At 46.8% G+C, this 121896-nt stretch overlaps 3 protein-coding genes and 2 long non-coding RNA genes across 12 annotated transcripts in view; 2 read left to right on the top strand and 3 right to left on the bottom strand.

Annotated features, from left to right (window-relative positions):
* Positions 1-6996: 6996 nt before the first annotated feature.
* Atmin (ATM interactor) lies at positions 6997-24059 on the bottom strand. 4 transcript variants are annotated; one of them, XM_006530927.3, is made up of 5 exons: positions 24013-24059; positions 23692-23931; positions 14443-14568; positions 12529-12728; positions 6997-11189 (listed from the first exon to the last, which is right to left on the bottom strand). In XM_006530927.3, the coding sequence occupies exons 1-5, from the start codon at positions 24013-24015 to the stop codon at positions 9383-9385; spliced, it is 2376 nt and encodes a 791-aa protein (XP_006530990.1). In that variant the 5' UTR covers positions 24016-24059; the 3' UTR covers positions 6997-9382. The 4 variants fall into 4 exon arrangements, with proteins under 4 accessions (XP_006530990.1, XP_006530992.1, XP_006530991.1 ...); XM_006530929.4 differs by having other exon boundaries at positions 23692-23928; XM_006530928.2 differs by having other exon boundaries at positions 23692-23928; positions 24010-24030.
* Cmc2 (COX assembly mitochondrial protein 2) lies at positions 23120-78757 on the top strand. 3 transcript variants are annotated; one of them, XM_006531282.3, is made up of 4 exons: positions 23120-23417; positions 56208-56314; positions 73283-73354; positions 77583-78742. In XM_006531282.3, the coding sequence occupies exons 2-4, from the start codon at positions 56234-56236 to the stop codon at positions 77667-77669; spliced, it is 240 nt and encodes a 79-aa protein (XP_006531345.1). In that variant the 5' UTR covers positions 23120-23417; positions 56208-56233; the 3' UTR covers positions 77670-78742. The 3 variants fall into 3 exon arrangements, with proteins under 3 accessions (XP_006531345.1, NP_081120.2, XP_011246787.1); NM_026844.3 differs by lacking the exon at positions 23120-23417 and adding an exon at positions 46006-46091 and having other exon boundaries at positions 77583-78757; XM_011248485.2 differs by lacking the exon at positions 23120-23417 and adding an exon at positions 48481-48682.
* On the bottom strand, positions 25938-45726 carry Cenpn (centromere protein N). 2 transcript variants are annotated; one of them, NM_028131.3, is made up of 12 exons: positions 45659-45702; positions 45001-45114; positions 41180-41360; positions 38861-38906; positions 36305-36364; positions 35772-35848; positions 33979-34155; positions 32646-32747; positions 31191-31248; positions 30168-30280; positions 26872-26998; positions 25939-26607 (listed from the first exon to the last, which is right to left on the bottom strand). In NM_028131.3, the coding sequence occupies exons 3-12, from the start codon at positions 41348-41350 to the stop codon at positions 26525-26527; spliced, it is 1014 nt and encodes a 337-aa protein (NP_082407.1). In that variant the 5' UTR covers positions 41351-41360; positions 45001-45114; positions 45659-45702; the 3' UTR covers positions 25939-26524. The 2 variants fall into 2 exon arrangements, with proteins under 2 accessions (XP_006531450.1, NP_082407.1); XM_006531387.4 differs by lacking the exon at positions 45001-45114 and having other exon boundaries at positions 25938-26607; positions 45659-45726.
* A 1738-nt stretch (positions 78758-80495) lies between the features above and the next one.
* Positions 80496-93815, bottom strand: Gm51553. Its single transcript, XR_003947463.1, has 3 exons — positions 93537-93815; positions 81088-81664; positions 80496-80568 (listed from the first exon to the last, which is right to left on the bottom strand). It is a non-coding gene; the product is annotated as a predicted gene, 51553 (long non-coding RNA).
* Positions 93816-114443: 20628 nt separating this feature from the next.
* Gm42045 overlaps positions 114444-121896 on the top strand; it is an 11027-nt gene continuing 3574 nt past the window's right edge. Inside the window, exons 1-2 of one of the 2 annotated variants that reach the window (XR_879228.2) lie at positions 114444-114731; positions 117897-118010. This is a non-coding gene — a long non-coding RNA (predicted gene, 42045). Of the gene's footprint in view, positions 114732-115747; positions 116057-117896; positions 118011-121896 lie in introns of those variants that run through there. The other variant, XR_879227.2, reaches the window with a different exon arrangement.

Raw genomic sequence — 121896 nt, 5'->3', positions numbered from 1 at the left:
GTCCACATTTATGACTATTTTTGGCACTTGTAGAACTGCTGAGCAAAAGCATGCGGGTATTTTATGCTCTTTTGTTTTGTTTTGTTTTTTTGTTTTAGTTTTGGTTTTGGTTTTGGTTTTTTCGAGACAGGGTTTCTCTGTAGAGCTCTGGCCATCCTGGAACTCACTCTGTAGGCCAGCGGCCTCAAACTCAGAAATCCGCCTGCCTATGCCTCCCAAGTGCTGGGATTAAAGGCGCGTGCCACCACGCCCGGGGTATTTTATGCTCTGGAGTCTCTTCATAAAGCCTCCCCCAACCCCACTTTGAGACAAAGTCTGGTTGTCCTGGAACTCACTTTGTAGACCAGGTTGGCCTTGAACTCAAGAGATCCTCCTGCCTCTGCCTCTCGAGTGCTGGGATTAAAGGCGTGTACGTACCATCATGTCCTACATAAATTTCTTTCTTTCCTTCTTTTTTTTTTTTTAATTTACGTACAGGAGTACACTGTAGCTCTTCAACACATCAGAAGAGGGCATTAGATCTCACTACAGATGGTTTGTGAGCTGGGAATTGAACTCAGGACCTCTGGAAGAGCAGTCAGAGCTCTTAACCACTGAGTCATCTCTCCAGCCCATAAATTTCTTTTCAAAAGCATTATGTAAGCTCTAGTGTGCTTCAGGGCAGCTGAGTGTTTGTGTCTCACTACACTTCTTGAAGCGGATATGTTGGAAATAAATAATTTTTTATTTATTTTTTGTTTTGTTTTCTGAGACAGGGTTTCTCTGTGTAGCCCGGCTGTCCTGGAATTCACTCTGTAGACCAGGTTGGCCTCGAACTCAGAAATCTGCCTGCCTCTGCCTCCCAAATGCTGGAATTAAAGGTGTTCGCCACCACTGCCCAGCTAATTTTTTTCATACAACATATTTGGGTCATGTTTCTTCCCCTCCCCCTCTCATCCCAGGTCCTTCCACCACCCTGCAACCCAACTTTATGTTCTTCCTCTCTCACTTTCCAAAACAAACCCCACAAAGACAAAAATCAAACAAGAAAAAGCCCAATAAGATATACACAAAAAAAGCCAAACCAAAAGAAAATTCCCCCGAAATCAAGTTTGTTTTATGTTGTGTAACTCCTCTTGGGCATGGGGCCTGCCCGGGAGTGCAGTTGATAGACCCAGTGACACTCCATTGGAGAAGACAGCTTTTTCCTTCTGTCAGTGACTACCACTTGCAAATAGCTCTTTGGTTAAGGGTTGGGTGCCCATGTCTACTTCCTTCTCTCAGTGCTGGGACCCTGTCTGGCTTGAGCCTGTGCGGTCCATGTGCGTGCTGCCACAGTCTCTGTAAGCTTCTATGTGCATCGGTCAGCCCTGTGTGTCTAGAAGACACTGTTTCTTCAGTCATCCCTTACCTCTGGCTCTTACAGTCATTCTGACTCCACTTCTGCATAGGATCCAGAGCCGTGGTGGTGGTGGTGGTGGTGGTGGTGGTGGTGGTGGTGGTGGTGGTGGCGGCGGTGGTGGTGGTGGTGGTGAGGCTTTGATGAGGACAGAGTGCTTGCCTAACATGCACAAGACTTGAGGTTCAGTCTCCAGGACTACACAAAACGGCATGGTGGTGCATGCTCGTCATATATATTTAGCCCCTACCTTTTGAATGGCCCCAAACCATGTGGGAAGCCCATCTGGTCCTGCCAGAATTCCATGTGTCAGTTTCAACAGAAATGTTTATATCAAAAGTGAAGGGATCACCTGTGTCGCTTTCTGTGCCTGGTTTGCAGAGCACTAGAGACTAGACCCAAGCGAGGCCATGACCTCTAGGTAGTTAGTACAAGGCAGAACACCTGCATTGTAACATGCTCCACACAGGACACGTGGCTTCCCGTTGGTGTTAGCGGCTGGGAACCCAATGGGATCTCAAATTCCAGTAACCTTTTGCCTTTCCCTCAGCTTATCACAGGGCTGGTAGGTAGCCTAAAATCTCCACAAAACCGGAACAAGGTTTGGGGTGTCTTCATCTAGAGAGATACAAGCTAAACTGGGCTAGAGAGAGAGGATACTGTTAAAGTGGCCGAGAGCCTGAGAGCAGCCAGGACAGGGGTTAGGGGAAGAGGCTGCTTCTTGCAGTACATGCAGTCTTCTGTGTGTCTCAGTGTCTACAAGACACAAAAATACACCTTTCCATAAAAAAGCTGCAAATGGAAAAAAGGGATTGAAACCAGGGTAGTTTACTTACTAGCAGTGCCAAACTTCCAAGCAGCGAGACAAAAATAATTCCCAAGAACAGAAATAAAGCAGTGTAAACAATTCCTAAAGTAGTTTGCCGAGGTTGGTGGCATACAAAAATGTCAATTCTAGAGAGAAGTTACTGAGAATGAAAACTGACTAGAGTGATTTATGTTCATGAGTGTTTTGCTTGCACGTATGTGTGTATCATGTACATGGAGGTCAGAAGGAGGCATCAAAAACATCCTCTGAAGGAGCTGAAGGGGTTTGCAGCCCCATAGGAAGAACAACAGTATCAACCAATCAGAACCCCCAGGGACTAAGCCATCAACCAAAGAGTACACATGGAGGGACCCATGGTTCCAGCTGCATTTTTAGCAGAGGATGGCCTAGTCATCAATGGGAGAAGAGGCCCTTGGTTCTGTGAAGGCTTGATGCCCCAATGTAGGGGAATGCCAGGGCAGGGAGTGAGTGGATCGGTGGGGTGGGTGGATGGGGGAAGTGGGAGTGGGTGGGGAAGCAGGGGGAGGGAAGATGGGATAGGTGGTTTCCAGGGGGAAACCGGAAGAGGGGTTTGAAAGACTCCGAGAGGAGCCCCTCGCTCAGGCCTCGGGATAATAGCAGACCCTCAAGAACTCACGAGAGACCAAGCTTGATGCAAACCACACAAGGCTTTATTCCGGGAAAGCCAGAGCTCTGGGGACGACTCATATCCCACGCAGGGGTAGAGGAGTCGACCCCAAGGGGAAAGGGGTCCCAGTTTTTATAGGCCCTGGGGGGGGGGAGGAGAAGGGGGAGTAGGGGATTTCCAGATCTAAACAATGTAAAATGATTGATTTCTCAAGAAATGGGTATAGGAGGGAAACAAGGAAAGAGTCTAATGCAGGTGTAGTAACTCCGGATTGGCCCTGGCTGTGGTTGCTGGGGAGATTTTCTGACCCTATCTTAGCAACCAACATCACAAACACCTGACAGTGAGGTGCAGCAGTGGGCACACACCTGGGTTCAAGGAACGGTCAGAACATCGGCAGACACACGGGTTCAAGGAGCGGCCAGAGCATTGTGCACCTCTATTTATCTAAATCAGTGAAACTACTTCTGCTAACAATGAAATCTATTTTGCCAATTTCAGGGCTTCTGTGACCTTTTACATTCTGTCCGGATCTTTCAGGGATAACATTTGAAATGTAATATAATAAAATATCCAATTAAAAAAAAGCCATCCCCTGGAACTGGAGTCATGGGTGTTTGTGAGCTCCCTGGTGAGTGCTGGGAACTGAACCCAGGACCTCTGCAAGGGCATCCAGTGCTCTAAAACAGTGAGCCATCTGCCCAGCTCTGCTGAGGAGAATTTGAATGGTTACATATCTGGCCATGACAAGTCGAATTGGATGCACTGACTTCTGACAAGGTTGGTTTTGTTTTTGTTTTTGTTTTTGTTTTGTTTTGCATGGGGTCTACATTTTCTGAAGTTGCTTAGCACAGGAAAAAAAAGACAAAGCAAGAGAGATCCATTTCAAATCCAGTCTCAGCCAGCATATTTGAGAGGCAGCCATGTATCCGCATCTCACCTGGGGCCTGGAACAGCCGCGGACCACCACACAGCAGAGCTCAAATAGCTGCAAGTAGTGGCAGCAACAATATGCTACCATGCTCAGAACAAGATTTCATTTGTACATGGCAGGCTTTAAGGCTCACCATTCGAGAGGCAACAGGCCTTCCCCCATGTTGAGCAAAGAACTTTGAGGGAGATAAGTCACCAGAGATGTATTTTTTGGTTTTTTTTTTGAGACGGTTTCTCTGTGTAGCCCTGGCTGTCCTGGAACTCACTCTGTAGACCAGGCTGGCCTCAAACTCAGAAATCCTCCTGCCTCTGCCTCCTGAGTGCTGGGTTTAAAGGCGTGCACCACCACGGCCTGGCTCAGAGATGTATTTTCAATCTTGCTTTCCTTTTAGAGATACTCTCTGGGCTATGACTACCATTTTCTCAAAATTGTTGATCTTGTTGCCGTTGTTCATTTGGTAGCCTTCCATCTTGTAATATTAACTTGCTTCAGAGAACTGAAGGTTAATAGAGACCTATGAGAGTCAAATGTGCTTATTGTAGGCTAGCCTCTGAAATCTGTAGATTTAGGGCAGTCACAAATGGTTTTATTTTGTTACTTAGTAAGATAATATAAAATGTAGTCTTTGAAAAGAACAAGGAGCCTTGTTGATGTGGTTCAAGCAGACAGTGTCCTTTGTCCATTCTCCCAGTTTGGCTCCTGGATCTTCCAAAAGCTCCCCTTTCAGTGTAGCCCATGTTCTTAACTGCTTGAGAACCCAGAGCCTGAGAGCCCTCTCCATTTGTCCCATAGCCCCTATGCCCTGATGTGTGAACTAAGGCACCAGTGTGTCTGCTGAGAGAGACAGCCCTGACAACAGAAAGGGCCCTTTGAGTGCTATGCAGACAACTGAGGCTCTCTTTGGTCCTAAGAATACTGTACTGGGCAGCAATTGGCTGAAGAAACTAGATGAAAATTCATGCCATTTAACAATGGGGGTCACATCTGGATACGGAGTATGGAGGGGGTCTATGTTGTCCTCTCCCAGAGAGAATACAATTTCATAGCACTTGGTTCCAAAGTTCCATTCGTGATTTCTTTAAAGGCCTTGGGCAAGCATTCGGTGCATTGATTTAAATGTATCAGTTTAAGCCTTAGGAGCCTAAAGCCGGGTTAGCTACATTGTGCCAGGCCAGGGCTCCATGACAAGGCCCTGTCTTAAACAAACAAACAAACAAACAAACAAACAAACAAACAGTATCTGTAGCAAGTGTTCTGTGGGGATGTGTGTGTATGTGTCCATGTGTCTGTGTGTGGTCTGGATGTGCACGTGTGCACATTCATATGTATGTGCACACGTGTGTGGGGGTGAACATATTCATGTAGAGGTTGATACTGAGAGTCGTCCTTAATTTCTCTCCACCTTACTCATGGAGGCATGGTCTCTCAATTGAACTCAGAGCTTGTTGTCAAGGCTGGTCTAGCTTGCCCTGGGGATCCCATCTTTATCTTTCTGGGATTGCATACTAGTGAGCAGCCATGCCCACTCTGGTCCACTTCATTCATTCCTCCAGTGACTATGGCAGGTCATTTATTCACTAAGCCACCTTCCCAGCTATCATGCTGCTAGTTGGCATGTGCAAGTTTGGATGAAATGAATATAAACATTATAATCTTTTAATCGAGTCCACACAAAGTGAGAACTTGGCCCCATCAGCTTCTAGAGGGATTTCCGAGCCAGACCAGTGCTGGCTATTTTCTCTAAATGAAAAAGTAGTATTGAATTTGACCCAAGATCTTTCATATAAGGCTACAAAGCCTCAAATTTTCTTTTTATCAAAGGGAGCAGAGACATGGGTTTGACTTTCCTGTAGATGACAGCAAAAAGCCACTGATTGGGTTAAGCTGTTCAGGGAGAGAAGGTAGCCCATTACACCAAGATCACGTGTTCTGAGTGCATGAATGAGTGAATTTTTATTTTGTTTTTTTGAGACCGGGTTTCTCTGTATTACAGCCCTGGCTATCCTGGAAATCACTCTGTAGGCTAAGCTGGCCTCGAACTCAGAGATCCGCCTGCTAGTGCTGGATTAAAGGCAGGCAGAATTAGTAACAATAATAAACTTTCCTAAAACATTCCTAAGGTATATCTATCTCAAAATGCAAACTAGTAATTATCTTTTTTATTAGATATTTTCTTTATTTACATTTCAAATGTTATCCCCTTTCCTAGCTTTCCCTCTGAAAATCCCCTATCCTCTACCCACTCCCCCTGCTCCCCAACCCACCCACTCCTGCTTCTTGGCTCTGGCATTCCCCTATACTGGGGCATAGAACCTTCACAGGACCAAGGGCCTCTCCTCCCATTGATGACCAACTAAGCCATCCTCTGCTACACATGCAGCTAGAGCCATAAGTCCCTCCATGTGTTTTCTTTGATTGGTGGTTTAGTCCCAGGGAGCTCTGGGGTTACTGGTTAGTTTTTTTTTTTTTTTTTTTAATTTATTTATTCATTACATGTAAGTACACTGCTGTAGCTGCCTTCAGACACACCAGAAGAGGGTGTCAGATCTCGTTACAGATGGTTGTGAGCCACCATGTGGTTGCTGGGATTTGAACTCTGGACCTTCGGAAGAGCAGTCGGGTACTCTTACCCACTGAGCCATCTCACCAGCCCCTACTGGTTAGTTTATATTGTTGTTCTTACTAGTAGTTGAAGAGAGAGAGAGAGAGAGAGAGAGAGAGAGAGAGAGAGAGAGAGAGAGAGAGAGAGAGAGAGAGAGAGAGAGAGAGAATGAATGAGAATCTCACTACTCAGCCCTGGCTGTCCCTGAGAACTTTCTAAGTAGACTAGGCTGGCCTTAACTCACAGAAACTAGCCTACTTCTGCCTGTGAGGCAGGTACCACTATGCTGGGCTTATACTTTATTTATGAATGTTATGTATGCACGTGTCTTAGGGTGCCCTCCCAAGTTCAGAAGGCAGCAAATGCCTTGAACATTTGAACCTGAACACCCAGTTACCGCTGGGTGTGATACGGGTGCTGGCAATCAAACTTGGGTCCTTTGAAAGGGCAGCAAGGTATCTGAACCACCATGCCACCTCTTCATCCCTTGGGTTATCTATTCAGGGAAAAGTGTCACTGTCTTTTCGTGAAGGTAACTGGGCACAACCATTTCATTACTATCTTCTGAAATACACAAGAACAACAAACTTGCATCCTAAGTGTGGACAAGATTCACACAGAAAGGTAGAATTCTAGCTTCTCTTTAATCACCAAATTTATGTTCACAAACAACCAACCTTAGGGGAGTTCAGGTGACTTAAGATTTTTGTGGGGACAGTTCTTGCACATGAAGGACAATTACATGCTCCATTCTTTATCTTGTAACTATTAAGACACATCGCCACAGACACAAAAACTTAAAAAGCCATAGATTGCTGCACTTATATTTACAAAGAGCCACGAGCAGACATGCACTTCTCCTTCAGCCGGAGGGCTTAAATAGATGCTTGAGCGTTAAGGCAGTGGACGAGTCCAAAACAACAGAAAATCTAAGTTAAGGCTTTGTGTCTGTTCTGAAACTCACATTCACAGGCGACTGTGGCCACAACCACTGTTTAGCTCCTGGGTTGCATTCACCTGCCGGGTGTGTTATTAGCCCATTCCCGAGTCCTCTGCATCGGGTGAATGGGACAGGACAGCAGCAATACCAACTTATTTAATGAGTCATCACCAGCCCCCTTAGGTTTCATTTTGAAGGTTCAGCTTTTGGCAGCACAAACGTATGCCAAAAGAACAGGGCTTTTCCATCCAGGCTAGACTGGAAAGGTCCCCAGGCTGGGCTGATTCTGAATTTGCCTCAGAGTTGGGCACCAGCTATGAATCCATGATCTACTTAGCACAGAGCCCCCCAGGCAGGCTTGACCTCGCTCTCCCCTCAGAGTGAGAGTATTCTTAACCGTTGAAGCAATTGCTCTCCAGATTTTTCCTCTTTAAAGAATGCATCACAACATAATCTAGATCAGCGTACTTTAGATGGGTCTATTCTACAGTTGCTAGTCTCAGGGTACACATACTATGCTTGCCAGACCTAAGAGCTTCTTTCAGGGAGGAGATGGGGGTGGGTGGAAGGAAAGACATTGTGGGCCCTGCTTCTCCTATCAAGATAACAAGTGCAGCATACTGGCGGGGGCTGGGCAGGAAAGCCTTTCCCCCACCCATGCCTTCCTTTTTAATTCTTAGAGGGTCTCTAAGTCCATTATGGGAAGCAGTCGGGCAGGCCCCATGGTCTACTGTGGAGCAGGAAGGATGTTTGTGGGGGAGGTGATGTAATGTATATCACAACTTGCCCCCACCCCAAAGTCTTCAGAAAAAATGTTTTGCTTTTGCTTGCTATGAGGTCATTGGTAGCTGGTAGCATCTGGGTAGCATTAGGATGGGGACAAGTCACAGGAGAGACCAAGGAATAATTAATGATCGAAAGGTTGGGGTATTTTCAGCTTCATCCCTACCTCCCAACCCACCAGATAGGGTGACACTCAAGGTTAAGTTGATTGCTAATGGTTTAAGCAACTCTCTACCCACACAACAAAGCAGCCATTAACCCCACAAGACTGAGTTTGGAGGTTCCTACGAGGCTAACAGGCAGATTCTTGGTAGGAGGTGTGCCTAGAGAAGGTGTGGAAGTCCTCTGCCCCTTTGCACCCAGCCTACCCTTCACAGAAACAGTATCCCTGAGTTCTAGTAAATTCACTGAGCACAAAGAGTGTGGAGTCATAGGAACCCCAATTTACAGACAGCTAGAAGCTCTGGGGTCAACCAGGAACTACCCTCTAGCTACTGTGTGCTCACAGCTGGCTGCCGTCTGGCACATGGCAATCCCACAGATTTGATCAACACTCTGGAGGGAGCAGAGGAGAGCTCGTCCACGAAGCGGGATGAGCCTGAGATGAACAGAACTGAGGGTGTCCACAGTGCGCAGGCATCTCCACAGCTGGATACCTTCCTCGTACTAAGCCTGCCATTGACACCGAGTGCTTGCTGTTCTCACACTGGCCAGTAACCTCACATTGGGAGAAGGATGGCACACGAAGCTGGCGGCAGTCACAGCTCAGCAGGGAAGGGACAGAAGAGACTCAAAACTGTCATAAAAGCTAAAGACAGGTGTGGCTTCCCTTGGTGCTTCCGAGTCAGAGGGACATGACAAGGCAAGGTGGTGGCATCTCAGGAGTTAGCGGCCACACAAACATTGTCTGAGCATTTGAGGTGCCCTTTACGTGGAGATGCCATTTAAGTGTGCTATACTCAGTTAAAGCAGCCACAAAGCTTGCCCCCTACCACCTGCTAAGCTTGGCATTAGCTAAACAGTTCTAAGTTTTACAGTGTCAAATGCATTTTTTTTTAAAAAAAGATAGAATAGCTACACAGGAGCAAACATAGGCGACATTTCAGATCAACACTTACACTTTATAATACACTCACATTTGCACACCAATCTTGTGGTCACGAGTACAAAACACCAAGAACTGAAGAGAATCTAAACAGCTGCCCCACTGACTACATCCCCAGTCGGTGCCGCTGTCCTTGAGCCCATGTTCTAAACGCACAAGGAGCGGGGATGCCTGGCTGCACCTTCAGAAGCTGGAGACAGCGTGCAGCTCTGCGCATGTCTGGGTTTCCACGGAGCTGAACTGGGACTCCATCGTATTCCAGGCCAGATCGGCTAGAAGGAAGTCATCCATTGCTGTCTGAGTTTCGTTGCTGGTGAGGAACAAGTTCCCCAGGGGCTCGAAGCCAGAACTCATGGTTTGTGTTTCTGTGCTGCTCAACTGGACCTTGCTCTCCAGAGCAGGCAGGTGCCGAGCAGGGCAGGCTCCTTCAGTTTGGGTCTCTGTGTCAGAGGAGTCGGTACTCATGGAGAAGCTGGAGTGTTTCAGGATGCTGCCCAGGGGCAGGTGAGGACTACTGTCTAAGAAGAAGTTTAAGTCTGTTTGTGTCTGTGTGTCGAACATCTCAAGGCCCAGGAAGCCTGACCCCGCTCTGAAGCCATAGGGCTGTGTGGAGGGATCTGAGAGGAGGACGTCGGTCTGCGTCTCGATGTCCAGGGACTCCAGGACCGGCTCAGTGCTCATGGAGCTGAGCTCACTCTCCTCAGTCTGAGTCTGGATATTGGAGGCTGAGAGGAACTCTTCAATATCAAAATCAATCCCAGAATTCTGCGCTGAGCCAGCTGGGAGCTGGGCGTCAGGTCCGGGGTTGGTGTCGGACAAGAGACTCCGGTTATCCAGTGTTTGACCTGGCAGGTTACTTGACAAGATGTTTTCCAAGTCGCTCAGCAGATCTATGGTTTGGGTCTGATTATCTGTCATGGTGTGTGCAGGAAGCAAGCCGTTCTGGGTGCTGAAGTTTAACACGGGTGCAGACTTTTCCATGACTTGGCCTAAGATCTTAGGGTCACTCTGAGGTGGCAGACCATGAGTCCCTGTCTCTGCAACTAAGCTGCTACTCATGATGGTGTCAGTAGGCACACTGTATGACGCATGCACGCTTTCAAAAATGTCCCCACACAAGCCAGTGTGGCCCACTGGCACTGAGTCGTTTGTGCGGTTCTGCATCCTGCTGGTCTGGGTTTCCCTGGAGACCCCACCAGGCTGGAAACAGGCGTCTATAAATGCATCTGTCTGAGCAGCTATGGATGAAGTGACCTTAGAGCTGGGCACCAACGTCTGGGTGTGGACACTAACAGGAAGGGACACTTGAGAATCAAACGACAGGTCAGTCTGAGAACACGATGACACAGAGGAATCAGGGCCGAGCCACTGAGCAGAGGGTATCAAGTTGGCTGAGGCATAGGTCAGATCTGTCTGCACGTTGCTTGAGGAAATGCTGGTCCTCTGACACACACTCCCTACCTCTTGTAAAGGACTACACAGGCTTTTACCCAAGTTCACTTGAACACCTGTATTCATTGGCTCAACAACAGGACTGATAATTTTTGAGAGAGGTAGGCTCTCCTTCAGAGAGCAGGCCTCTGAGTCCAGGCTGAGGATCAGGGCTCCTACCGACAGAGGTACTAAGTGCACAGTACCGGCTGCAGAACTGTGATCCACACCTAACACCACAGGCTGGGCCGAGGACTCCGCTGTAGGCACAAAGACAGGCACGGGGGAAAACTGCATGACTGGGAGTTTAACCAGAGCCACCTTGGGCTTTGGTAACAGCAACTTCTGGGGACACCGGGGAGGCGTCGCGACGCTCTGCTTTTTGGTGTGGGCGCTACAGGAGTCTTCGAGGGATGCTGCAGGCTTGACCTCCGGAGCATCCGGTTCAGCAGCATCTTGGCGCGGGGCTGCTTGGTCGCTCAGTGGTTCAGTGGTTTTACTGGACAACTTTTGGTTTTGCAGGTAGCTTTCCATTTTCCTTTTTTTACTAGGTGGGTCTCTGGAAACAGTAAGAAAGTAAAAATAAATTCAATTTTAAGATGTGCGTGCACGTGTCTCTGTGTTATGTGTACATGGTGACGGGCTGAAATGGGTACCCTTGGAGCTAGAGTGAAGGGTGGATTGGAGCTGCTTAACTCTGGCTTAACTTTTGGAACCTCTTTGCTCTGTCTCCTAAGGGATTTCATGCATATGTTAAATACACTCCATTTTCAACGAGGAGCTTTTAACAATTCCATGTTTATATTTATTATGTGTGTGCACATGTGTACAGCACATTCATTGTGTAGAGGTCAGAACAACTCTCAGGAGTCGGTTCCCTCCTCCTACCACGTGGGTCCTGAGGCTCAAACTCAGGTTGTCAGGCCTGAAGGCAAGAACCTTTACTCACTGAGCCATCTCTCCGGTCCCTTAGGTCAGAGCTTTAAAATCAGGAACCTTAAAACCAAGAAGCTTATAAGTATCATACCTACAGCAGAAAGCTACTACACCAGATATAAATTTGTTATTTTAAAATGAAATTTAAGGCTGAGCCTGTAATTATAATCCTAGCTACACAGGAGGCCGAGGCAGGATATTTAAGAGCAGCCTAAGGTACAGAGTGCGTCCAGGGCTGGAGTTAAAGAAGAAAGGCTGGATGTGACTCAGGCTGAGCCCTTGCCCAGCATTCGTGAGGCCAAATGAAACGCGGAGTCACAGTCTCACTTTGAGCTCTCAGCAATCTGTCTCTCTGGAGAAGATGCTGAAGCTGAGCTTTTCAGATGGGAACAGGAAGGGAGCATCGGGAACTGTGTGGCTGGAGAGGTGGCTCAGTGGTTAAGGGCACTTGCTGCTTTCCAGAGGATCTGATTGGTTTCCAGCACCCACATCAGCACCACCAGTAACTCCGGCTCCGGGGGCTCCAAATGCCCTCTTCTAGCCTCTGCATACATATGTCGTTCACATACATGTACTGACACACACATACATCTAAGTAAAAAATAGAAATCTTTAAAACACAAAGCACCTGCATCAGCTTCTCAAGCTGTGCTGGGCACTCGCGCGTGCGCACACACACACACACACACACACACACACACACACACACACACACACACCTGTACCCCCAGCACCTGGGGGGTGCACCAGGGGGACACACTTGTTATCATTAGATCCAGCCTCAAATAAAAAAAAAATAAAGAGGAGCCTGGTCCTAGGGGCTCCTCCGTCATTACTGCTGCCATTCCAGAAGCACCCTTGTTAAAGCCACAGGTTCCTCCCCCTGTTCCTTCTGTTCCCTTTGTGGCTGGCTTGTCAGGAGGTCCCATTTACAGCTACTCAACCGCATCTCCCTGTTTTACCTGTGCTCTGCAGGGATCTCGTGGCCAGTTCGGTAGATGTGAGACTGCAGTGCGGTTCTGCTGGCGTAGGGACAGCCGCACGTACACTGGAAGGTCTTGCCACAATCCTCCTCGTGTCTTTTCAGGTCCCACTCGGTGCCGTAGGAATTACTGCACTTACTGCATTTGTGCTTCTTCTCTGCATGCATTTTCATAAAGTGCTGCGGAGAATATGGGTGGGATGAAGACAAGAGAGAGCATCACATTGAGATCCGCCCACACACCCAACGTCCCCAGGATCACCAGGTACTGCATTTGCCAGTAGACAAACCCCAGTCTAACATATGCCTCTCCTTATGCACAGTGGGCAGGCTGCCTTGGAACCAACCCGTGTATTCAGATTCTCAACTACACTTAACTGCTGTGGGCAAGAATATACAGTGAGTTGGCTAGATTTATGTCAACTTCACATAAACTAGCGTTATCTGAAAGGAGGAAGCCTCTGTAAGACCATCGTGGGCGGTGCCATCCCTGGGCTGATAGTCCTGGGTTCTACAAGAAAGCAGGCTGAGCAGACCTCGATGAGCAGCACCCTCTGTGGCCTCTGCATCGGCTCCGGGTTCCAGCCATGCTTGAGTTCTTATCCTGACTTCCTCCAGTGATGGTCTATGACCTGGAAGTGTAAGCTGAATAAACCGTTGCCTCCCCAACTTGCTTTTATGACTGTGGTGTTTCATCACAGCAGTAGTAACTAAGACATAGTCTCTGCAGTGACCTCAAGACTGCAGAATGGCAGGAACCACTTCATTTTTGTTTAAATTCTTATTTTTATTTTCATGCATCTCTGTGCATGCACGCAAACATGAGTCCACTGTTGGTGAGGCCAGAAGACAGGTGAGATTTCCATGGAGTTCCGGGTGGCTTTGAACCACCTAGAATGGGTGCTGGGAATGGAATCGGTCTTCTCCCAGAGTAGTGTGTGCTTTTAGCCACTGAGCTGTCTCTCCATCTCAGACTCCATTGCTTCCGTCTCAGTCTTTCTTCTCTCAGCAGCTTGATCCCTTTCTCCTCACAGGACAGCAGCCTCTCTCTGGGAGGCCTTCGGACTGCTCCTCCTTACTGGCTTCTTGTCTGCTCTTGCCCTTAGGCACGTATACTCAAGGGTGTGCAGCATCCATTTTCTACCTCTTGGCTGGATTGTCCGTTTCTTCCTCTACAAACCCGGGTATGGGCATTTCACACTGAGGAACCACTGTGTGGGACCTGGCCAGCGACTCCCACACAACTCACACTTGGATCTCTGGTTACGCCTGCTCAGCAGGTACAGCACACACTGAGTTTATGCCATCTGTATGCCACTGTGCTGGTTTGATGGCTTCCAGGCTCAGGTATTTGAATCCTTGTTCCGCAGTGGACTGGTGCCACTGTTTGGTTGCGTTTAGACGCTCGGTGTAGTTGGTGAAAGTAAGGCACTGGAGCTGGCCTTTGAGGTTTCAGAGCCACAAGCTGTTCCTAGTTTACTCTTTCGGCCTCCTGCATGCAGTTTAAGCCATGACTGTCAGCTTTGCTCCACCATTATGCCTGATGCTGTGCTCGTAGCCACGTCCTTCTGTAGGCTGTCCAAGGCATGCTGTTTCCATTCTTTCATTTACTTATTTTAAAAGATCATTTATTTTTATTTTATGTGTATTTTACATGCATGTACAACATGTGTGCAGTTCCTACAGAGGCCAGGAGAGAAGGTGCGATTTCTGGGAATTGCAGCTAGAAACATTTGTAAGTTTTGCCACATGGGTGCTGGGAATTGAATGTAGGTCCTCTGAAGAGCAACCAATGCCCTTAACCATGTCTCTCCAGCGGGGTCGCAGCGTTTGATCATGGTACTAGCAAAGTAATTAACACCTACACCTTGGGGAAGTATAGCTAGTGACTTACCTGTTTAACCAGAGAAAACTGAGAAAACGGTCGGTCGGGGCCTCGAGGACATCCTTTGATTGGACAACAGTAGAATTTCGGTGCAGTTGTCAAGTCTTTCCTTATTGTCGGGTTTACTATGCCATCCTGCAAAGGTAAAGCCCAGCATCATCAGCTTTTGTTTTTTTTTTTCCTTTTTTTAAGGTAGGGTCTCTCTATGTAGCCCAAACTGGCCTCAAAATCAAAGATTTGCCTGGAACTAAAGGTTTCTGCTGCACCACACCTGGCTCAGGAACTGTCTTACCAACCCGTCACACCAGGCTGCTGGCAGACATAGCCCGCCCTCCCAGGCCCCACAGCCCAGGTGGTGCTTGTTCCTGGGTGTCACCCTCACCCACACTCTCAGTCTCCGCCCCTGAGAAGACTCCTGTGAGGAGGATATGGGCCTCGCTGGGAGCACCGTGGTTTCCGTTTTTTTACTGTGTTAAGAGTCTGCACAAGCATGCACGGTGCGCAGATGTATAATGATGAGAGGTCAGCATCAGGCTTAAACCAGTCTCCAGTTTACTTGTACTTTCAAGAACTATGTTTGTTGAGTTAGTATGTGTATGCACATGCCACAGAACACATGTACAAGTTAGAGGACAACTTGTCAAAGTCCCTTGTTCTGTCATATGTGTCCAGGGACTGCCCTTAGGTTATCAGGCTGGGCAGCCTGGCACCTTGACCTGGTGGGCTATTTCACTGGTCCTCTGTCCTATTTTTTGGAGACATGGTCCCTTACCATGATGGCTACTCTTGGTTGTCAACTTGACTTTGTCTAGAATGAGCTATAATCCCTAACTGGAGGTCACCCTGTGAGAGATCCTTTTGCTTGGTTTGAAATGGATACATCACTCCCAGTCTGGACATATGAGGTAGGAAGACACACCTTCAGTGCGCCTCACCTTCTGCTGGAGTCTATATAAGAACACGGAAGCAGGAAGCTTCTGCTCTTTGCCTGCTTGCCCTCTCTGGCTAGGACAGCATCCCTTCCCTGGCATTGAGCCTACTTCCTTGGGATTCCAGCACACACTGGAGACCAGGTGAGACTTTCAGCCTTGTGGACCAAGCACTACTTGATTCTTGAACTTTCTGTTCACAACCAGTCATTGTTAGTTTAGCTAGACTGCAGCCTGTAAGTCATTCCAATAGATCATATATACATATATATACACACACACACACACATACACATACACACACCACACACACACATATACACATACACACACACATATACACACACAAACATACACACACACACACACACACACACACACACACACACACACACACACATTCTGTAAGCTCAGTTACTGGAGAACCCTGACTGATACTCACTGAACGTGAGGTTGGTGGCTAAGGAGTTCCAGCATTCCTCTTGGCTACCTTCCCAGCCAGCACTAATGTAGGCGTGGCCCCACACTTGGGTCCTCCTGTCTGCATTCCATGCACTTTATAATCTGACCCCCCTCCCGCCCCCATTGTATTGAGGACTGAACCTAGGTCCACATACATGCTAGTAGGCAAGTGTTCGAGCACTGAGCTGTATCCCCAGCTGGGTCTCGGATCTGATTATTATCCTATTACCTAAAGTATTTAAAATAGTCTGAATGTAGGTTCTGGCTGTTGGCGGTGTAATGAGCAACACAAGGTCTTATGTACTTCCTATTAACCCTTCTGTTGTTTTATGTATATGGGCATTTTGCGTGGTTTGGTGCCCAGTGAGGCCAGGAGAGGGCATCTGATCCTTTGGACTGGAGTTATAGATTACAGATGGCTGCCAATACTAACCACTGAGCCACCTCCCCAATTCTGCTAAGTTTTTGCTAAGTACAACTCAGTTTTTTTTAACCCAGTATTTTAGCATATCCAGTTCCTCCTCCCAAACTTCCCTTTATAATGCCTCACAAGTAGTCTAGGCTGGCCTGGAACTTCTCCATCTACCTCAGACTCAGAAGTAGCCTGGAATATTTGTGTTACCATGTCTAGCTTTTAAAATGCTGTATCTAATTTCTTCATTTGTTTAATTCTGGGCCAGGGAGATGCCCCATGTTACCCATGGACAGAGTCCAATCCCCAGAACTAATGGTAGAAGGCACGGACCATTTCTTAAAAGTTGTCCTCTGACAACCACAAGTAAGCCAGCCCCTAATAATAATAATAATAATAATAATAATAATAATAATAATAATGTAAAGTATTTCAAGAGACATGACTTTTAATATGTTGCTCGGGATGGCTCTGAGGCTCAAGTTAGCCTTCTCCCTCAGCCTCTGGATGTACACACACCACCACACCAGGCTATAAGTGACGTCAACTGGAAGTTTTAAGAAATGTAAATGCATGTGTATGTCCTATGTGTGGAGGTCAGAGAGCACGCTGGGTGACGCCCTCAGGAATCAGTCTCTCTCTCTCTCAGTGGCTGGAGTTTGCTAGTCCTGGATTCCAGGCACACGCTACCTTACTACACCAGGCATTCTCACTTGGGCTCCATGGGGGATCAAATTCAGGTCCTCTGTGTGGCTACCCACACCTCAGACTACTGGTGGCTTCAGACCTAATTCTTGTCCGCTCCCTCCCAGCTGGCTGCCAAAGGAGGGGGGGGCTGTGGCCTGCTTGTCTCCAGGCCATCAGAGAAAGAACTGAGTGGCAGGTTCAGGTGGCAGCTGCTGCAGAACACCTAGGAATCCCATTCCTCTGGCATCCTGCTAAGAGGCGCCGCAGGCCCTGGGACACAGCTTCCTCTGTCTGCTGTGTACTCAGTGTGAGGTGCTACTAACTGGCTGGCCCAAGTCTTCCCAGGTTCTTAGAGGTACATGTGGCCTCGCTGAGAGGGAAGGAAGCCTTGTTTTGTTCAGATTCCATCAAATGTAGACATCCCTCTGAGTTTTCAGTGCTGGCCCACTCGTCAGGACCACGTCACAGCACTGTCCTGGGCAGTGGTTCTCACCCTTCCTGATGCTGTGACCCTTTTATACAGTTCCTCACGTTGTGGTGACCCCCAACCATAAAATCATTTTGTTGCTACTTCATAACTATAATTTTGCTTCTGTCAGAGGTCACAATATAAATATCTGATATGCAGGATATCTGGTATGTGACCCCTGTGAAAGGCTCTGGACCCTCACAGGTTGAAAACTGGTGGTCTACAAACTCATACTCACTTCAATATTGAAGTGGTCTCTCAAAGAAGTCTCCCTTCCCTTGTTTCCCGTATTTAATCACTGTTTAACCAAAGCGTGTGATTCCAATTCCCCCGATCCCTTTAAGTTGCCACCATAATCGGCTTCTTGTGATTTTTCTTCATGCACTACCCTGCTCTGCAAAGACCTTACAGCTTTTACTTTATTCCTTTTGCCCTTATAATCTTTTTTCCCCTGAGAAGAGGGCGTCAGATCTCATTACAGATGGTTGTGAGCCACCATGTGGTTGCTGGGATTTGAACGTAGGACCTTCGGAAGAGTAGTCAGTGCTATTAACTGTTGAGCCATCTCGCCAGCCCCAGAAAGCATTCTTAATCATGGAGCCATCTCTCCAGCTTCAGTCTTTATTGTTTTTGCTGTTTACTCTTTATTGTTACTGCTTTGTGGGGCCGTCTGAGCCATAGCCACAGCCCTGTATACTTTTGTTTTTTGCCAGAAGTCTTAATATCAATACCTGAGTCCCCTGTGAAGGTCTAACTCAGCGGTTCTCAGCCTTCCCGATGCTGCGACCTTTAATACATTTCTTCATGTGCTGGTGAACCTGACCATAAAATGACTTTGTTGGTAACTCTAACTTCGCTACTGTTATGAATGTATATATCTGTACTGTAACGTAAATATCTGTTATCCCTGCCCCCAAAGGGGCCACAACCCACAGGTTGAGGACCACTGGTCTAACTGACCACAGTTTTTGTTGAACATTGGCACTCACTATGTTATGACAACCAAAACTGTCTCTCATCACCGACCTCATTTCATTTACCAATTTACCATCTGTTTTAATGGAAAACAACTGAACCAACACATGCGTTCCCCATCCAGTATCATCAATGAGGGGAAAGACATAGGTATGTGTTCAACTGAAAGATGCTTCCCAACTCCTGAATTCACATGTCCACGATGGAGCGCCTTCTGTCTCCTTCATCAGGTCCCAAGCTGTTTAATGTGCCCCAAAATTGAACTGGCATCCTGCATATTTTGCCAGATATATAATTTTATTCTGGGGCTGGAGAGATGGCTCAGAGGTTAAGAACAAGGGCTGTTCTGCCAAAGGTGCCCTCTTCTTCTGTGTAAGTATACAAGAAGTCAGAACACTGTATATTTAATAAATAAATCTTTTTTAAAAATAAAGATAAAGCTTTATTCTGAAGTACTGTGTGTGCAGGCATGAGTTTTTGCATGCCACAAACAAGTAGGAGCCTGTGGAGGCCAGAAGCGGGTGTCAGATCATCTGGAACTAGTGTTGCGTGTGGTAGTGAGTATCTCTGTGGGTGCTGGGAACTGAACCCAGTCCACTGTAAAAGCTGTACTCGCTCCTAACCATTGAGCTATTTTTTAAATTAATATTTTAAAATTAAATTTAAAATGTTAAATTTTTGCCCCCAGATGGATATTGAATGTACCTTCAACCACGCCACTACCTTGTCCAGTCCATTTCCAGCAGCTCCCCGATGCCACCCATGGCCACACTTCAGGGCCCGAGACACTCAGGTCCCCAGCCTTCCTTGCATTCCTCTCATACCTAATGGAACTCAGACTGAAATGCCCTTTACAAAGTGCTGGGGACCAGAACTGACTCTGAGATTCAAATATTTGCATAGACTTTACTGGCTCAGTGTCTCTAGTTGGAAAACCCCAAACCCTCCTAAACCAGAGCTTTTCTTCAAGCTTCAGATTGGTGGCCAAAGAGTTCTGGATTTGGAGTATTTCAGGTGCTCAGCCTATAGTTTTAATTCCCCAGCCTTTTCATTTGTGTAACTGACTGGCTCTGAGTACTGTGAACCCAGGAAACGTTCCGGTAAGCCTGTGTTCTGTGCGCAGTGCTCAGGAGGCCCACCAGACCTGGAAGTGCAGTTTAAGTGGGGCTGAGATAACAGCAGTCATTCAAATGGATACTAAACCCCTCCACCCTGGCAGCCACCCACCACTACCCCACACTTCCCTTTTTTATCATAGGTGCCCACAGGGCTTTGGGGTTTCTTTTTATTGTTCTGAGACAGTGAGTTCAAAGGTCGGCTGGGGAGGGGAGAGAACTGCACACCACATGAGGCAGGAGAGTAGCATTCCCTCTGCTGTCCTCTGCAGGAGTCAAGGACACGCGCCAGTTGGGGACTCAGTGCTGCACTGTGTCTGTGGTTGGAACGAGGGTCCACTCTCTCACTCATTCCTTGGCTCTCCTACTGCTGTTGGCTCCTTTTGCTCATAGGATGCTCTACCCAGCCAACATTCCTCTCTCAGATGGAAATGTGGGAACATTTTATTAAAATAATATTATCATTACTAATATTAAAAGTAATAAATTTAGACGGGCAGTGGTGGCGCACACCTTTAATCCCAGCACTTGGGAGGCAGAGGCAGGCGGATTTCTGAGTTCGAGGCCAGCCTGGTCTACAAAGTGAGTTCCAGGACAACCAGGGCTATACAGACAAACCCTGTCTCCAAAAACCAAAAAAAAAAAAAAAAAAAAAAGTAATGAATTTAAATAACAATATTTAAATGTTTCAAGAATCTGCAGAAGAGAAGACGGTCCCCAAAACTAAGATGGTGGGGACCAAGGGTGTAGCTCAGGGTTAAGCACTTGCCAGCAGGAGTGAGTCCCCGGGTTCCATCTTTAGCACCACAGAACTAAGCCTCCAAAAAACAAGCCTGGAAAAGAGCCCCGGACAGAAGGAGGAGGGGCCGGGGAGGTGGCTTGGTGGTCAAGAGCATTTGCTGATCGTGCAGAGTTCGGTGTCTAGCACCCATGTGGCAGCTGGAAGCTCACATCCACCAGTAACTCCAGCTCCAGGGGACCCAGTGCTGGCTTCTGGCCTTGGTAAGCATCCATGCTTTTGACATGCACACACACACACACACACACACACACACACACAAATGAGAAAATAAAAATACTTTAAAGAGCAGAAAAGGGAGGGCAAAGGGTGTGTGGCTGAAGAGCAGAGTCAAGAAGACCATAAAGATGGTGGCAGAAGCTGCCTAGCACCTCACGGCCCTAGCCGAAAGCACCCGAGGAGCCCACTCTAAACCGGAAGTCAGTATTCGTCATAAGAGATGGTTTACGGAGCAGCTTGCCGCAACCTTTCTAAGTCGCTGGCCACATACCCCTGTCTGAAGCAGAACACAGGATCACTATGCTGGCGGGGCTTTGCTAACAGGTTCTGGAAGTGCCCCCCTGCGCCCTGCCTGCCCTGCTTTCAAATGCCTCTCCAGCAGCCAGGCAGCTCCTACTTCCTCCCACTCTTCCTCTGGATCATTTTAGCTCTCTCTCCACTGCATCATCGCTCTCTGCTGAGCCCACTGCAGGCGCGGCTGGCTGATGACATGTCCACACTTCCTTTCAGGGCGTGGGACATGGCCATTTATTTTGAGAAGCCGCATCAAACCAAAGGCGGCCTGCAATCCCTCGGCCTGATTGGCCGTGCTTCCGAAGGGCTTGAGTATTATCAGGCTGCGGGGTAGATTAGAACATAACGACCATACAACAACTGGTAGGGGAGAGAGACTATCACAGCCAGGGAAATAGAAACAAGGAACGCAATCAGAATCACTCAAGTAGCTGTAGCCAAGACAATGAGAATTCTCATTGAGTTGAAGAAACTCAGCTAATACGGGGCTGCAGAGATCAATCATGTTTCCCCAAACACTAGGGCCTTCTTTCTGGGGACCATGTGTCCTCATGACACTCTCTTCTTTCCTCATAATATTCTGAGGATAACACATGTCAAGAATTGAACTGAAAAGCCTCTGGGTAGCGGCTAGCGGCTAGCTTGAGGATGCACATAGCTGTGACTCTGAGGCCTTACCACAAAAGTATGGCTATGTCACACAGGCCCCTGCATTAGAAAAAAATAACAGACTCCCTTTCCATCAGACAACAGATGCTTAGGAGCTGTGGGGCCCTGAGGTTACCAAGGCAGAGGCTACAAGGAAGTGAGCTGCCGGACAGGGAAACAACAGCCATAGGAAACCCTGAGGCAGTTTAAATACTGCTAAACAAAGCTTCCAGAGACCAAGCAGGAATCTTCTCCCAACAGCCCGTCTTTCTGTTGTCCAATATCTGGGTTCAGGAGTGGGCCAGGCCGTTCACTGCTGTCTCTAGATAAGAGAATCTGAAAAGCGGATGAAGAGTCTGGGAAGAATGACACACAGGCCCTAGGCCAGAGAGGACTCTGGTACTCCGACATACTCAAATCTGAATAAACATCTGACTGCTGATGTCCACACTTGCTGGAGCAGGTCATGGTGGCACACACTGTAGTCCCAGCGCTTGGGGGTAGGCAGGAACACTCCCAGTAAGTTTAGGCTACTCTGGTCTACAGAGTGAACTCAGGCTAGACAGGGTTCCATAGCAAGACCCCGCCTAAGAACTGAACTGAACCAAACCAAACCTGTACTGGCTCAGACATGTTCTTCCTGTCACGTGTCATACCTGCCCTCCTGTGTATTTCTGAGCTGTGAGCACCAATCTAATGTACATTATCACACCACTTCACCACAGCCAGTGGCATCTCTGTGCTTCCAAGGCAGAACCAAGTTGTAGGGGTACAGTGCTCCCCCAATAGCAGGTCCAGATTAAAGAACAAACACTTCGCTAAGAAATGCTGGCTAGAATCACTGTGGCCAACACCAAGGATGCCCTTGGTCAGAGCAGCAGCTTTGTTTTGTGATCAGAAATCACCCGGGGCTGGAGCTGAAGCTGGAGCCCAGAAGAGTGCTTGCCTAGAAAACCTGGGTTTGGTCCCAAGCACTGAATAAAAATGGGCATGATGATGCATGCCGGCAGCCTCAGCATTTAGGAGACTTCAGGAGCATTTAGGGCAGGAGGATCAAGAGTTCAAGGTTATCCTCAGCTACATGGTGAGTTTGAGGATAGTTTGGGCTATACAAGGACATGAACTATCCTATCAGCAAGGGGGACAACACTGAAGGCTGGTGACCGTTGTTGAATGCAAGTTGTAAGGAGCTGAGGGATTAGGCCATGGAATTATTACAGGCACACTCACTCTCCACCCCCCTAAATCATGGTGAGAGAAAGAGAGAATTTAACATTTAGGATGAAAGAGGAAGCTTCAGGTTGGAGCCTGTAGTGAGTTGTGTTCTGGAACGAGGCTCAAACCTTTACACAGAACTTCCTCAGCTTGCCCCTGCTGACATTTCCTGACTGACCTTTCCCTGACATCACTGTTGCCTTTTGTTGGCCTTACTACACTTATTGGCCTTACTACAGAGTAAAACCTAAAAGTTACAGTTGGGGAGTTCTCAGGGGTGGGGGTGGGGGATGCCCACGGTGAATTCACCTGCAGGTCAGAGAGATCCTGCAACCCTCCAAGTAATGACTCAAATCTGACCAGGGGAAAGGCGCACAAAACTGCTTTCAGTGACTTGCGTTTTCCAGTTGGAGCACTGGGGGCACTGAGATCTGACGGTGAAAGGAAGCTTTCTACTGTAAAAGCTGAGCAGCTGTGACTTAACAGGTCTGGCATGGGGGCCCTAACATCTGATTTCCTCCCCCAAGCTTCCAGAGTATACCATGGGTTTGAAAGCCACCGTCCCCATTTATGTAACACGGAGAGGTCTTGGTCAGACATCCGTCATACCAGCTACCGGTGAACCTCCTCCTTACAGATCCACGGGAGAAACCTCCCTCCCCTCTCCTTCCTGCGCAGAGTTGATCTCAGCAGCCTCGTGAAACTTGCAGCTCAAGTGCCCAGAGTCCAACCCAACCCGCAGCCGCTTTTGAGTGACCAGGTAGGACCCACCGGCAGTTTCGTGGGAGGGGCGGAAAGCCTGCGGGGTTGCATCTGGGTGCCTTGGCGACATCACCTGTCGCTCATCCTTGGAACCTGAGTAAACAGGCAGGCTCCCCGAGGTGTTGTGGGCACGCCACCGAGAAGCTGCTTGCCCGGTGCGTTGTGCGCGCTCCCCCGCGCTCTCGCCGTGCTCGGTCGGTCGGGCGCAGGTGGCAGGGCACGGCGCAAACCCCGCACACCCCGCGCCCGCGTCCCCGCCGCGGCCCGCTCACCTGCAGTCGGTGGCTCTTGACGAGGTGCATGTTGAGCGCAGGGCTGTTGGGCAGGATCTTGCCGCAGCCGCGCACGGTGCACAGAATATTGGTGCGCACAGCCCGGGACAGCTCGCTCACAGTCGGCTGGATCAGCTCCCGGGCCGGTGGCACCGGGGCCGCGGCCCGAGCCCTGGCCGGTCTCGGCCGGCTGCCTTGCAGTCGCGACTCGGGCGGCCTCCACGGGCTAGAGGCGGCGGCGGCTCCCCGCGTGCTCGCCGGCGTGGCCGGGACACCCGGGGCCGGACCCGCAGAATCGGCCGCCGCCGCCTCCGTGGCCGCCATGGCTCCCGCACGGCCGCCAGGCCCCTCTCGCAGTGCCCGCCCCCGCCGCAGCCACTTCCGGCAGGGGGCGGGGCCTCCGGGCTCATTAGCATCCGGCCGGTCGGTGGCCGCAGCGCCGCCCGCCGGCCGCGGCGAGCGCGTGTTGGAGGTTGAAGTCCCATGTGCTGGGAGAACAGGTGAATTGGATAGGTTCCATGAACCCACACTTTCTACTTCCTAGGGACCTGAGCTCAGGCAACAGCTGGATAGAAGAGAAAGAGATGCTTTCAGGTTTAACCTTTTTTTTTTGACCGTTGATTTATTGTTATTAGGAATAAATTTTATATTGTAGACTATTTGATTAGCATGCTTAAGGCCCTGGATTTGATCGGTAGCACACTAAAAACAAAACAAAACAAACTTATCTTATTCTTTGAGGCCCCGCCTGGCCTCAGAATCCCCATATAATCAAGGAGTCCTTGAACTCCTTATTCTCTTACCACTACCTCCATACTCCTGGGGTTTTACTAAGCCTAGTGGTAGCGTTAAAGATTGAACCCAGTGCCTTAGACGTGTACTCTGCCAGCTGAGCTACAGCCCAGCCCCCACAGACTAATTCTCTCTTATCTCTGAAGAGGGAAGAGTCTGAGGTGGATCTAGTCGGCTGAAAGCAAGGTGTCAGCTGGGCTTGTTCTTCCAAGGATCTTGCCTTTTTCAGCGTCTAGAGGTCACCTGCATTTCTTTGCCAATGGGCCTTCCTTTACACCAAAATCAGGAATGGGAAGTTGAGTCTGTCACATTTCATAACCGACATCTATCGTCATCATGCCACCTACTACATTGGACCTGGGTATCACAGGGCCAATGGGCTCAACTGCAGAGTCCCTTTGCCTTGGGGACATACTCAGACTCCAGGAATTCTGAAGCAGGCATTTTTGAGAATTGTTCAGCATGACGCTAGGCTTTCTTGTTCAGATTCCAGGTCCAGATTCCTGCCAACTGTACCAGGGAGAGTTACGAAGTAGAATAAATACCCCAGCAAGTGCAAGGGCTTCGGCAGTTCCCATTCAGCCACTCATGAACCTTGTGGGCAGAATGACTTCTTTGTATGTGACTGACTGGTCGGGAGAGTGGTCAAAGGGAGCTAGTGGGGCTAGGGGGATGGCTCTGTGGTTAAGAGCACTTAATGTTCTTACACAAGACAGGTTTGATTCCAAGCACCCAAATGGTGGTTTACAACCATCCATAACTCCAGTTCCCAGGCACGAATGTGGTATACATACACAGATGCAAACAAAGCACTCATACAAATAAAATCAAACCATCCCCCCTCCCCCTTAAAAAGGTATGTATGGAGGAAATGTCTTTAAGCCTTAGTTAGGGTTTCTATTGTGATAAAACACCGTGACCAAAAAGCAAGTTGGGGGAGGAAAGGGTTTATTTGGCTTAGACTTCCAGATTGTAGCCCATCACTGGAGGAAGTCAGGACAGGAACTCAAACAGGGTAGGGATCCGGAGACAGGAACTGATGCAGAGGCCATGGAGGGGCGCTGCTTACTGGCTTGCTCAGCCTGCTTTCTTATAGAACCCAGGATCACCAGCCCAGGGATGGGACCATCTCTCTCATCAATCACTAATTAAGAAAATACCCTTCAGCCTGAAAATACCCTTGCCTGCAGCCTGATATTAGGAAGGCATTTCCTGAAACTGAGATTCCCTCCTCTCAGACAACTCTAGCTTGTATCAAGTTGACGTGAGAACTTGTCAGCACAAAGCCCAAATACTCAGATCACTGAGGGACGAGGGAAGCGCCTGACATGTCTGACCAAGCTAAAACTTAAAATGGTTCCATATCGGATGACCCACAGCCTGTACACATTACTGTATAAGTATTACTTAGTCCTTTCACGACTATTTGTATATTCATCCAAAGGAACTGATAATGCGTTTGTCAGTATCTTTATTCACAGATCAGTGATGCTCAGTTTCAGTGTGCCATGGATAAAAGATCACGAGAAGCATATGTATATTAGGAATATGTATAATAGAGAAGTTGTTTTACACAAAGAGGCCGTTAGATATGCAGCCTTGCGTAGTAGCCTCCAGCTTCCCTCTGACTCTCCTAGTTTGGGGTTGGGTAGCTTCTTGGTTCTTCTGTGATCAAGGGTGTGTAACAGAGATCCCACAGGGACGGACTTCTGAGGAGAAGCAGCAGCGGGAGGAAGGACAGGAGGTGCCTACAGAGTCAACCCATGCTCCACTTCTGTGCGTGCCAGGGTTGAGGCCAACCTGCAGCCTCCTGCGTGTGCGTGCACATATTTATCACTTGTCAAATGCCCACAGCTGCTGCACTTAATAGACGGGAAGAGAGAGGGCATGCACGGATGAAGGACAGATGCAGTCCCAATCGTTCATTAAAAACACCGAATGTCCGACGCCAAGGATTGGCTTCTAAGACACAAGACTGTACACAGAAGCTGGTCGGTTATAACTGGACCTGCATGTGCAGCGGAAGCCAAGCCATATGTATTCATTTATCTCTAATTTTAAAATAATTCATTTTCTTGCTCGGTATGCAGGTGAGCAGGGGAGAAAGTGGTGCATCTGCAATTCCTGAAAACAAGAAAACGAAACATAAGAATGACCACGGGGACACTCAGTCTAAACACGGCTACGGTCAGAAAGAGTTATGGGCACCTTCTCCTACCCCCTAATAGGCACAGACACGAAAAGGGGAAAAGGGCTGGAGGGGAAGCAGACTGGAGAGGAGGGAGGGCTCAGAGGGAACCGGCTTACAGGGAACCAGATGGCCATCTCCCGAGAAGCAACAGCCACTGGTGATATCTGGCTGGCCCGTGACATAAACTGACCACTTACCGGCTGGAGCTAAGGATTTCAAGGCTTCCAAAAGATGTGGACTGGAGAACTTTACAAGGCACCGGAAGGGCTCTTTCCTGTCGGCCAAGAGGCCCCCACCTATGTTACTCTTGAACTTGGTTTCCAGCTGTCAAAAATATATGTATTTGTAAATGATGGTTAAGTTCTGGGATCAGCTGGGATGGTGAGAGATAATGAACCAATTATGTATTTCATTAATTCCTACACACGGATTAATACACACAAAGCCCATTTAACTTAACTGCACAGGCAGAAAGCATCTGTTATAGGAAGGATGTCCAGCAGAAAGTGCCAGCGCTGTATCTGGCTCATAGCAGAGGCTGGCTGTCAGAGCAGCCCTCAGCACAGTACTCACCTACTGTGGGAACTAAAAAGGGGTTGAGGGAAAGAGGGGGGGAGGGAGGATAGCCCATGTCAGGCCAGAGTTCCACCTATGCTCTTTCCACTCAACCCTGGCTGGGCATCTAAGCCACTGACTCCATTTGATGGGGGTGTGAGTGGGGTGTGGGTGTGGTGGACAAGGGGCAGCCCCCGACTGGGGGCCCGGGGCTACACCCTGTAGCCCCGGGAATATGGGAGAGAGGGCTGAGGGAGAGAGGTTCCCACACAGGCGAGAGTCTGCACAGAGGGCCTTGATGAGCAGAGACGGTCTATGGTTTTAGAGCTTTATTATAGAAAGGAAGGGGGAAAGAGAGAAGGTAGAAAAGAGAGAGAGACAGAGAGACAGAGAGAGACAGGCTATGGCTAAGAGGAGAGAAGGGAGGAAAAGGAGAGAGAAGAAAGGCTAGAGAATAAGAGGGAGGGAGAGGGAGAGAGAGGAGAGAAGACAAAGAGAGAGGAGTGAGAGCGCAAGGAGGGGCCAAACAGCCCCCTTTAAAGTATGTTGCTACCTTTTCTGCTGCTAGGAAACTGGGGAGGAGTCTAGCCTAAAGATTAGAAGCTTGGAACATGGCCTATGTGACTGCTAGCCACACACTTCTCCTGTGGGGGGTGGGGGGGGGGTAACTTCGACAGGAGCCAGAGTCCCAGACATAAGAGAACTCCTTCGGTCCCAAGTAGGTAAATTAACACCACCAGGTCCCAGGGTTCAGACCTCAGCTCGACTGGAAACCAGCCTGTCTGTGTATAGTCCAATGCCCCACAATCTACAGGGGAAGCTCTGTCCACACTTCCCTCAGCATAGCACCCCAGCTGTGGGAGAAGCCAAAGTCTGTGCTGCCCACAGGCGCCTGACCGTTACATTCTGCATTCAAATAAAGGCACTAAATCTCAGGGCTGGAGAAAGGGCTCAGTGGTTAAGAGCACTTGCTGTTCTTGTCGAGGACCTAAGTTAGGTTCCTAGGACCCGTAAGGTGGCTTTCAACCATCTGTCCCTAACTCCAGTTACAGGGGATTCTACACTGACTTCTGGACTCTGCACTGGACACACATACACATCCAGGCAAAACACTTATACACAGAAAAAAAAAAAACTTAGGTTTTTATTAAGGAAGACTCAGACATTCCTAGATGTAGTTGCACATCCTTATAGTCCTAGCTCCCAGGAGGATGAGTCAAGGAGGGCTCCACGTTTGAGGGAGGCAGACACTATCTCAACAGCCAAATGCACCCCAGAGCCTCCCAACCCAACCACACACATCACCCAGAAGGCTGTGAGTCCCACGTGCGTATCGTCCAGGTGAACCTGTTACCTCCCCAACTTAAGTGATTCTTAAAACCTGAGGCCCTGTGCTGAAACATCTGCAGGATGCTTAATGTTTGCAATAAATTCAACCTGTAGCCACCGGTGAGTTAAAGTGGACAAATCGCTCAGTGGTCCTCTAAGTCGTTTTCTGAGGTTGGAGAACATCAGGTGAGAGGAAATGACTGCGCGCCTAGACTAACAGAACTTAACCACTCTAAGATGTGAACAAGCAGTCGATCTTGCACACCAGTGGCTCTCCGAGAGCAGCCAGGAGCATGCAAAACATGGCTGGCTGGGTAGACCTCTCCTAAACCAGGAGGAACAGGATGGAGCTAGGAGCTATGCTTCCTCCCCGTTCCCAAGTGACTGGTTCCACCGCTCCAGAGAGCACACACCGAGAGCTACTGTCTACCTAAGAGTGGTGGCCACACCTGCGACAGAAAGGAAGCAGGAGCGTCAGAAAGTCGAGGCCACCTTGGCTACACAGTGAATGTGAGGCTTTTCTAGACTACAAGACCTTATCTGAAAAAACGAGCCATGTGACTGGACAGATGGCTCAGCGGGTGAAGTGGTTGTGGCTGGACAGCAGAGCCTGAGTTAGGGTCCCCAGAGCCCATGTAAAAGCTAGGTGTGGTGGCATGTATGCATAACGTAGCACTTGGGAGGAAGTTGGGGCTCCCTGCAGCCAGTCCAACTGAAATAATGCTCCAGGCTCAGTGACAGACTCTGTATCAATGAACAAGGTAAAAAAATATCCAGCATTGACCTTTAGCATTCATAACTGTTAGCTTACGTGAACAAAGCTGTGTGTGCATACGACTTAATAAACATACCACCTCTCAAAACCCACTTGAAAATCTCCAACTTCTTTGAAAACAAATCCAACCAAGCAGACTTTGGGCCTAAATGGCAGATTTTGAGCGTGTCCTGTAGCCATGACAACCCAGGGAACATTCTTGTTGGGGCTTGGGAAGGAAGGCATTATGAGTAGGCGCACGGGCTCGTGCTAGGGCGCCTGTGACAGTTCCTCTAATGGTGGCTATGGACTTATGCGCCTGTATGGCTGGCTACACAGCCATGGGACAGGCAGCAACTCTCTGGAACAAGTTTAATTTACAGTATATTTGCACTCCTGATGTTTCTTCATCTGTGTTTTCTCTGGGTTTCCTTGTTTTGGGTTTCTGAGTCAGTCAGTCAGTCAGGTTTGCCTCCAAGTTACAAAGTAGCCCAGGCTAGCCTTAAACTTGAGATCTTCCTGCCTCAGTCTCCTAAATGCTGGGTTACTGGTGTTCGCCACCATAGCCAGCTCATTTGAGTATTTATGAGCATTTACTACGTGCTAAATACTGTTCTATGTGTGGATAAGCTAGTGGGGTGTAGACCTCCCCACAGCTGGAAATATACAACAGAATTATCACGAAGACAAAATGCAAAAGAAAATGCAGAATTTCATGATGTCTCCTTTGCTAACAAGAGAATTAAGAAATATAATGAAAATATCTAGGTTACTTATAAGAGAATAGTTTTAGACATGTTTCCAATGACAGGTCCTGTACCTAGCTTGCTGAGGACGTCCGCTGTGCCATCCTACCTTATACTGTGCGAACTCTAGCTGTGGCTGAGGGTAGGTCCCAAAGGTCTCTTGAGTGACTCGGTGGACCCTCACTTTTTCTTCTGTGTTTTCGTGAGTGATCTTTGAATCCACTGTGGAGGAGTTCAGATTAAGAGTGCCGTTAGGAATACACTTCGCCTTACATAGCGGTCTTCCCATTCCTAAACCTGCAGATGGTTTGTGGAGCTCAGATGTGTCCAGGGCCTTCTTTTTTCACTGAAATAATGATGTGACAGGACAGCTGGAAAGCACAGGCTGACATAGGGAGTAAGAAATCCCAATAGAGCCATCCCTGACGAGGTTCTAATACACTCCTGTGTAACTTCCTTACAGTTACCGTGAGTAAATCTGTACCATGTTTCTTTACTTAGCACAGGACCACTGGTAGGTCTTCTGCCCTTGGAGTCTCTGTTCCTAACATCAGTTTTATTTCCTTCCACTGCTAACCTTGAGTTTAGGTTTTTCTTTCTTTGCTTTGTTTTTTTTGAGACAGGTTTTTTTTCTGTGTAGCCCTGGCTTGCCTTGAACTCAGAAATCCGCCCGCCTCTGCCTCCCAAGTGCTGGGATTAAAGGCGTGTGCCACCACTACCCGGCTTTTGAGTTTAGCTTTTCTAGGGCGAGACTCAGGTTATTATTCTAGAACCAGCACGCCCAGCTCATCAGGAGCATGGGATCCACCTTGGACAACCTAGCTCCGTGATCCTGCTTTGAGTTACCAGGCCTTCCCGAAACCTGATTTCCCAGTGGACTGTGCTTCTTTGCAGGACAGCTATCAACCACGTGCAAACACTGAGGTATGTTGCTCAGTATGAATGCACTCTCAGTGACTGTCAGCCATTTTAGCAAATTCTGAAGGACACCTGTGGTAGCTTGGTTTTCTGCCTCTGAATACTTAATGCTTGGTTTTTTGGGAAGTATGAACCAGCTCTGCAACGAGATCCTAGCACAGATGCTTTGCCGCACAGCTGCCCCAAGCCCAACTCTGACTCAGAGCATACATACAACACATAGAAAGGCTCGCTTCCTGCAGAGACGTTGTGGAGCTGTAATTTTCACAGGTCTGGGAGGGAGAAAAAGAACACGTTACTGATTTGAACATGTTGGGTTAAGACATGAATTGGTTCTAAGGTGTTAAATCTTATGTTTTTAAGAAGCAGTCTTATATTTTCTATTCATACTAAATAGAAGTGGTAGCTCTGCCACAGGCTGGCTAGACTGAGCAAGACTCCTAGGACAGCAAGCCTTGCAGCATGGCTGTTTGAGGAACCAGTGTAACAATGTTTCTTGGGCAAAGGATGTTAGAGTGTCTGCCTGGCCAATGAGAGGCCGTGGGTTCACCATAGCACTAAACCAAACCAAACCACGCAGGGGCCACAGGAACTCCAGAGGAGTGAGGACAGCAGCTGACACCCTGGCGTCAGCACCATGTCTTCTTATCCTGGAAAATCGCTCAGGGGCCTTTTAGGAAAAATAACTGCTACCAGAGCCCACATTTCTTGCATCCTTTCTATTGAATTGCGCTGGAGTGAGTGACAGTTTCCCAGCGTGGCAGCTGACATGTGACTTCTCCTAATAATGGTCTGGCTGCACTGCAGGGCAGCAGTTGACATCTGCCTGGCAGGAGGGCAGAGGGCAGACAAAGAAGGAGCAGTCGGAGAAAGCCATCATCTAACTTCTTACCAGGCCAGCATGGCAGCCCATGCCTGTAATCCCAGCACTTGGGAGGCAGAGACCTCAGCTAAGTAATGTTTTAGGCCAGCCTTGGGGTATACAAGATCCCATCTTAAAGCTCCCAACAACAATAAAAGTAAAAATTATTTTCCTTTTTAAAGGGAAGAAGCATTTATTGTAGTTCACAGTTAGGGGCTCCCGTTTATAGTGGCTGAAGTCACAGAGGCAAAAACACCCTGTTCCCCCCTCCCCCCTTAAGGAGTGGCTTGTAGAAAGCCACCACCTCTCTCTAGCTACAACAGAAGATACAGCACAGCCTCCTAAGGAAGTCCATCCACCTAGAGTCTGAACCTTCAGACCACAGGGGAAGACCCGCCCTTGTCATTAAATGGAGATTCCAGCATCCAAACAATTCAGCTTCTGTAGGAGGAGAAGGCGCTCCAGGCAGCTGATAGTCATACTCCACACCCAGGCTCATGCAAGGAGCCCCAATTAAATGCAGCAACCTCCAAAGGCCCCGCCTGCCTTCAGCCTTCCCTCCGCCCCATGAAGATAGGAAGGGGTCCTGATGGGAAGAAGGGGTTGGCAGAATGAGGACAGGGATAAGAGAGGGTAACGCGGGCCAATATGATCACAGTACATTGTGTACGTATGACACTGTGAACAAAATGAGGTGACTAAAAGCTTCATCCACTCGCTAGCCTGCAGGGATGGGCTGGGGGCGGCCTCCACCTACTTCCTGTGTGCAAGAGGAAAGGAAAACTCAACTTTAAAGACTTGGCTCACCTGATTATACTCTCTAAAAACAATTGCCTTGAGTGAGTCCAGGTGCCTGCTCCTCAGATCCAAATGCACAATCTGATGGTGTTTGCTGGCGACTTTCAGTGCCTTGGAGGGAGAGGAGCGAGACTGTTAGGGTTGTGCGTGGGTCTATACAGACTGCTCAGTGAAATGCAGGCGCTGCAACTGAGAACGGGAAGAGCCCTGTGTGGGGTGCAGTACACACCTGAGACCCTGGCCCTAGGGAGGCTGAGGGCAGGGGGTGAGCCCTGTCGCAAGACACGCCCCCCCCACTCTTGCAAGTGAGAAGAAATGTAACCCTATCTCCTTACTCACTTGTGGGCCCCTAAGGCCTGCTGCTGACAGTGAAGTGTGAGCTGCATTACCAGACAGAAGGTGTGTGGGGAGCCGTGCAGCTCACCTGCACCCAACTCACGCTGGACTCTGGGAGCGCAGGAGATGCTAACAGGGGAGGCATAATGACTAGCACAAATTTGGGATGAGTTATTCTTTTTGGGAAAGAAGCCAGGACCCCCCCAGAGCACAGAACTGTGGATCGAGTAAGAATGGCCCCCAGAGGCTCCTATGCTCTGATGCTTAGACCAGGGAGTGAAATGTCTGAAAGACTGACGATGCTTAGAGAGTGTGGCTTCCGTGGAGTAGCTATAGGAAGTGTGTCACTGGGAGAGGGCTTAAAGTTTTAAAAGCCCATGACCTAGAACCCATGTCCCCCCAGCCTGTGGATGAGGATGTAGCTCTCAGCTTTAGTCCAGTGTCATATGGGCTGACAAGCTCCCCACCACGACTGTACTGGACCAAACCTCTAACATGGTGAGCAAGCTCCCAGTTATATGCATTTTTTTTTTTTTTTTAATAAGAATTGCCTTGGTCATGGCGTCTCCTCACAACAATACAATAGTGAATAAGACACAAAGGCAAACCCCTAAGAGAGAGGCTACCTCTGACATGGCAGTATTTTTGTGTACATTACATGTAGAAAGTGGTCATAAATGTCAGTTGCCATCAATAGGCAGACTGTAGAGATATAGAAAGCACTAATCCTGACATGAGACAGCAAAGTGACAAAGAGTTTGGGGTGGATAGAGTATAAAGAAGGGGCAGAGAACCTCGACAACTCATCTCTACCTTTAGGAACTTGCTGGATTTAATACTAAGCAACGCTTTACCTTCACACTGACAATAAAGACTAGATCAAGGTAATATCTTCTGTCACATAGCCGACGGAGAAACGCTCTCCTTAGAACGGGAGGTAGGCATTTATCTAGGTATGTGGTTTCTAGCTACTGGGCACTCCAGCTGCTGTACCCCCTGTTCCTACCTGATGGAGAAGGGGCACAGTGTTCTTCAGATGGCAGGAAGAAATGAAGGCATACGGAGTCTGGGGATAATACACCACGAACGTGGGCTTGTACTGGTTTGGCTGTGAATACTGTGTTCCCCAGGCAACTCGGATCCACACCGAATCCTTCTCATAGACTCTGAAGCTGACTGTAACCTTAGAAGAAAACATACCGTCCTGGTTAAATCTCACCATGGCACCAACCACGGGCATCTGAGACACAATCAATGTTAGAATAATTTTTCATGCATTGTGGGCACCTGTCAGTCTTTTCTTCTACTTAAAAATTAAGCTTCTTTATAAGTATGTTAGTGTGCACATTGCCACAAGACACATGGAGGTCAGCTCAGGTCACACTTGGCTCTTTTTCTACTTCTTATGATACCATTTTGGGACTGTTTGGGAAAACATTTTGTGATTATCTTATGAAGATCTATTTACACCTTGTAAAGTATATCTGAGAAAGAAAAATCCCTTAAAAAAACCTTATACTCTGGCAGGAGAGATGGCATATAGGTTAAGAGCGCTTGCTGCTTTTGCAGAGGACTACAGTTTGGTTCCTAGCACCGATGGGGCGGCTCCCAACCATCTGTACTACAGTTCCAGGGCATGGGAGGCTCTCTTCTGGCTTCTGCAGGCACCAGACCTGTACTTAGTACACAGAAATATATGCAGAGAAACATTAATACACATAAAGTAATAAAAGACATTTTGAAAAATGAGGTATCTGACTGGGCACACCTTTAATCTCAGCCTTGGGAGGCAGAGGCAGGCAGATCTTTGTAAGTTCTGGCCAGGCAGTGAGATCCTATCTCAAAACCAAAACAAATCAAAGGGGGAGGGGGTGGCTTTTCTAGAAGCCCTTTTGGCACTGCAGGCTCACACACTTAGTTTGTCTCTTTGTTTACAGCAGGATTCCTGTGTGGCAATGAGCCCTTAATACACTGATCCTGACCCATGGGTCTCAGCAGCCAGAGCCATTTAGGAATGTGGCGGCACAGGAGGCTGTATGGTATCCATTTCACAGCCAGCCATTAGTCTTTCTAAACTTGCAGCCATGACTGGACTTGCTCTGGAATTCAACGGCCACTGCTAGGTTGTCAGCTCTGGGATTCAATGGCCACTGCTAGGTTGTCAGCTAGCTCCAGTCCACCTCAGAATTCTGACCCAGGAAAGGAGAACCTGAAGAGCAGCCAGCCAGCTCGCTCCTCCTTCCCTCTGGGATCTTACTGCAGGAAGAGCAGGTGGCTATGCTGCCTGCTAGGCTGCCTTTCCTGATCCTCTGGTGCAATGGTGAGGAACTCTCCCTGTCTGGGCTGCGGGTTCGCAGGATCATGTGTTGTCCCTTGGTGAGCAGCAAGAGTGTGCTCCTCTTTGGAGCTCTGTGGCCCCTACTGGTTGGAACAGCAAAGCGTCTCACTCTAGGCAAGAGTGACCAATAGAAGAGCCATCAGCTGCATGTGGACCATCTAATGGGAATTCATTAAGTAAGCTTAAAGATTCAATTGCTTGGTCATTTCAGCGACCTATCAAGTCCTCACGTGGCAGGCAGCTATGAACTGGACATTGTTAACTGAGGGTGCTGCTGCCACAGCAGAGTTCCACTAAGTGTTGCTCCTGAGATGTACTGGGTGGGATGGGCAGGCGAGAGATGGAAGTAATACTTCAGTTGGTTTAGGTAAAATGACCTATCTCCACCCCCCACCCCACCCTCCGCCCCCGATATCATTAAACTGAATTTCATAGAAATCCAAGAAGGCTTGGATCCTTACGTTTTTTAATGCTCTCTGAAGAATTCTCTTAAAGGAACTTTGGAACTGTTCCATATCAAAAAGGTCGACATCTTCACCTGTCAAAACACAGGAATATATAAATAAATAAGAAAAGTCAAGAGCGGTACAATGTCTTTGTCCCCTGCACCCCAGAGCAGTAACGACCATACCACACACATGCTCCTGATAAGTGCCAGGGAACACACATGAGGAACAGTCACGGCTTTCCAAAAGCCTAGGAGAGCAGAGGGCTCGGCTGGGTGTGGTAGCACACACCTGCAGTCTCATCCCTCTGGAGGTAAAGGCAGGAAAACCACCACAAGTCCAGACTAGCCTAGTCTACACAGTGAGTTCAAGGCCAGCCTTGCCTACAGAGTGAAGTCTAGACTAGCCTATGACATACAGGGATACAATGTCTCAGAAAAAAACAAAAAAACAAAATAAAATCCTGACAAAAAAGACAACATTTGGTACTCACTTTCAAACTACCAAAGCAGCAATCTAGACATTTAATTTAAAGCAGGAAACATTACCTGGTTCCTTACTCATCTGAAAAACATTCCAAAGCTTCTGGTGCCGATGAAATTGAGTATCTGAGAGAGAAGGGCTTACAGTTAGTGTTGTCTTAGTGTTGACTCTGTGTTTAGAGTTGGCAAGACTTGCTAACTGGCCTGAGTAAGACTGGTGTAGCAGAAAGTCAGAACTCTTGTCAAAAGCTCTGCTGCGCATCACCTAAAAGGTGACCATGGAGGACTTAGATCAAATGTACCTGCGATAGGCACATGCTAGCCTACCCCACGCCTGAGGTATCTCATAGACCCGCCTCTGCAGCCTCCACAGAATAAAGGGGAGGCCCCTAGCTCATGTGTAGATGCAAAGAATCCTGAAAGCTCGCCCCACTTGCCTTTGTCCCTGGGCTGGGTGTAAGTCCCTTCTCTGCCTTGGCCCTCACCCTCCTCTCTCCTGACGATCACCTCACGTGGGCTGCCTTCCTCTCTCGTTTATACTTCTCCAGAAGATCCCACAGGTGTCTGAATCCTCACACCCCCACCCCCGGCCTCTCTTCTGCTGTAACCAACATGCTCTCTCAAAAACCAAGCACCTAGCTGGGCAGTGGTACTGCACGCCTTTAATCCCAGCACTTGGGAGGCAGAGGCAGGCGTGGATTTCTGAGTTCAAGGCCAGCCTGATATACAGAGTGAGTTCCAGGACAGCCAGGGCTACACAGAGAAACCCTGTCTCAAAAAACCAAAACCAAAATCAAAACCAAACCAAACAAAATAACCCCCCAAAAGACAAAAACAAAAAAACACAAACAAAAAACAAACAAACCAGGCACCTAATTGTTTTGGCTCAGAACCTGTCCAGGGCTGACATCATTAGGAGAGATACTGAGACCCTTCTAGTGGCTTCCAAGTCTCTGTTATCTTAATGTTCCCCTCCACTGGAGCCAGCTCGCCTCTGCTCTTGCATCTCAGGTACTCTTCTCCCACCCCATCCCTGGCAGCTTCCCCCTCCTCAGCTTCTCTGCTCTGCCTGGCTACTGCGAACTCATCTTTTGGCTCTAACTCGAATACTGTCTCTCAAGGAAGCCTCCTCACGTGACCACTGAAAAGGAAGTCCCAGTGTGGTCCTATAAGTTAATCCCCCTTCACACACTAGGTATCTCTGAGATAGGTAACCTTTCTCCTCAGATAAACCCCAGTCAGTATCTACAAGCTTGTGTGTCGCCTGCTCTGCTCACCAGTCTTCTGTGGGCCCACCTTTTCTTTTTGAGGAACTAATCATTTTCATTTTATGTGTTTATGTCTACGTGCATGTAAGTCCATGATGTGTGGGCTTGGTGCCTAAGGTGGCAAGAAGTGGTTATTAGAGCCTTTGTGACTAGGGTTTGAGACTGATGTGAGCCGCTGTCTAGGTGGTGGATAGAACATAGGGTCCCACAGCCCGACACCTGCCCTGTGCCCTACGCTGGTGTGGGTTAAGCGCAGTCAAAACTCCTGCATCCTACTTCCCGAGCCCCGAGCAGATGCAGGACACCCCATAGCCCCACATATAAAGACAACAAATTAGTTTTAAGAAAAATGGGCTCTGGGTCAGAGACAGTTCAGCCGTTTGATCCCTGGGGCCCTCAAGGAGAGACAGAGCTTACTCAGCTACCTGTCCTAATGTCCACAGGTGTGCCGCTCGTGTGCCCCTTTCAATAAATAAAATGTAAGAAACAAAGCCCCATATCCAGAGAGACTCCTTCTGTTCCAAGGGCTTGACCTGTAGTTTCATCTGATCTCACCGCAGTCTGACTTGATTATTATCGTTATTATACACATTTGCCAAAAGGAAGTAGCAAGGCAAGTGTGTGAGTCACACACACACACACACACACACACACACACACACACCCTTACAGGCAAGCAACGATAGAGTCGTGAAACCAACCCAAGCAATCTGGTCTTAGGGTCTATGTTCTGAAAGTCTAGTAAGTGAATTTTGAAGAAAATGAAACCTAAGAAGTAGCAAACCACGAGAGGCTGCGCCCATGACAAACTCTCAGTGGTGCTTTTCCAATGAGTAACAAAGCCGAACAACTGATACTTTATGCTCGCTCATGATGGGCCAGGTCCTGTCTCCAAAGGTCCTGAGCTTCCACAGTCCTAAAGACAGGGTCTGACTCTTCCATGTCCACTGACTTAGGCGAAGTCTGAGGGTCAGAGCGGAGATAAAACTCAATAAAGGACTCTAGACCCGTCAGTGAGAGAGCAGGGATCTTGTACCAGGCCTCTGGACTCTAGAATCCGCATCCTTAAAAGATTTGTTTGTTTTTATATGTATGTTTTGCCTCAATGTGTCTGTGTACCATGTACATGCAGTGCCCACAGAGGCCACAAGAGGACATCAGATTCCTGGAACCAGAGTTACAGGTGGTTCTGAGCACCGTGTGGATGCTGGGACTTGAACTCAGGACCTCTGCAAGAGCAGCTAGTGCTCTTAACTGCTGAGCCAGCTCTCTTGACCCTGGGATCTGTATTAACATAAGAAATTCCCTCTGATGAAACAACATTCCAAAGTAATGACAAATCCCCAGAACTTACACACGATGTCTAAAAGGACCACGTCATCAAGACTTGCACGCTTGTCCTGAAAGAGAGGGTGGACCAATTAGGAAATGGGGCACCAGCCCCTCAAGCCTATTTCAGGGCCAGCCAGAGCATCCCATCGGCACGCCTCAAGTGCTTACTGTTCTGGCCATCTAGCGCCAGGCTCTAGCGTCTTCGGAGCCAACAGACACCCCTCCAGTTCTTACCTTAGCCCACCCTCTCCTGAAACTCACTTCCCACGTATCACTTAACATGTACATTTTAAACAGGAAAAAGCCACCCATGGGGGCTCAGGCTGAAATCCTACTGCTTGGGACGCTAAGGCAGAAGGGCTGTGATGAGTCCGAGGTCAGTCAGGACTACAGAGACTGCCTCAAAACAAAACAAAAAACCACGCTTGAACATACATGAAGCTGCATACCTGCTGTGGTTTGCATGTGAAATGTCCCCGGAGGCGCACATGTGAGCACCTGGTCACCAGCAGGTGGTGCTGTTTGGGTGGTGGTGGTGGTGGAGCCTCACTGGAGGCTGGTCACAGAGAGTGACCATGAGGCTCTGGAGCCCGCCATACTTCCTGCTCCCTGGGGGTGCACGCAGCCTGACTGGCCAGGGTGCTCCTGCTGCCTGTGCTCCTCCAAGGCTGCCATGCTTTCTGAGTCGCGATGGACTGAGTCCCCAGGAATGGGAGCCAGAGCAAACCTGGGCTTGCTGGAGCTGCTTCTGTCAGGGCATTTCCTCAGAACCACATTTTCAGATGTGGCCACTGTCATATCAATGTGGCACACATGCCCAGCAACCTCTATGACCAGTGTCCCTGTGGCTCTCTCTCTCCTATCCTTTCCTGTCTCCAATTCTCTTCGTCCCAGTCCTTGGTGCTCAGACAACTACGGATCCTTGTGCTGTCATAATATTTGTATTTTCCAGTTTTATAGGAACGTTAACATAAGGTTGGATTCTTTTTTGATCTGGCTTCCTTAACTCAGCATAATTATTTTGACACTTAGCCACATTTCTGCATCTATAGCTCGATTCCTTTTATTGCTAGCAGTTGTCTGTTATGTGAATAGACACAGTTACCTGTGGATGGACTTGGGCTGCCTCTAGGTTTTAGACTTGAGCACTGTGCTAACATATGTGCCTTTCTGTGGATATGCCTGTGTTTTTGTTTCTCCTGAGGAAATGTCTGGCAGTGGGATGGCTCAATCTACAGTGGCAAATGTTTAGACTTTTAGAGAATTGTTAAGGGCTAGAAATACAGCTCGGGTAAGACACTAACTCAGCAGATCTGAGACCCTGGCCTCCACCCCAAGCACTAAAACTCAAAATGAATGCTGGGCTTGAGGTACAAACAGCTCAGCAGGCAGCCCCTACTTAGCATGCTCCAGGCCCTGGGTCCAGTGCCCAGCACCAGAAGGAACGGAATCCCACCTATTCCAAACAGGTGTGCTCAGTCTTTTCTATCCTGGTCATCCCAGCCACCGTATTTTGCGGTTTTTATTTGCATTTATCTGATGACTAGTGATTCTGAACACTTCTTCCTATGCTTATTTATGGTCTTCTGTTGGGAAGCGTCTAGCCAAATGTTCAGAAAATTACTCTGAGTGTTTTGCCTGCATATATGTCTATGTACCATGTGTGTCCCTGGTGCCCTGGAACTGGGATTACAGATAGTTGTGAGCTGCCACTTTGGAGCTGGGAGTAGAATCAGGTATTCTGGAAAAGCAGCTGGTGCTCTTGACCACCAAGCCATCCTTCCTACCATTATTATTATTATTAATTATTTTGATTCTTTTTTTTTTTTGTATTAATGACTCTTGCGACATTCTAACATGCTAGCTGCAGGTCCCTAGTCCAGTATCACAAGGATTTTCCTCTTGCTTTCCCCACATATCTGATAGTCTTAGGTACTGCATTTGGATCATGGATCTAATTTGAGTCCAACTTTCTTTTTTAAACAGCAGAGGTGATGAAATGGAATGGCCTTGTCTTGTTTGTTTGTGAGACAGTCCTCCTGTGCTGTTGACCTTGAATTCACTATTTATCCCAGGCTTTATCTGAACTCTAGATATCCCCGCCTCAGCATCGACACTTCTGGGACTGAACACGGCTGCCTCGAGCAGCAAAGGTGTTTTGCATGCGAGCATCTAACGGCTGTAGCCCATCTGCTGGAAAGCCTGTTCTTCCCACCCCGAATTGTTCTTTGTAGCTTTGCTTTAAAAAAACAAAACCAAACCCTATAACTGTATGTACATACTGCTCTAACTATAGTCCATTGTATCAATGTATTTGGTTGATAATTTTGAACACTGTTACCTCACATAGCAGAATCACTTCCTGGGCTAGATAGTCCTTTCTCTGCTTCAGGTTTATGGTTTGTAGTTGGTCTTCAGACAAAAAGTCCCAGGCTTCTAGGATGCTCTTCATCTCACTCAGAGGGATTTTCAGGATGGTCCTCCGGAGAAACTCGGCAACATTCTCCTTCATCTCTTCAGCCCTTGGACAAAACAAAAAGAACACAGTAGTGTATTCCTCTTTAAGCTGCATGTGTGAACATAATTATGTATATATGTGTGTGTATATATATACACATATATACATAATTATATACATGCATATACATATGGTCTCAAGTAGCCTTAGACTGGACTCAAACTCACTATGTGGCCAAGGATCACTTTAAACCAATAAAGAAATATACATATTTACCCCTCATTTCTTGGTGTGCCAGCATGCCTTGCACATGAATGCAGGTGTCCAAGGAGGCTAAAGGTGCCAGACTCCCTGGACCTGAAGTTGGAGCTGGTTAGGAGCCACCTGACATGGATGCTGGCAATTGAACTTGGGTCTTCCAAAAGGAACATCAAGTGCTCTTCACTGCTAAGCCCCCTCTCTCTCCCGCCTGACCCTTCGACTTCTGGTCCTTCAGCCTCTGCTTTCCAAGCGTGGGATTGTGGAGGGAGTCAGTGTGCTGCGTTCCCAGTCGTCAGTGGTGGGCTAAGCCCGGCCTTCCTGTGTCAGGCCAATCCTCTACCAACTAAGCTACACCTTCATCACCAGCCTCCAGATTTTATTTCCTTCATTTCCCCAGAGACAGGGTTAGCCTGGAATCTTCTATGAAGCCAAATCTGGTCTCCTGCCTCAACCTAAGAGCTGGAATTAGAAGTATATCAATTAGTGCTGTTATAATATGGATAGGGTTTGGACTCCACAAGTCTGTACTGAATACCAACTTAATGGTACTGAGATGTGCTAGCTCTTTAAGAAGCCTAGTGGACCGTGATTAGGTAGGTCACAGGGATACAGCCCTCAGAGGGGATTAATGCACTCTCATGGGAAGTCAGGCCTAGTGGGACTTGGATTAGTTTCCTACAAGGATTTTCTTCCTTTAAGAGCACAGGAGATGATGGAGTGTCAGTAAAGATCTTGTTACACATTCAGACTGAGTCTGACCCTTACAATTCTTGTACAAATCCTGGTGGCGGAGCACAGTGTGTGTATTTGGGGGGGCAGAAGCCTTGAGGTGTGAAGGCCTGCTGGCCAGGCAGTCTAGCAGAACTGGCGGACTGCAGATTCAGTGAGTCTGTCTCAAAATATAAGGTGGAAAGTGACAGGATGTGTTAATCTCGTCATGGGGATACAGGACTGTAACTTAGCTACAAGGAGGCTGCCTAGGGCAGTGCTACACTGGAGGGCTTTCCCCACTCTCTCTGGCCTCTTCCAGCCATCTGACCATGGCTGCCTTCTCAGCCTGCCACTCACACATGATCCTGCAATAAAGCCCTCTGCCATACTGTGGCACACCTAGTAGAGTGAGAGTTACTTAGACACTTAATCCTGGACTTTTCCAGGTAATACTTTAGGCAGTGGCTGACTCCCTATGATATGTGAACCAGTAAGTGTGGACACCTGTGCACTGCCAATTGACCATACCGTCCTGCTCTGTGTCTGCAAGCAACGTCATCGAGTGCCCACATTGTCCTGAGCCCCGACCATGGGATAGTTCCCTCGGCAGCAGGTGATACTTAGGCGTACTAAAGTTGTGGTACAGGGAAGGGAGAGCCTGAGCCTTTTATCTTTCTTTAGAGCCTTTAAAAGGCATGGCTCATCCTACTGTTGCCTCAATTGGATACCAGTTCAGGGGGTAAAATGCAAATAAGCACAATTGCTTTTCTTTTCTTTTTCTTTTTCTTTTTTTTTGAGACAGGGTCTTTCTACATAGCTCTGGTTATACTGGTACTCACCATGTGGACCAAGCTGGCATCTAATTTAGAGATCCACCTGTGTCTGCCTCCCACATGCTGGGGCTAAAGGCATACGCCACAGTGCCCGACAAACAGGCATCATTTCCACTTGAAGACTAAACAAAGTCTCTGTAGACTTTTTTAAGTTTCCTTGGCCAGCTTGTCTTCTAGAAAGGAACAAGGTCTTTGGTGTCCCTGTCACTCATGTCGCTTCCCTCACACCCAAGGACTCCAAAGAAGTAAATAGATGGCTATTCCTCATGAGAGGCCTGGCTGGGCCTGGCATCTAATATTACAAAAGCTTCTTGAATGCTGCATGTGATTTCCTGTTGGCTAAAGATATGTGTATTTTATGCTGACTGTACTTTATCCCTTTCTTTCTTAGTTATGAGTATGTGACTGTGTGAACATTATAACGTAGGTGTGCTGGCATCCCCCTTCAGACAAGTGTCTGGTCCCGGAACTGGAGATAGAGGCAGTGGTGAGCCCTTGATGTGGCTGCTGGGACCTCCACTGAGGTCCTCTGCAAGAGCAACAACGAGTTGCTCTCTAGCTCCTTATCTTTATCTCCTGAGACAGGGTCTCACACAACCCAGGCTGGCGTGAACTTCTGATCTTCCTGTCCCCATCTCCCAGGCACTGCTGTTACACGTGTGCGCTACCACATCCGGTTTCATGTGGTTTGGGAGATGACCCCAAGGCTTACTGCATGCGGAGGCAAGCATTCCACCAACTGAGCTACCTCTCTAGTCCCAGCTGAGTTCATTTAAAAAGGTGTGCACCACCACTGCCTGGCTCCCCAGGAAACTTACTGCAATCATCCAACAGTGGTTTGTTTGTTTTTTTTTTTTTTCCAATCTTCCATCGTTTATTATTTTTACAGAACCACCTGCAATTGGCTTTATAATTTTATCATAGCTACGTTAATTTTTTTTTCTGCTCAAGACAGGGACTATGTTGATCTTATTCACAACTATGTTTTTAAACTCTATAGCCGTTTTATAACTGTTCTGGCAGGAGCAAAGTCATTCTAAAAAGAGGCACTTGTGAGTGTCCCCACAGAGACATGGAGTTCAACCCAGGGATCTGATGGGGAAGGAAAGGCTGACACCTGGTGCCAGTCAGAGGGAGCTTTTCTGTCTCCTTGTCAGACCCTCTTGCAGAAGGGACTGCAACACCAGGGCAACGATGTCTCAGAGATGGGAGGACCACACCGTGACTAGGGCTGCTTAGTTGTGTATACCCTCTGCTTTCTGTTGAATCTTCTGTTTCAGGACTCAACACTTGGTGTGTGGGTCACTAGACCTCTTTGCTCTTCCCAGTGTGGCCACACTGAATACATGTCTCTTTTCTGCCTCTCATTTAAGACTTGTCTTTTTTAGCCAGGCGGTGGTGGCGCACATCTCTAATCCCAGTACTTGGGAGGCAGAAGCAGGCGGATTTCTGAGTTCAAGGCCAGCCTGGTCTACAAAGTGAGTACCAGGACAGACAGGGCTATAAAGAGAAACCCTGTCTCGAAAAAACAAAACAAACAAACAAACAAACAAACAAAAGACTTGTCCTTTTAAGTGGCCTATGGAGCCTAGCTTGTTAGGGCTGCCAGGGCTGGGGGGTTCTGATCCTAGCAATTTCAGTCACCATGAGCCAAATCACACAGCGAGTCTGGTCACCCAAGAACAATCTCATATGCACTTGACTAATGACTGATGGAAGAGTGACTGGATACCCACCCTAAGCGGTATGCACAAGGGAAGGATATAGTTCCACTGTCTGTCAACTATTAAACCAACACCTTGTTCGTGACAACATCTGAGAGCGTTTTCCTGATCCTCAGTGAGGTAAATTAGAGGAGAGTGTATGCAAAGCAGGCATTTCTCCTATCCCAGTACTGACCAGGCCAGATGCGGCTATAAACTTCGGAGATCAGGGCCTTCGGGGTGGGGTGCCCAATCCTTAGCACTTCCGAAGATTCTTAATTCTGAGTGATCTATCTGCACCATGCCCTTCCTAAAAGAAATGACAGAAAGGGCGTAACACATCAACAAAGTTAGCAAGTCTTTGAGTGAACTTTCTGCCCTGTTACTATTTCAATTTCTATTTTCTAGCGCTTTATTCATGGTAGCAGCTAAGACAAGGCTGTTGAATGTACACGTGACAATAACGATCCGGTAGACCCGCATGGAGCACAAGGAGTATAGCAACAGGAGGCATGGACAAAAACTGAGGCGAGGCTAGGAATTAGAGAGCTGACACCTAGGCTCGACGGAACCTAAGGATCAAAGTAAAGCAGCTCTTGAGCGGGCAGCCCGGAGCCTCCATGGCATAAACGCCAAGGGACATAAAACCCCGCCCCACTCCGGGCGGATATGACGCCATGGACGCTCATCCCGGCCCTCTTGGCCCGGACCCGGCCTCCACTAGTGTCACTCCTAGGCTAAGATCCCGTGGCGGAACTGCGCCGTGGCAAGGCCCCCGTAGATGTCTGAGGCCTGGCTCCTGTAGTCCTCCCGCCGCCTCCGAGTCCAATTCGGTGTCGCTGAGGCTGCCTTACCAGTCCACATCGCCCGCCGTCTCTGCAGCGGTTCCCGCCGAGGTGCTTTTGAAGCCGCCAATGGCCGCTCGGGCCCCGCCCACCTGGCAAGCCCTCCGCACTGCTTCGGCTGCACGGGGGGACGCGGCTGTGGGCGCCTGATGGAAAACGCTTTAGATCCCCAGAGTCGCTGTACTCAGAGACAGGATCATGTAAATATAATTGTTCTCCGTCTCGAATTCCACCTGGCAGTCATCTCTGTGTGCTGTCCCCGCCGAGCCCCGGTGGGATGGCCCTAGATCCCCCTCAGCATGGGACAGTGGACCGGTCCAGGCGGAGCGATGCATGCAGGATGACGCATGCGCGGAGCGTCGGTGCTTGCAAGTCCTAAGGGAGCTGCGGGCTCCGTGTCGGTGACTTCTCTTTCTGTGCTTCTTGTAGGGGCTGAGTGACGGTGAGTGTCGGGTGTCCTTCAGCCTCCGGGCATCTGGCTGCCTGTGGCGGAAGGACGCGGCTCTTTAGCTTCCCACGCCGCGCTAGGTTCACCCATGTCCCTGCCCTTGGACCTTTACTAGGAACACTCTTCTTGGTGAGCCGCGGGCATGAGCTGTCACACTGCTGAGATCTGCCCGCCGCTCGCTGGCATTGCGACCTTGGGCGCGCGCCTGGTCGAGTGCGCGTACCCTGCTGCAAAACTTTGGAGATGCGTGACACTGAGGGCGCATTGAGCTAACTGTTCTGGCTGATAACTAATCTAGGGAGCTGCCGTCAAAAGTTTCTTTACTGAAAAGTCACTGGACTGGCTGGTGATGTGGGTATCTGTAAAGATCCCCCACGGTACACTTGACAAGGAAAGTAATGTTTAGGGTCCGTTAGATAGGCTTCGAGGACGACTGTGAGTGTTTTCACAATAGATGTATTAGAAGCCTCTGTTAAAACTTCTCGAAATCAAACAAAACCCCAGGCAAGGAGGGTAGGATGGTTTGCTTCAATCTCAGCTCTGGGGAGGTGGTGGAGGCAAGAATCAGGAATTCAAGGTCACCCTCAGCAACATAAGGAATTTGAGGCTACACTAGACCCTGTGTTAGTAACAAAACCCACTTTAAATGTATGCAACTTTGCCTTGGCAAAGGGATTCTCTTGACATCTTTTCTGTCTTGTACATCCAGGCCTTGGTATTTGGTTGATCGAAGTGAAAATACGCCTCTCCATTTTCAGTGTTAAATGTCAACATTCAGCAGACATTTATTTCTTTTTTCCTCTAAAATTTCCCTGGTCTTAGCAGACTACTTACCTGCCTACCTGGCACTAGTAGGAGATTGTTCCAGAATGATGCAGAGGAGGCCTATTCTTTTTTTTTTTTTTTTTTTTTTTGGTTTTTCGAGACAGGGTTTTTCTGTGTAGCCCTGGCTGTCCTGGAACTCGCTTTGTAGACCAGGCTGGCCTTGAACTCAGAAATCCGCCTGCCTCTGCCTCCCAAGTGCTGGGATCAAAGGCGTGCGCCACCACGCCCGGCAGAGGCCTATTCTTTTGAGAAGCAGTTTTAAGGTGATAGTTGAGAAATGATCATGTGTGTGTGTGTGTGTGTGTGTGTGTGTGCGTGTGTGTGCGTGCACGCCTGCCTGTCAGAAGATGCTCACTGGAGTTAGTTTTCTCCTTCCACCATGTGTGTTTTGAAGATTGAATTCAAGTCCTCATGCACTTGCTGGCCTTAATTAGTGTGTATTTTTGTATGTGTCTGTTTTGGGATTGGGCCTGACCTCAGTCCAGCCAACCCTCATGCTCTATGTCTATATCTGCCTTACGGATTTGAGACCTGCTTTCTCCTTAACTGTGTTAGCTTGCTGTTTTGGCTAGGTTGGCTAGCCATGAGAACCTTCTTGGGGTCTGCCTGACCCGATCTCCGCAATAAGGGGTGCAGACACCTAAGGCACAGCAAGAGCTTTACCCACCAAACATCTCTCCAGCTCCTTGCTTATTTTAAACTATTAGGAATGGCAACTGTAGTGTAAGTTTCTTTCTTGGGCAGCCAGAATAGCAAAATCTCTCTAAAAGAAATACAGATGGCGTTAAAATATAGGGATGTCACCTCTTATAATACCTTCTCTTATCAGCACGCATTTCCTCATACTAGAGTCACTCTATTTAAAAATGTGCTTCCTGGCGCTAAAGCAAGGGATTTGTTCCATAAGGTTGCGTGTTTAGGACTTAGGTTAAATAGAGTTCTTCTTGCCAAGAGTGGAAGAAAACAAAATTAACATTTTATTCTTTGAAACAGCCATCCAGGATAAGCAGTGAGAAAAGCCCATTTTCGTTTCTCAGTTAAAAATAAAATGAAAACAATTTTTCTTTTTTTCTTTTTTCTGGCTAGCACTGTAGTAATATACAAAGTTTAAAAACTTTTGTCATGATGGGAAGAAAATACATGTAGTTATGTGTGTTTGTTTGTCTATGATACACATATATAGATTATTGGCCAAATGCTTTCTCAAGTACAGATACTTATTAAATTGTGGTAGGATTATGTCCAGATAAATGCACTGTAAGTTCAAAACTTCATTTAAAGGGCACGGTAAGGCCAAATTGCAATGGCCGATGCTTGGTTAGCACTAGACATGGCCCTGGTTTGACCCTCAGCTCTGAAGAAACAATGTATTTGGTATACCTTATGGACTGAACACCATAGCTCTCCCTGGCTTATGTCACCGTGCCCAGAATGTGTAAGGTGGAGCAGAATCTTCTAACACAAACCCTCTTTTTAAATAAAATATCGCATATATTATGATACATAGATATGCTTTTTTCCAGATGTGAAAAGAATGTGGAAATAGAAAACACAGTGCTTCAAGGAATAATAGCCATCCAGTGTGCTGCAGCGCATACATTTCTCTACGCTGTGGGACTCACGAGCCAGGTGGTCACCAGTACCCAGCACCGTGAGAAAGCACTGGCCTGCACTGCTAGTTTATGAAAAGCTTAAGATTTGAACAGCAGGTCCTAAATGCATTTCATCGTTCTATGATAATGAAACCGAGAGATGATAAGGTGGGCCATCAGAAGTTGGAGACCATATGTCTGCTTTGCTAATTAAATAGCTCAGAGCATCTTAAGTTTGTGTTTGACCTATAAAGGAACAAATTTGAGGGCTGCTTGATCAAAATGTACAAAAATATTTTGACAAGTATGTTTCTGAAGTGAAATATTCAAGTCATTTTCTAGGTGGCAAATCTGTGTTTTCAGAAAATACAAGTGAGATGGAAACAAATTTAACTCCATTCTACGTTCTGTTAACTTATAGTACACAGGAGATGTTGGCACTCACTGCCATAACAGTGGCCGATGGCGTGCGTGGATGAATGATATCAAGCCGCATGCTTCTGAGGCACACATTTGTGTCATTGAAAGAACCTGTAGGGCTTGAGATGGCTCAGTGGTTAAGAGCACCGACTGCTCTTCCAGAGGTCTTGAGTTCAATTTTCATCAACCACATGGCGGCTCACAACCATCTGTAATGGAATCTAGTTTCTTCTTCTGGAGTTCATGAAAACAGAGCACTCATATATACATAAAGTAAATAATAATAATAATATAACCTGTAGTCAGTGCAGAGCAAACAAAATCTGAACTTGGATGTGTTTGCATTTTCCATTTCAAATACTTAGCTGGGTGGAACAGGTTGATTTATGGTCTCTAGCTGTGGTATAGGTGTATGTTTGGTAGTTTCTGAAGGTAGTGGTTAAAATTGCACCTTAAGGTAGTGGCTTTGCATTAGTTTTTTGGGAATTATTTATATAGGCTTTCTTTGGTATTTGTTGGAATTGAAGTGGGCAGTTTGTGAATAAATAAATACATATTTCTCAGCTTTTTTTTTAAATAGAAAAAATTGAAGTATAATGTGCATACCAAATTTGCCCACTGAAGTGAGTTTAGCGATTTTTGTCCATTTGTAGAATTGTGCAGCCATTACCAGGACCTAGTTTTAGAACATTTTAATCACTTTAAGAAGTTTGTTTATGTCCACTTACAAACTAACCCTCATTTTCACCTTTATTCCTAATCAACCAGTGGTTTGGTGTCTGTTTCTGTGAACACGAATGTGACCTTTTGTAAACATTGTCTCATCGTGTAGTCCCTGGTGTCCACTTTCCTCCAGGATAGGGCTTTTCATCATGACTAGAGCACGCAGCTAGTGAGTCTCTAGAATACAGTTAGGCCACAGTGGTTTATATGTTTAGCTGGTTAATTAGAAACTGGGTGGCTTTACATTCCCAGCCCTAACTCTGAAGATAATGCTCCCAGCCAGAGGTCTTTAATTCCAGCCTTTGGAGGCTGAGGCCTGCAGATCTCTCAGATCAAGGCCAGTCTGGTTTACATTGTGAGTTCCAAACCAACCAGGGCTGCCTGGTAAGACCCTATGTAAAAAAAGAAACATTGTAATAATAAAAGAATACTGCTTTTGCATATGTTCACATAGGGCTTAGTGTGAGGTTAGGCTTTTCTTTCTCGGGCAGATACCCAGGTATGAGCTGCAGAAGGGTGTGTCCTACTTTATCTAGATCATCTCTCCTCCCCCTAACCCTGCTTGGTATTGTCTGGCTTCTGATACAGAGGTAGTTCACCTTAGAGTGCTGCAGAAACTGCCGCAGAAACCCGCTGCTGGATGTTGCCTTCGTCCTCTCCCTGGCTGAAGGTGTGGTGTCTTGATGGCAGGTCGCAGCGCCTGGCCATAGCTCAGGGACACAGGGAAAACTCTACATTATCCGTGTTGCCTGTGCTTTTGGATATTGCGGTTTGGCATCCCATCATGTCTACAAAATGTCCTTCTGTGGTGTCCTGCTCCTGGTGGGAAGAAAACAAGGAAGGTGATTAAAGATGAAACTCCAAATAATTGCCCAGCATGAAGGTGGCCAGCCAGTGACGGTCATCCCCCATGAGTCAGGAGTTTCCCAGTCCACAGTCTCAGCCATCTTGAAGGATGAGGGGATTGGTGGGGCTGTAAAATCATCACTGTTCACGTTGTTAAGTCTGCCATTGTCACTAGGAGAGCTGGACCGATCAAGGATACAGAGAAACGATTTGTGGGCTGGACAGAAGGGCATGTGCAGCGCTTGCCACTCAGCCTGCTGAGGAGCCGGGCTGAGCCTTCCACACTGCTCCTACATATACCCAGATGTTTACAGCAGGACATGGGCGATTCCTGTGCTTCCAAAAGCAACACAGTTTTCATACTCTTAAGGTCCGTGGTGGGGCAGTAGCTGCTGATGTTGACTGCTGAAGCTTTCAAGGAAACATTGCATAGGGTAATTGTGGATTAGAAATACTTACCAGAACAGATATTTAATGTTGATGAAACCAGCTCGTTCTGGAAACATATCCCAGGGAGTGCATATACTCACCCGGAGTGCAGGATAATCCTGGGATTCAAAGGCCAGGTAACTCTATTGCCATAACAAGAAAGCAGATGACATGAGCTGTGTTGAAGGATTGCTTCCTGAACTGTTTCATTCTACAAGCCAGAGGTATCGTAGGCAAAGCAGCATCCCGTTCACTGTCCTTCTGATCCCAGACGATGCTCCCGACATCGATGGCACATGGTTGACATGTGTCCTGATGGGAGAGTGTTGTGCCTGCCACTGAACACCATCATGCTGTTTCCACCAGTGGACGATGGCGCGATAGCTACTTTTGAAGCACACAGTTCATACCAGGCATTTGCTAAGACTGAGGAAGCAGTGGAGTTTTTCCAAGTACTCCTCGTGTTTTGGAAAGGTGTCACTATCCAGTGTGCTATCTGGAATATTGCTGCTGCGTGGGGAGAAGTCACCCAGCAGTACATGAACGGCCTCTGGAAGAGCGTTCTGAAGATGTATGTGAGTCCACTGAAAGGCTTTGACGAAGATGCTGTTGATATCGCCAGTAACAAGACATTAGCTCTAGGGAAGCTGCTGGGATTGACATCAATGAGGAAGAGATTCATGAGATCGTCAGGACGAAGAGCTGATGGACCTGCAGGAAGAAGGAAGGAAAGCGGTTGAAGTGGAGGAAGAAGTTATCAAGTCTAAGGCACCAAAAAAGTTCACAGCCAGGGAACTGGCAGGAGCATCTGCTACCAGCCGGGTCATGCAGATGCTAGAAGACGCGGACAACCATCGTGAGAGATTTGTGAATGCTGACAGGATAGGCTGATACAGGATGCTCTTGTGTGCTGGAGAGAAATACATCACAAAACCCAGAAAGTGGGAAGTCAAACTTGGCATTTCCCTGGAAAATATGTTTACTAAGCCAGCATGCATCATTGCCTCTGCCTTCCACAGGCTTTTCTTGAGCCTCTCAATCCCACAGTTCAGTGCTGCAGACTCTGCTGTAAGCAAGCGCAGTGGGCTTGCTTGTCTATGTTAGTGGTGAGCATCTACAAAGCCTTTGGGTTTTCACTGTCAGTACAACCTTCAGTGGTATTTGAGGTAATCGGTACTGCATTAGAAATTAGTCTTAAGTTTTTACTTTTATGTAAATGTGCACATGCCTGTGTTGTTGTGTGTATGTTTGAATGTAGGGTCTGTGGAGTCCAGGGGCGACATCAGATCTTCTGGAGCTGAACTTCCTACATGGTTGGGAACCACCTCATGTGGATGCTGGGAACTGAACCCAGGACCTCTGGAAGAGCGTGGGCTCTTGTGCTGAGTATATTTTTTACGGACTTCATAAACTTAACTATTCTTATATCGTAGAAGTATTTCTTCAGGTCTTGCCCCTCTAATGAATCTTACAGATTGGATTGTTTTACTGAATTGTAGACCTTTTTGCATTCTTAGATAACAGTCTACAAATCTCTTTGTGGTTTCTTTGTTTGAATAGATTGTAGTTTCTAGTGTAGTTTTAGGTTTGTAGTGAAACTGATCAGAAATTACAGAGATTCTACCTGTACCCTGTGTTTCTTCAACCTGTGCAGAGCTGTCAGAGTCTGGAACCTAGAGCTGTAAGTGTGGTCTAGCTGATGACACGGGTCACACCATTACCACCTGTCTTAGGGTTTTATTTCTGTGAACAGACACTATGGCCAGGGCAACTCTTATAAGGACAACATTTAATTGGGGCTGGCTCACAGGTTCAAAGATTCTGTCCATTATCATCTAGATGGGGAACTTGGTAGCATCCAGGCAGGCATGGTGTTGGAGCTGCTGAGAGTTCTACATCTTCATCTGAAGGAGCCTAGGAGAAGACTGGCTTCCAGGCAACTAGGATGAGGGTATTAAAGCCCACGCCCACAGTGACACACCTACTCCAACAAGGCCACACCTCCAAGTAGTGCCACTCCTTGGGCCAAGCATATATAAACCATCACACCACCCCAGTGGTGGGGGATGGGGGGGGACCAAGATTTAATGTTTTAAAATTATATTTATTTATTTTTTTTATGTTGCCACATCTAGGACAGCTGCAGGGACAGACCTGACTGGGGAGATTAGGGGCTAAGGAAAAGACAGACGACACACAAACAGGAAAGCTGGGTCAGGTGGTCTGGGCTTTTAGCTGGAGAGATAGCAAGCACCCTCCCCAACTCAGCTTGCTTATTGTGCAGAGTTGAACAGGGCAGTGGGGTTATTGCCTACAGCTGAATCAAGGAAGACAGTGGGTTACTGCATGCAGATAAGCAGACGGAGTTAATAGAAGACAGCTGGATCCAGGAGACAGGTTTAGCTGATCTCTGTAGGAGCACTGTCTGTAGGGGAGGTGGGGTGGAGGAGAAAGCTGTGATGAACATTTCTTTACACACTAGCAATATCCACACACAGACCAGAGGGGAAGGCTTTGCCATTTTCTCCATGGGTCTGAGGGTCTGGAGTCCTTGATGCGGCCGTGACTATGTCAGTAAAACACATTTACCTGGGACTCAGCTCACTCAAGGCTGCTTCTGCTTGCTATAGTGTGTGTATGTGTGTGGGTGGGCACATGCGTGCTGTGGTGCTTGTGTGGCTTCTGAGAGTTAGCCACATATGAGTCCGGGGGACTGAAACTCAGTGCAGAGTTTCAAGTGCAGAGCCACCTTGCCAGCCTGGGACTTTTTATTTTCTTAACTGGGTTCTCTACAGTGCAAAAGATTTTAATTTTCGTGAGATAATCAAAATATTTTTTCATGGATGATCCTTTGATTCATCTAAGAACTCTTTGCCTAATGAAATGTCTTGCTTTTTGGTTTTTTCTTTCCTTCCCTTCAGTGTAGTGAAATATGCTTAACGCAGAATGTGCCATCTGACCCATTTCCAGGAGTGGTATTGACCAGGTGAACGGGGGCTTAGAACACTGACTGCTCTTCCAGAGGTCCTGAGTGCAAATCCCAGCAACCACATGGTGGCTCACAGCCATCTGTAGTGGGATCTGACACCCTCTTCTGGTGTGTCTGAAGACAGCTACAGTGTACACATATACATAAAAAACCAAAACCCAGGTGCATGTAGTATGGCGGCCACCACCGTCTTCCACGGCACCTTTCTGTGTGTGTCTGCAAAGGGACTGCCTCTTCCACAGCTCCCATGTCCTCAGCCTAGCAGCTCCTGCTTTATGTCTGCATGTGGACGAAGGATTTCAGGGGACGCCATCGTCACTGCGGGGTGTGGTTTGGTTTTGCTTTGAGAATGTTTTCTTCAGCTTTATATCCCCAACCCCATCCCTGTCGCGGCAAATAGTGACTTTCCTCGTAAGGCTCAATGGTAGTCCAGTGTTGTGGCCGAGGGAGAGCTTGTCTGTTTGTCTGGCTGGACATTTGGTTTTTGTTTTTGCTCTTGGGAGTGATCTGTGCATGTGGGTATCTTGGTCTCTCCTCAAGAGCCTGCCTGCACTTCTTTGAAGGGTATTTCTAAGTGTGGAATTACTAGGTCATATAGTAATTATTTTAAATTTTCCCTTAAAACATTTCTTTTCTATGAATAAGGGATTGCCCTGCGTAAGGCTTGTGCAGTGCTTGCAGAGGACAGAAGCTGGCATTGGGACCCCCAGAACTAGTGTTAGGTGCTTGTGAGCTGCCCTGTGGGTTCTGGGTCCTCTGCAAGAGCAGGTAAGTGAACCGCTGGCTCTTCTCTCTCCCGTTTTGAGACAGTCCTGCTATGTGGCCTAGGTTTTCCTCAGATTTGTCGTGAACTGTGTCAGACTGGCCTTAAGCTTGTTTCTCCTGCCTCTGCCTCCTGAGTGCTGAGGTGGCAGGACCGGGCCCCTGTGGTGTAGTCGGAATGGCTACATGACTCACTGTGTTCTCATGTGGCCGCACCATTTTACAGGACATCAGCGGTGCACAAGGCCTCCAGTCTCCCAGTTTCTTTGCAGCCCCTCCAATACTTGTATTGTCTTTTACTTTGAAAAGATGATTTAGCCTGGCAGTGGTGGCGCACGCCTTTAATCCCAGCACAGGGGAGGCAGAGGCAGGCGGTCTCTGCAAGTTAGAAGCCAGCCTGGTCTACAAATCAAGTCCAGAGCAGCAGGGGCTGGTAACCCAGAGAAACCCTGTTTCAAAACAGGAAAGGAAAGACGAGACGTGTGTGTGTGTGTGTGTGTGTGTGTGTGTGTGTATCTGTATATCTGTGTGTGTGTGCCAGTGTGTGTCTATGCAGGTGCCTTGGAGGACAGAAGAGGTGCTGTAGTTATGGGGTTGGGAGCTGCCTGGTATGGGTGCTGGGAAGAAACTCCAGTTCTGGAGGGGGACAGCAAGCTCTTACCTCTTACCTCTGACTACTGAGCCATCTCTCAGCACCCTCTTCCCTCCCCACCCCTCAGCTTTCTTTTTGTTTGTTTGTTTGTTTGTTTGAGAAAGTCAGAGTTTCTCTATAGCCCTGGCTTTCCTGGAATTTGCTTTGTAAACCAGGCTAGTTGCAAATTCAGAGATCTGCCTGCCTCTGTCTTTGCCTCCCAAGTGTTGGGATTAAAGGCGTGGGCCACTATGCCTGGCAACAGTAGCTTTCTTATTAGGTCTGAGGTAGTTCGTAACATTTTCTTTTTTGGGCGCTTTTAAGCTTAAAACAATGAAGTGGTCCTTTTGGTCATGTTTCTGAATTAGAAAATGTAGATTTAAAAAATAGCAGAGTAATACTATTGTAGACACTTCAAAATAATTATTTTCTTAACCTTGGTCACTAATTTTCTAATTTGTAGTTGACCCATTAAACTAATCCTGGGAGCTTGGATTTCTGTTTTCAGTACAGTAATTACTTTTGTGCATAGATCTGTTAAATTTGAAAGCTACTTTCATTAGCTAAGTGTCTCAGCCAGACAAGAAAGCCGTCTGCATTAATTCACACTAATGTGAGACTGACTTATGGCCCTTTATACCTCTCTCAGAGGGATATACAATTTAAAAGAAGCAATAAGCCAGTTCTTCTAATTGGTAAACTTTTACCTGAATAGAGTGACTAGTAACCCAACTCCGGGGGTCTGCAAAGTCCTTAAAGCAGGAGCTCCTACCAGCCTGACGCTCTTCCATTATGGCTGCTCACACCTAGCACTGTCTTCTGATAGAGGCCATTGCCGACTCTTGAAATTACAAGTGTGTTCTTGCGTACTCAACGCACTCTTGTGTCCACAGGTCTGCTCCTACTCGCCCTCCTAACGATGCATCCGGACTTGTCTCCACACTTGCACACCGAAGAATGCAACGTCCTGATTAACCTGCTAAAGGAATGTCACAAAAATGTAAGAGTCCAGAAGAGTGACTGCAGGGCACAAGTGAAACTTAGGTACAGGACTGATGAGACGTGATCTCTGTTAGTGCAAAGGGACAGTGGCAGGGCACGTGTGACAAGTGTCAAGGTAGAGAGTCTGTGTGGTCCTGCGCAGAAGCTGCAGTGCATGTCCTCACATGTCCTAGTGAAGGACACTGGCATAATTCAGGGTTGTCGCTTGGTAGTCACCTTTATGGAAGTGTGTGTTAACCACCTGCAGCTTTTGGAGGGCCAGATTTGATGGGTTCACTTAAGTCTTGGTGAAATGGAAAGTAGAAAATGAGCCAGGTAGGGACTGCTGCAAATCAAGTTAACTTTTTTGTAGATGTTGAATACTTGGTTCGTTTTTTACAGTTCTATGAAGCATTAGTGATATTTCTTTAACTTTGTGCTTCTGTTTACCTCCTGATGCTGTAAACTGTAGATATATCACACTTAGTAATAGTGACTGTCACTTGGGTGAATAAGAGGTGGGACCAAAGAATGGTGATAAGGAACACCTGCAACCTTGGCAGACACATTGAGTGGGTCACAGAATGCTATTGATACAACACACTTTGGGCAGGCAGCTCACACACTCTGTGTGTGTGTGTGTGTGTGTGTGTGTGTGTGTATGTATATGGATTAAGAATACATGCTCTTATGCAGGATCCTGGTGACTCATACCTTTAATCCCAGCACTCGGGAGGCAGAGGCAGGTGGATTTCTGAGTTAGAGGCCAGCTTGATCTACAGTGAGTTCCAAGACAGCCAGGGCTACACGGAGAAACCCTGTCTTGAAAAAGAAACAAAGAATTAGGCACTCTTGCACACACTGTACCTAATTGGACAATGAGTCAAGCGATATAAGTGAAATACAGCTTCAGGGTTTTTAAAGTAAAACTGTAAAGTCTTGTTTTAAACGGAGTCAATTGTGTCTGCTTAGTACATTTCCATGCTGTGTATAGTAAGCCGCAGACAAGGGCAGAAGGGAGCGAGAGACCTCAGAGAGTAACAGCTCCACCTTGTTGCTGAGGGCCTTTAGGTCTAGCTTCAAACCCAGGGTACTGTGTTTTCTTGTACTCTCTACCTTAATGAAGTAATGGTCAGGAGTTTCAGTCCTTGTTTTCAAAAATTCTTTGTTGAGCTGGCAGGGTGGCTCAGTAGGTAGTTGTACCTGCTGCCAAGCCTGAGAATGCGCATTTGTCCCCAGAGCCTGCATGGTAGAAGGGGAGAACCAACTCTGGAAAGCTGGCCTTTTGAGATCCATGCATGAGTGTGCACACAACATACACAAATGGAATTTTTAAGTTGTTCTGTGTTATATGTTATTTGCATAGTAACATTTGGTCCCAGGCTATTACAAATTTAAATCATTTTAAGCATTTGGTTCTGATTTTCATTTCTAAAAGATTTCATACAGTAAGGCTTACACCTCAAATTCTAGAACCAAAAGGTAAACCTTGAAAATTAATATCAATACATACATAAACACTAGATGTATAGTTCTCAGTGTACAGTTGAATGAGTTCGACCAGTACCCTTGCTTACACATCACAATGTCCCTCTCATGAGTGTCCCTGCTGAGTGTGCAGTGTTCCTCACGTTCTGCTCGGCCCTGGAGCTCACCACTACATTTTGATGCTGTTGACGTGCGTTGCTGCTCTGGAGTGCGCTGTAAATATCCTCTTCTGCATCCCTGTTGTGATGTGGGTACCTGCTTTTTCTGTGTCAGTGGCTCAGAGTGGCTCTTTCTGAGTGTAGTGCATTGTCTGAACATCTACAGTCTATTTTCATACAGGCAGACATTTGGCCCTTTAGGAGTTGTGCTGTTTTGAATAAAGCTGCTATGAATATTTGTTCACAAGAAGTTGTGTGGACATCTTTTTATTTGTCTTGGATGAATGCGTTGGAATGGAATGGCCAGATTGTGTGATGTCTTTAAGAAACTGTCAGACACTTTTCCATGTGTGCTTTGTAATGGTCTCACCAGCACTTGCTATAAAGGTTTTAATCTTAGCTTTAATGGTCGTGAGGATGTAGTAATGTCTCCTTTTGGTTTTAAGAATCTCTTTCTCTGATGGGCAATAATTTTAATTTTTTTTCATGTGTACTTTGGCCATTTATATAGTCTTTCCCTTATGTTGAAAAATTTGAGTGCCTGAAAGTTATTTAAGTATATCACTTATACTTAAAGTATATAAATTTGATATAAGTTGGCACATAAGTTTGATAAGTTCGCTATTTTCTTTCATTTCTATAGTATTCTTAGTCTTTTCTTTTTGGATAGGGTCTTACCATGTAGCCCTGGCTGGCCATGAACTCACATATTCATTTGCCTCTACCTCCCTAGTGCTGTGATTAAAGACTTGTACTACCTACAACAGATGTCCTTACCCCTCCCACTCCCTCTCCTCCTTCCCCTTTCTCCTCCCTCTCCCCCTTCCCCCTCTCCCTCTCTCCCTCTCTTTTGTTCTCTCGTTCTCTCCCCTCCCACCTTTCCTTTTTAAACATTTTAAAATTTATTTTTATTTTTTGTGCGTTGCTGTTTTGCGTACATGTATGTCTTTGTGACAGTGTCAGAAGCCCTGGAACTGGAGTCACAGCCAGTTGTGAGCTGCTCTGTGGGTGCTGGGAATGGAACCCAGATCCTCTTGAAGAGCAGTCAGTGCTCTTAGCCACTGAGCCATCTCTCCAGCCCTCTATTTCTTAAAGATATATTTTGGAGAGAAACTTACAGTTTGTTAAGGTCATGTTTATCTTTTTTCTTTTAGGGTTTGTCTTTTGTTTGTTTACTGTCCTAAGGATCTTTGCTTGTTTCCTGTAGTCACAAAGAGAATATTTTTCTGTGGATTTTTTTTTTAAACTAGAATCATCTGGTTTTGCTTTTGTATGTAGGTCTCTGGTGGATGAAGTTAAGGTTCATGTGTGGTATGAGGTGTGGTTTTTGAAGTTCATTGTTTTGCTTATAGATACTTAATTGTCCTGACCTCATTTGTTGAGGAGACTGTCTTGCCTCTCCATCCTCCAATTTATCTTCAGAAATCACCCGACTCTATGAGAGTAGGGAGGTGTGTTCCTGGCTCTGCAGCCTGCCCACTCATCCTTAAATTTAATGGCTTTCTTTTTAAAAATTGCTTCTCTTTTCCAGCTTCTTAAGGGTTGAGGATGTAGATGGCAGAGTGCTCTGAGTTCAGTACCCAGCACTGCACGTCTGTAATCACAGCACTGAGAGCAGTGGTTCTCAACCTTCCTACACTTCCTCATGCTGGGTGACCCCCAGCTGTAGGATTATGTTTGTTCCTGTTCATAAGTGTAGTGTTGCTACTGTTGTGAGTTGTAATTTAAGTATCTGATATGCAGGGAATCTGATGTTCTACCCCGAAAGGGGGTGAGACCCACAGGTTGAGAACCACTGAGTTGGAGGCCGTGGAGGCAGGAGGATGAGATTCTCAATGATCCTTAGCAACATGATAAGTTCAGGACCAGACTGAGCTAGTAATGCTGGGATTACAGACCCCGCTCCTTGGAAGCCTTAGGGCACCAAGCTCAATCTGTCAGGCTTGTGAGGTAAGAACTTTATGCTGCTACTCTGCGCCGGATCCTTAGCCATGAGTCTGTCTGTCCTCGTGCCACACGGCATGGATACTGTTGCCTTATGTTGTCTCAGACCCGCACTCCTCCAACTGTGCCTTTTTTTTTTTTTTTTTTTTTTTTTTGAGATGGGGTCTCACACTGTAGCACTGGCTGGCCTTGAACTCACAGATCTGCCCACTTCTGCCTCTTAATGCTGGGATTAGAGGCATGTGCCACTATGCCCAGCTCAACCATGGTTTTGGCTGTCCTAGAACCTTTTTAATTCCTCAGATGTTTTAAAATTAGCCTGTCGCTTGAAAAACAAAATCTTACTAAGTGTTTCTCATTTGCTGCTGAACACTTGGGTTTTAGACACACACACACACACACACACACACACCACACCCCACCCCACCCCACCCCACCCGCAATTTGCTGGTTGAAATCCTCTGCTAGGTAGGCATGTCGTTGAGAGTTTTAAGGGCTGTCTGGAGTAGCTTAATTAGTTTTGATTCTAGGTCCTCTGCTGCTCGAGTGTTGAGTAAGGTGTCTGTTTTGGCTTGAAAGAACTCCATGGAGTCTTGGCTGCTTTTGAGCCTTTGGTTCTGTAGTTCTCTGTAGGTTCTGCAGCCCTGAGACATGTCAGCCAATAGGTGTTGCAGTCCCGTGTGGTACCCTTAGCTGACAAAGCCAACCCCCCAGAGCTGTACTCCTTAGCTCCCTGTCCCGTGAGATAGAAGCAGGTAAACACAGGGCCTGCCTCGTTCTGCCTCTCCCCAAATGCCACAGACCCTTACCATCTGTGGTTTTCTCCTGTGTTCTGCCCATGCTTCTGGGTGTTGGGAGACCAGTTCTTTCCCAAGGATTTCAAATGGAGTTTTAATGGCTGACACTAGAACAATTCATAATTCATAGTCCTTGGAAAACTTGAGGTTATATTTTTCTTTATACTAGGCCTATGAGTGATATCTGGTGGGCCAGGGGTTAAATGTCAAAAAAAAAAAAAAAGCCACACACACATGGTAAGAAACCGAGTTTGTAGCCTGTGTGTGGGACAGACTGGCACGGGTCACGGGTCTAGAGTCCGCCGTAAGTGCTCCTGTCCTCCCTCCCACAGTTCTGTGACAGGAAGTCACTGTGCACATTTAAACACTAGTGAATTAAGTTCTCCTTGGTGGTGCAGTAGCTATGGAGTTACTTAATTTTAAGGCCTGGGCTATGGAGCTGTCTTAGTCTTTTCTGCTATCAGTGTGGACTCCTGCATGTCAGGGTTAGGATCTAAAACAGGCTCTGTTGCCCGGGCCGTTTCGTCTTGGGGCCCTGGGTGTCTTTCAGTGTGCTCTGTAGAGAAGCTAGTGGTAGCTCCGGCCTCACTCAGTTAGGACTTGCTTAAGAGTCAGAGACAGGAAGACCAGGAACTCAAGGATAGCCCAGGTTACACCTTTAGCTGGGTGTGGTGGCCCATACCTTTAATCCCTGGACTCAGAAGTGTGTCATGAGTAAAAACCACAATTCTAACTTTATTCCAGATGAGTCATCTAGCCACACTAGAGGGAGGGGTGACCAAAATGAAGTTGAACACAGGCTAAGGGTGGCATTGCTATGGTAGAATGCGACTCCGGCAGTGGTGGGGTCAGCCATTTGAGAAATGCCTTTCGTGTGCTTTGTGTGCCCCAGAGGTGAGTGATCAGTGAGAGACTGCTCTCAGAATCTCATCTCATTGAAGCAGCATCACTGGGCCTGACACCCCTCGAGCTCACAGTAGAACGGAGCTTCAAGTGTGTAAGCAGGAACAGGCCATATGTGCACGTCTGTAGAATTTTGCTAAAGCTGCAACTTCCTGCCATTTCCAGCACCCTTGGAGGACACTGGGTGTGTACCACACACTGCCTTGGTAATTTAATTGACCGGATGGTAGACCAAGTCATCTAGCTTCTGCCCCCAGTTTGTATAGCTGTTTTAGTCTCTGATAGGAGGCTGTGTCACTCACTCTGGATGTCCCTTTCCATGAGGGACTCTGCAGTGCTCTGTGGTCCTCCTCCTCGCCAGTCAGCCCTGCTGTGCTCTCCTCCTTCCTCCCATGCTCTGTGTGTTCCTCCTGTGGTTTGGCAGCCACAGGTCGTCTCTGTAGCCCACAGCATCCACAGGCTGCTTCTGATCTACTGGTTGTCTTGCCTACGTTTGTCAGCAAGACTCAAACCATCTATACTTGAAATACAGAAAGGAAAATAGCCTCTTCCTCAAAGCCACTGGGAGGCCTTACTGTTACATTTTTCTGGCTTAGAAAGGCAGTATTGAAGTAACGCCTGTCACTGCAGACACGAGAAGCCCAGGGAGGCATCAAGGAAACAGGAGCTCCCGTTCCTTTGCCGTCAGAAAGGACGTCACCGAGAGGAGGTTTTCCTGGGCTTTCTCTTGTCCTTGTGGTTTCCCTTTGGGGAGGGGGTGTGTGGAGTGTCTTCCTATTAGTGTTTTAAAAGACTTACATCTTCCCATCCTGAGAACACAAACACAGAACTGCAGTAATCCCAGGCCTTGGAACAGACTTGAAAGAGTGTGTGCTTTCTCCTCTCTCAGTTTTCTGTAGCCAGCAAGGTCACTGCCAGCCAAGGTCACGGCCAAGTGCATTTTTAAGCTCGGGGCATCGCCAGCCAGCATTTGCTCCATTCTTTAACCTTGATCCTTTTTTTTTTTTTTTTTAAGATTTATTTATTTACTTTATGTATATAAGTACACACTGTAGCTGTACAGATAGTTGTGAGCCTTCATCTGGTTGTTGGGAATTGAATTTGGGACCTCTGCTCGCTCTGGTAGACCCTGCTTGCTTTGGTTGGCCCCAAAGATTTATTTATTTATTATATTTATTATTCTCTGGTCCAAAGATTTATTTATTATTATAAATAAGTACACTGTAGCTGTCTTCAGACGCATCAGAAGAGAGTGTCAGATCTCATTACAGGTGATTGTAAGTCACCATGTGGTTGCTGGGATTAGAACTCAGGACATTCGGAAGAGCAGTCAGTGCTCTTGTCCACTGAGCCATTCCCTAACCTTGATTCTTTAACCTGGTTATTTACTCTTAACTACTCTCCCTTGGTCAGTGTGGCTGTCTTACCTCTACCCTAAGCCTGTTTGTCCGCTCTACCTCCTGAGAAATTCTCTTGTCATCAGCAACTGAAATCTCTAGCTCAGACTTTTTCCCTAAATTCTATTTATCTCTGCTTTCTATCAACTCCATGGACTTAGCTGTTCCAGAAGCAAACTCAAGTTGTCCAGACAGACTTAGCTCTTCTGAAGCCATCTCCCCTTTCTGTCTTAGTGACATCTACTTGTCAGAGCCAGACACTAGTCCTTAATTTCTTCTGCTCCACTTCTCACCAGCCTCTGGAGACGTCTGCTGTCACTCTCGTGGGAAGGTGAGAGTGGGCAGAACTGATAAGTACTTGGAGTTATTGGAAAAGAGTTTTCATGTATTTAAATTTATATCACAGTTCTGTGTCTATTATTAAGTTCTTTGACAGTTTCATGCACGTGTACAGAGCTTTCTGTTTATTCTCATCATTCTCTCTATCTCCTTCATCCTTCTGTCATCCCTCCTCTGTCATCCTTCCTTATATATCCCTCCATCCCTCCATCGTCCCTCCTCTCATCTCCTCCATCCCTCCATCGTCCCTCCTCTCATCTCCTCCATCGTCCCTCCTCTCATCTCCTCCATCGTCCCTCCTCTCATCTCCTACATCCTTCGTCATCCCTCCTGGCTGATCCCTTCCCCACATTTATGCCTTTTAGTTTTGTTTACCACTACTGATTTTAACCAGGACTGCCCATGAGCATCTCCCAATGACAAATTCTTGCCGCCCCCCCCCCCCCGAGTGTCTGTGGACTACAGTACTGTTACATGGAAATGGTGAATTTTGTCCTTGTTCTGCACTGAAAGCAGAGCCAAGGTCACTTCGTTCACTGCTGACGCTCCAGTGCCTGGTGCGCTGTTCTCCGTGTAAAAGGTGCTCAGATACCAACTGCAATGCACAGTTAGTGCTCGCAGGTGCAAGGGAACCCATTCTATGTGCTTTGTCCAGTTCCCCTTGGGTAGTTGGGCTTCATAAAGTGTCACTCTCTGTTATTAAACGCGTTCTCACGCCCGGCCAGGAAGAACACCACAGACCAGAATCTTCTGCGGCAAAACTTTATTGCTTACATCTTCAGGAGCAAGAGTGTAAGAAGCAAGAGCGAGCGAAAACGAAACCCCGTCCCTATTAAGGAGAATTATCCTTCGCCTAGGACGTGTCACTCCCTGATTGGCTGCAGCCCATCGGCCGAGTTGACGTCACGGGGAAGGCAGAGCACATGGAGTGGAGAACCACCCTCGGCACATGCGCAGGTTATTTGTTTACCACTTAGAACACAGCTGTCAGCGCCATCTTGTAACGGCGAATGTGGGCGCGGCTCCCAACATCTCCCCCTTTCCTTTTAATAAGAGCAAATAGGCCACCCATATTAATGAGAGTGGAGATAGAGGTCAAATCCCCAGTGTGTAGGTAAAGGAGCCATGTACAGGATTAGCTCTTAGGCTCACAGGCTTTTACCCAGAGCAACCCTGACCTGCTCCCGTGTCGTTTTGCCTGGAGAGAAGGACACTTGGACACTCAACCTTCTTGAAAGATGACATGTCTCCCTAGAATAGGCTCATATATGCCGCAGAGCCTTTCTACTGCAGTGCTTAGCCGTGCAACTCTCTCGGGCTGCTGAAGCACACTCACTCTATCCCGTGCAATGAGACTAGCCTCATGGGATATAAGAGCTGAGTGGCCAGCGACCTATTGCCTAAGCATAGATATATCAGGGGAAGCTCCATGTTCTAGTCCTGCAAGCGCCTGGGCAATAACCACCTTGTCTCTCCTAGTTTGGGCCTTAAGCTTACAGACCAATCAAAGAAGCAACACTAATCCACAGCAAAGTGTATCTCCAAATAATATTAATCCCACCCATTTTTTAAAGAAGGAAAATGCTGAGGAGATCCAATTGGGTAATCCTTTGGTCAGCGACAGGTCCAAGCGCGTGGAGTTGACCTGAAGTCTCAATTCCCGAAGGGATCTGTTCAAATTCAGCCATCCAATTCTGTAACATATACTGAAAAAGACTTTTTGACAAATTAGCTGCCCTAGTAAATTTAACATACTGAATGGAAGTAACACACAATCCCGGAAACTTTTGTTTACACCCCAGCTGAGCTATTTGCCATAATACATCTAGTTGTTTCTGGACAAGATCTATGAGTTGATTAACCAGCATGAGACCTCCCTGTATCTTGACATTAGCAGAGGCCTGTTCATCTATGACTGTAGTCACTGAGGCTGACAAAGTGTTAATGGTGTCAGTCATCTGGACCTGTCCAGACAGAGCCAAGACTGTCTGAATTAAGGCTAAACCCAGTTCCTAGTTAGTGGTAAAAAAGCAGGAGAATACTTGAGCATTATACATCACCGTCATTGGGAGTGGAAATGTCGACATTATCCCCCAACGCTGCTCTCTCTTTATTATTGACGCCCTGGACATCACCAAGACGAGGGACATTAGTATTCCCTTGGTCAGTCTGGATTTTTCGGGTGAGTCTTTCTGGTATCCAAAATGGGTTGTCTTCATTCTGTGGGAAAACACAGACAGCTCCCCTGGATCTTATCAAGATAGGATCCGGGCCATACCATTTATTATCAAGGACATTTTTCCATTTAACCATCTCATTGGGCCTATCTGGCTCTGAACAATGACGTTCAGCCGCAGTATGGCCATGAGCATCAATATTTAAAAAATTGAGTGTAAAGAGTGCCAAAGACACAGACACTCTTGGTGCTTGGGGTAAAATCTCTTCAATTCCCCTCTTCTGTTTTATAAGATAGGTTTTGAGGGTGCGATGCGCACGCTCAACAATACCCTGTCCTTGAGGGTTGTATGGAAGTCCAGTCAGGTGGGTCACGTCCATCTGACGGCAGAACTGCTGGAATTTTTGAGACGTATAAGCTGGTCCATTATCAGTCTTAAGGAGTCTGGGTTTCCCCCAAGCACTCCATGCCTCAAGACAATGTTGAATCACATGTGAGGCTTTTTCTCCGGTTAACGGAGAAGCAAACATGATGCCAGAACATGTGTCAATGGACACATGGAGATATTGAAGTTTTCCAAAGGAAGAAACATGTGTAACATCCATTTGCCAGACCTGTAGAGGTCGAATACCACGTGGGTTAATTCCCACATGAGGAACTGGCAAGAACTCACAGCAGCTTTGACATTGAGTAACAATGTCACGGGCTTCTTTTCTTGTCAAGGAGAAACGACTGCGTAATGTTTCAGCCGTCACATGAAAATTGTTATGAAAATTTCTTGCAGCCTCTACCGGGGATGATAGGGCAGCAGCCACCACTTTAGTGGCCTTATCTGCCAAATCATTTCCCAGAGCCATGGGGCCAGGTAGGCCTGAATGGGCTCTAACATGAGTAATATAAACAGGAGATCTTCTAGATAACAAAACTAATTGTATCTGCTGAAAAATATTGGCAACTCTACTGGAAGGCTTAATCACTCCAGCCACTTCTAAAAGATTTACTGCATTAACCACATAACAGGAATCTGACACAATATTAAGGGGTTCTAAAAAGGTTTTTAAAACTTCTAAAACCACTAAACATTCTACCACTTGAGGTGAATTTTCATTATATTGTTTGGATACCACTTTACCATTAGCCACATAGGCACCTATGCCAGTTTTTGATCCATCAGTATATACCACAATCCCATTTTTAAGTGGGTTTCTTACTGTTATTTGTGGAAACACAACAGATTGATTTTGGGCAAACTGTAAGATTGGATGCTTTGGATAATGGTTATCTATTTTTCCTGAAAAGGAGGTAACTAAAACTGCCCAATCATTAGATGTGGCTGCCAAGGTTTGAACCTGTGCAGCGGTATAAGGTACAATTAAAAGATATGGACTTCGCCCAAAGTGGGTGATTGCTGCTTTTAGACCTTTAAGGGCAAGCTGTGCAATTGCATCAGGATACCAATCTATTATTTTAGCTGGGGATACGTTTGGATGGATCCACAACAATGGCCCATTCTGCCACAAAACTGCAGTTGGCAATTGTGCTGTCTTAAAGACACACAAACTGAAAGGCTGCGAATCCTCAATACGTTGTAATTGTGCATTCTGTAAGGCTTTTTCCACTTTTTGTAAGGCCTGGTTAGCAGCTAGAGTAAGAGTCCTAGGGGAGGAGATATGAGGATCTCCTTCTAAAATACCAAACAAAGGCCTTAACTCAGCGGAAGGAATCTTTAAAAAAGGTCTGAGCCAATTAATATCTCCCAACAGCTTTTGAAAATCATTTAAGGTATGGAGGTGATCTCTTCTTATCTCTACCTTTTGGGGCACAATCTTATCTGGGGACACCACAGAGCCCAAGAATTGTCCTGTATCAGAAATTTGGACCTTTTCTGTGGCTATCTGTAAACCCCACTGACTTAAAGTTTTAAGTAGAAAAGGATATGCCTTTTGTAGCATGGTAAGGTCTTTATGGCACAGGAGGATGTCATCCATGTAAAGGAGCAAAATTAAAGAGGGGAATTGTTCCCTCACTGGCAAAAGAGCTTCTTGCACATAAAGTTGGCACATTGTAGGACTATTGGACATTCCCTGTGGTAAGACCTTCCATTGATACCTCTTATCAGGTTCCATGTGATTAATAGAGGGGATGGTAAAGGCAAATCTGGGCCTATCCCTTGGACACAAAGGTATAGAAAAGAAACAATCTTTAATATCTATAATAATTAAATTCCAGCCACGTGGTAAGGCGGAAAGTACAGGGAGACCCCTCTGTACTGGGCCAAATAAGTTCATTTGCTCATTAATGGCTCTGAGGTCATGGAGCAGTCTCCACTTTCCTGACTTTTTCTTAATTACAAAAATTGGAGTATTCCAAGGTGAGGTAGAGGGTTCAATATGGCCTAGTTTTAATTGTTCCTCTACCAGTTGAATCACAGCTTCTAGTTTTTCAGAGGATAGGTGCCATTGAGGAACCCACACTGGGTCCCCTGTTTTCCATGGTATGGGTCGTGCTGCCCCAATGGCCGCTAAGGAAAACCCAGACCCTGTCTGTCTTGGTTTCCATTAGGTGAGATGGGCTCTATCCTTCCCTGTTCTTGATGTCCTAACCCTTTTCCTTCTTTATAACCCATCTTTGCCATAATATTTTTTGCTTTAGTTGAATACCCTCCCGATGGGGCGTTTTCATTGGACAAAATAAGGCCCAAATGCTGCATAATATCCCTTCCCCAGAGGTTAACCGGGAGTGGGAGCACATAAGGTATGAATTTCCCTTGCTGCCCTTCAGAGGATTCCCACGTCAAGACAATGGAGCTTATAGTGGGACATGATTGATATCCTAGGCCCTGTAATGAATGAGATGACTCTGTGGTGGGCCATGCTTTGGGCCACCAATGTGTAGAGATTATACTTTTATCTGCTCCGGTATCAAGGATGCCTTCAAACTCTTTTCCATTAATCTTAAGGCGGAGCTTAGGTCTATCATTTAAAGATACAACCAAATAGGCAGAATCATTTCCTGAGGAGCCCATCTTCTTTATCTCAGGTCCTGCAGATTTTTCCCTGGTATTATCAGGGAGGAGCAGCAGCTGAGCTATCCTATCTCCTTTACTAATAGAAAAAACGCCCTTAGGGCTTGAGCACAGGACCTGTATTTCAGGGGAATGTTGACAATCCATAACTCCAGGGTGGACTACTAAGCCCTGCAAGGTGAGTGAACCCCGGCCGAGAATAAGGCCCATGGTTCCCGGGGGCAAGGATGGTATAGGCTCCACTGGCACCGGCTGAATACTCATTTGAGGCATTAATAGGAAGTCGGAGGCGGCACGCAGGTCCACCCTTGTGGGTCTTCCTGGGTCGCCTCTCTGACTGCTTCCTGGGTCCTGACAAACCGGTTCCCATATCTTTGAGGGCCCTGGGACCGAGGGCCCGATGACCCGTTTTTTGGCACATCAGTTGATTGACTATCAGGTGGGGGAAGAATTCTGCCCTTTATATCCCTCACAGAGCGACACTGGTCAGCTCTATGATAACCCTTGCCACACTTAGAGCAAAGAGTGAGAGTCCCTCCCTGTTTATCTGGAGCTCTGCAATCTTTCTTAAAATGCCCAGGCTTTCCGCAATTAAAACATGTCCTCTGATCATTTCTGCCCATGGAGCGGTTCTGAGATTGAAGGATGGCGGCCGCTAAGCCTGCATTGGTGAGAGGTCCCCCAAGCTCTCGACAGACCCTGAGCCAGTCTTGTAAGCCTTTGTTCTTTCTTGGGGCTATGGCCGCTCGGCACTCCTTTGTGGCTTGCTCATAGATTAGCTGTTCTACCAGAGGCGCGGCTTGCTCTGAATCTCCAAAAATACGCTCTGCTGCCTCTGTCATTCTGGCCACAAAATCTGAGAAGGATTCCTGAGGTCCCTGGACAACTTTTGTTAATTGACCAGTGGTTTCACCTGCTCGGGAGAGCGCCTTCCAGGCCCTAATAGCCGTGGAAGAAATCTGGGCATAAGCTCCCCAATGGTAGTTTGTTTGATCAGCAGAATAAGCTCCCTGACCCGTTAACAAGTCAAAAGTCCAATCTCTCTGCTCTGGAGTCAAAGCAGCTGCGTTTGCTCGGGCCTGCGCTTGTGCAGTTTCATGCCAAAGAGCTCTCCATTCCATATATTTGCCCATACTAGGGAGAGCGGCTTTTACAACCGTTTGCCAGTCGGCAGGAGTTAGTGCCATGCCGGCAAGCCTGTCTAACTGCACCAAGGTAAAATTAGCATTGGTTCCATATTTACGGACCGACTCGGCGAGTTCTTTAATTTGTAAGTATTCTACCGGAGCGTGGACACGCCCACCCTCGGCTCCTTCAAAGACTGGAAATGCCTGTTGTATTTTCCTTTGTTCCTCTCTGGGAATGAATGAGTCTGCGCACTGCCTCTCTGCGCACTGCCTCTCTGCGCACTGCCTCTCTGCGCATTGCCTCTCTGCGCATTGCCTCTCTGCGCATTGCTGACGCACTACGCAGGGCGGGGGCTCCGCATAGGGCGGACCTTGAAGCCGACTGCCCTGAGGCCAATCAGCAAACTGGCCTTCGCCAGCCGCTTTTGGCTTCCTTAACTGATTAGCTAGCACTTTACCTGGCTGGTACCCTTTTTTCTCATAATGAGCTGCTTCTTCCTCCCAGTCTGTTTCCTCAGAGGAGAATTCTTCATCTGCTTCAGAGCTACTAAGAGCTGGCTTCCTGAGCTCATCTAGTGACGAGTATCTCCTAGAGACCTCCGCTAATCGATCTTTTTTCTTTTCTTTTTTCTTTTCCTTCCTTCTAATCTCTCCCCAGGTATTCTTACCTGACCTAAACTTTTCCTCGGGTTCAAGACCCTTGGAAAGGCCTGTATACTTATTTTGTGTACCATATTTTCTCTTTGCTCCTACTCTCTCTCCCCGCTTTACTTCTGATAGATTGCCCTGAATTTCATCCAGAATCCGCCCTGCCTTAACCACTTGATAACATGTGAAAAGGAACAAAAGGGCTTCTAACACTAGAAAAAATTCAAGGGCAAACATTTTCCACTTTACTTCTGATAGACTGTCTTGAATTTCCTTAGAAAGTTCAAGGCCAGGCTTACCTCGTAAAGCTGTACTCACTGGTACTCTCGTTCCCCAGCTGAAAAGTTCTGAATTCATACAGTTGAATCCTTCTTAACAGTCTGCTTTACGGGAACCTTTATTACCGCGACCCGCAGTTCTGGTTCTGGAATGAGGGATCTTCCTTGCGCCAGTGAAACTCCCGTCCCGAGTTTCCTCCCGGGTTTTTTCTTTCCGGATTTTTTCTCGTCCCGGAATTTCTCGTCCCGGATTTCAGCACCAATTGTTATTAAACGCGTTCTCACGCCCGGCCAGGAAGAACACCACAGACCAGAATCTTCTGCGGCAAAACTTTATTGCTTACATCTTCAGGAGCAAGAGTGTAAGAAGCAAGAGCGAGCGAAAACGAAACCCCGTCCCTATTAAGGAGAATTATCCTTCGCCTAGGACGTGTCACTCCCTGATTGGCTGCAGCCCATCGGCCGAGTTGACGTCACGGGGAAGGCAGAGCACATGGAGTGGAGAACCACCCTCGGCACATGCGCAGGTTATTTGTTTACCACTTAGAACACAGCTGTCAGCGCCATCTTGTAACGGCGAATGTGGGCGCGGCTCCCAACAACTCTCATTTGGGCTTAGCTGACGTGGAGGTGAAAGGACAAACGTTAGCTTTTATCTTAGGTTTTAAAAAGAACATGAGTATACACGGGGCAGCTGGAGCTAACTGCATGTGTGAGGGCTGGGTTCTAATGCAAGCACCTGTGTAAGAGCTGGGCACAGCAGTGTGGGCTGTAATTGGCCCAGGGAGGCACAGACAGGAGGAGCCCTGGTGCTTGCTAGCCAGCCAGTGTGGCTCAATTGGAAATCTCCAGGTTCAGGAGAGACCCTGACTCAAAAAATGAGGCGGCAAGAGATGGAAGAAAACACCAACACCAACCTCTGGTCTCTACACACGTGTATATACAACATCATAGCCACACCTGTGCACATATTAGGGTGGGTGGGTCTGTCTGTCTGTATGTATGTATGTATGTGGGGGGGCAAGTGCTGTAGGCACTGACTACTGTGCTGTGATTTCTAAAGTGCCGTCTTCTATTTTTTTAGAAAGGGTGAACATGCCTTGTTCCTGTTGTTTGCCATCACAGAAATCATCTAGGGAAAACGCAGGAAGTGCTTGTTCTGGGAAGGCCAGTGGGTGACAGAGAGGAAGGCCAGTGGGTGACAGAGAGGAAATCCCAGACTGTTTGAAGTGTTTATTGAAACAACTCAGACCGTTTATTCAGTGTGACCCTGACAGGTACCTCTACAGCGGCCCTGGAGGAGAACAGAGAAATACCGCAAGGTGCCGCTTACTAATCATGTGTTGTCTGGTTCCCGAGAAAACCATTATTAGCAAGAGAAGGAGAAGCCTGCCTATTACAGCCACAGGTTCAGGTTCAGCGTTTAGAGCGGATCACTGTGCTGCCCGGCCCACCTTAAACCCTGAGACACGCAAGCTCTCCTTAGTGCCAGCCTGGGCATCTGCCAAGCAGCAGCCATAGTTTTGGCAGCAGGGTTGGAAACACAGATGAAATTTTTAGTTTTGCTTTCCAATGAAGAAGACTTTGAATTTAAGACACATTTTTCTTTACATTTTTGAGGTTTGTTTATCTTTATTTTGAGGCTTATTTATGTGTATGGGTGTTTTGCCTGTATGTATGTGTGTACCATAGGCATGCAGTGCCTGCGGAGGCCAGACAAGGCTGTCATATTCCTTGAAACTGGAGTTACAGCTCCTTAGCTGCCATGTGGGTGCTGGGAACAGGAGATCACACAGGATAATAATTAAGTAAAGCAGTAAACAGAGCCCCACGGTCAGTGTTTCTGACATTCTTATCTGAGCCCACTTCCTTGTCCGAGCCCAGTGACAAATGAGAAGGGGCACCCAAAGCTCTCAGCAGAGGGGTGTGTGTGTGTGTGTGAGTGTGTGTGTGTGTGTGTGTGTGTGTGAGTGTGTGTGTGAGTGTGTGTGTGTGTGTGTGTGTGTGTGTGAGTGTGTGTGTGTGTGTGTGTGTGTGTGTGTGTGTGTGTGTGTGCTAAGAGCGGAACCTGGGTCCCGGAAGAGAAGCAAGTACTGTTAACTGCCAAGTCTTCTCTTCTGCTCTGCGGTTAAACTTTTCTTCTCTTTCACTAGGTAAGGTTTTAATGGGTTATTTTGTGTTTTCAAACTAAGAAAAATGTGTATTGCGTGTTTGTGTGCATTCGTGTGTGTGTGTGTGTGTGTGTGTGTGTGTGTGTGTGTGTGTACGTGAGTGTGGAGGCCAGAGGTCAGTGTTGGATGTCTTTTTCAATCATTGCAGTCTTGTTCTGAGACAAATCTCTCACTGACTGTGGAGCTTGTGGATTCAGCTGGGTGGGCTGCTCAGCGGCCCTGGGGTCTTCCAGTCCCCTCTTCCCGGGCTGCCTGCCTGGCTTTGATGTGGGTCCTGGAGGTGTAGCTCGGGTCTTTGACCTCACACGTATTACAAGATGACCTGTCACGTCATCTCATCATTCAGATTTGTTTGGATTCTGTCCTGCAGACATTTTTAAAGGATGAGCGAGGCTTCCTGAGAATCTTGTTTAACTTATTACTTACTCACAGAGCAACGGTCGGCGACATCTCTACAGCAGCGTCCTCTTAGGTCTGTGTTTCAGAGACATTGGCGGTTAGAGAGCTGAACTGTTCCCCCCTTCTCTTCCCTTTAGCACAACATTCTGAAGTTTTTCGGCCATTGCAACGACCTCGACCGGGAAATGAGGAAGTGTTTGAAGAATGAGGTGAGCCCGGTGTCCAGAGTTAAGCAGAGCCTTTGTGGATATTCTGTTGTTGTGGTGGTGTTGTTGTGTTGTTGTGGTGAGGTTTCCTATACTTTTGGTCTAAAGCAAATCAACTTTACATGTATTCTCTTTAAAACCATGAGGACTGAGCTTGCTGTGGGAGCAGTTTTAGAATGTTGTCCCCTTTCTTCCTTGGACACAAGGGGAGAAAGCATCTTTGCTTTCATTGAAAAATATCCAAGAAATCTATCCCCTGGCATCAAGGAGGTGCTTTGGTGACATTGATGAACTGCTTTTTAGGTGACCAAGAGTCTTTGAGCCACAGTTTCATTAAGTAAAGTGAGGGGGCTAACTTAGGCTTGTTCCATCTTTAGTGAGACGCTTAGAGTCTTTGTGCTGTGAACAGCAACAGGGATCTTGTGTGATCACATGTCACTGGTGTAGGCTGCACCATGGACGGGGACATGGGCCAAGAGCTAAAGTACCAGGCATTGTCTCTTTCCAGGTACTAACCAAGCAGATTCACTTTAAACGTTTGAAAATAAGGTATTTATATTTCTGTTTTATAGATCGGCTACTTTATATCCAGAGCCTTTTAAAGTAAATAATGATTACATGTCTATGTGCATATGTGTGTGTGTATATATATATATATTTTTTTCTATGTGGACTAAAAGATCCATTTTCCAATTTTAATTGTGTGTGTGTGTGTGTGTGTGTGTGTATACGAAGTGCCTCTCCACCCTTCATTAATTTCAGTTATTATTTGAATAACTATATAGGGGTATGACCCATTTTTAAATAGCCCAGTCTGAGTTTTAAACTCTCGATTCTCCCATCTCAGCTTGCTGAATAAAGAAAGGCATGTGCTGTCACCCCCAGGGGCTGTATCCAGGGTGATTGTCTTTGTGATAACAAATGTATGTATATGTTAGGATGATTCCTGAAAAGTGTTTTTCCATCACGTTCAGGGGCTGGCTTGTGTGGCCACTAAACCTAGTGCTTCGTGATATGCTTGCAGAAAACAAATCTTGGGCTACATTTTTTGTTTCCATATATTCAATTTTATAGATTTTTGCTTATGTTTAGATGTATTGTCCCTGTGTAGTTGAGTAATTTTGCCATTGTTTTGATGACTAAAACCTCCCGTGAACTCTTCTTCCCAGATGGTCCTGAATGTTGTTAGTGACTCGTCAGTCGGTGGTCATAGCAACTTCTTGTCCGTATTTGTTTTCCTAAGATTTCCTGTTTCCTTCTGTCTCAGTTAGGGTTTCCACCGCTGTGATGAAACGCCATGACAGAGCGATTTGGGGAGGAGAGGGTTTATTCGGCTTCCACTTCCACATCACAGTTCATCAGTGAAAGAAGTCAGGACAGGAGCTGAATTCAGGCAGGAACCTGGAGGCAGGGTCTGATGCAGAGGCCGTGGAGAAGTGCTGCTTGCTGGCTCTCTTGGCCTTCTTTCTTATAGAAACCAAAGGCCACCAGCCCAGGGATAGCACTACCCATAATGGGCTGGGCCCACCACCTCTAATCACTAATTGAGAAATTTTTTGCAGGCTCGTCTGTATCTGATCTCATAGAGATTTTCTCAATTGAAGCTCCTTTCTCTCTGATAACTCTAGCTAGTGTCAAGTTGACATAAAGCTAGCCAGGACACCTCCCCATGTTTAATGTTGCTTCGTTTCTGCAGCTTATGAAGGCTCCCCCTGATTTCTCCACTGCCAGGTCTGGCCTGCTCTTTTTTACATTTCCTGTTCTTTTGGTTTTGGTTTTAGTTTTGGTTTTGGTTTTGATTTTGGCATTTATTTATTTATTTATTTTGGTAGTTTGGGTATTTTTTTTCCAAGACAGGGTTTCTCTGTGTCGCCCTGGCTGTCCTAGAACTTGCTCTGTAGACCAGGCTGGCCTCTAAGTCAGATCCCCCTGACCCTGCCTCCCATGTATGCATGTGTGTGGTGTGTGCACACACGTGGACGTGCTGCCTCCCATGTGTGTATGTGTGTGGTGTGTGCACACACGTGGACGTGCTGCCTCCCATGTATGTATGTGTGTGGTGTGTGCACACGCGTGGACGTGCTGCAGGTGGTGGATTCCCTGGGGCTGGAACTGTGCCTCACATGGGTGCTGGGGACTGATATTGGGTCCTCTGCAAGAGCCGTACAGGCTCCGTACCATGTGTGAGCCATCCTCAGCCCCAGTGTGTTGGAATATTGCTCGCCACTTTAAGGGGTCTACTTGTGTCTGCCCCTCTCTGCTGCCTTCTTCTTTGCAGGAACTGCCCTTGCACGTCCTGTGTCCAGTCCCTTCATCGTGGAGTTAGCTGTCCTCTAGTGTGTGCTGTTAGATGATGTCTTTGTCAGTGACTTCACCGTCAATCTTTCCCTTGTGTTCAAGGCCATCTCGACTTCCTCTGTCAGCACAGACTCCGCTCAGTGTGCTCTATGATTCATTCTCATGCCTGCCACACATCACCTTTGACCCTTCCTCTGTGGTTGTCATGGACCATCCAGGGTCAGCTCTTCCTCCCTAGAGCACATCTCTCTCTGTATTCTGGATCAGTGCTTCATATTGTTTCTCCCAGGTAGTCCTTTTGCTCTGTTTGGTCTTTGAGACAGGGTCTCACATGGCCCCCACCATGGCCTCCTGCATCCTCCACAGATTTGTTTGAAAAGCCCCTGTGCCTGTCCTTCCTCACCTCGTCCCTGGTGTTGGTTTTGCTTTGTTTATTGTTTTGTTTTTGCTGTGTAGCCCAGGTTATCCTAGGACTCACAGCCCTCTCTACTCAGCCAGAATTAACAATGTGATCTACCATACCCAGGCTGGAGTAGTCTTTTGATGAAGAAAAACAGGAAACTGTTATTTAAGGCCTGAGAACATGGCTCATCTGGTGAGGATGCTTGAGGCCAAGTGGACCACCTGAGCTCCGTCCCTGGGACACACATGGTGGAGGAGAGAAGTCCTAAAACACATAGACATAAAACGAATGTGTCTATGTATGTACTTGACACAGGGTCTCACTGCGCAGCTCTGGCTGACTTAGAATTCACTCTGTAGACCAGGCTGGCCTCTAACTCACAGTGACCCACATGCTTCTGCCTTTCAAGGCTGGTGTGTGCCACTACGTCTGACAATAAATGTCAATTTTAAAAACTGCCATTCAAAGGTTTATACAGCCCCTCAATCAAACCCTTAGTTTGAAATTGTATTGATTGAAACTCCGGAACGATTATGTGGCCTGGCTCTTTCTGTTTGTGTCCCAGATGAACAGAGGAGTTCAGAAGTTGAAAATCTACATATTTTTTTCTTAGAAGTTGGGGAGGGATTCCAGTCAGGTCCAGTTGGATGCTACTAAATGTTCTGTTTCTGTGTTCGTTCTTTCCGTGTCTATGGCCCCTAAAAGATGTTCCGTTGTTCTCATATGGTCACCTTTTAATTTACTCTCCATCTTGTCCCCTCCCTAGAGAAGAATAATTTATTTTTAAAATATGTCCATATTTATCTATTGATGATATGTGTATTAAGACATTCTGTTTTGAATATAGGTTAATAAGCATTTGAGAAAATCTAAGTGCTCTTTCAACGGGGGTGGTAGGGGGAGGGTTATGACAAAGGGCTGTGTACTCTTGATAATGTTAGAGAAACACATGAGGAGTGGGCTCCCTCATCCATCTGTCAGCCACTGGCTTGAGTAGTTTGTTCAATTCTTGTTCTGAACTTTTAATAAAGGTGTTGCTATTAAAGTGGCCTGCAAGACAAGCCAATTTGCAGGGTCAGAAGAAAGGGGCCAAGCCCTCTAAACAATTGGAGAAACCAGTAACATTTGGGCTAGAAACGAGGGAAAGAGGGCCACCATTGGTCATCAGGTACCTGAAGGTTAAAGCAAGAATAATAGAAGGCAGGAGGGGTATTTACTGGTATTCGGTTCACTGCCACAACTTTGGATAAGCAGATCCACCCAGCAGCTGAACAGGCTGCTCTCAAGGTAGATTAGACAGAGGAGCTGCTGGGGACAGGGACAGAATGCATCTGTCCAAACACCCCCTGTCCTCTTTGGGAGGAGCTCAATGCGGCTGTTGACAAGTGTGTTGAATAAGCAAGCGCCACATGTTCCTCGGGATCCTGCCTCTGATCTCAGTGAGCGAAAGAGCAGAGTGTCCGTGAGTGCATTGTAGCTTAGCTGATCCAGTGTTGTGTGACCTGTTGTCTCTTCTCTCCGTTCTTCCAGTACTCAGAGAGGAGGACCAGGAGCAGGGAGCACGGCGCCGCCATGCGACGGAGGCTTTCTGACCCTCCAGAGGAAGCTGGGAGATAGGCTCACTGGCGCCTCGGCTGGGAGACCTGAAGGTGGCTGGTGGCCGAAGAATATCCTTTCTTATTTGCCTCTAGGACTCTTTGTATGAAAAGTGCTCTGAAGAACGGAACCATAGGGAATCAGGAGAATGGCTTCTCAGTACCTGCTGAACTTGAGTGCCACGCGCTGTGCCAGGGAGAGTTTCCTCTGCTGCTGCCCTGAATCTGCATCCACCCAGTCCTGACTCGCCTCCTGCAATAAAGTCACTGGACAGCGTGGGCCTCCCTTTCTTTAACCTCTTCGGGGCTGGAGCGGAAGTGGCGCCTGTGGGTTCCTCTGTCTGAGAACATGGCGGTTGAAGGTTGTGCAGTGAAGACACAAACCAACGTGGGAATTCCAGGGCCCTTCCAGCAGAGCCAACCATACCAAAGTTCCCTGTTTTATTGTTTTAAAGAGCCATTTTCTGAAAGGTCAGATAGTGCTAGTTAGCTTTCAAATTATGGATGGAAATTATTTGAAAAAAAAAAAAAAAAGAAGAACCTGTAAGTGACCACGTACGTGTTCCCTACCATTCTTTAAATAACACAGCACAGCTATCACTTTACAGTCCATCTGTTAGGCATTATCTAAGCTAGAGCTAGTGTGGCCATGGGTGGAAGTGTGTAGGTTTTATGCAAATATTTTGCTTTTAAGATTTGAGGATAGAGGGTTCTAGAAGCAGCACTGCCTGACCCTCTGGAGTGATGACTAATGACGTGGGTAAGATCGCATCCAGCTAGGGTCCCATCGTTTGGTTAAATACCACGGGTACCAGTTAACTCCTGGGCTCTAACCTAGAGGTCCAGTGTTCTTCTTGTGTTCACACACGTACACACACACACACCCCATCCCCACCTCACAAATACTACTCCCCATGGTTTCTGAGACCTGTGACAGTTAGAAACCCAGCAGCTTCAGCCGGAGCCACATCAGGGTGTCTCGGGCCTTCTCAGGAGCCACAAGACAGACGAAGCTATAAGCTTCTCGTAGTGTTTGGTGTATATAATGTATGTATGAGACCCCATTGGTGTTTAATAAATGATTTTCCTATTGCAGGAGAAGCTAATCAATTCAGTTTGCAGAGTGGCTTAACAGGATAACGGCTGATGAAAGGGGCGGAGCCAGAACCAGAATTCTTGAAGTCCCTTCTGTGTCGGTCACTGCGAATACATTTTATACAGTCTATCAAAACAAGAAATTTTACTAGTAGAATCTTGTAGCAAACCAATAAACTGGCTTAACCATAGTCAACTATCATCACAAAAGCCCCGTGATCAGGGTGGTTTTAAAGAAAACACACAAGAGAACTTGTGCCCCGGGCTCATGGAATCATTACAGGAAGGCTATGTGGTGAAGGTGACTTTTGGCAAGGTAAACTGGGACACCACCATGACACCAGCAGGGCATCAGTGTCACTGGGGGATGGGCCTAATGGTGAAGAAGGAAGGTCCTAGAAAGCTCTGAATTCTATGTTTGTCTGCAGGAACTTGCGGAGAGAGTTGCAAGAGTGAGCTGTTTCAGTTTGTGTCTTAAAGAGATTTTTTTATTATTATTATAGTTTCAGGGACAAAAATAAAAAATAAAAAATCCTCTTGCTCACGGCAGCCAGAACAGCAAGAGAGAGTCCAGTGGTGCTAATCAGGGGGCAGCTGGCCTGGCCTGCTCCCAGGATCTGCTCGGTTACAGGAAATGCACGTCAGAGGAGTGCTGGTGATTGGAGCTGACAGAACTTGCAGTTAGCACTAACTGTAACACCTGCTCACAGCCTCAGGGGTATCCCGGCTGCTCTCTCTCAGTCCTAAAAGGCTCCTTGGGCAAGACATCTTGTTGAAGGCTGAGGCATGCTAAGTGGGTTGAAGTCTTCTTAGACCTGCCTGGGTTTGTGTGGCACAGGAGCAAGGGCTCAGAGGCCCCTAGTCCTAAACCTAACTTTTCATGATTTAGATTAGCAGCTCCAGGTCCGGGTAAGTCCTACATGTGACCATGGGCTATCTCTAAGTTCATAAATTATGCCACTTCAGCCTCAGGCTCAACTCTAATGTTGGTGAGGGCTTTGGTTTTTGAGGGGCGAGGCATATGCATGTGTGTATACACCTCGTGTGAAGCTACACGTACATATGTGTGTTTACGTATATAGAGACCAGATGTTGGCAGACTCCAAAGCACCTTAAGCCTGGGTGCTACATCATGAGTAGAGAGAAGCAGGAGGGAGCTTTCTGTGTGTGCGTGCATGTGCCCAGTGTCTTGGACATGATAGGCAAGTGCTATGACCCACCCCGTTCCCTCTCAGGCTGAGTTAACATTCTTCCTCCCTAATGGGGTTTGTCATCAGGAACAGTTTGGTCAGGGTTCTGTTTGTTTTGTCTTGTTTCCCTTCTGATCCCTCAGCGAGTTGGAGCCACTTTGCCAATCCGAATTTATTGTTGTCGTCATCGTAGTATTAGTATTGAGGTTCTGCAGAGGGGTTGAGTCCTATGCAGGACGACTCTGCTCTCGTCAGGGTTCCATCTGGGCTGTCTGCGGTGCTGCCCCGGGGAACCCTTTAACAGCCCATCAAGCCATGGATAAGGTCTTCCAGCCATTCTCAATCCCTGTGAAGTAAAGGACTCAAGGCCCTGGCAGCATGGGTTCCATCAGTCTTGGAGCTTGAGGAGGAGAAAATACCATAGGGTTGAGCAGTGTGAACAAGGCCAGGTGAGACAAAGGGAGGGGGTGGAGCCATGCTGCCCGGGTCTTGGGAACCAGAGCATGCAACATAGATGTTACTTATTACACACTATTGTGTGGAATGCGTTTCACCTTGACCTTCCTTAGACTCTTCTCTTTATGCCTTCTGGGAAAGCATGGTGAGAGCTGAAGGAACTCAAGCCAGTGACAGTGCCTGCCGAAAAGAGTTACAGTAAGGCTTCACTGACGTGTAGAAGAGCAACATTGTTGTGTCAACGTTGTTGTTCTTGTAACTGCATACAAAGTAGGGTGTGGGAAACAGTCCCCCTCCATGTCGGTGGTGTACACTATACCACTTGGGTATATTGGACAGGAACCCACTGATGGGGGAACCCACTCTGTTCTCGTTTGCTTTCTATTGCTTTGACAAAGCACCAATGTAACTTAGGGAAGAGAGACTTCATTTCACCTTGCAGGCACAGTGTATCACGCAGGAAAGTCAGGACAGTAACCTGGAGGCAGGAACCGAAGCAGAAGCCATGGAGTAACGCTGCTGCTCACTGTCTGTCCTCCTCATGGCTTTCTCAACCTGCTTTCTTATACAACTCAGTAAGTACTCCCTGCCCAAGTGGGGACAGCACCCATCCTGGATCGTTCCCACATCAATCCTGAACCAAGAAAATGCGCCACAGATTTGCCTATAGGTATTTTCTCAGCTGAGGTTCCATCTTACCAAATGTGGTTTGAATGAGTTGTCCCCCATGTTCTTGGGCATTTGAATATGTGGTCTGCAGTTGGTGGTGCTCTTGGGGGCCTCTTTAGGAGGTGTGGCCTCGGTGAAGGAGGTGTGGCCTCGGTGAAGGAGGTGTGGCCTCGGTGGAGGAGGTATGTCGTGGCAGAGGTGAACTTTGACGTCTCAAAAGCTCATGCCTCGTTTGCACTCCTTGTGGGTACTGACCCTCTGAAACGAAACCCCAAATAAACCCTTCTATAAGTTGCTCTGGTCATGGCGTTTTATCACAGCAATGAATACATCCATTACTCAAACTTCGGTCAAGTCGAACACCCCACATACCCCAACCTAACCTTCTTCCCCAGCTCCTTGACTCCCTCCATCCACAATCACACCACCTCTGGCTTATACCATATCTGTACTTCCCCGATTTTCTTCAGCATCATGTAGATGAAATCGGAGTCTCCATGTTACTCTACGTAGAATTAACAAGAGCTGGTTTTTTTCTCTCTTGGTGGGAAAGGAGCAGATCCGTCTTCTGGCCTTTGGGGAACAGTGCCTTTGGTACTGCCGGATGCTGCAGAGAAGGGAAGAGCGACAGGGAGGATGTGAGGGGGGCGACTCGTGACTGCAAGTACAACCCAAGTCAGCTTCCGGGGTTTAGCTGTCCTTCTTGGGAACTGCAGAAATGTTTGGTCTGCGGGATGCAATAGGTGAATAGATTGACTTTTCGACCTTCTGCCCCTTTCGGTCATAAGGTACAATCTCTTGGAAGTTGAAGGGCTCAGGCCAAGGCTTTCCTGAGAAATCTAATTTTGTTGAACATTGAACCCTGATGCTCTACTCATAAAAGATTTCCTAACTCTTATTGCAAGAAGCAGAAAGACTTTTATTTAAAAGTTAAGACAGAATGCCGAACTGTTTCCGACCTTTTGTAAATGAAGTTTAAAATCAGGTTAATCTCCCGAGGTTTTAGCTGAATGCACAGAGTTTTCCTGACAAATCTTGGCATGAACCAAATAAACTGTGCCTCTGACTTGCCTGCTAGACTGTTCATTTTGTACTTTACAAAGATAGACAAAACATGTCTCACAGGTATGAAGGCACTGCCTTTTCTGCCACAGCCTGAAACAAGTTAGGGTCTGTTGAATGGCCCATTTTCCCTCCCTCCCTCCCTCCCTCCCTCCCTCCCTCCCTCCCTCCCTCCCTCCCTCCCTCCCTCCCTCCCTCTCTCCCTCCCTCCCTCCCTTCTTTCATTTATATCACATACCCCCCTTCTTCATTTTCTGGTGCTGGGGACAGAGAATGAATTCAAGGCGTTGTGCTTGCTACCACCGAGCTAAGTCTCCAATCCCTTAGTTTAGATTTGCCCCAGTGCTTCCTCAATCCGTAGCTTGCTACTCCCTGAGAGAGTTCACTGAAGGCACTGAGGACCCGTGGGAAGAGATGTGACAATGCTGTGATGGTTTGAATAAGATAGATCTCATAGGAATTTACATTCTTCGACTTCAGCTGCTGCTGGTGGTGGAGAGCGTCAGAAGTTGTGGCCATGTTGGAACAAGTTGGACACTGGAGATCGGCTTTGGGAGTGTCAAGGACTCCTGCCATTTCTTATTTGTGCTCTGCTTCACGCTTATGATGTAAAATGTGAGCCCTTGGCTCGCTGCTCCAGCTGCCATGCCTGCTGCTTGCTCCCTCTGCTCTGCCAAAGTGGACTTTAATACTCGAAAACTATAAGCCCAAATAAGCCTTCTTCTATAAGTGGTGTTTTTATCACAGTGCTATGAAAGAAACTAATACTGATGCTTGGTCGTCCCCATCACCTGTCTCACTGTATTGAGGATGGAGATAAACTGTGGTCTGCTGGCCAGGGCTTCTTCTTCTGCTGGACAGTTGGTACATGGGGAGATGGGAGACTAAACAGGAGGGTGCTAGTAGACAAGAGCGAGGGGGTGAGTGGGCTAGTCGTGGAAATTAGCTCAGTGTGTCTTTCCTTTCTGAATCAGCAAGAGAGGAGGAAATGCTACCCCTTGCAATAGACCTTTTTATATGAATATTGCCCTTTAAAGATGAAACGCTTTGTTTTTAGGGAGATATGAATTAATGGATGAATGAATGAATGAATCCATCCATCAATCCATCCATCCATCCATCTAATCTAATCTACCTAATATGTATGTAAAAGGAGATTTATTAGAGTGGCTTACAAGCTGTAGCCCAGATAGTCCAACGATGTCTGTCTACCAACAGAAAGCCTAAGAATCCAGTAGTTGTTCAGTCCACAATAGTGGATGTCTCCACTAGTCTTCAATATATGCCAGTTTCCCAAATAAAAGTAGGCTTTAGCCCGGGATGGTGGCACACACCTTTAATCCTAGTACCCGGGAGGCAGAGGCAGTCGGATCTCTGTGAATTTGAGGCCAGCTTGGTCTACAGAGCGAGTTCCAGGTCAGCTATGGCTACACAGAGAAACCCTTGTCTCGGGAGGAAAAAAAAAATGGTTCTAATGCCAGTGAAGGAATAGACTTGCCGGAAAGAGCAAGGGCAAGCACCAGGCAAAGAGGAAAAGCTTCCTTCTTCTATGTCCTTTATATATGCTGCTACCAGAAGGTGTGTTGCAGATTTAAACACATTGAATGTGATAGCAAAAGTCTTCCTAGAGATCCAAAACCATTCTGAAGTTCTCGGGCCATCATCTCTCACCTGCGGAAAGCAGAGAACCGAGAGGTAGAGCCGTACAGACTTCCATACACAAAGTGTAGGCCTTGGGGCTGAAGAGATGGCTCGGTGGCTAAGAGGGCTCGCTGTTCCACCACGAGGACCTGACTCTGGATCCCAGCATCCATGCTGACTCACAAATGCCTGTAACCCAATGGATCCAATGCCCTCTTCTGGTCTTTGTATGAACTTGTGCCACTAAATATATATATATATATGTTTTTAAATAAAGGTGCTTGCTTTAGATAGACCATTTCAGTGGATACCCATGTATACCCCTGTCCCTCGACTGTTGGTCTGTTCTGTTAGACTTACAAGCAATATTCCAAAAATATGGAAAGATGATAAAGCAGATCAGAACATCACCGTAGGGACCATCTAAGATGCTATGTTGGCCTTATCTGCCGAAATTGTAGTTTACTCCCTTTTGCAGATAATTTGGTATGACTGGGATATTTGAAGTTGAGATGAACTCTAGACTGGAAAGCTCTGTGGCAGGCTGCCTGCCAGTCTTCTCTGTTCATAGAGAAGGTGAACCTGTAACTTGCCATGCTTGCCACACTGATGCTGAGCAGGACTTAAGTTGTTTAAAAAGGTTTATGTATGAGTATATTTCTGTGAGCGTGTCCTGTCACGTGATGCAAATGCTCATGGAAGGAGGAAGAGGGCGTCATCAGATCCCCAGGAACGGGAGCTGTAGGCACTGTGAGTCCTCTGATGCAGGTGCTAGGAGCCGAGTGAAGTGCTACTGTGGTGAAGAGACACCATAACCAAGGCAAGCATTTAATTGGGGCTTGCTTACAGTTTAAGAAGCTTAGTCCATTATCACCAGGCAAGCCAGGCATGTTGCTGGAGATGTAGTTGAGAGCAACATCCTGATATGGAAGAGAGAGAGAGAGAGAGAGAGAGAGAGAGAGAAATGCACCTGGACCTTGCATGTGATTTTTGACCCCTCAAAGTCCACTCCCAGTGACACACTTTCCTGAACAAAACCACACCTCCTCTCAAATAGTGCTACTCCCTGGTGACTAAGTACTCAAATGTCTGAGTCTATGGGAGCCATTCTTAGTCAAACCACCACAAGCAGCAAGTAGTCCTCCTCCTCCTCTTCCTCCTCCTCCTCTTTGGTTTTTCGAGATAGGGTTTCTCTGTGTAGGCCTGGCTGTCCTGGAACTCACTCTGTAGACCAGGCTGGCCTTGAACTCAGAAATCTGCCTGCCTCTGCCTCCCAAGTGCTGGGATTAAAGGCGTGCGCCACCACTGCCTGGCTCAAGTCTTCTTTTTTTTTTTTTTTTTTTTTTTAAAGATTTATTTATTTATTATATGTTAAGTACACTGCAGCTGTCTTCAGACACTTTTTTTTTCTTCTCGCTCTGGCCCCATTGCCTTGCTGTAGCTCTCTTCAGAAATCCCAGAAGAGGGTATCAGATCTCATTACGGATGGTTGTAAGCCATCATGTGGTTGCTGGGATTTGAACTCACGACCTTCAGAAGACCAGTCGGGGCTCTTAACCACTGAGCCATCTCTCCAGCCCCATCAAGTCTTCTTAATATCTGGGTCAAAGTCTTAATAGACAGAGGAATGAAATATTGAATGAACCTGGAGAACCTTACAATTCTTTTACTCTCCTATAGATTACTGGATAGGCACATTTTGGGGTATTTTACAGTCAAAGTGAGAAGGGCTCCCTTTGTGCGCTTCTAGGGGAGTAAGGAAACAACGGTGCGATCGTTCAGCCAGGCACTGAGGCACATGCTTGGGATGCACAGTGTGCAGGCAAGAGGACCAAGAGTTGGAGATCACCCTGCACTGTCTGGCGGGTTTGTAGTGAGACTGCATCAAACAAAAAACCCTAAGCAGCACATTTACACAGAAGCGTAGTACAGCCTGGTGTGGTGGCACACGCCTTTAATCCCAGCCCTTGGGAGGCAGAGGCAGGCAGATTTCTGAGTTCCAGGACAGCCAGGGCTACACAGAGAAACCCTGGCTCGAAAAAGCCAAAAAAAAAAAAAAAAAAAAAGGAAGTGTAGTGCAAAGGCGTAAAAGGAACGCCCGGCCCTTTTCTGTGTTGTGTGCTCCTGTGCGGGTTTGGTTATATAGTAGTAGCAACTATGTAAAAAATAAATAAATTGCCTAGTTTTGAAAGTAAGTAACCATTAACCACAGAGGATTATTTGGTGTTCAAACAGTCTCGACTACCCATCCCTAGGAGATACATTCTAGGAGATAGAAAGCCATTCTGAGAGCAAAAAGCCAGCAAAATCTGAGATTATTCGCTTATAGTAATGATCCTGCTAGCACTAGAGAGACAGCTCAGCCACAAAGAACAAGCACTGTTCTTGCTGAGGACCGGACTTTGGTTCCCAGCATCCATGCCAGGCAGCTCAGTCCCCTCTACCTCCTGTTCCGGGGGGTCTGGATCCCCTGGGGACCCAGAGATCCAGGCTCTGTATGCATCTGTATGTGCATGGCATATCTACACAGTGACACACACAATTAATAAAATCTAAAAAAAAAAAATGGAGCTCTCGGCTTTTTGGATATTTTTATTTTATATCACTTCTATAAAACATTTGAGAAAATAATGACCATGGTAGTATATGGTAGTATCAGTAGAAACCAGGGTTTCCAGTCAAATACAAAACAAAGAACAAGAATCAAACCCAAGTCAGAACACTGTAATCATCCATTTGAATTGGAAATAGGACTTTGGATTGCTGATTTTTCTCTTCCTAAAACACACTTTTCCCCGTTCAGCCCACTAAAGTGCTGTGTGCAGTCCCAAGAGCAGTGATTACCACCTTCAGACCTCAATTGATGCTTTGCAAAGGTCTGTCCCTAGAAGACACCAGGCCTCCGGAGAAGGCTAGTCCAGCTCCTGGGCAGCAACATCTGGTTATCTTGTACCAGAAAATGAGGACCCTGTTAAAGACTACTGAGGTCACACCAGACATAGCACCCCCTCACTATGGACAGACAATCGTGAGCTCCCAACAATAACAGACATGAGACTTGAATACATTGAATAAATATCCTTGAGCTGCGGAAATACTTTAAAAGGCAGTGACATCACAGGGGGCTGTGAGAGCACCCAGCTCATTACTCGGAAGGGAAAGAAAGAGTTATACTGATTTTACTAGATAAGCCATATTCAAAAGAAAAAAAAAATCCTTGATATTGGAAATTGAACCCAGGGCCTCAAGCAGGCTAGGCTAGTACTTTTCCACTGAGCTCCAGCCCGCAAAAGGAAAGTTGTTTTATATGTTTCTTGGGCTATAATTCTGCACATGCCATAAAACACACCCATTTAATGTAATGGTTTTGCTATATTCATGAAGTGTTGCCCTGCAAACTAAGATCAAAATACGACATTATGGGAAAGCCCTGAGCTCAGTGCAGAATGTCAGACTCTGTTCAATGATGAGGCTTCCTCTTCTCAACCCGGGGATCCCAGGCCCCACACCTCTACCTGTGGAATGTCACTTATTCTTGGTTAGGCTACAGGGTCAGCTTCCTTTCTTCCAGTAAGAGCCTGTTCTGTAAACACCTGAGACTCCTGGAATGTCTTCCCGGGCTAATGAGGCACCGCAGTATGTTAGCCTTCAGCCAATGACCTTTGCCCACCCTGGATACTCCTACCCCCTCCCCAAACAGTATATAATCCTTGATTCACCCCAAATAAAGTTGACCTGTCTCCCCAAAGCTGATCCCAGAATAACATAATTTCCCTTCATACTCATGGGCTATCTGAAACCCTGTTTATTGACTCTGTTCCCTTTGTCCCTGTGGGCCAGTGGCTAAGGACCCAGGGAGAAGGGAGACTCATGATAAAGCTATTATGAGCATTTACCATATCCCACTTCTAGAATATTGCCGTCCTTAGAAGATGCTCTGAACCTGTAAGTAGTTCTTCTCCATTCTCCACCTCTCTAGTCACAGCATCCACTAATCTCTGCTCTGGCTGTGGGTTTCCTTTTCCAGGCCCTTAAATTAAAAAAATGCAAATAATATATATTCCTTTGTGAGGTTTTTCAGCTAGCCCAACCTTCTCAAGGTTCATCCATGTGCGATTGGCTCTTCATTCTGTTTATATTGCTGAATAGTGTCAGAGCTCTTTCTTGAAGACTCTCAGTTATAAACATAGAACAACTGATAAAAAAGTACTACTTTGCAGCGCCTTAGGACAGTAACAAGACCAGTGACGTTTAAAACCGGTGTGATTGGAACCGTTAGGTCAAAGAGAAATATTAGTGGATAAATGGAAAATGAGCGCATCAGACCAGCGAATCCTAAGCACGTGGATCAGTCCTGTGTTCCGTACGTCACCGACGACGGAGAGGTGAGCTGTGTGCATTCTGTGCCTCCTTTTAAAGGATGAATTGCCCGCCATAGTTCCCAAAATCGGATCAGCTTCTGTCTGGGTTTAGTTTCCCACTTAGGAATTCAGGAGCTGGGGGCAGCAGGCTCTGCAGCTGCCACAGGAGTCACCGTGCAGTAAGTGCTATATAGTAAAGATATGGTATAGGACAGAGGGGGTGAGGCTTGGCTTAGACGACCAAGCCAGCTCAGTCAGTCAACCGGTTCTCAAGGGAGGGAGGGAGGGAGGATTGAAAAGAAAAAAAAAAAAAACCAAACAATTAGACAAAATGATAGCCCGACTCCATCAGAGCTGAGGCTGACACAGCTCTGTCTCTCCAGCCTGCTTTTTTTTTTTTTTTTTGGTTTTTTGAGACAGGGTTTCTCTGTATAGCCCTGGCTGTCCTGGAACTCACTTTGTAGACCAGGCTGGCCTCGAACCCAGAAATCCGCCTGCCTCTGCCTCCCAAGTGCTGGGATTAAAGGTGTGCGCCACCACGCCCGGCTACAGCCTGCTTTTATATCATCCTAGGTGCATCCAAACACCATGGTCAGTTCTTAGATCAAAGACAAAGGAGTCAAGGGAAGTGGTAAACAAGGAGATCACACAAGACAGTATCAAGCAAAGCAGTAAGCAAAGCCCCACGGTCAGTGTTTCTGACATTCTTACCTGCGCCTACTTCCTTGTCCGAGCCCAATGACAAATGACAAATTCCTAGAAGTGGCACCAAAAGCTCTCAGCACTTAGATTAAAGGATGAGGGTGGGCCAGTGGAATGGATCACCAGGTAAAGGCACCCGCGCTGTGTAGGTCTGACACCTGAGTTTGGTCTCTAGGACCCACAGTGGAAAGAGAGACCTGATTCCTGAAGGTTGTCTCCTGACTCCCCTGAGGAGTACCCAAACTGATACACTAATAAAAAATTTATTTTTAATTAAAAAAATAACCAAATGCAATATGAATATGGGTTCTGGTAGAAAACAACTGACAAGAAAAAAAGCTTTTTTTTGAGACTGTTGGAAAAATCTGAGCGTGATAGAGTTTTGGGTGATGTTGCCTGTAGCTTTTCGTTATCCTGTCTTAGCTCCGGGAATGGGCCACCCTACCAACTACCACCCAGCTTCCCTTTGCCCACGGATAAAAGACACAGACACACAGTTTTTCATTTTCACTTTGCCTTCTAGGCACACTTGCTGGGTGCTACTATCTCCTGCCTGGAAAAGCCAGCCTTCATTACTACTCTTAGCTCTGCTCCTCCCACCTGCCCTAACTTTAGTTGGTCAGTTGAATCTAGTCCCTGCTAAACACCCCCTGTAGGAGCGGCCTATATGGCCATTCCATTTCAAATTTTTAGACTTTTCTTCATCAGTAGCACAGAGAACTCTCGGAAGTCCCACCTATCCTTTCCACCCAGCGTTTGGCCCATGACTTTCTTAACTGACAGATCAAGAACCAATTGGGGAACAGGACCTTAGCAATAGACCTGCCCCTACGGGGTGATGTTAAGCAATGGCTGTAATTGTGTTAGAGTGATAATGACTTTTCAGTTATGTTCAGTAAAATGGTCTCGTCACCGAAGATATACTAAAGTACTCATGGCGGTGTGTGTGTGTGTGTGTGTGTGTGTGTGTGTGTGTGTGTGTGTGTGTGTGTGTGATAGATGTGTGTGGTTCTGCAAATGAAGCTGGTAGAGAGGGATTAGAGGAAGCAAGGCTGGTCTCAAGGAGATGGCTCTTAATACTGAGAAGGCTTTCTTACACTTTTCTATAAGGAATGCTCGACATTTCCATGACAGTTTCTTTCTTTTTTTTTTTTTTTTAAATCTCAGCCAGGCGTGGTGGTGCATACATTTAATCCCTGCCTCGGGAGGCAGAGGCAGATGGATCTCTGAGGATGGCCAGGGCTACACAGAGAAACCCTGTCTCAGGGAAACCACCACCACCACCACCACCACCACCACCAACAACAACAACAACAACACCAACAAAATATCAAGAGACTGGAGTATTGGCTCAGTGGTTGAGAGCATCTGAAGTTCTTGCAGAGGACCTGGATCCAGTTTGCAGCACCTACGTGGCATTTTACAATTGCCTGCGACAGTACTATGGAATCAGATGCCCTCTTCTGGCCTCCATGGGCAGTGCACACACACAGTGCAATTACATACATGCACGCAAACACCCATATACATAAAAATAAAACAAACCTCTATCATCTGAGGTTTGTGAGGTCCACAAGCAATTTTATATAGAAATACAGCTTGTCAGAAGGATACACTTTTCTGAGAAGAATAAATTTTTAATCAAATTTCCCCCCTTTCTTAAATTGTTAAGATTTGTTTTCGTCTTTTTGACTCTGAAAAGTTCTGGGGTCTTTTGCTAAAGACAAAGACAGACATTCAAATACCTCCCCTCCCCCCTACACACACACCAAAGAAAACCAAAACAATTGTTAGCAATGAAAATGCCAGCATGGAAAATGAAGACGGTCAAATATGAACGTGTATTCCTACATGAAGACATAACTCAAAACTTCTTTGAAGATGTTTGTCCACTCCAGGGATCCATTTTTAAAAAATGGATCTAAATTTCTTATTTCTTTCTTTCTTTTTTTCTCCCAGATGTTCTTTTTGTTTTTTTCCAAATCTTAAATTGAGTGTACTTCTCTCTGTGTATGGTGTGTGTGTGTGTGTGTGTGTGTGTGTACACATGCCCATCCATCATGCTGCACATATGTCAATCAGAAGAGTCAGTTTTTTCATTCTGCCATGTAGTTCCTGGGGCATAACTACAGGTACTTAGGCTTGGCAGCGAGCACAATTTCAGACCGGGTCATCTCATTGGCCCTCAGATTTTCTTAAGGGGTAGGCTAGAGAGTTGGAAACAGATCTATATCCAGGTCTTAGCTCTCACCTATGAGCTAGCTAGTGTGATAGAAAACAAACGTAGACTCTGAACCCCAGTTTCTTCCACTGACACAGGAGTCACTAGTTAACAGCATCTGCTTCAGTGGCTCGTGATGAGAACGACGTCAATGGCAGTTCATGCGCGGCGAGGTTTAAATTGCTTAGCATAGTTTTTCTGGAAGCCAAAGTGTGTGTGTGCGCGCACACACAGACACACAGAGTGTACTGGAAGCACACACATGAGCCGTTGGCAGTTGTCACACGCCTTCCGTCTTCCCATAAACCCCAGCTAAGACACAGAACGGTTTTAGTGTGAGGAATTACTCCTCTGAAGGTAATGTGTGCAGACCGTTGAAGCAAGCACTGCCAGAGGTGTGCTCAAGACGGCCTGGGGCATGTGCCCTGTAAAGGAAAGTCACTGGTGTGAGACGCCATGCCTGTACAGTGTGTTCTGGTCCTGTGACATCTGTAACATCACCACAATTGTGGTTAGCCTTGAAACTACAGTTGGTTTTTTTTTTTTTTTTTTTTTTTTTTTTTTTTTTTTTAACTCTGAAGTGGATGTTAACGGTTGAAATGCATTCAGAGACTGTGTTCCCTAGAGGATCTGGGGATCCATTCTGGCTTCTTCCTATTCTGATGGTGGCTGGTGCTCCTTGGCTAACAGGACAGCCATCTGTGGTCATCTAGGATCTTGATTGGGTTCATTTTCTATACCAATTAAATCTCTGGAAAAAAGAATTTGGACACAGCAGGTACTAACAGACTTTATTATAAATGAAGTAGTGTTCATGTGAATGAGGGTGCATGCACACATACAACACATACGCACACACACATACACACTTGCAAAACAAAAGCGCACACAGAGAAAAATGTCCCCTACCCTCACCTACCCAGGGCAGAGAGGGTACCAAAATCCAAATCTCCTGGTGGGCGAGGAAGAAGCCAGAAGTTCACCATCTTCCTTACCTGTCTGTGCCCCTTTTCTTACCGGTCTGCCTGTTGGGGATCTGTATAGCAACTGGTCCCTCCGTGTCTGTGGCCTTTGCCTTAGCCAACTTTGACCTCTCTTGCACTCCATCTCTCATGTGAAGCCCTTGTGATGGTCCCCTTGGAGACAACCCATGGCCTCAGCATAAGATCCCGAGTTTATACCTACAGAGATCCTTTTCTTATTCCGTTTCAACAGATGGGTTCTGGGGACTGAATCTCTGAAGGCTCCTACCCAGCCTGCCACATCTGGTAATAGTACGTTCTCAAAAGTGGGCAGACAGTGACTGCTGTTGCTGCTTGTGTGGACCCTGCTGCCTGCTTGCCTGCTGGCTGGCCTGCCTACCAGGGAAAGCATTTACTTAGCATTCTGAATGGATGCTGAGAATTTGATCAGAGAGCATGAGAGAGAGAGAGAGCATGAGAGAGAGAGAGAGAGAGCATTAGAGAGAGAGAGAGAGATGTGAGTTGCTCCTCATCTCAGTCCTACTGTGAATTATCTTAATTTGTTTAATATCAGATCATTTTTCACTAAAAGGCCAACTTGTGAGTGTGTTCCAGGGCACACTCTAATAATATTTGACTTCACTCTCAACCTCCAGACTGAGTTGAAGGGTGCTGGGTTTGAGCCAGGAGAACCCGAACAACACAGCATGGGAACCAGACAAGGGCGCCTTTGCCCCCTCAGCTGGACAAGCGATTGTCTCTTAAGCAATGGACTCATCCATTTGCGAACCTAAAGACTCTGCCCAGCGTGGCCTGAGGAGAGCTCTGGTGTGCAATGGCAGCCTTTATTGTCACTTTGTCGAATCTAAGTGCAGCGGTTGGCAAGTGGGTTTGGTAAATATTGCTCCAAAGCATTCACGTTTCAATAGGAAACAGATGCCAGGCATCCCCATTAGTGGGGCTGTTCAGAGTCATCGGAACAAAAACACAAACCCACTCCTTGGTAGAGCAAGATGCCTAGGAAGGCCAGGGAGAGGGGGAGGGCAGTGGGAGGGGAAATGGGAATCTGTAAAACCTGCGCGCAGAGTTTGACATTGGGAAGACCTTCATTTTAGCAAAAGCGGCTAAAAAATGATCTATTTATCACCAGAGGGATACAGAAACACAGTTATAATGGGAAGCGTGAGTCACCACCCTCTTGTTCAACCAGGGAACCAAGTGACTTAGAGGCAGAATAAAGTTATTTCGTTTGTATCTCTTAAGAACATGATGTTCTCTGTCTGCTTGTGTCCTTGGGGTAAAAGGCCAAGTGTCAGTTCTGGTCTGAGGTGGCCACAGGCTTTATGACTTGCCGTTTGTCTGAGGCTCCTTTTCAATGTATTAACGACACTCATAATGTCCACTAAGGGCCGGGCACCAAGCACTGAGCTCTCTTTGACTTGGTTCATCCCCCTGTTACCCTTAAGAAAAGCGTAATTCTCTCCGTATTAGAGATGAGGAGGCTGAAGATTAGGAAGCTTGGCCACCTACCTGAAGTCAGTCTCAGCCCGTAGGTGTCATGAGCCGTGACGATGAGCTCAGCTGTCAATCACTTGCCTTATTGTCCTGTCGGGTGAGACTTGCCCCCTTCTCCTCCCCACCCCAGTTACAAACTGCGGTGGCAGAATCCGTCTGGCCACAGCACTGGGGATCAGCCTCAGGGGAACGGATCCAGGTGCAGAGCTGAGCTGTCGAGTGGCAGTGGGTATTTATGTGTTTCTAACTGCCTGCCTCTCTTCAACTCTTTCATAGTTCTAAGCGAGGCTTCAGGACAGAGTCCAGTAGCTTCCTAGGAAGAGAGAGCAGTATATTATCCACACACGTAAAGGGAGTTCCAGCTTGTTTCCTAACAAGATACTGTTTTCCCCTCCAGGTTCTTACTGATGTATTAACATCCCCATTTTACAGTGTGTGCGCAGCAGGTGCCCTAGTTCCCCGAGACAGTACATAGACGTCTATACTCCCTGTTGTTTCTTCAATAAATATCTATGGAATCTCTCCCTGCCAGGGTCCAGTCCAGGCCTGGAACCACAGCTCTGAAGACATCAGGCTATGTCCTTGGCCTTCCACCATTGCCAGGGTTCAGAAAGGTTATTGTCTAATTTCTTTCTTTTTTAAAAGATTTGTTTACTTATTGTTACACATATTTGACCTGCATACATGCCTGCAGGCCAGAAGAGGGCACCAGATCTCATTTCAGATGCTTATGAGCCACCATGTGGTTTCTGGAAATTGAACTCAGGACCTCTGGAAGAGCAGCAGTCAGTGTTCTTAACCACTGAGCCACCTCTCCAGTCCTATTGTCTAGTTTTTAAGCCAGGCAGCTCCTCCACTGTAGTCTATTCAATATTCGAGCTGGACACCACCCCCTAACCTGTCCACCCTCTATACCCCTTGAAAGTTCCCAAGCAAATGTTGCCACACATCTCTATGTCCTCCAGGGGGCACTACAGCCCTTCATTGAAAACCACAAAAGAGAGTTGGCCTTTTAACAGACTATGTGTGGGTGGAGTTTAACAGACTATGTGTGGGTGGAGTCAACATCGGGTTCTGTCTTGGGTAGGGTGGGTGTTGGTCTTTACTCTAGGGATTTGTCCCATGCCTAGGACAGTGTAAGAATGAGTTTGAAAAGAATTGGAGAGATGGCTCAGTGGCAAAGTGCTTGATGAAGAAGCATGAAGAGTTTAAATACCCAGCATTTTCATAAAAAGCTAGACGTGGGGGGCTGGAGAGACAGCTCAGCAGTTTAAAGCACTTGTTGCTCTCGAAGAGGACCCAGGTTCAATTCCCAGCATTCAGAAGGTGGCTCACAGCCATTTATAGCTCCGGTTCTGGGCTATCTGATGCCCTCTTTTGGCCTTCCTAACAGGTGATGTAAGGACCTTGAAGTGGGCACACACACCCCCCCCCTCCAGACCAAGTTCTCAGCACAAAAGAGATTGATTTGCTCCAGAGGGATGGGTATTAAGAGACAAAGACAGGAGATAGAAGATGAGGGAGAAGGGGAAGGGAACAAGGGAGGCAGAAGGGATATTTGCCCTGGATGGACAAAGAACTACCTCTGGATAGAGATGAGACAGACACGGCCCATAGGCGAATGGCAGTTTATAAAGATAAAAGAGGAAATCTTGTGTTAGGATGAGCTGTTAAATTTTAATTGGGCATGTTAATTAGGTGAGCCAAAGGGGGCTTTTGATTGCCGGACTTCAAAGCTGTGATAGCTGAACCTTGGTAATCAGCCTTAGGAGGAGGAAGTGGCCAAGGCAGAGGGGATATGGTAGAAGGGTAAAAGGCAGAACTTGCCATCAACATGTCTGCCGTGTTTGTCACACTTGGGCTGGTTAAAGCCCTTCAGTGACTATCCCAGAATGCCTGTGTGACCAGAGCTGTCAGGACAGAGCCTAGGCTGCTGCAGTCCTAGCAACCTTAAACAGATAAGCACTAGAGGGAGGAGCAGAAGGGGAGATACAAACACACACAAGGACAAGAGACAGAGAGCTCGGTAGGTTTCCAAGTCAGAGCAGCAGAAACAAAGCCCAAGCACCGCCCAGCCACTAGTCCTTCTCAGCCTCCTTTCTCAGCTTGCTGGAGCTACATGCAGCTCTGCTTCCCCATGGGGACAGACCTAGGAAGCAGCAGACAAGACACTGTAAGCAAGAGGGCAAGCCTGTGCTAATGTACCGCCCTAAGCCCAGGCCATTTATGCTTTTCTAGAAGGAAATACTCTTGAGGCTGAAGGTACTTTGCCTTGTAATTATTCCTTTTTTTTTTTTTTAACTTAAATGTTTATCTCTGTATTAGTCTGTTTTCTGTTTCTGTAACAGAATACTAGAAGCTAGGTGCTTTGCAAAATAAAGAAGTTTGTTCAAGTTATATATGAAGCCTCAAATTAGGCAGCCCCATCTGTTTGGCCTCTGGTGAGGGCTCCTTTGGTGGCCTCTGAACATGGCGGGTGGGATGAAGATGAAAATGGGGGTGAGGAGGAGTGATCCTGGCAAGACAGAAAGTCAGAGAGATACTCAAGCTTCCTCATTTATTTTTACGTGTGTGTGTGTGTGTGTGTCTGTCTGTCTGTCTGTCTGAGCTCAAACCATGTTCACATGTAGGTCAGATTGCAGCTTGTAGGAGCTCACACATCTTTCATCTGCGGTTCTGGAGATGGAAACCAGACCATCAGGCTTACCTGCAGGAGCCTTTCCTCACAGAGCCGTCTTCCTGTCTCCAAACTACTCTTCTGTAACAGCAAGCTCTCTCTCCTGCCCGCACCAGACCCGCATCAATCCTGCGAACAACGCTCATTCCACCTAGCTTCGCCTCTTCTCAATACTATCACACTGTGGACCACGTTTCCAGCACTTGACGTTGGGGGCCAGACCCCTAAGGAGTAGGTAAGTACTAACAGGAGTTAGTCACTGAGACTCATGAGCACAAAGGAAACTAGACCTTGTTGGAGAGACCAAGATCAGCTTGTCTTTCTTCCCTTGCTGTTCATTTGTATCTATCTGCTGCAACAAATGATCGCCAACTAGGTAGCTTTGCTCAGTAGAGTCTATTCTCTCTCCGTTTTGGAGACTACAAGTCTGATGAGAGACTAGCAGGCCCATTCTCTCCAAAGAGTCTGTTCTTTGGTTCTTTGGTTTCCCCAGCTCCTGGTGGCTCCTCCAACTCCTCCCCCACCCCCCAGCCCCAGAAGCCTGCCCCCTTTGCCTCCATTTCCCACTGTCTTTTCCTCTTCTGTTTTTATTTTCTTTTATGATTTATTTATTTATATATGTGAGTACACTCTCACTGTCTTCAGACACACCAGAAGAGGGCATGGGATCCTGTTACAGATGGTTGTGAGCCATCATGGGGTTGCTGGGAATTGAACTCAGGACCTCTGGAAGAGCAGTCAGTGCTCTTAACCACTGAGCCATCTCTCCAGTCCCTGTCGTTTTCTGTCTCATGCAGGACACTTGTTGTGGATGTAGATCCACCTGGACAATCCAGGATGACCCCATAAGGTCCTTTCTTTGCTCTTGGTTTTCAAGCACTGATTTCCAAACATAGACATGTTTAGTGCCAGCTTCCAGAGATTCAGGTACAGATCATCTTGTCTGCGCATCAGCAGTCAATCAACCGGAATATCAATATCAATATCAAATAATTGTAATAGTAACGACGGGGTTTCTTTGGATTGGCAAGATGGGTCAGTGGGTAAAGGTGCTTGCTGCCAAGCCTGACAGCCTGAGTGTGATCCCTGGAACCCACAAGGTGGAAGGAGAGAACCAATTCCTGATCTCCCAACATGCACCTCTGAATATATATATATATATATATATATATATATATATATATATATATCTCACTATATCTATATCTATATCTATATATCACTCATATATGAAACAGGATCTCACTATATAGCTCTTGCTGTCCTGGACCAGGCTGGTCTGGAACTCAGAAATCCACCTGCCCCTGCTTCCCGAGTTCTGGTTTTAAAGGCATGCATTACAGCAACCAGCAAATAAATATAATCTTAAAAGTTAAAGCTTGGGTTCTTTCATTTGTTTGTTTTGCTTTGCTTTTTGAGACAGGGTCTCACAATGTAGCCCCGAGTAGTCTAGAGATTACTCTGCAGGCTAAGCTGGTTTTGATCTCACAGAGATCCACGTAGCCTCTGCCTCCCAAGTCCTGGGATTAAAGACAAAATGTTTAAAAAAAGCAACACCAAACAGGTGATGGAAGGGATGAGTTTCTAACCCCAGGAGGGTGTTCAGGGACCACTTTTGTGATACTGTGTCGTTAGAAATCCGAATGATGGGAAGGTTGGAGGCAGGAGAATTCTGGGCAGAGGGGCCAGTGTATGTAGGAAGGAGTGGAGTGAAGGTAGCAAGCTGGCAGTCACTTTAACAGTGAGTTGTTCCTGGGCAGACTGGACACCACTCTCCCAACCCTGCTGGGGACTTCTTTTCTCTACCTTGTTTCTGACAGCACATTCAGTGCGGAGGAAGGATTGGCCACTTCCTCCTCTGTTGCAAGTTCCCAGGTACCGGGTTCTCTCCTTTTGTGCGTTCATCTGTAGCAGTGACATTGAAACTTATTAATATTTCTAGGATGGATCCGTGGGCTGGAGGTAGACCAATCTAAGGGTCACAACAACTCAGCCAGGACAACTGCAGGACTGGAACTAGATACAATCCGGAGCTTTATATGTGGTCTCCTAAAAATACTCAAGGGAAGTAAATTTATAACCTATAGCCATGTTCCCTAAAATTCCCAAAGAGATTTAAATGCTGTACAACCATCCATCCATCCATCCATCCATCCATCCATCCATCCATCCATCCACTATGTCTGCCCCAACAAAAATGAAGGATATTTTCCTTCTCCTTCAGTATGCGGTGAACTCAATAACACTCATCCTGTTTTTCCTCCAAAGATTTATCTTTACTTGCCAGTGCACGCACATGTACATGTGTGCCCACACAGTCCAGCAGAGGGCATCAGATCCACTGGATCTTCATTGGTAGCACGGCAGGGCAGTGGCTCTTAACCAGCGAGTGGTCTGTCCAGCCCTCACTAATACCTCTCCTCTAACCCTCACTGGTGGAGAGAGAGCCCATGTGGTGAGAGATGAGGCCCTGGGTGAGCCACCTTCTGAGATGATCTGTCAGTCAAGCTCTCCAGGGCCTCCAGCCCCACAGGAAGGCATCCTGAGCCTAAGGACTAAGGACAAGACACCTAGAGCCACAGAAACCGAGCTAAGCTTCTCTGAAGTCCCTGATCTGCAGGAAGCCGGAGATAATAAATCCTCATTGTTTTAGTCTTGGGGTAGCTTGCTTCGCAGCTGCAGATGACTGAGTCTGTCTCCTTCTCTGATTTTGCTTTCCTCATCCTATGGAATTGTCCTCAATCTATCAGCTTGTTTCTTGCCCCTGCCACTTTCCCAGACTCCCCCACCCCTCACTCCCACTGTATCCATGCCCCCTCCGGTAAGCTCTTCTTACTTTTATTTTTTTTTTAAATTATTTATTTATTATATGTAAGTACACTGTAGCTGATTTCAGACTCACCAGAAGAGGGCGTCAGATCTCATTATGGATGATTGTGAGCCACCATGTGTTTGCTGGGATTTGAACTCAGGACCTTCGGAAGAGCAGTCAGTGCTCTTAACCACTGAGCCATTTCACCAGCCTCTTACTTCTATTCTGTTTAGCTTATTCTATTGCAAATCCCTGTTCTTAGTTCTCTGGTTCTTCCAATCATTGTCTGATCTCCCCAGTAAGACTCCAGGAGTGAGGATGATGTGCGGGAGAAAAGAAGCGTAATCAATGTTAACTTTTTTTTTTTTAAGTGGGGGAGGGAACACCTCAAACATTCATCCATGAGTCAACTTTTTTCCCTATTACGACTTAGTATCAAAACTGTCAATGTCCTCAATGTAAGTCTGTATTTTATTCTAAAATCCCATCCCACTGTGGGAGACCCCAGTGTTTCTCTCCTTCCCTTTCTCCTTCTCTCCCTCCCGCCTCTCTTTCTCTTGCTGATTCTAGGGGACTGAATTTAGGGCCCTCGTGCCTCCTAGGCAGGCATTCTGCAGCTGAGCTGTATCTCCAACCCTATTGTCCCATTTTTAAAGGAGAAAATGGAGGCTCCAAGAGTTAAATCATTTGCCCAAAGTTGCAGAGCTATGAGAGAAGACCAAACGTCAAAGGTCTGCATAACTAAAAGCCCAGGGCTCAAGTCACGCTTCTTACTTCTGGCTGATGTTTAACAAAGCCACAGGGCCGACTGGCCACAGGTTCCCTGCCAGCCAGGACACTTAAAAGTCCCTGTTCCCTAATCTGCCGTGGGCCCGGAAAAGATTCAGGATATCCTGGGTAATGAACTCATGGTGGCCTTGCTCTTCCTTCAACCCCAGGCAGAATCTGCGCGTGGAAAATTCCAGGAAAGTCTTTACTGGGGAGTGAAATCTAATGTGCTGGGCAGGACCATTTGCGACTGAAATGGGCGCCTCACTGCCTCATCTGAAAGGGAAACCTTTCCTACCCCCAGGTCTGACAGGGAAAAGCAGCCACCTTTGGTAGCTGGGTCATGTTCGGAGCTTCGGGAAGGGCATGTGGTTTAAAAACAATAATAGCCTCGGAGCTGCTCCTCCCCCCTCCTCCTCCACCCCTCCCCCTCCTCCTTCTCCCCCTCCTCCCCCTCCTTTAATATAACAATTATGAAAGTAGCACAATAGAGCACAGGGGGAAATTACTCTTTAACGGTGCCCGATACACTCATGCACCGACTGGGGTCCTTGCGTTCGGATGGATCCTTAGATCCCCAGTTGGGCCCCAGATGTTGAAATCTCTAGTGCTCAAGATCTTGTTTTTGCCAGTAGAACCCACCCTGTCCGCAGCCAGGACTCTGTTCCAGGATCTAGGAGTTTCCTCTGTTCTCCCTCCACCAGTCCCGCTGGCTAGACTTCTTGAGGATATGGAGTCTTTGCCACGTGCTGTTTGTGTCTCGGTGTAATCTGCAATGCCATTGTCTGCTCCTCTCTTCTCCCTCCTCCCTCCTTTTTTTCTCTCCCACTTTGTCCTGTGGCTTCCTGGAGCCATTGCAGAATACTCCCGGAAGCAGAAACAATTTCTTTCAGGAGTAATTCCAGTAGGTGGACCGTCCATCTGTATATCTGGGCCAATGGCATTTCAGTGGGTATGGTTTACTCAGAGCCCGAGCAGAATCTTCCGTGAGCTTGCAGAGCTGGGCTGTCTGTCTCTTGCTTTCCCTGCAGAGTCAAGCTCTGACTGTCTCTTGCTATCCTGTCTTCTGCCTTATCCTGTTTTACAAGATTAGTAAGCCACAGTGTGGCTGTTCCTTCTACCTTCCTTCTATCTGAGTCTCGGAGTAAGAGGCTCCTGGAGCCATGCTGAACATACCTACCTCAGCAGCTAACTTAAGTGCAAGAAATAAGCTTTCAAGCAAATCTAGGGGTTGAAGAGATAACTAGTTTAGCTTGGTGGTTAAGAGCACTTTGTATTCTTATGGAACATCTGGGTTGAATCGGCAGGCACAACTGTTTGCAGTTCCAGGATCTCCGACGCCCCCTTCTGGCCATGTCCGGTACTGCGCACATGTGGTGTCCATCAAAGCAGACAAGACGCCCATACACGTCTTGTCTAATAAAATAAAATTAACAACAAAATACAGTTATATTTATTTATTTTGTATATGTCTCTCTCTGTGTGTAGGTTTCTCTCTGTGTGAATTGGTTTTCTCCTCCCACTATTTGAGGCTCTGAGGTGGATCTCAGGTCTTTAGCTTCGCTCTAAGTGCCTTGCTAACACCGTTCCAGTAGTTTTTAGTATAGAGTTCTAATGTATGGAAAAAACGCAATTCAAGGCAGAGGTTATGTCTATTATACTCTGTCACACTGATGGAGTCTATCTGCCGAGGATGTGATGACGGATGTTCACAGAATGTGGAGAAGAACTTGACAAGGGTCTGGAGACCCCGCTGTTCACCCCTTACCTCTTCCAGCTTCTGTGACTCGAGTCTCTGTTCACTCCTATGTTGTCATCATCATTTGCAATGATGGAGGAAGACGTTAGGTGGATCTGATGTGGCTAGTACTTCTATGCCTAACCTCTCTGTCCAGAGGGGTCTTCCAAGAAGTTGATTTTGTATTCACTTGATGTGGTCGGGTGTGGAGGCGGGGTTCTTGCCAGGATCATGGGAGGGGGCATCTAGATTGTATCCCAATACCCCACAGTTACTGGAACAGATGGCGTTTGCAGTGCTTGGTATCAGTGTGAAGAGCTCACTGTATTGGAGGGAAGGCAGACATGGGAATGAAGTAATTTTATCTCAATAAATCTCGAGTCCCTGAGAACATAGCTTTTCTACCTTACAGGAACACCCCAGAACACACACTTAGATGGTTAGTTATTACCCCGGGTTTTGCTGCTCTTTACCTAGGGTTATGTAGTTTCTTTCCTCTGGGTCTCCATCTCCATCTCCATCTCCATCTCCATCTCCATCTCCATCTCCATCTCCATCTCCATCTCCCTCTCCCTCTCCCTCTCCCTCTCTCTCTCTCTCTCTCTGCCCCCCCTCTCTGTCTATCTCTGTCTCTTTGTCTCTCTGTTTCTCTCCCTGTCTCTCTCTGTCTCCGTTTCTGACTTTGTCTCTCTCTGTATGTCTCTGTCTCTCTCCCTTTCTCTCTCTGTCTCCATTTCTGACTCTGTCTCTGTCTCTCTCTGACTCTGTCTCTCTCTGTCTCTGACTCTGTCTCTCTCTATCCCTCTCTGTCTTTGTTTCTCTCTGTCTCTGTTTCTCTCTGTCTTCGTTTCTGACTCTGTTTCTGTCTCCATCTCTGTCTCTACCTCTCTTTCTCTTTGCAGTGAGAAATACAGCTCTCACGAGGCCCGAGTGACCCTTATAAACAGCTTCCTGTGTTCTCTTCCTAGAGGCAAGCCAGATGGGAAACCATATAACCAGAGGCTAGTGTCCTGGCACTGATGCTGGGATATACTAAGACTTCCCAGGCTTACTTGAAATCATGCTGTTAACAGCTTTCAGCCTTTGGCACAATGAGTCCCTCTGGAAATCTCAGTGAAGGTACGGGCACTATTCTTCAGAAATGTGTTCTATCACACATACTCTTTGGGGAGGTTCACGGAGCTCTAGGAAACCATCCATGGAACACTAGGTTCAGCTCTCAAACATTAAATGTGTCATCTTGCCAAGAAAACCCAGACCAGCATCCACTGCCCTGTGCGGTGTGTGGATGGCCACTACCCACTCTTCCTGTATGGTCCCTTCTCTGCCTTTCACCCATTTGTGACCAACCTTTCTTTCTTATGGGCACATTCCATGCTAGGCACCTTAAAGGTGTTGGAACTCAGGTTGTCAGGCCAGCTGGCCTCTTATTTTTTTATTTCGATACCAATAACCCACAACATACATCTTTAGGCACTGGACAGGAGGCCAAAGTATCTCATAAGGAATACTGCAGGAAGGAGGCGTTCCCTCAGGACTCTGTCTAGGATGACATAAACACTGGAGACCAGCTGTCCATCATGAAAAGCCTGGCCTGCAGGGACCAGAGGAGCCCCACCAGGGAACTTCTTCCGAACCTCCATTTTTCACCAGGCACACCCCAATTGCAGTGGACTGTCAGGCACTCACACACGTGTTGCTTTCTCTAACATCTCCACCGTGAGGCTGAGGTGAAGATAGCATCTTCATTAAAAAGAAAGAAAGAAGCCGTGCATGGTGGTGCACGCCTTTAACCCCGGCACTCGTGAGGCAGAGGCAGGTGGATTTCTGAGTTCGAGGCCAGCCTGGTCTACAAAGTGAGTTCCAGGACAGCCAGGGCTACACAGAGAAACCCTGCCACGAAATAACAAAAAAAAAAAAAAAAAAAAAAGAAAGAAAGGAAGGAAGGAAGGAAGAAACAAACAGAGACTCCCAGGTGTCACTGATTCGTCCAAGGACAAGGGCTGGAAAGAGCCAGAACCTTTGGGACAAATCCAGCAGCTTCCTAGTCTTCTAGCAGGTGCTCTGAGCCACCCGGACCCGGAAGGACCTGGGCTTGTGCTGTGGCCATGAGGATGTCCCTAGGCCATGGAAATCAGAGGGGACCTGGACTGAAGAGGTCAGGGCCCCAGAGTCTCCGCGAGGGTCTAGTCTTCTCCAAGGTGAAAGGAGAGGTCCGTGGGGCTACCGCAGTAGGCGGGAGGAAGACGGTTGGTCCTCTTTCTCGAAGCCTGGCCTCCATCTGCAGGGGATGTCCCGCCAGGAAGCAAGCGGGTTGGAAGGAGCCCACAGCCCTTGGCGCCCGCAGAAAAACCTGGCGCGCAGCCCGCCTGGCTCCCTCCGCGGCTTCTGCTCCGCTTCAGGCTGCGCGGTAGCGCTGGCTGCAAACCCGACCGAGAAAGTAGGTCAGCCTGCGGCCAGCAGCCTCCTGGACAGGTTCCTGCCTCTCCGGAGCCCGGGCTCCCTCCCCTGCCAAGCCTCCTCCTCTGCTGTTCCCTCCGGCCTCGGCTCCATCAATCCCAGGCAGCCAGTCACCACCTTTGGGGAGGCAACGCACTTGTGTGAAGAAAAATCAAAAGATGCAATAAACTTCACACTGGAGAAAACCAAAAATCTCACTACGGAGAAGAAAGTACCATAGTTAACAGAGAACGGACATCACGCAGGTGTATCTTATTGTATGGGTATATGCAGTTAGAGGAAAAGAATAACTATCTTATTAAAACGAGACTTAAAATAGGTGCTTTTAAGATAAAAAAAAAAGAATCACTTTAGAAATTTTATTTGGATCCAAGAAACTACAGTGAAATGGGAAGAATTGTTGAATTTTAAGTAAATTAATTTTACTACAGGATGTACAATAAAATATTCTTTATTCCTTTGAGAAGGACTCAAAAAGAAAATGGAGAAGGGGGAGGAGACAGAAAGGGGTGAATTAAGTGGTTGGAGATTTTTTTTTTTTTTTAAAGCTCAGGGTTTCAATTTTAGCTAGTTAATTAATTCCTGCTAGGGAATCAGAAAGCGTTTAGCACGAATCTTTCCTCCCTCCCCTTCTTTTGCTTCTTGATTTGTAAGTTATATTATGGTTACTTTTAATTTTTCACTTTTATATCATCAATGTTGAGTTTCATAAATGTATTTCCCATCCTTCTTTACTGTTGGTTATTTACTTATCTGTATTTTTAAAAAGACAGGCTGGCCTTGAACCTCTGTCCTTTTGCCTCCACTTAAATTTTCTTTTAATTATTATTTTTATTCTATGTGTATGGGTGTCTTGCCTGCACATATGTCTGTGCACCATGCATTTGTCTGGTGCCAGCAGAGGCTAGAAGAGGGTATTGGATACCCTGGAACTAAAGTTATAGACCACCGTGTCCTCTCCCTCTCCTTCCCTCTCCTCTTCCTCTCTCCCTTCTCTCCCTCCCTCTCTCCCTCTCTGGTTCTCTTGCTCTCCTGCTGCTTGGTTTTAGAGGTCAAAGGACAAGTTGGCACAGCCTTGTTGGCAAGGGCTTTTACCTACCTGAGCCATGCCAAGGGCTCCATAATCTGTGTTTAGACACACGCCTTATCACTCACCCTCAGTTTTTGTTTTGTGTGGTGGATGCTGTTGTGGTTTGCGAAACAGGCTCTCGTGAAGCCCAGGCTGGTTTTAGATTTGCTATATAGCTAAGGAGGACCTGGAACTTCTAATCCTCCTGCCTCCACCTCTGAGTGCTGGAATTCTGGGTGTTTATCAGCATCCCAGGTTTCCCCTGTTTGTATTCCTGAGACTCTGACTCTCTTCTCCCCCCCCCCCCAACCCCCCAAAGACAGAGTTTCTCTGTGTAGCCCTGGCTGTCCTGGAATTCACTCTGTAGACCAGGCTGGCCTCGAATTCAGAAATCTGCCTGCCTCTGCCTCCCAAGTGCTGGGATTAAAGGCATGCCCCACCACTGCCTAGTGAATTGCCATCTCTTAATACCTGGATTACATTTTTAAATTGTTCAGTAATGATTCATGAATCTTGTTTATCTTGAGGAAGGAATATTGGGCTGGGTATAATATTTTCAAGCTAACCTCCCGCTTCCTATACTTAGACCTTTGTGACTGTTATCCTAGTATGGGTTTTTTCCCCTTTGCTTACATTTTAGGAAAATAATATGTGTATCTCCAGGTATATCTTATATCTGTTGGATTGTCTATCTAAAAAAAATCATTCAAACACAGTAGACGTTTTCTCTATTGTTTCTGTTAACTTCTCTAACAGTTCTAACCTACTTGGCATTTTAATTGTAATACAGATCTTTTCTTTGTTGGCCTCTGTAAGTTATTACTTCCAGAGTGCTGTTGTGTGAATCCTCAACTTGTTTCCTAAAATCTCCATTAAAAACCATCTTAGCAGGGTTTGATGTACACACCTATAATTCTAGTAACCAAGAGGCTAAGACAGGAGGACCACACAAGTTCGAGGTCAAGCTAAACTTATTTATCAAAACTCTACCTCAATTTAAAAAAAAAGCATTGTGTTGTTTTATCCACTTCTTTGGATTTTTTTTTAATTGAGATTTGTACCTGTATTTGTTGTTCTGTAGTCTGAACTCACTCCTTCCTTCCTTCCTTCCTTCCTTCCTTCCTTCCTTCCTTCCTTCCATCTCCCCTCCCTCCCTCCCTCCCTCCCTCCCTCCCTCCCTCCCTCCCTCCTTCCCTCCCTCCCCACCTCTTCTCTGACTCCACCTCCACATCACTCTTTTCTTTCCTTGTCCATATTAAGCCTGTCTGGTTTAAATGACATCTGTCTTCTGCTTGCTCATGCTTTGGAAATGGATCCAGCTTTGTGATCATATACTGAACATTTTCTGGATTCTCTTCCTACCCTTCCACAAAACCAGCTGTTTCTTCTGAGGACTGTGTTTTGAGTATGAGGTGTTTGTTCCAACCACTGGTCTGTGGCCTGTGGAGATGGTGGGCGGAGAGAGAGACATCAGATACTGTTCTAATCGCTCTCAAGTTTGCCAGACACCTCCAGTCATCAGAGTATGGTACTCATCTGGGTGACTCTGTATGGGTTCCTGAGGTGGGATTGGCAGAGGCAGCAGGACGGAACCCAGGCAGTTGGATAGGCAGATAAGGTTGGGCCTGGAGTGGGTGGGACTGAAGTGAGTGGGACCAGAGTGGGTGAAGGTGGGGAGGGGCATCCTGGGGTCCAGTCAGCATCTGCATTTGGAACCTTTATTTCTTTTCTTTTTAAGGTTCTGCTTTTGGAGATTATAATAAAATTATATCACTTTTCCCTTCTCTTTCCTTCCTCCAAATTTCATCTCTATCTATTCTTTTTTCTCTTGTGTTCCTCACCCTTTCTCTATTTCTTCCCAGGAAACATTTCTTCTGTTTCTATATCAGTTACAAGATGAGTTAGGATTTGATACGGAAGGCATGCATGGAAACTGTTGATTTACTGTCAAGACTTAATCAGGGAGAGGGTGGCTTGCAAGCAAGGTCATGTGATTCTTTTTGTTTTACTTCAGAGGGGTGTGTGTGTGTGTGTGTGATGGGTGCAGGTATGGGTGCATGCACACCATAGAGCAAGAAGTCAGAGACCAGCCTTGATCCCTTCTCACCATGCTTTGAAACAGGATCTCCTCAGCTTAGCTGCCTGGGAGCTTATGGAGATATTCTTGTGTCTGCCTCCCACTTCATCACAGCAATGAAGGGGTTACAGATCCTTGCATTACTGTGTCAGGCTTTTGTGTGAGTTCTGGGGATCCAAACTCTGTGCAGTTGACATGAGTGCCAAGTGCTTGACCCATTGATCCATCTCCCCAGCCCTCCTGATTTTTTTCTTTGTAATTGATTTTTTTTAAACTTTATAGCTTAGATCATCCTTCCTTGATATGGATAACATTTTCTTTTGCTGGTTGTGGTGGTTTGAATAAAAATGGCCCCCGTAGGCTCATAGGGAGTAACACTATTAGGAGGTATGGTCTTGTTGGAGTAGGTATGGCCGTGTTGGAAGAAGTGTGTCACTGGGGGCGGGCTTTGAGGTTTCAGATGCCCAAGCCAGGACCAGTATCACTCTCTCTTCCTGCCAATCTGAATGTAGAACTCTCAGCTGCCTCTGCAGCACCATGTCTGCCTGCGTGCCCTCATGCATACCACCATGGTGATAATGGACTGAATCTCTGAAGCTATAAGTCAGCTCCAATTAAGTGATGTCTTTTATAAGAGTTGCTGTGGTCATGGTGTCTCTTCACAGCAATAGAAACCCTAAGACACAGGTGTCACTACTCTCTTTGGGGTAGGAAGAGATGGCCCCGTGGTTAAGAGTGCTTGCTGCTCTTGCAGAGGACCAGAGTTTGGTTTGCAGCACCCACAGGACAATGACCTGTATCTCCAGCTCTAGGACTCTGATCCAATACCCTCCTCTGGCCTCCAAAGGCACCTGTGCACATGTAAGCATAGAGAGACTTGCACATACATAGACATGCATACACACACACGCACATGCACACACACACACACACACACACACACACACACACACACCCCAGGACTCTCTTGAGGTTTTTAGAACTTCCACCATCAGTAAGCTGTGGTTCCGCTTCCACCTTCACATTGAACTCTTAACTTTTTGAATTTCCTGGTCATTTACACTCTCTTCTTACATAGTACATTACAGGTTAGAAATAGGTCACATGGAGAAGTGAAAGGAGCGCCTCACCCAACAGTCCGGCTGAAGGCAGCTGTACTCTTCCTTGAGTGGTACCCACACTTCATCCTGCCTTACTTTTGGTAGCTCTCTGGAAGCCTATGCCCTGGTCTGAGGTATGCTGTTCTTTCTCCGCACACCTCTTCATCTAACTCTCATGCTTAAAGCCTATATTAAAACCTCCTTCATTAAATATCCAAGTCTGTCTCACATGGCCCAGCCCTGCATTTCTTTTCTGTATCAAAGATGCAAATCTGGGTTTATCAGCACTGAAGTTCTTAAAAGATTAGGGGTGAACTCCTCAGGTTGCTAACAATGAGCTGTGTCCCTGTGCCCTCATCCCTGACATGAAGGGTTCTCCTTTACCTTTCTCCACCCCCACACTTGCAATTTACCTAGGTTACAAACCAGGAGCTGACACTCAAGGGGTGTGACTCTCCTACACAGCTGATAAGGAAAGGGAGCCCGGCAGAAACGGAATTGGATGCCATCCTATTCTTGTTTTTCAAATGCTGCTGGCTTCTGTTATCTTGAAATATATAGGCTGTTCTTGTTTACAGACAATAAAATTTCGTTCTTGTTTGCAGTGAAAAGCTATTGCACATGAAATTTTGTATTATTTTTTAAATCCAGCAATACTCATTAGCATTTTTATAGTCTCTTCAGCTTTTCAGGTGTCATTTCTAGTGGATATGCCATAATTTATCATCCCATTTTACTGGTGTTAGATATCCAATTTCTAGTCATTGTTATTTTTCTGTATTAGCTGACAATGTAATGAGCATATTTGTGACACGTGGCATTTTGATTTTTGCTGAATTATTTCTTTTAGAATACATTCCCAAAGCTGAAATTATGGGAAATGTTCAATACCCGTAATGAACGTAGGTCTTCTTTTTATTATCACCCGGCCTGCTAAGCATATTGGTTATTTTGTGAAATTTCACCAAATCGGGGAATTTGTAAGTGACTTGTCCAGGTTTCCTTGGCACCGCACTGAGACTTAACAGGGATCAGGTGATCGCTCAGAGCTTGCATTAGTTACTTCCCTGTTGCTGTGATAAAATACCAAGACCAGAAGCAACTTAGGGAAGAAAGTTTATTTTGGCTTACAATTCCAGACAGTTAGACTATACACTAGTGGGGAAACCATGGCAGCAGGTAGCTGGGCAGAAAGCCAGTTGGTCACATTTTGTCACCAGGACACCAAGAGAGTGAACTGGACCTGGGCTAAGGCTATAATCTCCTCAAGCTCACCCCCCCACGACATGCTTTCTCCAGCAAGAATCACCACAGTGTGGTTGTGTGGATAAAAATGGCCTCCACAGGCTGGTATGTCTGAATAGTTGGCGCTCAGTTGGTAGAACTGTTTGGGAAGGATGAGGAGGCGTGGCCTTGTTAGAGGTGTGTCACTGGCAGTGAGGTTTGAAGTTTCAAAACACAAAGTTCTCAGTGAGTTCTTTCTGCCTCGTGATTATGGATCGAGATATTCGTTCTCAGCTGTTCTTACCACCATGCCTCAGCTCCACCACCATGGACCCTAGCCCCCTGAGACAGTAAGCACAATGTAAGGCTTTCTTTTATGAATTGCCTTGGCAGGATATTTTGTCACAGGAAAGTAATTAAACAGAGGGTAAAGGGTCAAGCTTGAGAACTTGGGTTCAGTTCCCAGGACTCATGATGTATGAAGTGCTCCTGCAACTTGTCCTCTGACTTCTACAAACATGCCACGACATGCGTATACCTACACACATAAATAAACACAAACAATAAAAATCTAAAATTCAACAGAATAGCTTTCCTCCTATGCCTGTCTAAACAACTTATATTGTCCCATAGGGAAAAAAATTTTTTTTAGAGGTTATAGCTGTAGCTATTCACTGGGCCTTTTACATATTTATTTATTTATTTATTTATTTATTTATTTATTTATTTATTTAATGTATGTGAGTATACTGTAGCTGCCTTCAGACACACCAGAAGAGGGCATTGGACCCAATTACAGATGGTCGTAAGCCACCATGTGGTCGCAGGGAATTGAACTCAGGACCTCTGGAAGAACAGTTAGTGCTCTTAACCGCTGAGCCATCTCTCCAGCCTCTATTCATTGGGTCTTAAAGTGCTTATTCAATTCTGAATTACCTCAAAAATTGACAAGTGTCATCTAAATATCTTTATTGTGTCAACAGCTGTCTACTCTATCTTTGTTGTGTGAACAGCTGTCTACTCACTCCAGATGGGGCACCCATGACATATCAAAGAGAAAGTCCCTTTATAAGTCTAGCTTGATGAACCAACAAGTTTATTGGTGTTACTTACAAGAAAGTGATTAACCCCATCACAGTTGCATCAATGAAAATTCCCACCTGTGATGATACCCCCAAAACTGCATATATGAAGTCTTCACTTTGGTTAACTTTCCACCTCTGTAGCATACGCCAAGAACACATGCAGTGGGGACAGAATTATATACATCTCAGAGGGGGATTCAGGAAGGTATGGCTGTAGTCCCAGGCTAGAGTCTAGTGGCCTCACTACTGCCTCCTTTTATAACAGGCAAGACCTCATTGAGAGACTCTTGCAGATATGTACAGTTGGTCCGATTAGGATGCTGATATATATGCAGAGTACCTAGTTCTATATCCCTTTCATCAGCGCAGTAGCCCTAACCCTATGATAAAAACTCACGTTTAAAGGGTCTTGATAAATGCACACAGTCCTTTCACCAAAACATAGCCAAGAACAGTTTCACCTACCCCATGACACTTGATTCCCCCCCTGCCCCCCCCCCCAACCCACATCTCGAAGCTCAGGCCCTGGCATCCAGGGCTCTATTCTTCTGTGTCATGGTCTCCTCCTTCCCAGGATGCTATGGGAATGGAAATGGCAGCATGCAGCCCTTTTGAGTCTAGCAGCATCACCTGAGTGTGATCCTCTCTGTTCCCAGCATTCTGTGAGTTTTCTTCACTGCAGCCTAAGTTACTATGTGGCTGTTGCGTGGTGCATCCCCATCTCTTCAAACCTTTCTGTTTTAGCTATATGACATCCTCCTTCCTAGTTTTAAGTATTTGTGTCTGTCATCCTGTCTTTCCCATTTGCGATCACTTCTCCTGCGGCTCCTTTTGCAAATAAGAGAACGCTGAGAGCGCCATGTCTAGTCATTGTCCTTTCTTAAGGTGGCTGACTGTCTGAATCCCATCTTCTGTCACTTTGGGCCAAATTTGGGTCATCCTGGGTAATATGGGGCAACCATGAGAGTGAATTTGCTGTGAGCTCTTGATTTTAATAGAGTTTTGTTAGTGGCAGAAATAAAGATGCTGAAAGTAAATATGTTGTCCCAGAGGCGATGATGAGTACCTGGTATCATGAAGATGTTGCACCACTGAGAAGGGGGAGATGGGAGGTGGCATCTCACCTGGCCAAGATGCCAAGATACACACACAGCGATGACTACAAGTTAAGGTTCAATGGAGTAGTTTGTTTTTGGATGAGTTGAGAATGCAGGCACTGCTTGTCAACTTAGAGTATCTCAAAAATGATGTCCAGTGCTAAGATTGAGCTTCTTGGTTTGCTGAGAGATATGTGGGAGAAGTTGAGTGCCAGTGGACCTGTTCACCTAGGGCCTCTCACATCCTCTGTATAGGAAGGGACCAAGCATCAAAGGATCATTTCTCCCTCCTGAGATCTCAATGATTCGTCTCACCTTGAGGCAGTTTCCTCAAAATTTTGTAAATTTATTTTCACCCTTGACACCTAAACTATCAGTATGATGTCACTGGACACAGAATTGGAGAGCCAGACGCTCTTGTGAGCTAGCCAGCTGAGCAGGGGTTAGCACCAGCACACTCCTGAGTCCACCCACTTTACCTCTACAAGGCTCTACACTGTCATGGCTACTGTAGTCTCTCTGCAGTCCCCCTTGTCACTCCAGCCTTTTGACAGAGCAAGAAGGAAAGGCAGAGGAGGGAAGAGTCCATTTCCAGTGTATGTGTGGAAATGTGTTTTCAAAGTGTTGGACCAATCCAATTCATCCAAATAAGCTTTTTTTTTTTTTTTTGACTCTTTATCACATGAAAGATACAGTGTATGTATGTCCTGTGGTTTCCACACTGAATAGGACAGACAAGGTTCCTGTACTCAGGGAGTGTATAGTCTAGTGGTGGAGACACCACAGAAGCAAAAACGGAGGCTGGGGGATGGCTCATCAGTTAAAGCACTTGCCATGAGAGTATGAGGACCAGAGTTTGATCTCTAAAAAGCCACATGAATGCCTGGTGGGTGTGGTGGTCGATCTGTAATTTAATCTTCAGAAAGCAGAGACAGGGGGTCTCAAGAGCAAAGTGACTAGCCATATCGGTGAGCTATGATTGACCCTGCTTCAATAATTTCACCTCTAACAACAAAAATAACAGGAAGCAACAATCACTATTCCTTAATATCTCTTAATATCAATGGACTCAGTTCCCCAGTAAAAAGACATAGACTAACAGATGGGATATGTAAACAGGACCCAGCATTTTGCTGCATACAGAAAGTGCACTTCAGTGACAAAATCAGACACTACCTCAGAGTAAAAGGCTGGAAAAAAAATCCAAGCAAAAAGCTGGAGTAGCCATCATAATATCGAATAAAATCAACTTTCAGCCAAAAGTTATCAAAAAAGATAAGGAAAGACACTTCATATTCATCAAAGGAAAAAATCTACTAGGAAGAACTCTCAATTCTGAACATCTATGCTACAAATGCAAGGGCATCCACATTCATAAAAGAAACTTTACTAAAGCTCAAAGCACACATTACATCTCACACAATAATAGTGGGAGACTCCAACACCCCACTCTCAGCAATGGACAGATCACAGAAACAGAAACTAAACAGAGACACAGTGAAACTAACAGAAATTATGAACCAAATGTAGTTAGCATATATTTATAGAACATTCCATCCTAAAACTAAAGAATGTACCTTCTTCTCAGCACCTCATGGTACCCTCTCCAAAATTGACCATATAATTGGTCACAAAACAGGACTCAACAGATACAAGAAGATTGAAATAATCCCATGCATCCTAGCAGATCACCGCAGACTTCACTAAACAACAAAAACAACAGAAAGCCCACATACACATGGAAGGTGAACAACCCCCTTACTCAGTGATAACTTGATCAAGGAAGAAATAAAGAAAAAGCTAAAGACTTTAGAATTTAATGAAATGAAGGCACAACATACCCAAACTTATGGGATACAATGAATGCAGTGCTAAGAGGAAAACTCATAGCTCTGAGTGCCTCCAAAAAGAAACTGGAGAGAGCATACTTAGCAGTTTAGCAGCGATCTGAAAGTTCTAGAACAAGAAGAAGCAAATTCACACAAGAGGAGTAGATGGCAGGAAATAATCAAACTCAGGGCTGAAATCAACCAAGTAGAAACAAAAAGAACTATACAAAGAATCAACCAAACCAGGAGCTGGTTCTCTGAGAAAATCAATCAATCAATCATCAATCAATCAATCAAATTTTCTTTTTTGTTTTTTCTCCCATTCTTTCCTTCTTTCTTTCTTTGTTTTTTTGTCTCATTTTTTTAAAAAATCAAATATAGTCTAACAGGTGTCAAACTGAAAAAGGAAACTTCAGTTGAGAAAATGTCTCCATCAGATTGTCCAGTAGGCAAAAGATCATTGAGTATTTTCTTGACTGATGATTTACTATTGCAAGTGCCATCCCTGAACAGCTGGAATAACAAATCAGTCTGCACAAGATAGTAATTTTATCCCTTCATGACCTCTTCTTCAGTGCCTGCCTCCAAGTTCATGTTCGATTTCCTGTCCTGACTACCATTCATAATGTATTGTAAGATATAAGATGAAATAAACTCTTTCCCCAGCCCCACCCCCCAAAAAAGATTTGCCTTGGTGTCTCTTCATAGCAATGAAAACCCCAACTAAGACACTCATCCTTAAATGGTTAATCTTGTAAAAAACTTAGGACCTCCCTAGGATCAGGTGCTGTGTGTGGGGGTGTCCCTTGATCCTGCACAAATTCACTCTCCGGGGAAAAGCAGTGCTGACCAGTCCAGCTGGTGTCTTGGCTTGCACGTGAAATGTCTCCCACCAGCTCCTAGGTTTGAATACTTACCCGTAGCTGGAAGTGCCGGAAGTGTTTTGTGAGGTATAGGAGCATTGGGAGCTGGGGTTTGGTTGGAGGAAGAGGGTCACTTCTTTCCAGCCTTGTAGTGTACAGTCTGGCTTTGCTCTCTTTCTCTCTTTGCTTTTGATCCACCCAGATGTGAACAGGCAGCCTGATGCTCCCGCTACTACAGCTGAGAGTCTTTTCTGCCACCGGAGATTCCTCGCTACCACGCCTTCCCTACCATGATGTATTGAGCCCTTAAAACACAGCCAAAGAAACCCTCCCTCACTTACCTGCCCCTTGTACTTGATCACAACAATGAGAAGGTAGCTAGCTACTCCACCTGTGAGCTTCCGGAGACAGGTGAGACTAGTCTGTCCCAAGAGGAAGACGTCTGTAATGCCCCATCCCTTGTCCTCAAGACTGAGGACCTTCTGTCTTGATTTGGCTTACACTCAGCTGCAGAACCTTGCCCTCTCTCTGTGGTGGAAACTGGGATTTTAGCCTCTCTTCAGTCAAACATACCTCCAGCAAATCCTCCCCCACCCCCCCTCTTATAGGTTGTGTCTCTTTGCTTCTTATGGAGCGATTTCCTTGTATTTGAGAATCTATCTCAGTTTCCTAATCATTTACTCATTTTGATCAGTTTCTGCGGCTACCATTGGCCGAAAGCCTCCTTAGCGTCAGGATGGCCCCTCCTCCACCGGGGAAGAACAGCTGCAGACAACAGCTGATCGGAGCGGTGGATTCTAGACCCTCTGTCTCAAGGGGCATGCGCATGGGTTGGGTGATTCCACGTCAATGAGGAGCTCCCCTGCTTCAAGATTCCAGTGGCATTCCGTTGCACGTTAGGAATATATCCCAAAATAAATCCCATAAATCCCCATTGCCTGTTACCACTGAGCTGCTTCCTGGCTTCCTCCCAGGGCCTGTAACACAACTAGGTCCCGTTCCACCCAGGCCTGCCCTATAGGTCCCTTTTATCTTGGCAAGGCTGGGTCTTCATCATCTTAGATTACAGGATTGTCTTTCAGTGGCTTTTCCCCATCGCCCTGCCTGGCTCCGATGCTCATTTCCATTATTGCTCTGCCCCACTTTGGGTTTATCTGCCAATCTTGTTAATAATCCGAAAGACTCAAGTATTGAGGGGTTCGCCCCCTGGTGTAAGCAGTGTTTAGAAGTAGGGGATGTAACCGGATCAAGAGGACTCTGAAGTCATTGATGAATTAACCCACAGATGGCCTCATAACTGAAGGGACTTTTGGGAGGAAGGGATCTGACTGGAGGAAGTAGGTTGCCAGGGTGTGTATTTGCGGGGTTATCTTGTGCCCGTCTGCCTCCCCCAGTCTTTCTCAGCTTCCGGTGCAGTACGTGGTGGGCAGCTTTGTTCTATGGTGGGTTGTTTGTGACGTTTTGCCTTGCTTTGAACCAGGAGCAGTGGTGTTCACTAGCCAGGGGCCGAAACCCCTGAAACCGTCAGCCAAAATGAATCCTTCCTTTATTCCTCTCAGAGGAATGGCTGACAGGGAGAGCTGTCTCTAGTTTGTTCAAAGGACATCCATGTTGCCTAACATGACATTCATCCCTGTTCGGGGTTTGTTAAATGAAGAGAAGCTGCCTGAGACTGTAGCCCAGGCAGTCACGTGACCCATAGGTCCCTGCGCTCCCATCGCTTCTGTTCTGTCCAGGTACTTACTTGACAGCTTCATCCTGCCCTCCAGGCTCAGCCCAACTGTGTTCAGGGAAGTGAACAGCAGTGAGGCTCCTTCTCAAGGCAGGAGGGCGAGAAGCGCTAAGCAACATCCTCTTGCAGCCAGCGAGCTGGTGGGCTGCGATGGATTCCAGAAAGAAGCCACATGCAGTGAGAGTGTTCAGAGGTCCGGCAGCCCGTCTGCTTGAGCAGATTCATGGAGATTTGTTTGCTATTTCTCCCTCTGGGAATCTGGGTTTGATTGGTATTAGTCAAGGTTGCGCTTTTTTCTTTCTTTCTTTTTAAATTACAGTTGGCAATAGAAAACCAGACTCGACACAACTGTGTTTGCCAAGACTGTAGTGTTATGTAAAAATATTGCGAATATTAAGATTGTGATTTGGTCGCTGTTCCCAGGCAAATTCACTTACACGCTGTAGGTGGTTTGTGTGAGAAATGCCCCTCACTGTCTCAGGTACTGGAATACAGGGTCCTCAGTTGGTGGCGCTGTTTGGCAAGGTTTAGGAGGCGTGGCCTCGCTGAAGAAAGTCCTTGGGGGTGAGCTTTGGGGGTTTTATAGCCTCATCCCTTCCAGTCCTCTCTGCTTCGGGCTTATGGCTGAGGTTGGAAGCTCTCTGCTTCCTGATCCTGTGTCTGTGTCCCGCCTCCTCATGATGGACTCTTACCCTATACGGAACTGCCCCCAATAAACTCTTCCTTCTATAAGCTGCTTCTGGTCAGGATGTTTTCCCATAGCAAAAGGAAAACAACTCAGATAGTGTTTGTGACATACTTTGGCTTCTGGCTTCCAGGAATAAAGCCCACACAATCACACTCTGACTTCACTGTGAACCGACTCTCCTTCACTGGGTCCTGTGACTGCTTTGCTCATTTTCAGAAGCCCCCACCCCAGGGCCTTTGCACATACTGTTGCTGCTGCCCCAAGGACATTTGCTCTGAGTCTTCCCAGTTCACCTCCTCCTCTTCCAGTCTTTGCTCAACTCTGCGCATCCAGGCCTGATCTTCCTATTTAATAGTGCAACCTTCCCTCCAGGACCCTAGTTCACTTTGTTTACTGTAGAGTGATATCATTATTTTTGGCTGATTGTGGTTGAAAGTCAGGAACCATCCTCAACTCTGTTGAGGCAGCGTCTCTCAACCAGATTCTGAACTCACAGATATGCGTAGTTTCCCTGGCAACCTTGCTCAGAGCTTCTCCTCCTCCACCTTCAGAGACTGGAGTCATAGGTGGTCAGCTATACTAACTGGCACTACACACACACACACACACACACACACACACACACACACACCACACACACACTCACTCACACACACACACACACACACTCACTCACTCACACACACACACACACACTCACACACACACTCACATACTCACACACACACACACTCACATACATTCACACACACACACACTCACACACACACTCACACACACAGACACACACTCACACACACACACACTCACACACACACACACACACACACTCATACACACAGACACACACTCACACACACTCACACACACTCAGGGATCCAAACTTTGGTCCTTATGCCTATGTAAAGTCCCGTTTAGCTTTTTGTTGACTTGACACAGATGGAGTCATTGGAGAAGAAGGAACTTCAACTGGGAAAAAAAACCCCACCAGATTGGCCTGACGAATAATTAATGTGAGGAGGGTAAATCCCACTATGGGTGAAGCCACCCTGGATGGGTGGTCCAGGGTTGTATAAGAAAGCAGGATGAGAAAGCCAAGAGGAGCAAGCCAGTAAGCAGCATCCATCCACAGTTCTGCTTCAATTCCTGCCTCAAGGTTCCTGCCCTGACTGCTCTCAGTGATGGAGTGAGACCTAAGATTTGGAACCCGAAGTAAACCCTCAGCTCGCCAAGTTGCTCATGGTTTTCATCTCAGCCACAGGGACACATGGTAAGCACTGACATCCTCCCAGCCCCCGGTCTGTGTTTTACACTTTCTCCAGATGTTTCTGAGGGTAGCTGCCGTGGATCTGGGTAAAAATGGGAGCTCGGTTCTTAGTCTCGTTCAGTGTGCGGTGCTTATGCTGTGGAATTCTGAGTCTGGATGCAAACTGAGAAGCGAAAGTCGCTCATTTCCGTGAGCCTCGGTTTCCTTACCTGTAATGCTTGGGGCATGAGTATAATTGTATAAAAATTAAATGAGGTGGTGCATATGAAATTCCCGGCACACAGGAAACACTCAATAGATATAGCATCCTTGGTCCACCTCCCGCCTTCCTCCTCTATAGGTCTGGATTTTGGGGTGAGGGATCGGATTATGAACACTGGAAAGTTAATGCAGGCGCTGGACACATAGCTCAGAAGTTAAGAGCACTGGCTGCTCTTGCAGAGGACACAGGTTTAGTTGCAGGCATCACGGTGGCTCACAACCAGCTTTAACTCTAGTTGCAGGGGAATCTGATGCCTTCTCTGATCCCCGCAGGTACTGGGCACACACATAGTACATATATGTGCATTTAGGCAAAACACTTATACACCTACAATTTTTGAAAATGAAAGAAATTTTAAAAGAAAGTTAATGCATAGTATGCTAAGGAAAAATACAAACCCCATGGCTTCAGAGGATTTCTGCAAGGCTTGTTCAGACTGGCTGCCTCTAATCTCTCTCCTCTGCTCGTCCATTCTTATCTCACCTCCATCAAGCTTGCATGCCTCCACTCCCTGCAATTGCACTTGCCCAGGCTCCAGTAACATCCTTGTGGCTAAATTCTGTATGTAGTATTTGAAACAATCATTCATGTTCTCTTCTTTGCTTTCTGGGATAGCCTCCTCCCCTTGGTCCCCCTCTTGTACTTTCTCTTCTTTGCTTCTGGGATAGCCTCCTCCCCGGTCCTCCTCCCGTTTCTGGGTAGTCAGTCTTGTTGACCTCTGCCATTCTTTAGCTCTATAATACTGAGGCCCTCCTGGCTCAGGCCTCGGATCTCTTCTCTGTAGGTACTGTCTTCTTTTAGGTGATCTTATCCAGTCCTTTGTCCCCGCAGGCCACTCTGCTGCACCCTGCTTTCTATGTCTTCTTTAAACTCCACTTGGGAATCTACAGCTGTGTCAGCTTCACCAGATGGCTGGTTTACAGAGACACCAACCTGAACAGAGCTCCTGAGTCATCCCCATCGATGACTCATTTTATCCACACCTATTTTTCTGGAGAACCTTGACTAATACAAGATGCTCACTACTAAACTGAGAGCTAGGAACTCTGGCTTTGCCTCTGTCCCTTGCTGGAGATGCCTTTGAAAGCCCCATCTAAACTCACCAACCTTTTTTAGCTTGCATTAGAGAGAACACATTCAAGAGGGAGGAGCCATCAGGGGAAAGGAGGTTGAACTTCACCAGGTCAACAGGTCTTCCTTGAGTGTGTAGCAATTCCTATCTGTTACTAGTGAGCTGGGTTAGACTCTGTCAGAGCAGTGTCTTTTACCCATTGCAAGGAAAGGGCAAATACAATAACAGGGAAGCTGGATGGGAGCCCAGTGCTGCCTAGACTTTGCTGAGGAGATAGACAGTCCTCCAGCTTCCCAGAATTCTTTTCGGGTCTGGTCTGAACTAGGACATGGAAGGGCAAGCTCCCAGCAACATGCAGATCCATGAGCTCATTTGTGCTTCCTCAGGCTGAGGTATAAGAGCCTTGAGTGTATGTTACTGCTTAGAGATAGAACTCCAACCCAACAGTGATTCCAGGCCCTTGGGTAGACAGTGCCTAATTGGTCCAGGGCCTTGGAGGCAGGAGGATCGACTTCTGTACTAACCATCTTGGGACAGTGATCTCAGCTGCTGTTCTGAGAGGATTCAGGATTTGGTAGATTTCAAAGCAGAGGTTGCAGGTACAATTGCCTCAAGAGTCCCCATTCTCCTTTGTCTGAGTCCTGGAGGAAGAATAATTATGGAAATTAGGAAGAAAAATGGAATATTCCTTTCGAGAGGCTGAAAGCAGGTACCAAAGTCCACTTAAGTTATTTTTAGAGAGAACGGTTTAGACCGAGTGCTTCAAAAACGGACGGTGAGCGTTAGCTCCAAGATGTTGTGTGCCAGCCTAAGAACGCTCTCGAGCTCTGAGTGGCTCACAAGGGGAAATTGCATCTGGTAAATCATGGGAAAACAAAACCAGAAGCAGGCTAAATGCATTGAGAGCCACGGATGTCTAGTTAGAGAAGTGGCTGGCCGACCTGTTCATAGATCTTGACATCTTGGCCTCAATTCACCTCATCTTAGTAAGTGCTACAGTTGTTTGTCTTGATTAAAAGATGAGTGGCTTAGTATTCTATATTATGAAGTCTTTCTATTCCTTGTTTCTTTTCTTCCCCTCCCCCAGCATAACTCTCTCTCTCTCTCTCTTATCTTGTTGCCCACGGGATTAGTCAGGAATGCCATAGTACCCTACATAAGTTCTCATTTACCATTGGTGAAGCTCTGCCTTAAAGTTAGAAGCTTTGGAGCAAGGTGAGCTTTTGGTACAATAGTGGCATGGCTGTTTTGGTGGTAACCAACCACTTTTTAGCTGGATGGGGGTCTGCTTCACTGGTGAAAGCACCCATCTTCTGTTATAAAACTTGTCAAAAGACGGCAGCTTTTGGGCTCTTGAGGGGGAAGCTGCTATTGTTATTTTGCTAAATTTACATGATATGCCTGCCAGACTGCCTGCAAACTATTTGCATTTATGCCCCCCAAATTAGTGATGCTGTCAACTTCAGAGAAGTACCTCTTTGTACTAGGTGACTCCTAGATACTGTGGAGACTCCTGTGAAGCCAATGTGATGAGACTAGGTGGTTGGATGCTCAGCTATAAGTGGGGCATCTGTATCACCTCCAAAGCTTGGGTAGGAAGAATGTCAGAGCCAAAGGAATGGGCCCAGTGTTAGAAAACAGGGTCTTCTGGCAGTGATTACCTGCACAGTATCAGGCAGGGAGCATTCCATTATAGAATAGGACGGCCCCACCTTTCCCACTTTTCTTCTTTCAAGATCTGTAGTCAGTTTATGGTTGTTAAGTAAGAGGGAACCATTTTCTTCAGCAATGTGTCTCTGGCGCAGGCCTTTAATCCCAGCACTTGGAAGGCAGAGGCAGGTAGATTTCTGAGTTTGAGGCCAGCCTGGTCTACAGAGTGAGTTCCAGGGCTACACAGAGAAACCCTGTCTCAAAAAAACAAAACAAAACAGAACAAAAAATGTGTCTCCTAGTACATTGCCCACGCTGCTGTAAGCAACCCTAATTAAAGTCATCGGGTCACCAAAAAATAAAACAAAACATAAACCCCAAGCAAAACCTGTGGAAGTTGAAGAGGCATTAGCTGAGAAGGGGAAGGGAAATCCACAGAAGGAAATCTGCAAAAGAGGGTAATGGTATTGAATATGGCATATATATATTGTGTGTATATATATAGTGTATATGTTGTGTATATATAAATTGTATATATATACATATGCAAAAACATAAACATAGGTTTCACCCCTGGATCTACTAAGCGGTGGCTGGGTGAGGTCTAGTGATTCATGTTTTTAGTATTCTTGGTCAGTTTGGCCTGCTAGGTTTGGAAAGGACAGGTTTATACATTGTCTGAGCAGCACCAGGACAGTGCATACCCATAGAGCAGGCAGAGAAGGCAGGGGTGAAGCCATGCTACCCTGGACATTGGCCTCATGGAACCATACCCATGAGATAGTGGGAATGTCTCAGATGGAAGCTGGCAACATGAACAGAGGAATGGAGGTGGTGGGCGTACTGGCTGGTTTTGAGTGTCAACCTGACACCAGCTGGAGTCATCACGGAGCCTCATTGTGGAA

The sequence above is a fragment of the Mus musculus genome, chromosome 8 (assembly GCF_000001635.26).
Source record: "Mus musculus strain C57BL/6J chromosome 8, GRCm38.p6 C57BL/6J".
Taxonomy (NCBI): domain Eukaryota; kingdom Metazoa; phylum Chordata; class Mammalia; order Rodentia; family Muridae; genus Mus; species Mus musculus.
The sequence above is the reverse complement of the archived record's forward strand: the minus strand, read 5'-3'. Positions and strand labels throughout refer to the sequence as shown.

Excerpts from the sequence above, each read along its gene's own strand:
- Atmin (NM_177700.4), bottom strand. The coding sequence starts at position 24,015 with ATGGCGGCCACGGAGGCGGCGGCGGCCGATTCTGCGGGTCCGGCCCCG. Across the intron at positions 14,569-23,691 it reads TCAAGAGCCACCGACTGCAG|GATGGCATAGTAAACCCGAC; the intron begins GTGAGCGGGCCG and ends TTACCTTTGCAG. Across the intron at positions 11,190-12,528 it reads GAGATCCCTGCAGAGCACAG|AGACCCACCTAGTAAAAAAA; the intron begins GTAAAACAGGGA and ends TACTGTTTCCAG.
- Cenpn (XM_006531387.4), bottom strand. The coding sequence starts at position 41,350 with ATGAAGGAGAATGTTGCCGAGTTTCTCCGGAGGACCATCCTGAAAATC. Across the intron at positions 34,156-35,771 it reads TTCAGAGAGCATTAAAAAAC|GTTACAGTCAGCTTCAGAGT; the intron begins GTAAGGATCCAA and ends TTTTCTTCTAAG. Across the intron at positions 32,748-33,978 it reads CTGTGCCCCTTCTCCATCAG|GCACTGAAAGTCGCCAGCAA; the intron begins GTAGGAACAGGG and ends TCTCCCTCCAAG.
- Cmc2 (NM_026844.3), top strand. The coding sequence starts at position 56,234 with ATGCATCCGGACTTGTCTCCACACTTGCACACCGAAGAATGCAACGTC. Across the intron at positions 56,315-73,282 it reads TAAAGGAATGTCACAAAAAT|CACAACATTCTGAAGTTTTT; the intron begins GTAAGAGTCCAG and ends TCTTCCCTTTAG. Across the intron at positions 73,355-77,582 it reads GGAAGTGTTTGAAGAATGAG|TACTCAGAGAGGAGGACCAG; the intron begins GTGAGCCCGGTG and ends CCGTTCTTCCAG.